At 42.6% G+C, this 118,483-nt stretch overlaps 2 protein-coding genes, 1 non-coding gene and 1 pseudogene across 6 annotated transcripts; 2 read left to right on the forward strand and 2 right to left on the reverse strand.

Moving 5' to 3' along the window:
* Positions 1-14,747: 14,747 nt before the first annotated feature.
* LOC123953614 lies at positions 14,748-14,896 on the reverse strand (annotated as a pseudogene).
* Positions 14,897-39,053: 24,157 nt separating this feature from the next.
* On the reverse strand, positions 39,054-92,265 carry OSTF1 (osteoclast stimulating factor 1). The gene is made up of 10 exons (XM_046022485.1): positions 92,042-92,265; positions 68,207-68,253; positions 59,774-59,824; positions 56,635-56,698; positions 54,675-54,728; positions 52,881-52,988; positions 51,947-51,996; positions 48,818-48,896; positions 46,101-46,199; positions 39,054-39,596 (listed from the first exon to the last, which is right to left on the reverse strand). The coding sequence occupies exons 1-10, from the start codon at positions 92,073-92,075 to the stop codon at positions 39,538-39,540; spliced, it is 645 nt and encodes a 214-aa protein (XP_045878441.1). The 5' UTR covers positions 92,076-92,265; the 3' UTR covers positions 39,054-39,537.
* Positions 92,266-92,453: 188 nt separating this feature from the next.
* Positions 92,454-116,820, forward strand: NMRK1 (nicotinamide riboside kinase 1). Of its 4 annotated transcripts, none has more exons than XR_006820758.1 (9): positions 92,454-92,730; positions 96,071-96,124; positions 100,925-101,015; positions 101,322-101,370; positions 107,074-107,221; positions 107,299-107,370; positions 108,210-108,316; positions 110,862-111,025; positions 115,942-116,820. XR_006820758.1 is itself a non-coding variant. In XM_046022489.1 (9 exons), exons 3-9 carry the CDS (start codon positions 96,096-96,098, stop codon positions 110,963-110,965), a joined length of 600 nt encoding a protein of 199 aa, XP_045878445.1. In that variant the 5' UTR covers positions 92,454-92,730; positions 93,113-93,299; positions 96,071-96,095; the 3' UTR covers positions 110,966-111,203. The 4 variants fall into 4 exon arrangements, 3 of the variants coding, with proteins under 3 accessions (XP_045878445.1, XP_045878442.1, XP_045878443.1); XM_046022489.1 differs by lacking the exon at positions 115,942-116,820 and adding an exon at positions 93,113-93,299 and having other exon boundaries at positions 110,862-111,203; XM_046022486.1 differs by lacking the exon at positions 115,942-116,820 and having other exon boundaries at positions 110,862-111,203.
* Positions 114,157-114,268, forward strand: LOC123953698. The gene has a single exon (XR_006820951.1). It is a non-coding gene; the product is annotated as a small nucleolar RNA SNORA12 (small nucleolar RNA).
* Positions 116,821-118,483: the final 1,663 nt, after the last annotated feature.

A 118,483-nucleotide genomic window follows, 5' to 3' on the forward strand; every position in this document is an offset into this window, starting at 1 on the left:
TCTAATAAGTGTGGCTATACAGAAAGGACATTTACCATTCTGTCAGAATATCTGAGGAAGAAGTAAGTATATGGAAAAAATCAGAGCAATTATAAATTCTGGGGAGGACAAAAATTATGAAGGAAAGAAATTGCAATTATATCACACTATATTACATTATATGATAATGCTGTGAACCATAATTCTATAATCAAAATAGTGTAAATCGTGAACACCAATTTCAGAAAAATATGTGATATTGGGAAGATGGGAACAGAAGCTTGGATGGGATTGGTGCAGATACTGGGGTTGAGGGAGTCCAAGAGAGAGAAAACTTCAACTTCTCTGGTAGAAAATCAATAAAACGTGCTTAAAACGAAAATAATGAGGAATATCATTAAAGCATGAGGATCCAACTCACGGATAATAAAGCAAATAATTTAAATTGTAACTTGCCACGGGTCATACACATAGTACTGACGGCGTGAGGCTTCCAATCCAGGTCTGTTTTACAAAATCTGTGGTTTAACTCCTCTATGTGCTGACTTTGCCTTGCTGGCAACGTCTTGCTTTAAGTCTCGGGTGTTTAAGCCCTAAATCCTACCCCACAAAAGGTGCATTTCTAACACCACAGAGTCCCACGGCACCACGTTCGAGACATTCCCCAGAACTTACTGCAGAGAAAAATGGGACCAAACCACTGGTCTCTACCGTTTGGTAACAACAAACAGCAGCAGGTCCTTTGACCTGGATCCTCTGGGAATGAACTGTAATATCCAGATCTTTCTACAATTTTAGGAAATCATTTTTCAAACAGATTGTTTTCGTTCCTGATTTCTTAGAAATAATGCAATAAGCGTTGCTAACTCCTTATTCATGGTTCCGTGCCATTGCGTTCACGGTCTCACAGAAAGACCCTTTTCCCTACCACAGCCTCCTTTGGAGAATTTTCTCAGGTAAATGGCAGGTGTCGAGTAGTTCGTCGTCGGCTGTTAATTAGCATCGGGGTTGGGGGGTGGCTTTTAAAAGTCCTGATCCCTAGGTGCCACCACATACTAATAAAAAGGCAGAAGATCCGGGTATTTTGAAAGCATCCAAGCGAGCTTGTCGTGTGGAGCCCGTGTTGAAAACAATAGCGAGGGGCACCTGGGTGGCTCAGTGGGTTGGGCCGCTGCCTTCAGCTCAGGTCATGATCTCAGGGTCCTGGGATCGAGTCCCGCATCGGGCTCTCTGCTCAGCAGGGAGCCTGCTTCCCTTCCTCTCTTTGCCTCTCTGCCTACTTGTGATCTCTCTCTCTGTCAAATAAATAAATAAAATCTTAAAAAAAAAAAAAAAAACAATAGCGATTCTCCAAGCGCTGTTCCCAGACCAGCAGCACCGCCATCCCCTGAGAACTTGTTAGAAATGCAAAATCTTGGCCCCAACTCAGACCTGCGGAATCCCAGACTCTGGGAGCCCGCGGCCGGCCAGCTGGGCTTTCACAAGCCCCTCAGGGGAGCGTGATGCACACTTGAATTCGTTTCTAGGACGGTCCTAGCAGATGACCAGAAACCAGGTAGCTTATTAAAAAAAAATTTTTAAATAAAAAATTTTTTAAAAACACCTTAATTTCTCACATTTCTGGAAGTGTGGGCAGGGCAGCACTCGCTTCGAAGGCTCCTTCTGTTCCTCGCCTCTTCCAGCTCGTGCTGCCGCGTTCCTCGCGGTTGCCCCTCTCTGGCGTCCGCCTTGTCCTCACGTCTTCCCTCCGTGTCTGCTCATGCGCGGGTTCTCGTAAGGACGTTCGGCCCTGGATATAGCGCCCCCCGCTGGAGACCCGCGCGTTATTACACCTGCAAAAACCTTTCTGCTCACGTTCACAGGGTCCGGAGACCTCTCTCGGTGGAGGCAGGGAGGGCACCATTTGACCCATTACCACACTTGAGTTTGAAACTCTGGTTGAGGACAAGAGAATGAGGAAATTCCACGTCAAAAGATGCACTTTGGGGGGCATCTGACTCTTGATTTCAGCTCGGGTCATGATCTCAGGGTGGAGATCGAGGCCTGCATGGGGCTCCGCACTGAATGTGGAAACTGCTTGTCATTCTCTTTCTCTATCCCTTTGCCCCTTCTTCTGATCGCTCTCTCTCTCTCTCTCTCAAATAAATAAGTAACAATAATTTTTAAAAAGATGCACTTTGTTCATTTTCTCCTCTTCATAGTTGTGTGTGTGTGTGTGTTAAGATTTTATTTATTTACTTGACAGGGAGAGACACAGTGAAAGAGGGAACACAAGCAGGGGGAGTGAGAGAGGGTGAAGCAGGCTTCCCGCTGAGCAAGGAGCCCAAGGTGGGTCTCAATCCCAGGACCATGAGAACATGACGTGAGTGGAAGGCAGGCACTTAGCAACTGAGCCACCCAGGTGCCCTCGTGTTCTTTTGATTATGTTTTTCTACTCCTTTTCCACTATCTAAATTTCGTCTTTCTCTCCACATTCCCTGATGGAGATCTGACTCTTCTCCTTAGAGCCTTATTCACACTAGAAACTGCAATTCTGTTAACAGAAAAGTCAGCGTAGTCCTCAAATAAATCTGCCTTTATCAAATGAAATATAAGAAGTCACATTGCACATAAAGTGTGATGAAGGCGGATTTTAGAATTAATACAACAGATAACAATTAAATGTTATATATAAATTTTTAGGAATTCTAATTTTTTAATCGTTGCAACTGGCGCCCTCTAGTGGCCAATATAGGAACTGATAGAAAAACGGAATCCTTTCTCTCACTCACTGATTATATAAAAACCTCTTGAGTTTCTAATGTGTGTCAAACACCGCAGAAGTCTAAATGAGGTACCTAGACAAGTAAATTGCATACCCTGTTCTTCAGTTCAACTTTTCTCCACATTATTTCAGAAATGCTAGGATATCGTATGATTGAAATATTTATTTCACTAGAGAGTCTATATGAACTATTTCAAGTTCATGGGGGTAATAACTATGCAGACTTTCTAGGGAAGCAAGATTTTTCTTTCTGAAAGGTTAATTACAGAAACTTCATAATGCATGAAAATGAATGAAATTTATAACTGTAACTTAAATCAGAAACCCGAGGTGTGATGTTATGAATCTTACAGGTTGATGTGGAAATTTTAACTCTTTGAAATTCCTTTACTTATAATGGAATCATTACGTATATTTTTGCCTTTGAAAACTAGAAGTTAGTTCAAGATAACTAACCAAGCATACCCTTCTTCCTCCCCAATCCCATTAAAATAATTAAAGAAATATAAATAGCCAAATTAAGCTGTATAGAGTTAACTAGTGGAAAAGGTGGCATCGCCAGACCAAAAGAGAGTTCAGTTTTGACAAAATGTACTGAGCATGTGTGTAGAGAATTCCTGTCAAGCATACAAACTTATGGTTAGTACTGGGCCTTCTGAAAGTCATATTGGTAGTTATAAAAAGAGGAGACCCTCTGGGAAAAAGAAGTTGTAGCTGGAAAGGAATGAGGGGGATTCAGAAGCAACAGGAAATTAAAGCAGGCTGTGACCTGAAGAAATAGAAGCTTCCAGAGATCTCTGGAGGTACTGGGGAGAACACTGGATTTCCAACAGCGTATGGGATGAATGTTGGAGCAAGTCTACTAGTTATTCAAGAATCAGGCAATCTCCAAAGTCTGCAGGATGTGAGGACATGCAGACCAACAACTAGTTGGGTTTCAAATAGCTAAAATTTGCAGATTATTTGGTTTTGTGTTAAATGAAGCACTATGATCTCCCTATCCCTATAAGATCACCTCCATTTACTTGAGTTTGATACACTTCATTTGACTGAGAGAAGGGCAGTGAGAGGTAGCCTGAGGGTGATAGGGACTGACTGCAGGGCGTGTTGAACTTGGGAATATTATCTCATCTGTATCACATTGGCGGGGGTGTGGGGCGGGGAATCTGGACGGTGCCTTTCACAGAATTTGCTCAGGGAACCTGCCCATGATTCATCGAATGTGTTGTTTACAAGCCTCAAGCCGAGGGAGGTTCAATCAAGGTCTAGCCAACACTCACCTGAATGATGGGAGTAGAGCATCAAGGGGAAAAGACCACTCCAGTACCCTGCATCCCAAGCCAGCTTACCTACTGGAAACAGACCCCAAACATCTACATTCCTTGTTATGGGCTGAAATGTGTCCCCCATAGTTTAACCTGTTGAAGCCCCGCCACCTCAGAATGTGATGTATTTGGAGACAGAGCCCTTCAAGAGGTGGTTAAGTCAAAATCGGGCCACTGGGATGAGCCCTCATCTAAACAGACTGGTCTCCTTATAAGAAGAGGAAATTCAGGGGCACAAAGAGATGCCCGAGATGCACACACACACAGCTTGCGAGGGTACAGCAAGAAGGCAGCTATCTACAAACCCAGGGGAAGTCAACAGCTGACACCTTGACCTTGGGCCTCCTGCCTCCAGAACTGTGAGAACCCAGTTTCTGTTGTTTAAGCTGCCAGGTCTGTGGTGCTCTATTAGGGCAGCCTTCTCAAGCTAATACATTCCTCCAGGTATAATGTCTGATTTTTAAGTTTCTGTTACCTAAGCTAGGCTTCCTCGTATCTTTTCTTCTGCTACTAAAGTCCACCCACCAAAGGTCACCAAAATACACCTGTTGCAGGGGGGAGGTTTGGTTTCTTAGCTTCCTATAGCAAGGGGAACACATGGCATGAGAATTGTGACGTATCTCAAACATTTGGGGAAGGATATTTACAGGGTTTGGGGGGACAGGGGTTTGTCATCAGGTGGTTTAAGATGGTCTGGTTTAAGGTGGTGGTTTAATGAGCAGGTCTGCACAGGGATGGGTCAGAATTCGTAGACCAGCGGTTTTTACTGCTACAAGATATGAGTCCTTATACAGTTAATATTAGATCAAGTTGATGACTTCACTTGAACACAGGGGTCTGAATGGGCCGGGGTTGAAGGGGTCTGTGCTTAAATGGTTTCTCTTGTGTGTTGTGGTTTGGTGCAGGTTGTCTCTTGCAAGTTATGGTTTCTGTTTCATTTCTCACTAGTCAGAACCTCTTTGTGTTTACCTCTGTGATCTCAGATATGATCCAGAGAAACGGATATGGGTAAGTGAGTACCTTATCAGGGAAAAGCAACTGCTTAATTTCTGGGTGATTCCAAAAGTCCTTACCTGTTTAAGAATAACCATGATCCTAATATTCAAAAGAGGCCACTTGGTGTCAGAAAAAGTAAAGTCTCCACACACTCACTTAACCCAAATTTATTTTTTTCAAGCTAACTGAGATCCAAGCAGTGAAATTACATGAACAATTTGGCTCAAACATTTAAAGTGGGTCTGTGGGGGTCAAACAGTCCTCGATTCCATTCCCATCTCCCCAGCTTGTTAGTTGTAGGATCTCAGGCAAATTATTTAACACCTCTGGGTCCATTTCATCACCAGCAAAATAGTATAACTAATAGTACTTCCCTCGAAGGGTAAATGTGAGAATAAAATAAGTTAATACATGTCGGTCTAGTTATCTGGTGCTACATTAAAAAGCAACTCAGATTTAGGGGCTTAAAAGAGCAGTTTTATTTTGTGGGTCAGGAATTTGGTCAGGGTTCATCCCTACAGGCATCAGCTGAAGTGATTACATTGAGGCGGGAAGACACACTTCCAAGATGGCTGCCAGGTGGGAACATCTCCCGGGGCTGTTGGCCAAAAGCCTTGGCTCCTCTCCAGTGAGCCTCTCCACAGGGCTACTTGGGCTCTCTGACAGTCTGGCAACTAGGTTCCAAGAGTTCATGTTCTAAGAGGCCTGAACAGAAGCTAGAAACTTTTTTTTAACGTGGTCTAAGACCCCAGATTATCACCTCTATTTCATTCTACTGGTGAAGCATGTCGCAAAAGTCAGCATAGATTTGAGGGGACAAGAATTAAACCCTCCCTACCTATCACTGAATGGAATGGTAAAGAATTTGTGGTCTTCTTGATCCTACCACACCCGAAGTGTTTTATACAGTAACCACCACATTCTGTGAGCTACTGCAACCTTTTAGAGTCGTTACTGGACACAACAGGATACAAAATAGCTTCAGGCTCCTGAAATCAGCATAGAAACACAAAATAAATATATATTTGGATTTTTTGATACAAATTTTATCATTTTTATTAACACTATATTGCTTCAGGGAATGTTTCCCCAGCCTTCTTCAATAATCATAGCCACTATAGGATTGCAGGAGGGGACGTAGGTGAGGGATGGGGTAACCAACTAGGAGATGAGCATTAAGGAGGGCACATGATGTAATGAGCACTGGGTGTTACACACAACTGATGAATTGCTAAATTCTACCCCTGAAACTAATAATACAGTATATGTTAACTAAATTGAATTTAAATTAAAAAAATTTTTAGATAATCATAGCCACTATGGATGCTAATGATAGTTTTGCAGAGATGCTGAAACATTTTTCAAATAATCGTTTGTCTCCAGATTTCTCAAGAGGCATGTTATGAACCATTCCCCCATACCAGCTATCTCTTGCAATGGCATCAGGCAGAAGACAGGAAAGGACTTTCCCAAAAGTAAGTTAAAGACTTTCCTCTCATCCCAGCCCCTACCTAGCATACTCCACTTCCATGGGATCAAGACAAAAAGTTACTGATCTAAGGGTCTGAGAGAGGAGGGATAACCTACTAAATTACTTTCCACTTTTTGAAAGGGGAGAAGAGAAGATTCAGGGTGACAATAAAAATTGTTCAGATATCTGAAGGGCTGCCCTATAAGTTAACTTAATCCCAAAGTAAAAGCAATTTTTAAAACAATTTTAAAGACTGTATTTATTTTTGACAGACAGATCACAAGTACGCAGAGCAGTAGGCAGAGGGAGAAGGGGGTGGGTGGGATGCAGGATCCCTGATGAGCAGAGAGCCCGATGTGGGGCTCAATCCCAGGACCCTGAGATCATGACCTGAGCCGAAGGCAGAGGCTTAACTCACTGAGCCACCCAGGCACCCCTAATCTGTAAAAAAAAAATTTTTTAATTTGAGTCACAGTACATGGAAGCTGTAGGGCAGTAGATCTTTATTTAATAAAGACAAACATTTTCTTTCAGTTAGAATTGTCAACCAACGGAACAAGCTTCCTCCGGGAGTAGCATCCTTCCACTCCCCGGAGGACCTGTAGCAGCTCTGGATGACTACTTGGTGGGAATGTTACAGAGAGGATTCCTGCAAACATTAGTTGTAAACAGCTTGGTCATAAGATACCAAGTGCCCTCTAACTCCGGGATTACATAAACCCTGAAAAAATTCAGTGCCTGTTTTTCTGACTTCTTTTATACTCTACAATTCCATAATCTACATGTAAGAAACATATTCGTATAAAATCTATTACCCATTCTTTCCCAGGTGGCCAACAGCTTGTCAGTTCAACAGACCCATCCAGCAGAATTTGCGAGAGAAACCCTCTTGCAATGTGTGCTGATAAGTAATTAGTGAAATGATCATCCCACAGAACCTCCATGTTTGTACCAAGGTGAAAAGTCTAAAGGTACCATACAAAGAAATGCAGACAGAGATAATTGGACACCAAAAAAATGAGACATCTATTGTTTTGGGGCCATAGGAAAGTTAATGCACAAGCTACAATATTTTAAAGCAGAAAAAAGTAAATGAGTGGTAGGAACTTTGAACTTAGTAGTATTTAGGCCATACCTCCAAAACTCTGCATTGGGTGAGGCAGGACAAGGTAAGAGCCGGTATTGGCAGGTGGATGGGAGTGCTTGGGCCATCAGGCTGGGAAAGAACTTTGGTAACTAAGGGAGAGATTGCCACAAGAAAGAAGGTCACCATCTCTACACAGATCATTCTTTCAGGAAGTGTCTTAATTTACAGGAAAAATATTTAGAATCGTAGCCACAAGGTCACCAATTACCTCTCTGTTGCCAAAACTAGTCACCACCCTCTGTCCACATTTTAGTGTAGCTTTCAGCAGGTTTTCACCCAATTAACCATTCTTCTCACTTTCTTTAAACACTTTTCTCATTTGGTTTCAATAACTCCACATTCTTCTGGTTTCCTCTACGCTCTCTCTCTACTCCTTCCAAGTTAGTTTCCTTTTCAAGGCCCCTCTCCTCGACATCACCTCTGAAGGCTGCAGGTCCCCAAGCTGCAGTAATGACAACCACTTTCTTTCCATATCATTGAATACCATCTATACAACACCTACACACTTACCACAAAACGTATGTCTTGTGACAAGAACCTCTCCTCAGAGCACCATCATATATCTATCCAATTGCCTGCTTGACATCTCTACTTGTGTACTTCATACATCTCAACTTCAACATGAGCTGAACACGGTATTTGATTCTGCCCCAAGCAACACTGCTCCTTGTGCACCCATTGCCTCACCCCCAAGTCTGTGGCCAAGTCTTCCCTCCCTTAGTAATGATGCATCACCATATAACCAGTTACTCAGTCAGACACACAAGAATTATGCTCAACTCCTACTTCTCCCTCATTCCATCATTTCTGATCTTTATCAACAAGTTCTGTTGTTGAGTCCACATGCAAAATATATCTAGAACCCATCCACGATCTACCTCTTCACTGCCAGAACCCTAAGGCAAACTACCCTGGACATTGCAATGGTCTTCCTAACCATTCTCTCCATCGCCACTTTGGTAATTCTCAGCCCACTCTCCCCACAGGATCCACCATAGCTCTTTAGGAAAATAATTTGCTTTTCGTATCTGTATTTCCATTTTTCCTTCCCCAAAGAAGAAAAAGACTTAACAGAATTTTAAGGCAATTATAATAACAGCTTGGGGTTTTATCCTTATTACTTCTAAGAGGCAATGTTTCCATTCTCACTATTCTTCTTTCCTATTGTTCTTTTTCTTTTCGTAAGTCGATGAAATGACTAAGGAATATATCCCTTATCTAGCCAGGGAGTCCACCTTTTGATACATGTGCTGGACAAACTAGCTCCGTCGTGGCCACAGTTTATGTGACTCTTCTGCTTAACATTTTTCAAGGACTTCCCTCTGCAGTGAAAAGAAAAACTCACTCTATTTTGGAGTCTTCATCAGGCCCCCCACATCTTCTCAAACTCTCCATGTAAAGGGCCAGTCTTCTTTTTCTTTTTCTTTTTTTTTTTTTTAATTTCCAATTCCTTGCTAGCGGATACTTTTATAAGATATAATAAAAATGAATGACTAGAAAAGATAAAACCAGGAAAAAAAACTATCCAAATATAAGTCCAATTTTTTTATTAGATTGAATAAATATAAAATCACTCTGTCAATTGTTTGGAAGGTTTAAGGGCTTAGTATCAGTTTCTATCTTTATCCCAACATGGACCACTTGAAGGACTGGCGCTGATCTAGGTGATGTGGCTCCTTCCTCATTCTCCCAGCCCTACTTTCTGGATCTTAAACAGAACAAGCTCTTTCCAGTTCCAAGGTATATCCCTGTTCCTAGACCTGGAAACCACCACCACCAACCACCCCCCTCTGCCTGGAGTTCCTTCTCGTCCAGTCTCATTTTAACTCCATCTTCTCAGATGACTCTTTCAATCTAAGTCATCCTATTTTTCTCTAACAGGGCACCTCAGACATTCCTGCGTCCCACCTACCACCATAATTCACACTCCTGGTTTCCTTGTTTACTCTTTGTCTCCTAAGTTGGGCCTCGGTTCAACAAAGGCAAGAACCATGCCACCTTTATTCACCACCACCATCTGGCGTAGGCCAGGTATGCCATAAATTTTTGTTGAGTGACTAAATGAATGAATAAATAAGTGAGGAGGTTTTTGTGATGGAAAACAGCCCTAATAGCCATGCTATCCATCCTTGAATATTTAGCATTTGGGCCAGGCCAACATAGTCAACATGCAACACAAAAGTATACCACTATCCTGTGGCTGTGTGCAACTATTTATTTAAATTCAAAATTCCCTGAAGGATGGGACTAAATCCAAAATGATTTAATGACAAAATTGTCTGCTATTAACTGGCCTTAATGGTGCTTCGTGCAAAAGAAAAATCACTCTGAATCTCTCTCATCCCTGTAAATAACCTCACAAATACTCTCTTACTCAGTGTAAACATGTGGAATTTATACTCCATTTAGATAATACCATCAACCCACAGGAGTCAACATTTTTTTTTAAGATTTTATTTATTTATTTGTCAGAGAGAGAGAGAGTACAAGTGTAGGCTCCCCACTGAGCAAGGAGCCCAATGTGGGACTCGATCCCAGGACGCTGGGATCATGACCTAAGCTGAAGGCAGAGGCTTCACTGACTGAACCAGCCAGCCATCCCAGTGGTCAATATTTTAAAGTTAAGATTTAAATTAGCACAACTAGAGTAAGAGGGGACACCAGCACTATATTTTTTTTTTATTCGTTCCAGCACTATATTTTTTATTGTTGTTTCATGACGGATTTGTTTTATGATGTTTATTTTGTCTGGTTTTTTTTTTTGGAGGTTGTTGTGCAATAATCTGAATATAAAAGACAAGTCAATCAAAAATGAAATGCTCTAAGCATATAGGACTTCTCAAAACCTTTGTTGAAACAAAGGCTTGACAAGCACAGGGTGCCCTAGCTAACTACTCTAAAAAAAAAAAAAAAAAAAGGAATTCAATTTCCCTATTGTTACCTTGAAGAAATTCAATTAATCATTATGCATGCAGAGAGTATTTTTTAAGATATAACAATCCACATTTGAAATATTAAATAAGAGATTAGGAGATCCTTAATTTAGAGAGGGGGTGGTTAGAGAGGAAGTGTGGAGATAAATTACAGAAGCATCAAAGCCAAAGCTCAACACTGGGTGGGAGCCAAGAATTAGATTTCAGAGTCTCCAACCAAATAACAAAGGATTTGGAGAACTAAGAGAAATTCCCTCTTCAGTACTTCCTTGAATGTCTAAATATCCTTTTCCCAGGTCAATGACTCCAGGCAGGAATGAGAAAGAGGAGAGGAGTTACTTCTAGATTCTCCCACAGAGCCTAGTCTCAGACTTCCATTACATAAGAAGTCACCAACAAAAGAAGCCCACCTCCCCAACCAAACACTACCCAACTTGTTGCTTTGCTTCAGGATGTATTGTCTGTCTTCCCTCATTTCAGATGCAAGCTCCTTTAGAATAAGAGACTTTGTGTCTCCGATTCGCACTTATAACTCAGCTAGAACATTGCTTCAAATATAAGAGGAGGTCAACAAATATTGTTGAGGGAATGAGTAGCCCACTCAATGCTTGAGTGTTCGGCAAGGGATGTATACAGCTCAGTTCGTGTGGAACATGCATTCAATCCAGTTTCATACACAACTGTACACTAACTGCTGAGAGGGAGATAACTATAAAAATTAACCACTAATCTAAGCAAAAAGGATGACAAAAGTTCCTGAGGCAAGGAGGTGGGGGTGGGGGAATTGGATGAAGTGATCAAAAGGTACACACTTCCAGTTAGAAGATACATAAGGAGCGGAAATGTAATGTACAATATGATGTCTAGAGTTAACCACTATATGGCATTATACACCACTTCTTTCTTTCTTTTTTCTTTTTTAATATCTATGTGAGATGACAGATCTTAACTAAATGGATTGTAGTAATCATTACACAATATATGTGAGTCATGTCATTATGCTGCACACTGTAAACTTACCCAGTGCTGGGTGTCAGTTATATCTCAATAAAACTGGGGCAGGGACGCCTGGGTGGCTCAGTTGGTGAAGTGCCTGCCTTGGGCTCAGGTTCTGGGATTGAGTCCGTGTTGGGCTCTCCTTCCCCTCCCCACTCGTGTTCTCTGTCATTATCTCTGTCTTTCTCTCTCAAATAAATAAATAACATCATTTTTAAAAATCAAAATCAAATCAAATCAAACAGGGCGTAAGAAGATTAACCACAGCTCCTACCCTCTAAGGAACATACAGTCCAGTCGAAGCGTGAAACCCCTGCAGTAGTGGCATCAGTAAAATAGTTGAGTTGGCAGCTCCAAGTTTTCATTTACCACAGAAATGCTGAAAAGTAAACAGAACAGAACCACCTTTGTCAGGGCTTTACCAACATAAGCTGAATCATGAAAAAAAGGCACTTCGAAATGTTAAGTCCATTTTGTGGCACTTCTACGTGCCCTTGCTTCAGCTCCTCCCTGACTCGGCAGCCATTTTGGTCCTGAGGGAGCAGCTGCCTGGGCTCCCATGCTTTTCTCTAGCTCTGGAGGGAGCAGTGCATACCTTATCTATGAATTGGGTATAGCTGTTGGAAGCAGTCTGGGGACGACCTGACGGACGGATGCCAGGCAATTGTCTGTTTTGCTTAACTCGGGAATCAAGCCAGAAGAGTGGTACGGGTTGCTCCAAAACACTGCAAACCAAACTAACAATTTTCCGACACCTGGGACAAAAGATTACACTCTAAATATACAACAGGCTGCCTAAAGCCAAAATTAGGGAAAGTTTCGGGGGGTAATTAGGACATTCAAAAGCAGACATGTACACTGGAATTTAGAAAACCACATGCATGACGAGGGCAAGACACATGCAGAGAAAAAAACCTGAGAAGACTGTAAGCCTTCACCTTGGGCTGGTCCCTAGGTTAGGAGCCAACCTGGCCAAAGTGTTGAAGGAGGGCCCCAGCACAGAGCACCTCATCTCTCTCCCTCTCCCTCTGCCTACCCCCACCCCTGCTCTCCTGTTTGCTCTCTTACTCTCAAATAAATAAATAAATAAATAAAATCTTTTAAAAAAAGAAACTAAGAAGAACATTATATATTAATAAAGGACTAATCCATTAAGAAAATATAGCAACTCTAAACATATATGCAACAGACAATAGAAACCCAAGCATGTGAAGCAAACATTTACTGAACTGGAGGGAAAAGGACAGTTGTACAATAAGAGCTGGAGACTTTAATATACTTTCAGTAATGGATAGAATGTGTGGACATAAGACCCGTAAGGAAATAGAGGAATTGAACAACTCTATAAAAATCAATTAGATCTAACTGAGATATATACAACACTCTACCCAGCAACAGTAGAATACATCTTATTCTGAAATGCACATGGAACAGTCTCCAGGATAGAGCATATGTAAAGCCACAATATGTCACAGTAGATTTTAAAAGGCAGAAGTCATACAAAGTGTCTTTTCTGATCATGATATGGTGATGAAACCACACTAACATAGAAAAACTGGAAATCTCACAAATATGTAGGACTTAAACAGCACATTCTTGGTTGTTGTTTTTTTTTTAAGATTGTATTTATTTGAGAGACAGAGTGAGCAAGAGAGTGAGCATGAATGGGGAGCGGGGAGCAGAGGGAAATGGAGAAGGAGGCTTGATTCCAGGACCCCGGAATCATGACCTGAACCTAAGGCAGATGCTTAAATGACTGGGCCACCCAGGCACCCCTAAACAGCACATTCTTTTTTTTTTTTTAAGATTTTATTTATTTGACAGAGAGAGAGATCACAAGTAGGCAGAGAGGCAGGCAGAGAGAGAAAGGGAGAAGCAGGCTTCCTGCTGAGCAGAAAGCCCGATGTGGGACTCGATCCCAGGATCCTGAGATCATGACCTGAGCCGAAGGCAGCGGCTTAACCCACTGAGCCACCCAGGTGCCCCAAAACAGCACATTCTTAAACTATCAATGGACTAAAGAAGAAACCACAAAGGAAATTATAAGAAAATGCTTATGAACAAAGGATGCACAATATACCAAAACTTATGGATGTAGTGGAGGCAAATGCTCAGAGGGAAATTTATAGTTATGACCAATTACATTAAAAAAGAAAAATTATCTCATCAATAACCCAGTCTTATGCTTTCAAGAACTAGAAACAGAAGAACATACTAAATCCAAAGCTGGCAGATGAAAGGACATAATAAAGATGTGAGTGGAGAAAAATAAAATAGAGAGCAGAAAGATAACAGAATAAACAAAACCAAAAGTCAGTTCTCTGAAATAATCAACCAAATTCACAAAATTTTAGTTAGAAAAAAGAGAAGGCAAAAATAACTAAAATTGCAATGAATGTGGGAATATTACTACTCAGAAACATTCAGAAAAACATTCAGAAAACTAGGAAGAGAAGAAAACTGCTTTAACATCATGAAAAAGATTTATGGAAAACCCAGAGCCAACATCACACTGGATGATGAAAGACTGAAAGCTTTCGTCCTAAGATAAGGAAAACAATAAAAGCATACTCACATCCATCACTGCTACTCAACATCATACTGAAAGTTCTAGAAAGAACAATTAGAAAAGAAAAAGAAATAATAGCAATCCAAATGAGAAAGTAATAAAATTCTCCCTACTCACAGACAACATGCTCCTAATTACAGAGAATTCCAATCCATAAGAAAGCCACTAAAGCGAATAAATTCAGCAAAATTGCAGGATACAGATGAACATTTAAAAAAAAAATCCATTGTGTTCCTATACATTTGCAATGAACCATCGAAAAAAGAAATTAAGCAAGCAATCGCATTTACAATAGCATCCAAAAGACTAAAATACTTAGGGGTTGAAATAAATTTAAGCAAGGAGGTGAAAGGCCTGTGCACCAAAAACTATGAAACATTGCTGAAAAAATTTAAAGACCTTAAATAAATGGGGAGATATCCCAGCTTCATGGGTAGGAAGACTTAAAATTAAGATGTCAACACTATCCAAAGCAAACTACAGATTAATGTAATTCCTACCAGAATCCCTAGGGCCTTTTTTGCAGAAGTGGAAAAGCCAATCCTTAAATTCATATGGAATTTCAAATAGCCAAAACCATCTTGAAAAAGAATGACAAGGTCAGAGACCTCACATGTCCCAACTTAAAAACTTACTACAGAGGTACAGTAATCAATTAGCAATAATCGCGCCTCAGATAAACCTCATTGGCTACGATACTGCCACTGCGCAAAGCTTGAGGTACAGTAATCAAAACAGGGTGATACTGACAAAAGGGTAGAATATAGAACAATGGAGTAACATTGAGATTCCAGAAATAATCTCAAGCATGTATGGCCAATTCATTTCTGACAAAGTGTTGAGTTCATTCGATGGAGAAAGCAGGCTCTTGAACAAATGGTGCTGGGACAACTGGTTTCCCACATGCAAAAGAACCAAGTACAACACACCATATACAAAACATTAACTTAATATGGGTCAATGATCCAAACAGAAAAGCGAAAACAATAAAATTCTTAAAAGAAAACAGGGGTAAATCTTCATGACCTTGGATTTAGTGATAAAGCTTTAGCCGTGACACAAGCAACAAAAGAATAATAGATAAATTGACTTCATCAGTAGTAGAACTTTTGCGCATCAAATGACATTATCCAGGAAGTGAAAAGACAACATATAGAATGGGAGAAAATATTTATAAATCACATATATGTAAGATTTAAATAACCAGAATATATTGCTAGAACTCAATATTAAAAAGATGAGCAATGCAATTTTTAAATGGGAAAATACGTAAAGAGACATTAAATAGACATTTAAATGGGAAAATACTTAAATAGACATTAAATAGACACTTCTACAACAAAGATACACAAATGGCCAAGAAGCACATGAAAATATGTTCAATATCCTTCATCACTAGGGAAATGCAAATTAAAACTACAATGTGGCAACACTTCAAACATACTAGGATGTCTACAAAAAATGGAAAATGAAAAGTCTTAGCAAGGATGTGGAGAAACTGAAACCCTTATAAATCTACTGATGGGAATGTGAAATGGTACAGCCACTGTGGAAAACAGTTTGGTGGTTCCTTACAAAAGAGAATTACCATATGATGTAGCAATTCTGCTCTTAGTTATAATACCCAAAAAGAATTTAAAAGAGGGACTCGGATCCATGTATGACAATGTTCATTGCAGCACTATTCACAAGAGTCAAAAGGTGGAAATAACTCAGGTGTCCATCCTGAGTTCATCAACAGATGAATGGAAAAATAAAATACGGTATGTACATCCATCTAATGGAAAATTATTCATCCATAGAATGAATGAAGTTCTTGGGGCGCCTGGGTGGCTCAGTGGGTTAAAGCCTCTGCCTTCGGCTCAGGTCGTGATCCCAGGGTCCTGGAATCGAGCCCCGCATCGGGCTGTCTGCTCAGCAGGGAGCCTGCTTCCTCCTCTCTCTCTGCCTGCTTCTCTGACTACTTGTGAGCTCTGTGACATCAAATAAATAAATAAAATCTTTTAAAAAAAATGAATGAAGTTCTTAAACATGCTACAACATGGATGGATCTTGAAAACGGTATGCTAGGAGAAAAGCCAGACATAGGATAACTATTACATGATTTCACTTATGTGAAATATTGGACGAGTCAAATTCATAGAGACAGAAAGTGGTTAGAAGTTACCAACAGTTAGAAGAAGGAAATAGGGGTTTATTGTCTCATGGTTACAGAGTTTCTGTTTGAAGTAATGAAAATGTTCTGGAAATAGAGAGTGATGATGGTTGCTCAACAGCGTAAATGTAATTAATGCCATGAAGTTGTACAAGAAAAAACAGTTAAAATAGTAAATTCCGTGTTCGTATATTTTACCACAGTAAGAAACCCACATATAAATAAATAAAAACACATGTATACCAGCAAAAGAATGTGACCAGAATATTTGCCTTTTAGTAGGGGACTGTATTTATTTAACTAACATTTCTTGGTACAGACTCTGTGCTAATAAACTGGTCAACAAACATTAAGTGGAGGTCCTTGATCTCAAGGAATTTACAACCCCCTGGAACAGGCAGACAAGCCCAATGCCCACTCTGATGAATTCAGTGATGGATGTATACGTGGAGAGCAAGACAGCACACAAAAGGAGCCCTAACCCAAACTGGAATGAGTAAAGAAAGCAGACTAAAAGGGTCGAAGTATTCTGGGCAAGAACAGCAGGTTTTGCAAAGGCAGCTGGTGAGACAGAAATGGGGCCTTAGGGAAGAACCATTAGTAGCTGAGAAAGGTAGGGGTGGAGTTGGAGATGGAGTGGTGGACACTGAGGGGTGGCAAAGGATGAAGGTAAAGAGATAAGCAAAAACCAGATTCTGCCATGCAGAGAAATCCTCATCTTATCCTATGGAGTAGCCACTGAAAGATTTTAAGCAAGGCAGTAATACAATTATGGGCAGCTCCATGAAGAATGATTTATGGGTGATAAAACTAAACAGAATTCAGGCACTCCTCTGAGCTTGAAAAAAAAATTTTCACAAGACACCGAACCTATCAAGAAGGTTCACAAATCACAAAATGTTTGCTAAATCCTCTGTTGATAAGGCTTTGGGTAAACAGGCATTCTCATGCATTGCTAATGGAGAGTGATCAAAGTGTCAGGGTCATTTGACAGTATTTATGAAAATGCATGAACAGACATGTGTAAATGGCATACATAGAATGTTTATTTACTGTCTGTAATCATAAAAGATTTGAAGTAATTTAAATATCCATCATTTACAATCTGACCAAACAGGTTCTGGTGCAGCCATACACTGAAATACTATTTGACAATAAAAAATACGTGATAAAGCTTACATGCACACACAGAAAATAATTACCAAGATAAATTTTTTAAAAGATTTTATCTATTTATTTGAGAGAGAGAGAGAGAGAGCAAGCAGAGCACAAGCAGTGGAGAGGGAGAAGCGCTGCCCAATGAGCAAAAAGAAGCCAGATGTGGGGCTCGATCCCAGGACCCTGGGGTCATGACCTGAGCCAAAGGCAGACGCTAAGCCGACTGAGTCAACCAGGCACCCTGATGATGTCTTTTTAGATACAGCACCAAAGACGTGACTTTTGAAAAATAAATACTAAACTGAACTTCATTAAAGTTTAAAACTTCTGCTCTATGAAAGACAATGTCAAGAGAATAAGACAACCACAAACTGGGAGGAAATATTTACAAAAATCATACCTAATAAATATGACCCAAGATATACAAAGAACTCCTAAAAGTCAATAAAAAACAAATAACTGGATTTTAAAATGGGCCAAAGATCATGACAGACACCTCACCAAAGAAGATCTATAGATGGCAAATAAGCATAAGAAAAGATTCTCCAGGGATGCCTGGGTGGCTCAGTGGTTTAAGCCTCTGCCTTTGCCATGATCTCAGGGTCCTGGAATTGAGCCCTGTAACAGGCTCTTTGCTCAGCGGGGAGCCTGCTTCCCCCTCTCTCTCTGCCTGTGTCTCTGCCTACCTGTGATCTCTCTCTCTCAAATAAATAAATAAAATCTTAAAAAAAAAAAAGAAAAGAAAAGAAAAGGTTCCCCACATCAGATGTCATCAGGGAAAGGAAAATTACAGCAACAAGATGTCACTACACACTTATTTGGAATGGCCAAATCCAAAACATGGACAACAAATGCAGTGGAAATACTCTGTACAATACCATAATGAGGGGCGGGGGAGAAGGGTACCTGGCACTATCCATTTGTCCAGACCCATAGAAAGTACACACCATGAGTGAACTCTACTGTGAACTATGGACTTTGGGTGATTATGATGTGTGAATGTAAGTTTATAAGCTATAATGAATGTACCCCCTGATGGGAGATGTGGATCATGAGGGAGAATGTGGGGACAGGTAATTTACAAGAAATCTCTGAACCTTCCTCTTATTTTGGTGTGACTCTAAAACTGCTCTAAAAAAAAAAAATTAAGTCTTTAAAAAAATCAAAAGTGGACTTCAGACTGAAAATTTAATAGAGCCATTGGTAATCTTTGAATTCAAGGTAAAACACTTAATGCCATTATTCCTTATTTTTAAAAAAACTTTTATTTATTTATTTGACAGAGAAAGAGAGAGATCACAACTAGGCAGAGAGGCAGGCAAAGAGAGAGGGGGAAGAAGGCACACACTGAGCAGAGAGCCCCATATGGGCCTCGATCCCAGAACCTTAGGACCATGACCTGAGCTAAAGGCAGAGGCTTAACCCACTGAGCCACCCAGGTGCCCACCATTATTACTTATTTATCAAAAAATTATATTCCTTAATTTGGAAGCGTGGATCTCTGCAACTAGGCTTTCTCCCCATACCCCCTCCCAAAGTAACTTCAGATAGAAAAAAGTTCCTAATCATGAAAATGTGGGACTAAGACCAGATGATTTATAAAATTTTCCAACTCTAGACTTTTTTCCACCTGTGATTGGGTGAATTATAAAAAGGTACATCTTCTGGGCACACACATTTCTAGATCAAGTAAAATATTATGTCCTACATCCTCTTTTATACTCCGGTTTGACCCATACTAGATAGCTGAAAATCAAATTTTAAAGATAAAGATGTTAAAGTTCAGAGAAGAGGTTTGTGTTAGGAAGCAACATGGCAGAGGAGTAGGAAATGGAAATAGCATCAGGTCCCAGGAGTTCAGCTAGGTAGTTATCAAACCATTCTGAACACCTACAAACTCAACAGGAGATCAAAGAGAAGATGTGTAGCAATTCTAGGAACAGAAAATCAACCACTTTGAGGAACGTAGGACATGCGGAGAAGTGAATCCGAAGCTATGGGAAGATGACTATGGAGGGGAGGGCCTGGCTCCTGGCAAGTGTTGGAGGAGCAAAGCATAAAATCAGAACTTTTAGAAGTCAGCTCCAGAGGCTAAGCTGGAATGGAGCCCTGGCAGGGACAGTGTGGTCTCAGGACCCACGGGGTCCACAGAAAGACTGGGCATGTCTGAGTGTGGCAGAGCTCCCAGGTATCAGAATAGGGAAACCGGCTACAGAGACGGAGCTGAAGAGTAAGGTCTCAGTTTGGGCTTACCTTAAACCATGATCCCAGGCACAGTTGGATCACTGTTCTTCGAGCAGGGACCCCACAAGTGGCAGATCCAGGGAGACCCCTTCTTTCCTCCTCCAGGAGGAGTGGCATGCAAGCGTGGGGCAGGAATCTGCAGGGTTTAGAGACTCCAAATGGGGCCGTGCACCAGAGATAGAAACACTCTGTCACAGGCCAAGTGAGCACAGAGCACAGCTGGAGACCAGGGAGACAGGAGTGACTGCTTTTCTCTGAGGGTGCACTGAGGAGGGGTCCCTGAGCTCAGCTCCTCTGGGCTGGAGATTGGGAGGCCGCCATTTTCATTCCCACCCTCCAAAGCTCTATGGAAAGTGTTCAAGGAACAAAAGCTCCTGAGAGGAAATTGAGCAGATTACTTAGCCTGGCCCCTGGCAAGAGTTGGGCAATTCTGCCTCAGGCAAAGACATTTGAGAATCACTACAACGCCCCCCCCCCCCCAGAAGATCAGCAAGAACATCCAGCAAAGACCAAGTTCACTGGATCAACGAGAACTGTGGAACTGCAGAGGAGGGGAAAGCAAAACATAGAATTCATGGCTTTTTTCCCATGATCCTTTAATCTTGCAAAGTTAAATTTTTTTATTTTATTTTTTTCTTATTCCATTTATTTAACTTTTCCTCTTTCCTCTTTTAACGTCTTTTAACTATTTTATCTTATCAATATCTTTTTTAAAGAATCTTTTTAAATTTTCATTGCTATAGTCATTTTTTTTAAGATTTTATTTATTCATTTGACAGACAGAGATCACAAGTAGACGGAGAGGCAGGCAGAAAGAGGAGGAAGCAGGCTCCCCACCGAGCAGAGAGCCCAATGCGGGGCTCGATTCCAGGACCTGGGATCATGACCTGAGCCAAAGGCAGAGGCTTTAACCCACTGAGCCACCCACATGCCCTTATAGTCATATTTTATCTCTATTTACCCATATTTATCATTGTAACCATATTTTTTGTATACATATAGGTTTTTTTTTAATTTGGGGATATAATTTCTTCTAATAGAGCAAAACATACCCTAAATCTAGCTCTACCCTGATCACATTCTCTCCTCTTTTTTTTTCTTTTTCCAACCAACTTATCAATTCCTTTTTCAGAATCTTCCTTTTTCATCTTTACAGTCATATTCTATCCCTTCATTGTGTTTACCCTTATTTTTGTATATATATAACTTTTTCTTTCTTTAAAATTTTGAGAGGTAGTTTCTTCCAAAAGACCAGAATAAACACAAAATCAAGTGGGTGGATCTGTTCTATTCCCCAGTCTAATATATATATATATATATATATATATATATATATATATACATATTTTTTCATCTCCCCCCTTTTATCTCCCCCCAGTTTCAGGTCTCTTTTGATTTGGTTACTGTATATTTTTCTGGGGTCTTTCCAACCTCTTAGTATTTTACTCTCTCTATTCATATATTCTTATCTGGATAAAATGACAAGGCAGAAAAACTCTCCACAAAAAAAAAAAAAAAAAAAAAAAAAAAAAGAACAGGAGGTAGTACCAATGGCTAGGGACCTAATCAATAACTAGAGTTCAGAATGATGATAATCAAGGTGCTAGCTGGGCTCAGAAAAGACATGGAAGATATTAGAGAATCCTCTTCTCTAAAGGGAGAAATAAAATCCCTTTCTGGAGAAATAAAAAGAACAAAAACCTAACCAAGTTGAAATCAAAAAAGCTATTAATGAGGTACAATAAAAATTGGAGGCTCTTACTCCTACGATAAATGAGGCAGAAGAGAGAATTAGTGATATATAAGACCAAATGATTAAAAATAAAGAAGTTGAGCAAAAGAGAGACAAACAACTACTGGAACATGAGGGGAGAATTTGAGAAATAAGTATGCCATAAGACAAAACAATATTAGGATAATTGGGATCCCAGAAGAAGAAGGGGGGGGGGGGGAAGAAGGTATATTGGAGCAAATTATAATAGAGAATTTCCCTAATATGACAAAGGGAAGACGCATCAAAATCGAGGAGGCACAGAGAATCCCCCCTCAAAATCAATAAAAATAGATCCACACCCCATCACCTACTAGTAAAACTTATAAGTCTTAGTGACAAAGAGAAAATCCTGAAAGCAGCTCGGGACAAAACGTCTGTAATATACAATGGAAGAATTAGTAGATTGACAGCAGAATTATCCACAGAGACCTGGCAGGCCAGAACGGTCTGGCATGATATATTCAGAGCACTAAATGAGAAAAATATGCAGCCAGGAATACTATACCCAACTAGGCTGTCATTGAAAACAGAAGGAGAGATAAAAAGCTTCCAGGACAAACAAAAACAAAGAACTTGCAAACACCAAATCAGCCCTATAGGAAATATTTAAAGGGGTCCTCTAAGCAAAGAAAGAGCCTAAAAGTAGTAGACCAGAAAGGAACAGAAACAAAATACAGTAATAGTCACCTTACAGGCAATACCATAGCACTAAATTCATATCTTTCAATAGTTACCCTGAATGTAAACAGAATGAATGCCCCATTCAAAAGACAGAGGGTTTCAGAATGGATGAAAAAACAAGACCCATCAATATGTTGTCTACAAGAAACTCATTTTAGACCCAAAGACACCTCCAGGTTTAAAGTGAGGGGGTGGAAAACCATTTACCATGCTAATGGACATCAAAAGAAAGCTGGGGTGGTAATCCTTATGGCAGATAAATTAGATTTTATGCCAAAGACTATAATAAGAGATGAGGAAGGACACTTTATCATACTTAAAGGGTCTGTCCAACAAGAAGATCTAACAATTTTAAATATCTATGCCCCTAACATGGGAACAGCCAATTATATAAACCAATTAATAACATAATCAAAGAAACACATTGATAATAATACAATAATAGTAGGGGACTTTAACCCCCCCTCACTGAAATGGGAAGATCATATAAGCAAAATATTAGCAAGGAAATAAAGGCCTTAAATGACACATTGGACCAGATGGACATCACAGACATATTCAGAACATTCCATCCCAAAGCAACAGAATACGCATTCTTCTCTAGTGTACATGGAACATTCTCCAGAACAGATCACATTCTCGGTAACAAATCAGATCCCAACAGTACCAAAATATTGGGATCATTCCCTGCATATTTTCAGACCACAATGCTCTGAAGCTAGAACTCAATCCCCAGAGGGAAGTTGGAAAGAACTCAAATACATGGAGGCTAAAGAGCATCCTACTAAAGAATGAATGGGTCAACCAGGAGATTAAAGAACAACTGAAAATTTTCATGGAAACAAATGGAAAAGAAAATGCAACTCTTCAAAACCTTTTGGGCACAGCAAAGGCAGTCCTGAGAGGAAAATATATAGCAACACAAGCTGTTCTCAAGAAATGAGAAAGGTCTCGGGGCGCTGGGTGGCTCAGTGGGTTAAAGCCTCTGCCTTCAGCTCAGGTCATGATCCCAGGGTCCTGGGATCAAGCACCACATCAGGCTCTCTGCTTGGCAGGGAGCCTGCTTCCTCCTCTCTCTCTCTCTGCCTGCTTCTCTGCCTACTTGTGATCTCTGTCTGTCAAATAAATGGATAAAAAAATGAGAAAGGTCTCAAGTACACAAAGTAACCATACACCTAAAAGAGCTGGAGAAAGAACAGCAAAGAAAGTCTAAACTCAGCAAGAGAAGAGAAATAATAAAGATCAGAGCAGAAATCAATGAAATAGAAACCTAAAGAACAGTAGAACAAATCAATGAAACTAGGAGCTGGTTCTTTGAAAGAATTAATAAGACTGATAAACCCCTGGCCAGACTTATCAAAAAAGAAAGGAGAAAGGACCCAAATTAATAAAATCATGAATAAAAGTGAAGAAGTCACAATTAACAACCAAAGAATACAAACAATTATAAGAACACATTATGAGCAACTATACACCAGCAAATTTAACAATCTGGAAGAAATGGATACATTCCTAGAGACATATAAACTAACAAAACCGAACCAGGAAGAAATAGAAAACCTGAACAGACCCATAACCAGTAAGGAAATTGAAGCAGTCATCAAAATCTCCCAACAAACAAGAGTCCAGGACCAGATGGCTTCCCAGAGGAATTCTACCAAATATTTAAAGAAGAATTAATACCTATTCTTCCGAAACTGTTAGAAAAAATAAAATTGGAAGGAAAGCTTCCAAAACAATTTAATGAAGCCAGCATTACCTTGACCCAAAGCCAGACAAAGACCCCATCAAAAAGGATAATTACAGACAAATATTCTTGATGAACACATATGCAAAAATTCTCACCAAAATACTAGCCAATAGGATCCAACAGTACATTAAAAGGATTATTCACCAAGACCAAGTGGGATTTATTCCTGGGCTGCAAGGATGGTTCAACATCTGCAAATCAATCAGTTGTGATATAATACATTAATAAAAGAAAGAACAAGAACCATATGATACTCTCAATAGATCCTGAAAAAGCATTTGGCAAAGTAGAGCATCCTTTCTTAATCAAAACTCTTTAAAGTATAGGGATACAAAGAATCTGTACTCAGAAAACTAAAAAGTACTCATGAAAGAAATTGAGGAAGACATAAAGAAATGGAAAAATGTTTCATGCTCATGGATTGGAAGAACAAATATTGTGAAAATGTCTATGCTACCTAGACCAACCTACACATTTAATGCAATCCCTATCAAAATACCATCCTTTTTTTTTTTCAAAGAAATGGAAAAAATTATCCTAAAATTTATATGGAACCAGAAAAGAGCCTGAATAGCCAGAGGAATGTTGAAAAAGAAAGCCAAGGTTGGTGGCATCACAATTCCAGACTTCAGGCTCTATTACAAAGCTGTCATCATCAAGACAGTATGATACTGGCACAAAAACAGACACACAGATCAATAGAACAGAATAGAGAGCCCAGAAATAGACCCTCAACTCTATGGTCAACTAATCTTCAACAAAGCAGGAAAGAATGTCCAATGGAAAAAAGACAGCCTCTTCAATGAATGGTGTTGGGAAGAGTGGACAGCCACATGCAGAAAAATGAAACTGGACCATTTCCTTACACCACACACAAAAATAGACTCCAAATGGATCAAAGACCTCAATGTGAGACAGGAATCCATCAAAATCCTTGAGGAGAACACAGGCAGCAACCTCTTCGACCTCAGCTGCAGCAACTTCCTCCTAGAAACATCACCAAAGGCAAGGAAAGCAAGGGCAAAAATGAACTATTGGGACTTCATCAAGACCAAAAGCTTTTTAACAGCAAAGGAAACAGTCAACAAAACCAAAAGACAACTGACAGAATGGGAGAAGATATTCACAAATGACTTACTAGATAAAGGGCAAGTATCCAAAATATATAAAGAACTTATCAAACTCAACACCCAAAGAACAAATAATACAATCAAGAAATGGGCAGAGGACATGAGCAAACATTTCTGCAAAGAAGACATCCAGATGGCCAACAGACACATGAGAAAGTGTTCCACATCACTCAGCATCAGGGAAGTACAAATCAAAACTACAATGAGATACCACCTCACACCAGTCAAAATGGCTAAAATTAACAAGTCAGGAAACAACAGATGTTAGCGAAAAGGCAGAGAAAAGGGAACCCTCCTATACTGTTGGTAGGAATGCAAGCTGGTGCAGCCACTCAGGAAAGCAACATGGAGGGTCCTCAAAACATTGAAAATAGAGCTACCCTACAACCCAGATATCTCACTACTGGGTATTTACCCTAATGATACAAAGGTAGTGATCTGAAGGGGCACATGCACTGAATGTTTATAGCAGCAATGTCTGCAATAGTCAAACTATGGAAAGAACCTCTATGGTCATCAACAGATGAATGGATAAAAGATACGAGATATATATATATCATCATATATATATATATATATAATGGAATACTAGGCAGCCATCAAAACCCCAAAATCTTGTCATTTGCAATGATGTGGATGGAACTAGAGGATATTATGCTGAGAGAAATAAGTCAATCAAAGAAAGACAATTATCATATGATCTCTCTGATATGAGGAATTTGAGAGGCAGAACGGGGGATTGTGGGGGCTAGGGGTGGAAAAAAGGAAACAAGATCTGATTGGGAGGGAGATAAACCATAAGAGACTCTTAATCTCAGGAAACAAACTGAGGGTTACTGGGGGTTGAAGGGATAGGCATAGGGTGTTAGGGCTATGGATATTGGGGAAGGTATGGGCTATATTGAGTGCTCTGAAATGTGTAAGCCTGATGATTCACAGATCTGTAGCCCTGGGGCAAGTAATACATTATATTTTAATGAAAATAATTTTTTTTTAATTAAATAAATAAAAAAATTGAAGAAAAAAATAGTTCAGAGAAGAAGGCAGGAACTTAACACTTACTGAATGAATAATATCACAAGCAGTTTCTGCATGTTATCTCTTAAATCTGCACAATCATCCCATGTGGTAATCAAAAGTACTCTCACTTTCAGAGATGAGGAAACAGATGCTCAGAGAGGCTGGGTGACCCGCCTGAAGTGATTCAGCAAGTTTGTAGCTAATCTGTGACTCAAATTTAGCTCTCCCTGAAAGTGAATGCACTCTTCCCTTTGCCATACTTCGTAAAGCATATTGTCTTCTGTTAGTAAAAGGGGAAGTCAGGATATTTTGCACTGTTTTTACTTTTTCTGAGAACATCTTCCTCTGTTTGATATTTCCAAGAATGTCGACAGTGGTAAGTTCTTAAGAAATCTATATTTAAAGTGCGTGGTATTTCTGAATCATTGGGAATGATTCTGTCAATGATACAAATTGATAGTTTGGACTTCTCGTGAGCATTTCAAAATTAATAAATTCTATATAAGTCACAAAATAAATCTTTATGCAAGTTCATGGGTTTCCTTGATTCATACTGTCAAGCATCTGTCTGGGAAGCATTGATTTCATTTCAGAATTCAAATAGTATTAATTATATGTCAGTGACACCCACAGCCAATCCTACCTTTTCCTGAAATCTGAAAGGATATGTTGATTTTAGAATGACTCATCATGTATAAACATACATCATTTGCATATATATTCTTCAAGTATATATAGAACATATAGCACACAGTAAGAAATACACATATATGTAGTCTTCCCCTTTTCCTGGCACATCATTCCTAAAATCCTTGGAATCTCCTAAGTAATACGTGCCTTTTGCGTAGTAATGCTATGACTAATGGTTGGGGGCTCCTGGAGAGCCTCAGGATGAAAGCTATTTGACAGAAGAACCAACCCTGTGGTCAGAGGGGACAGAGACCGGAGGTTGAATTAATCGCCGACGGCCAGTGATTTCATCAATCGCGCCTGTGTAATGAAGCCTCTGTAAAAACCCCAACCAAAGGGGTTTGGAGAATTTCTATACCAACCCAGAAGGTGCCAGGAGGCGAGTGCACTCAGGGCATCAAGTTCCACACGCTTACCTCATACCCTGCCCTATGCGTCCCTTCCGTCTGGCGGTCAAACTAGTAAACTTACTCCTGAGTTCTGTAAGCCATTCTCACACCTTATCAGACTTGAACAGGGGTTCATAGGCACACCTGATCTATAACCAGCCAGTGAGAAGCACAGGTGACAGCCTGGCCTTGTGACTGGCCTCTGGAGTGGGGGGTGGGGGGGGTGGAGACGACAGTCTTGAAGGACTGAGCTTTTCATCTGTGGGGTCTGGCACTAACCCCAGGTAGACTGTGTCAGAACTGAATTGAATTGAATTGAATTGAAATACAGGACACTGGGGCGCCTGGGTGGCTCAGTGGGTTAATGCCTCTGCCTTCGGCTCAGGTCATGATCCCAGGGTCCTGGAATCGAGCCCCTGCATCGGGCTCTCTGCTCTGCGGGGAGCCTGCTTCCCTTCCTCTCTCTCTGCCTGCCTCTGCCTACTTGTAATCTCTATCTGTCACATAAATAAATAAAATCTTAAAAAAAAAAAAAAGAAAGAAAGAAATACAGGACACCCAGTGGGTGTCGAGAGACTTGGAGAAGGCTTCATGTAGAAACTCCACACATCGGTGTCAGATGCGCGGACAGTAGAGAAAGAAGGGTTTTAGAGCCTCTGCTGAGGCCTATCACAAATTTTGCTTACCTATGCAGTCCATAAGACCAAGTGTTGAATCCGTACCAAACCTGTGTTCACCGGCTTATTCAAAAAGCACTCGGGAGGGGGGCTGGTACTGGGTCCGGAGGCCCGGCGTGGGGGCAGGCATGAAGGACGCTGGCAGCCAGGAGACTGGCCACTGGAAATGTTGCAGCAGCAGGGACGCGGGCTGCTGCCGAGGCACGGAGGCCCGGCGGAGCCTGCCACACTGATCGCTGGGCGACCGGGTCTTCCAGGTGATGACGGAACAGCTTTCTCGTGCTGCATTTGGCGGAGGGAGACCTCTTTGACCAGGTCTCTCTCGGCTCAGTGGGAGAGAGAGGACAGGTCCGCTCCGGTGGCTCCTACCCCCAGCGGTGCCTCCTACCCCCAGCGGTGCCTCCTACCCCCAGCGGTGCCTCCTACCCCCAGCGGTGCCTCCTACCCCCAGCGGTGCCTCCTACCCCCAGCGGTGCCTCCTACCCCCAGCGGTGCCTCCTACCCCCAGCGGTGCCTCGTGCCCGTGGGCGTCCCAGCTCGGTGCCAGCGAGGATCTGCAGTTAGAGCTCGGTGTTCTTCCGCGCCGCAGCCGGGATCCTGTGCGCCTGCGCCGTAGTCGGGTTCTGGACCCAACAAAGGCCTCTACAGTAGATGCCCAGGGAAGGAGACAAACAAACACACAAATATCTGAAAGACAAGCAGGGAAGGCAGGAAACCGTCCATGCAGAGGTGGGAGGCGCCTACACCTTTCCCGCAGCCTCACCCTGGGGGCAAAAACAGAAATAAAGGGAAATCTGATTTGCTCTCAAGTAGGAAAAACAACAACAAAAGTAATTTAATTAAACAAGGACTTACTAAACCTGTACGTAAATGTTTATCACTTTTCATAATTGCTGAAAACTGGAACCAACCCAAATGCTCAGCAAGAAAGCGTGATCCCTTCATAGACGGCAGTATTAGCAACAAACTGGGTCATCTCAAAGGCGTTATGGTGAGGGAAAGAAGTATATCCCAAAACGTTACATGCTTTATGATTCCGTTTAGAGGATGGAAAAGACAAAACTAGAGGAATGAACAGATCAGGAATTGGCAAGGGCTGGGGGTGGGGGAGCACACAGTTACTTGGGATGCCAGAACTGCTCTGTAGCCTGATCATGGTGATGGTTATGCATGTGCTAAAATTCATAGAACTTTACATATTAAAGGGAGGGTCCGTTTTATACAGAACTTTGTGGTTGTTTTTTTAACGTAACACTATGCCAGGCATTATGCTATGTGAGGCGGACCATTATCATCAAAGAGCTCCATAAAATAAGGCATGGATATAAGCACAAAGTACGGCACAAAAATATTTGCTCTATGATAACTGAAAAGTGAAAGTGGCAAAAGTTACAAGCAATGAAAGCGGAAAGAAATTTCTAGTTTAACTGAGCAGAAAATGCTTCAGGGAAGGGGGGTGTGGAGCCACTGGGGGATGGGCATTAAGGAAGGCATGTGAAGGAATGAGCACTGGGTGTTATATGCAGCTGACGAATCACTGAACTCTATCCCTGAAACTAATAATACACTATGTTAATTAATTGAATGTAAATAAAATTAAATTTAAAAAGTGCTTCAGAGCAGAGATGGCATTGGATCTGTTTCAAGAGCAGGAGGAGGCAGCTGATCATTGAGAGATATTGTCATGTCAGTCGCGTGCGGGAGGGATGGGACAGAAGCACCTGAGGACAGAAAGTGTGCCTTGTTAGAAGACAAGGCATTTGGGGAGAGCCTGAGCTGGGGTGCTGGCTGTCTAGCACAACAAGGCTTTGCAGGCAGTGGAACCCACCCCCCAGTCTGCAGGCGTGACCTAGAGACCATGTGGAAAATAAACCTGGTCCACTTCATTTTATTCCCACCATTTAAGTTTTGGGGCCTCATTTATAAATACGGGGCATATGTTCGTCTTCCTTGCTACAACTCTGGCTCTTCCTCATTTTAATTATGCTGCCTCTTATCTGCAGTATATCCTGAAATCTGTCGGAACGTCCCTGCTCAGCTTATGTTATTTTCCACTGACCTCTGCACAGATGGTGCCCCCCAAAAAGGGACACGAACTCCCAACTTGAGAATCCAGGCAGTTGTAGTGGGAATGGGAGGGAAAACACAGTTTGGAGAGACATGGTTTTGGAGTTAGCATTAATTAATAAGACTGGGTTGCAAATTGGATGGAAGGAATGAAGGAGCTGGGAAGAAAACAGATTTGGAAGCAAAGTTCTAAAGGAAATGTAAGCCTGTTGATTGCTTTATTCTTGTCCAACTGCATTTATTTATTTTTTTTAAAGACTTAACTTATTTATGTGAGAGCCAGCATAAGCAGGGAGCGGGGAGGGGCAGAGGGAGAGGGAGAGCAGGCTCCCCACTGAGCAGGGAGCCCCGATGCATTCCCAGGACCCTGGGATCATGACCTGAGCTGAAGACAGATGTTTAACCGACTGAGCCACCCAGGCGCCCCAAACAACTGTATGTAAATATTAGTTTCCTTTAATCGATATTTGTAAATTAAATTTTTCTTCCTTTAAGAAATACATGCCGGGCAATTAAATAATATTTGAGAATAGACCATTCTAACTTCAAATAAAAACTTTAAGGTATTTCAAGCATGATGTAATCCAATTTTTGAGAGATCAAATAATAGACAGTCTTTCAAATCACAAAAACTCCTTACTGGAGGACATTATGTGGCTCAGTTGGTTAAGCGACTGCCTTCAGCTCAGGTCATGATCCCGTGGTCCTGGGATCGAGTCCCACATCAGGCTCCTACTCATCGTGGAGCCTACTTCTTCCTCTCCCTCTGCCTGCTTGTGTGCACACGCTCTCTCTCTGTCAAATAAATCTTTAAAAACAAACAAACAAAAATCCCCTTACTGGCATGGAGAGGAGGAAAGAATTATCATGGATTTTACAAAATAGAGAGAAAGAAAATAAAATATGATTGAAGAATTCTTTAAAAATGAGAATCAGCTTTTCTCACACTAAAGAAATTAGGCTGAAAGAGAAATAAGAATGACATACAGAGAATAAAATTTCTTATACAGCTTGTAGTAAAAAGGAAAATTTGATAGTACTAAATGTATATTGCTATAGTTTTAGTATTAAACCACAACTGTATGCAATACAAGAGACCCACCGACTGATTTGAACACAACATACCTCTTGGTATGAATATATGTGAAGTTGTGAAGTCATTATTAACAGAGCAATAAAAAATATATGCAAACCATTAAAACAAGCAAAGCACATCAATGAAAACCGAGCCTTGTATTCCTATTCATTTGAAGTCATTACTGAGTTTACAGGGCTCTTCATTCAAAGGAAAACACAAGAGCCACAAACCTTGAGTGGAACACTGCCTACTTACCACGGTTTCATTTCTTAGGATTTGTTCGTGGGTCAAAATGATGAGGCTGCTGGACTAGTACTAAGTCAAACTGTTCGACATTCTTAGTTATTATTCTTCAATTTATTTTTAAAATTTTTTTTAAATACTTTATTTATTTACTTATTTGACAGAGAGAGATCACAAGTAGGCAGAGAGGCAGGCAGAGAGAGATGAGGAAGCAGGCTCCCCGCTGAACAGAGAGCCTGATGTGGGGTTCGATCCCAGGACCCTGGGATCATGACCTGAGCTAAAGGCAGCGGCTTTAACCCACTGAGCCACCCAGGTGCCCCTATTATTCTTAGTTTAAAGAGAAAGCACTTTTGGCATACAAATGTTAACAGGTATTTGCTAAATACCCAGCCACAGTCCTTGCTGACGGACGAGACAGAAAGCACAATGAACAGGGACAGCCTGTGACTACACATACTCCACAGAATGCAGTCATCTTATTATCGCAGTGACTCAGACACAGAAAAATTAGGACACAAGAATTTCAACTCCTTTTCATCTAGGACAGCTAATGGAGGCCAGCCACAAAACAGGGCTAATCAACTCAATCATTTCAAATTTTATTTTGGCTAGCTGTTCAATTTTTCTCCCTATTAACCTTTTAGTGGGAGATAAAAGTATAAAAAAAAATTAGTTGATGCAATCAGACCTTCCCGATTTCCCTGTGTGTGGCTAAAATGCAGTTGAGGGGGTAGGGAGCAAAAAGGAAAGATGGTGAGAGAGAGAGAGAGAGAAGAATACACAGGACCTGGAAAAAAGAAAGCATGTCTACAGTGGGAAAACAGTCTCACAAAACAACACAATCTGGAAAGAAAAGACCCATGGCAACAATCTTAAATCCTGTGATTGATTTCTCATCAATGACCATTTCGGCCATGACCTTGCTGTGTTTCCAATAGAAAGTCAACAGGGAAGAGGGCGCCTAGGAGGCTCAGTTGGTTAAGCATCTGCGGTTGGCTCAGGTCATGATCTCAGGGTCCTGGGATATAGCCCCACATCAGGCTTCGTGCTCAGCGGGGAGGCTGCTTCCCCCTCTGCCCCTCCCCAACTCGTTTTCTCTCTCTCTCTCTCAAATAAATAAAATCTTGAAAGAAAGAAAGAAAGCCAGCCACTTCTGGACCTCGGGCTCTATTTAAAAAGTAGACGGGCCAGACATTGGACTGAATAAATCACATCCAAGGACTGTTCAAGGACAAAATTTAAGAACAATTCTTATAATAGCAGTTCCAGTGTTCTTGCTGAAATTTCCTTGCGGGGAATAAATGCTCAATAGCTTGAGGTAGTAGCAGCAGGTGTAATTAATGAATTCATGTAACAGTTCAGAAGAAAGACATTGCTAACTAATAAGGAAAAATGGAGCAAGAGAGTTAGGCACCATTTCCAATTTTAAGATAAGAACAGCATCCACAAGTTTCGTGCCGTTACCTGCAAATAACGACCCAAAGGTTAAAAACATAACGAAAAGTGTCTGACTCACAGAAGGGCAAAACCCGCAGCTCTGACAAAGGCAGATGGAGAGATACAGTGAAAACCTCCCACCGTACCACATCCCACTCACAAATTCAATGGGGGCAACGTGGAGGAACCCCCAGTATTCTTCCCCACCAAGGTCTGCTATTTGAACCCTTGTTCTGAGATTAAAGGCAGGGTTCATCACACGTCCAACTGCAGACGAGGGGTATCCCGTGCTGGAAAGCTGACACAGCAACACAGTGGCTTATGCTCTAACCTGAGGTCCTAGGAAAAGGCCCCTGATCGAGCTCCTCTTAAAGATGGATGGAGCGACGACACTTTGAATTCACACAAACCAGTGTCTCCCAATCCTCATGACTGGTGCATCAAGGAGATGCATGAAGAGGCCTGGCCAGTCACCACTCCGAAATGGTGGGTAACAGCCGCAGGATGGGTTTTTCCTGAGCCATGGGATCGTGGTGGTGCAAGCCCTCTACTGAAGAGCCCTTTGGAGCTATGGGCTTCTCTGAAGCTACTTCTCGTCAGTCAGTGAGCTTCACACCAGCCTGTGTCCCAACAGGCCTCATGTCCTCATCTTAGTCTATAAGAAATATAAATCTATAAGAAAGCACATTCATGGGGCCCCACAAATTTCTCTTCTAAAATGGGAAATGAGGGGCGCCTGGGTGGCTCAGTGGGTTAAGCCGCTGCCTTCGGCTCAGGTCATGATCCCAGGGTCCTGGGATCGAGCCCCGCATCAGGCTCTCTGCTCAGCAGGGAGCCTGCTTTCCTCTCTCCCTCTCTCTGCCTACTTGTGATCTCTCTCTCTCTATCAAATAAATAAATAAAATCTTTAAAAAAAATAAAATAAAATGGGAAATGAAATGGCCAATTGAATTCTTCCTCTGTAGCCTTCTTGGTCACAGTGAGGGAGGGCCGTATGACGCTTCACTTCTCATGTCTTAATTCTTGTCAGTGTCGTTAACACCCGCAGACCCACGTCTTGAAGCTTAGACCTTGTCAGGGAAATGTATGAAGTTAGGAACCTGATCCGTTCAAAAGATGGGTTGTTTGTAGTTTGAAGACATGTAAGGACAATTTGAAATCTTCCCAATTTGAAATCATCATGTACCAAATAGCAGACCCATGGTCTTTCAAGCCCATCAAACCATTCCAGAGCAACAATGTGAAACTGAAACGGTGGCCAACATTCTCCCCACTTGACCTTGAATTATTTTAATAATAGCAAGGTCTTTTTTGAGTTATATACGTCTTCCCTGTAACTCTCAATCAGTAAATTTATTTTTCTAATTTTTATTTATTTGACAGAGAGAGGGAGAGCACAAGCCAGGGGGAGGAGCAGAGGGAGAGAGAGAAGCACCCTCCCCACGGAGCAGGGAACCCAACACAGGGCTGGATCCCAGGACCCTAGGATCATGACCTAAGCCAAAGGCAGACTCTTACCCAACTGAGCCACCCAGGTGCCCCAATAAGTAGATTTATATTGAAAAATGCTCTACCACATGTAAGCGTACCTAAAGGAGTGGAAGGAAATATCATAGTCCTCTACTAATTTTTAATGTGTTTTAGGAAATCTTACAATGATGGCCATGTTTTTGAAAAAACATCTTTGACCCACCCTTCAAACACACACATTTATTTAATGAAAACGTCCTCCTTCGGGCTTATGGGTACAGCCAACGTTTATGAGGCGATCACTCCAACAAGCACTCTCTTAAGTCATGTACATAGATCACTACATTTAATCCCCTTAACTTCAGTATCTGTAAGTAACAGATACTATTACTTACCCGTGTTACAGTTTATGAATCTGGATGTTTTAGGTAATCTGTCCAACGTCACTCAGCAACGAGCAGCAGAGCCAGACCTGAATCCAGAGTTCCTCCCCAAAGCCCATACCCTTAGCCACTTCTCGAAGCTTTAGGATTTCTTATCAGGACCATGTGTAACTCAGAGCGGGGCGCCATTTCTCCTTTGCTGTTCGCCCCCCTTCCTCCTCCCCTCTTCTCCTACCTTCCTTCCTCCTCCCTCTAAGGCTTTCAAACTCATACTTTTGGATTTCTTCAGTTTTCTTTTTCAGCCACAGCCAGGAACCTGACCTCACCCCGGCCCCCCATTGGCGACAGTGGAGTGTGGGTGGACGGCTGAGCGTGACGGGAGCCCCGCGCAGATGGCCGCTGGCAGGAGACAACAGCAGAACTCCCTGGGAAACGGGAGGGAACCAACACGTCCATGCGAGCTCCCAGACTTGGGTAAGACAATATTCCCCGACCCTTCCCAGGCACTTTTCATGATTACATGGAAATAAGTCAGGAGATCTTGGACTATCTGAGGGAAATGCTGAAGTTAGCAGTACAAACTCCGAGCAAGGTGATCGGTTGCTGGTTGAGGCTCTCCTTCTTTGGCACTTAATTATAGTTATTGCGTAGATAGGAAAATTGGGAAACTTGTTCATTAAATCGTATTTCTTCAGGGTTACTGGGAACCAAAAAGTTCTGCCAAAATTTTCCGGAACGGGGTGGGGTAGGGAGGGGAGGGAGAAATCCTTTATTTAAAAAAAGAAAGAAAAAAAAGCTCTTAGGGTTGGTTTACATAACACATTTCAGTAAATTGGCAGATATGCTGAATTTATTAGATGCTAGATCCAGGGCTCAAGTAGGAAAGGAGCTGGTTCGTTTCTGCCTGTTTTTCTGGCCGAACGTGAAAGGCATCACCTGCCGGATGCAGCGGGCTGCAGGTGTATTAGCTCAGGAGTTGACCAGACCCGCACTTCCAACTTCGCAGTGCGACCTTGAGCCAGTTACTTAACTTCTTCAAAACTCAGCTTTTCTGTAAAAAGATAGGGGCATTAATGTTTTCCGCCCGGGATTGCTGTAAAGATCAAATGACATCATGTCTACGAAACAGCCTGGCATAGGAACTGGCAGGGTAGGCATTTAATAAATGGTAGTTTTATTTAATTTTATGTCATTTGAAGGGACGGGCACATGTAAAGGCTTGTTATTAAGAAATAAGGGGAAAGCAACCATAAATTTGTGGTCTGCAATTTTTCCTTCATTTGAGAAAACTTCACTGAAGCTGTATTTTTGGTTAAAATAGGGAGAATAGACTCTTTTGCAATCCTTCTCCCCCCAAAACCTCAACTTTCAGTACAGACTTTGCAGTTCGGCTGTACAATGTATGGTTGTCTGTGCGTTACCACTACCAACCTATTTTCAACATGAAATTCAGGAGAATAAGCACAAAATCAAAGCCAACAGGGAAATGCTGATGTTAAGCGTTAGACTCCATACAGCCTATCAGAGAAGAAATTATCCTTCACAAACGTAAGAGGCACAGGGCTCACAAGAAGAAGAAATGCCAGTAAATCAGAAATTACACAACAAAGAAACCTTATGAAGGAAGCTTATATGGAAAATTTTTATTTTCCTCTACCTAAAGTTTTCTGAGATTTCATTTTCAGCATTATTGCCAATTTGGTTTTTAAGCGTTAAGAAAAAACAGGGTCACCACCACTTTGTTCAACATTTCCCTTTGGGTAACAACATGGCCACATTGTTGGAAAAAAACAAGACAATGGGGGGGAGTGAGCTCACCAGAGAAATACAGAAATTGACAAATGTAATGCCTACAGCCCAATAACAAAAAAAATTTGCCACAGACCAGTCCCAGAAAGGAAGCTAAAATGAGAAACTGATAAAAAACCGTTCTTTGCATGAGGCTATTGTGTGTAAAGCTGGTCTATCTCACGCCCCCAAGGGCTGGGAGCCATTTTCTCTCTAAAGCACACAATGGACTGGGAAGGCATTCAGGCCACAGGGACTGTCAGAAAGCTCAGATTACAGCAAAACCTCCTAAGTCATTTCCAGAACATAATCAAAGCTCTCCTCTACACAGAATTAGAGTGACACGTTCTTAGAACTGATTTTTGTTGCTGAGTTCAGCATTCGACATCTCTGAAAAAGCTCAGATTGGCAAGGCTGAATAAACAAGAAGCAAAAGTAAATTTTCCCATGAAGTTTCAACCACAGCGAAATGTGTTGTCCTTTTTTTGTTTCACCAGCAACTCATGCATATACCTAAGTCCACCTGCCACCCCCAAAAAATTCTGGTTGGCCAACTTTCTAGAATTTTCATTAAGTTCAGTAATGTTAAAAGCAATGTTAGTGAAGCCACTCACTATTCTTTTCTTCAAGACATAAATAATATACCCACATCAAGCACACAGCATTTTCATAAAAATTATCGTATTCATATAAACTGTATTATCTCTGCCCATGTGAAAAAATTAAAAAGTGTTTAGCTGGCATCTATCCTAATCACACCAGTCAAGTATGCAGGAACAAAAAGTCAGAGATTTCCAAAAGCTTTTTGTTAAGGCACAAGCCCTGCATTTTATTTTATTTTATCATTTCATTTTAAAGATTTTATTTTTAAGCAATCTTGACACCTAACATGGGGCTCAAACTTACAACCCCAAGATCAAGGGTTGAAAGAGTGCTCTTTTGCTTTTCTGTAACCGCTTGGCTCCCTCAATACAATGTTAGTTGGTAACCTCATAACAGCTGTTTCTTAGCAAGATAGGGCACTCCCTGCAAACAGCTTTCTCGTAAGATATGGCCTAATACCTGATCACGTAGGCAGGGGGCCGCATAGTCACGTTAGTCACGTAGGCAGGGGGCTGCATAGTCACGTAGATAGGATACTTTTCTGCTGAATCCTAAGGCCTAAACTCCCCTCTTTGTTTCCCTTTCCCGCCTTTCTCTTTGCGCGCGAGTCTCCCAAAGCCAATCCGTATACACCAAGTATGCCTTTTTCAAATGTTCAAATTGTCAGCCAATCAGCTCCGTCTCATCCAAAACTTGTTTGTACCTGTCTATAAAAACCCTGCACCACTCCAGCCTGGTGTGCTCAGCTAGCAGGAGCTGCTGACCACCCGCAGGCGCCCGCGCTGCAATAAAGAACCTCTTGCTGTTTGCATCCTGTGGCAGTGTTGAATTCTTGGGTAAGGGGATCCGCGGGTCTTTCAGGGTCACACTTTTCCAACTGAGCCAGCCAGGAGCCCCACACAAACCCCATTTTAAAGAATGAATCCTTAGAGGCGCCTGGGTGGCTCAATCAGTTGGGCATCCGACTCCTGATTTCAAGTCAGGTCATGGTCTCAGGGTCACGAGATCGAGCCCCATGTGGGACTCAGCGCTGAGCGTGGAGTCTGCTTGGGATTCTCTCTCTCCCTTTGCAACCCCTGCCCGCGGCTTGTGCTCTCTTCCTTTAAAAGAAAGTTTAAAAATAATGAATGAATCCTTAAAGGTTCTATGGTTCGAACAGACACAATTTCAACAAGGATTTCCTGTTTTCAAGCTTGTGCTTACGAAGGAATGCAAATCCTTAACTCAAGTTTCATAAACGTATTGATGTTGAGGATATCAATTTCAAATTTTGTGTTCTTCCTCTGCTGTCGCTACTGATACAGTTTTTTTTTTTATTAAAATTCGGTTGGGGTATTAGAAAGACCTCAAACAGGCTTCTCAGGATACCCTTCCTCAAAGCACCCACAGAGGGGAAAAAAAAAAACCAGTCACAGACAGAAAACTCTTACAGTTATTCATTTCCTGAGCTAACCCACTTCCTTCTTCAAACATTTCCTTCTCCGTACCAATGTGTTTTTTGAAATCAGCACTTAAGTCTCTTTACAAAATAGGGTTCTGGGCCAAGGGCCTAGAATCTAGGCAAATGCCAACAGTGATGACAAAATTAGAACTGGAATCTCAAATCAAGGGTCGCTTCAATATTACAGAAGGCTCCCTGCAATATTAATTGATGTTTTAGTAAAAGAATCTGAATTGTTATGAGCTAGAGGCACACTCTGGGAAAACAAATGCTATCAAAGTGAAAAGCTTACCACAAAAAAATTTCATGGCTCCTGGCTACTCCATTGCAGGAAATGATGACATCTTCCATGATAAGGAAATCAATTTTTTTAATCTTTCAGACCACAAGCAAACTGTAATGAGTTGCTGGATTTCTTCATACTACGTATAACCTTAGAGATAAAACTGGAAGTCTAATAATTACTGAAGTTATGTATTTCATTGCAAATGTATCTTCTCCATGATTATTGTCTCAACTTTAATCAGATCAGATTAAAGCAAATATGTAAAGTTGAACAGAAATGTGGCTACTTTGATTCCTTTGTCCTAATAAATATGAAATAGGACTTAAAAAATAAAATCAGCCTTTACCTAAATATAAAGAGCTTTATTTACCAGCAAATAGTGATCCACAAAAACAGACAAAAGGAATACAGTCTCTTAAATGTTTATTTTTGTCAGAATAGCTGACGATTTTCTGTTAAGTCTTTTGGTTCATTATTATAACAAGCATTTCTCCCTCGAAAAATCCATTCAAAATATTTCAATCCTTGAGGTAAAGAACTTAAAAAACAAAAATAAAACAAACAAACAAAAAACCATTCTGATTTTTTAAAGAAAAAAAATTTAATTCCTTTAAAACTTGATAAATAGAAATAATCTCTTCTTGTTCTACTCTGGTGAACAAAAATGTACTTTATACAGCCAAGTATCCAGTCACTTACTGGCAAACTGAAGGTGAAAACCTACCCATTTACACGTTCTACGCAAACGCAGTGCAATACTTCCATGTTCATATAGACTTAAAAAAAAAAAAAAAGACAAAAAACAGTTACCAACACTCTTCTGGCAAAGACAAAGGTTTTGGAATGGCAAAAGCAACAGATGTTTTAGCTCTCGAATCTCCAGAAGGGAATTAATCGGAGTCTTCATCATCAAGATATTCCTCGGCATTGCTTAATGTTCGAACAGCATCTGAACGGAATGGAGGGCAGAGCAAAAGAGAGACATTACAAATTGCTCAGATTTTGTTTTCACTTTCAAAGCTCCTGATAGCGCAACAAACTGTAATCTTTCCTCAGACACTGGGACCATACCTCCCCCAAGGATCTTTTTCAACTTTTGCTTTCTTGCCTGACTGCTGAGGATTTGCTGCCACAGAGGCTGACAATTACAGCCGTCTGCATGTTCCTTAGACATGCAAAAAAACACAAAGCATGTGATGCTAATGTACTATTAATCTATCTTGCACAAAATGCAGCCAGCCCCATGCACCATGACCAGCATGGAACACACGGGAAGCCCCTCCACTCTGACCAGTGTACTTCCAACCTCCTCTCCCAAAGACAAGTGCACAAACGTGGCTTCGGTCAGTCGACAGCCCGCGAGGCCTTACCTGAGGGCAAGGTCACTGGGTAGAAAGATAACTAATGCGGGGGAAAAAAGGAAAAGAAAGAGAATGAAAACACAGAAGCTTCAGTTTCATTTTGAAAACTATGGATAAAGTAGGCTCAGAAGCAAAAGAATGAAACAAAATAAATAAAAGTGTGAAACGGAAAGAACAGTACCCCACCATATGTTAAATCGGGCTTGGACAGGGTTCAAAAAGAAGGCATCTGATCTTTAACTGTTCACCTATTCAAGTGTCTAGTTAAATGCCTATAAGCAACAGGTTACATGAGGTATCATTTTAGGGGGAAACGGAAATGGAAGTATAAGAGCTGTTAGAGTTCAATAAATGTATGTGATCGTGGTTTCTAAACACTCAATCCCTATGCTCAGTGGAGATGTCACTGATCCCAAGTCGGCGCAGAAAATGTAAAAGATTCACCTGGAACCCAGCATAAAACAAGGATGCTATCAAAGAGAGCATCATTTTAAAAAGACTCATGATCCAACCTGAAGAGGCCTCCACTAGCCAAAGAGGGACTATCAATAGGGATACTAGGGGCGCCTGGGGGCCTCAGTCAGTTAAGGCAGAAGTCTGCCTTCAGCTCAGGTCATGATGGTGGGATCCCGGGATCGAGCCCCACGTTGGGCTCCCTGCTGAGTGGGGAGTCTGCTTCTCCCTCTCCCTCTGCAGCTCCCCCTGCTTGTGCTCACGCTCTCTCTCTCAAATAAATAAAATTTTCAAAAGTTTTTTTTTTTTAAAATAAGGATACTGGGGTCCCTGGGTGGCTCAATGGCTTAAGCCTCTGCCTTCAGCTCAGGTCGTGATCTCAGGGTCCTGGGATCGAGCCCTGCATTGGGCTCTCTGCTCAGCGGGGAGCCTGCTTCCTCCACTCCCGCCCCTGCCTGCTGCTCTGCCTACTTGTCATCTCTCTGTCAAATAAATAAATAAAATGTTTAAAAAAAAAAGGACTAAATATAATAGATTGAAACACAGCATGTATTTCGACATATACCAAGGAGAATTCACCAGTCCTCTTTGGAGAATCATAGGGAACGAGTACCTTATTTTGAAAATTCATTAACAAAGGATAAAAAATCAAGCCTTTATTCTGCTCCTATTGCACAAACTATTACCTCTGAGGGATCAAGCCAGGGATGAAGGGAATTTTTTTTTTAACAGAATGCTCCGGCTAATAACTGAGACAGGAGTGACAGAATTCAAATATCACCGTTTTGCAACTGTTCGTGAACTAGTGGATCCAGACAATGATTACCGATGAATGTTAATGTCACAGGACAAGTGACAGATATTCTGTGCCTTGGATGAAACAACAGTCTTCATGAATTACACTTCCCTCTATCCCTTAGGTACACGGATAAAATGGAAAATCTAATCAAAGCTCTAATCTAACACCAACTGACAAAAATACAGAGGAAAGAGGAACATGACAAACAGCACCATGGGGAGGCACATATGCAATGTCTAGACTGGAAAATTCAGGAAAAGCGACCCAGCTTCTTTAATAAGTAAATCACCAGGCTAGCAAGAGAGAAAGTGGAGAGGGAGAGAAAGCAATGATTTAAGAGACGCACCTACCAATCAGAGCCTGACCTTATTCAGACCCTGACTTAAACTATAAACAAATAAGTAAACACAAAAATAGGTAAATAAAGGGCACCTGGGTGGCTCAGTGGTTTAAGCCTCTGCCTTCAGCTCAGGTCATGATCTCAGGGTACTGGGATCAAGCCTCACATCAGGCTCTCTGCATGGCAGGGAGCCTGCTTCCCCTTCTCTCTCTGCCTGCCTCTCTACCTACTTGTGATCTCTCTCTCTCTCTCAAATGAATGCATAAAATCTTAAAAAAAAAATTTAAAAAACAGGTAAATAAAGCATAAAAAAATGAATGAGAAAAAAGGGCAAATTTGGGCAATGACAAGATTTATTTGATGATATGAAGGCATTATTAATTTTATGCATGCTGATAATACTACATTCTTTTCAGTCATTATCTTTATAAATTTAGAATTATTGGGAAAAGGAAGGGACAAGGGAGAGTTGGTACAAGGGAAGTTGAAATGGATTTATCTATAAGAAGGAAAGATGAAAGAACAAGTGGATATAAGCAGAACAGAGGCAAACTTCAAAGATTCCACAGCAGCTTCCAAACTCCTAGAAGTCTCCAGGTTTCGGTATTCGTGTCCATCCTCCTTATGAGGAGTTTGGAGACCTGGATAGAATATACTTTGTCCTATCCCACACATACTCATGAACTTCAGACTGGCTGTAAACTTAGGAAAAGCAGCTTTTTGAGCCACAGACAAAAAGACAATAGCCAAGCTCTTTCCTATTCTACTTTATTACTACAGTCCTATGTTTTGCCACTTGAGATATTCTTTGTCCTTCCATGGTTATTTCTGCCTTTTATTTCAACCTCGTTTCTCCTGTTAGCAAGAGAAGATGGCTCGCCATGATGCAAACGTTACTGACAGGAAATCAAGAGACAGGAATGAGCCAGGCAAATAAACTCCTCCTCCTTCCTTTCTTTCAGGGATTGCACTCAGGCATAGTTTCTCTGGAAACTTCTCACACGGCCAAGTGCTGAGGAGCTGTATCTCTTCACAGCCTGCCCATCGTGGGCTGCGGCCATGATAATAATGTATCTCCTAGTGATACATCCCCTTCTTTCCTACGTCACTTCCATTTCTCCCCAATGTCACTGACCTGGATCTGCACATTCCGAATCAAGCACCAGTACTTAAACAAACAAACAATAAATAAATAAGTGGTAGGAAGAAAGACACAGTAACCTAGATATATCTCATAGACAGAGTATTAGGTGAAAAGAGGTTAGACACAAAAAAGTACATACTGTTTGGTTCCATTTATATCAAGTTCAAGCACAGGCAAATGATAAGAGAATGGGAGAATATGGAACGGGCTTCTTGGGTATGGAAAATATGCTCTACCTTGATCTGGGTTGTGGCAAATAGGTGTGAGCACAGTTAAAACACACACACTCGTACTCACACACACACATATACATATACATCAAGATGTAAACTTGGGATTTATATTTACTTAATATAAATTATGCCCCAATTTGTAAAAACTGGAAAAAGAATTTACAGGGTGGAACCCTTAAGGTGGGGTTAAACCCTGGTCCCACACTCATATCTCAAAGTTACCCAAGGTAACTACAAAATGGGACTTGTTTTTTTCTCTATAAAAAAATCCAAGATGTGCTCTTTTTTTTTTTAAGATTTTATTTATTTATTTGATAGAGAGAGATCACAAGTAGATAGAGAGGCAGGCAGAGAGAGAGAGAGAGAGGGAAGCAGGCTCCCTGCCGAGCAGAGAGCCCAATGTGGGACTCGATCCCAGGACGCTGAGATCATGACCTGAGCCGAAGGCAGGGGCTTAACCCACTGAGCCACCCAGGCGCCCCCCAAGATGTGCTCTTAAAAGTGGGCAAAAAACATCAGGAAATACTTTTTCCAGTGCAAAATTTGTGCTGATAATTACCTATATGGCCCAATAGTCAATTCTGATTCCAACTAGGATCACAATACAAATTGAAACGTTTTACTGGATGATTATGGAATGAAGCAAGAAAAAAGAGAGGAAAAAGGTAACATGAAAAGTGAAATGTGAAAATTCACTTCTTGCCTCTGTGTGCCAGGCCCCCAGATTACGTCATTAATGAGTGCATTATCTAATCAATACAAATTGAGGAAAGTAGCCTAAAGACACTTGGCATGAACGGAGAAAAAGAGACTTTCCTCCCAGCCCCATTCTACAAAGACTGTAGAAAGGTGAGGGGGAAAAGAGCAGTTTGCCATCTGCCTCCCCCAGCTCCCAACGCCCACGTGGAGGCTTCTGGGTACAGCTCTCTGGGGTCTAATGCAAGTGTGGCATTTTCCTTATCTACCATGATAAACTTATAGTATACATGAGTCTCTGACAACCTTCAGCCCTTAAGAAGTCTTACTCCATGATCAGGACATTCTGAAGGGACCCACATAGCAACAGGAAGTCAGTGGCAGAAAAAGGAAGTTAGGCCACAGTCCGACTTCCAGAACCAACCAAGGCAGCAGGAAGGTGGAGACAGGCTCCAAGTAAAAGTATTTCTCCCTCATAGCTACATATATGGCTTCTCAATCAAAATATAGGATTGCTAAGGAGCACCACTCAGCTGGTAAATACTTCCTCACTCACTTAGCAGACCCTCAATCCATCTATGCATGAGTAATTACTTTAAAGAAACACTATCTCTGCCAGTGAGAATTCATGGCTTAAATAATTAAGGAACCCAAGTTTCTTAATGGTTTAATGGTTTGCACTATATCTGAAAGTTAAAGAAATAAAAATCTGGAACAAAGACCTATCTGGAGTAAAGAACAAAGGAACAGCAGATTTGAGGAGGGCTATGATGGGAATTTGGTGATGGACAGATAAGGAGGATAATTCTGGCGGCTCCCTTGGTAAGTCATGAAGAGAAAGGCTCTGTTTGCTGTTTTGATGGACTAAAGCAGGAAACCAGAGGACTGACTTTATTTTGTTGCTTCTGCTGGGCTCTGGGACAAGATAACATTGCCTCCTCTCATAAAACAAAGGGTACTTAGCTAAGGAAGAGAAAAGCTTTCCCAAAGTTCAAAAATTAATGGGAGTGTGATTCACATGATGAAACAGAAATCAGTACCTCGTTACACAAGCTAAGGACTCTGACAATGACAGGACTCTCAGCTTAAAACTGAAACAAATGCACTGAGCCTCTATACCGGAAATGCATCAGAAGCTGAGCTGGTGATTCTCCACCAGCATGGATCAGTCTCAACTTCCGACTCTAAAGCAACACTGAGAAGGGTTGAAATGGGGAGTAGCAATGTGAAATAAAGACTTGTGAAAAGTGAGTTCTCCATTATACTGGCTTCCATTCTAGAAAATGGTGGGAAAGATGCATCAATCATTGCCTTCTCCTTCAAAGTGGCATTAGAGAGCCAAACATAGGAGTAAAGGAAGGCTTGGGGGTGGAGGGGACTGAATGTGCCCTCCAACCAAATCATCTTCTACTTTTCTTTTTTCTACCTCTGGATTCCTCGTGGGCCAGGAGGCTGATGGCGGATGAAAGGGAGAGACAGGACAGGGGAATGGGAAGGAGAGTTAAAGCACATCCTCCCAGCGTTTCTTTTAGGGGTAATGGTTCGTTCAGTAGGTTATGTGCTGAGAGGTCTCTGAATAGTAATCATGAAGGATACAAATGCGTTTAACACCTTTTCTTTGACACCTTTTCAAAACCACACAAACCTTTCATTTTTTTCTTTCAAACCTACTCTCCCACACCAACAGATATTTTTATCTTTAAGGATGTATAACGAAACTTTACTTTTAAAAATGACCCAGAGTCTGTAAGTAAACACCAAATGCTTACCAAGTCTAGAATATTCTGATTATCATTTACTGATACTCTCATTTAAAACAAAAACCAAATAGAACCATGGAGCTCTTTAGTGCTTAATTGAAAAAAATATATTTAGAGATAACCACTCGTAAAAACCTTTCTGAAACGAGGATATGGAGACCAGGGCTCTCTGATAAGGGCTCTAACGGAAAGCAAGGTGATTACAACCTGATTGTAAGGAACAAAGGAAACATACCAAAAAATACTAAAGGGTCAGTATCTCTTCAACTTATTTGCATGAAGGTATTTCTTCTAAGGCGAACGTTTCAAATTAGACCCAGGAGATAAAACCTAACTTCAGAACCAAATAAAGAGTTTCCTGAGAAAAGCAGCCCAGTTCTAAGATAATAACCCTTGGTCATGATAGTGCCAGAGGAGAACAAAGAATGAAAGCTGAGGGGCGCCTGGGTGGCTCAGTGGGTTAAAGCCTCTGCCTTCGGGACTCAGGTCATGATCTCAGGGTCCTGGGATTAAGCCCCGCATCAGGCTGTCTGCTCAGCAGGGAGCCTGCTTCCCTTCCTCTCTCTCTCTCTGACTGCCTCTCTGCCTACTTGTGATCTCTGTCTGTCAAATAAATAAATAAAATCTTTAAAAAAAGAAAAAAAAAGAAAGAATGAAAGCTGAATACCTGTGCCCTGTTTCTTTTTCAGGAGAGATGCGCAGGCGGCATTCGTAGCCATGTCCAGGGCCAGCTTCTTCTCGTTGTTTCTTAAGTCTGTTCTTGCACCTTTCCCGCAACACAAGAAAAGCACATCAGGTGTTTCTGAAGAATCTATAGAGTAGCAGACAGTCTTCCTTCCACTCAAACTAATCACTTGGGGCCAAACAAACTAGAAAACCCCTCTGGTGCTAAAGTCAGCTTTTTCAGAACCGTAAAAGCCCACTTGGCATCTTTAATCAGGGGGCCTGCTGCTGTACCCCTGATAATTTGGCACCATTAAAATATACCCTTTCCTTTCAAGTGCCTAGAATACTGCATGTGAGTTTACAGCGGGGAGTGGGCCCTCCCCGAGGTGAATCCTGAGCCAGACTCCACAGCGTCTTGGCACTAGTTTTTGGAGACTCAGTGAAATACACCCGTTGCTTCTTGAGAAAATACCACGTGGCTGGTGCATGAGGGGATTAATATTTTATATCTGTAAGTGGACTCCTGTGCAAATTAGAAAAGTCACACAATAAAACCTAGAGGCAATCCATTGTTCCCACAGCCCAGCTTCTACTTGCTTTTTCCTCGTCTTCACGATGGTAAAAGTTACATCAAAATTCATGCGTACATTTTCGTTGTTAGAGATTTAAAAATATAGCAGTATGTGGAATAGAAGCAGACATCCCACTTCATCCTCCAACTCACCCATCCCTTCCCCTTCTTCTAGCTTGTCCACAGGAAACCATTCCCAGCAAGTGGGCATCAACCCTCATCTCCCTTAGGTGCAAGAATGCATTCACAGACATCTATGTATATATACACAAATTCATAGCACATGTATTGGTCTGTAAACTGATTTTTTTAACCTAATGATACAGAGTGGTATTCCTTCATACTATTCCTTATTAATACACATCCTTATAACTCAATCTATTTAAACAGTGGTAAGTATTCAATTTTGTGGACACTGCAAAATTTATTTAATCACCCCCTTTACCAAGGGGCACTTAGGCTGCTCCTTTATTACAAACAGCACTGCTGTAAACCTCCTTGAACAACATCTTTCTGAAGTCTGGTTTTCTAGAAGTGAGGCTGGAATGTAAGGATATGTACATTTTTCACTCTCCTAGCTATTGTCAGATTGCTTTCCAAGAAGACTTTACCAATCTGCACTCTGTGCCACAGTATAGGAGAGCACCATTCTCTTTGTAACCACATCCTCTTCCATAAACAAAAAAATAAATGTATGAAACTCAAAGGCACAAAACTAGTTGAGTTAAGAAAGCTTGGCCTATTTAATTACGAATATTGCAACTGTGTATAAAAATCTCCCTCATGAGCAGATTTAGATATACCCATAGCGAAGGGTCTAGAAACCTCATTTTCTTGTTGTGCTACAGGTTAAAAAAAATCCTGAGGGTTAAGAGTTCTGTGGCTAATTGTATCTTACATTAAATTACATTCTAGAACTCACGTACATGATTTCTGTCAGGACAGGAAATGTTCAGAGCCAGTATTGCAAGAGAAGAAATAACCATTTCCTGTGTCCCTCTCCACCCGTACTACCCAACAGAAATGCGACGTGAGCCATATGTCATTTCAAGTTTTCTAGTGGCCACACTTTCAAAAAAGAGGAATTCGTTTTCATAATACATTTTCTTTAACCCGGTATATCCAAAAGGTGACCGGTCTATCATAGAACCAACATAAAAATGATTTTGATGCTTTACATCTTTTTTTCACCAAGTCTTTGACATTCGATGTGCACTTTACACACGTACCACATCTCACTCAGTTCAGACCAGGCTCATTTTCCCGGCTTAGTGGCTGAGGCACAGAGGGCGCAGTTCCAGGCATAACCTTGAGGGGGCGCTATAGCAGTCCTCACGCTGATCTTTTTCACACCTGAGGTTTACGTTATCTACACACTTTAAACCAGTAACATTTTCCCTCATATATCCCACAACATTGCTCCAAGGAGCCCTAATGACAGCACATCCATAGGACACCTTGGAATTCCAGTAATTCATAGTTCAAGTAATTCATAGCCTTCTGGACCAGGGTACAGCACGGTGCGGCGGGGGGCGGGCAAGGGTGTGCCTGGCCCTCTGAAAGGGTTATAATGAATACGTGCGGGACAAGTGGATGGACGGATGGATGGTCAGCCCATAATTTCACTGTCCCCTCTGACTTGTAGAGAATAGGGAATCGAGGTATCTTCTCATTCTTCGTCCGTCTAGCACTTTCAGCTCAAAGCTGGACGTTATAGCTACAGCTTGCTTTCTTATCTATCAAGACTTTCCTGTGTGAACAGAGACCTCAGCAACTTTACCCACACAGCCTTCTGAGATAGAATCTTCTCTACACACGCATGCACACAGGCACGCACACATGCACACCTTTCTTCTAAGGCCCTTTAATCCTGCAGAAATATATAATAAACAAGTCCTAAAAGTAATATATGTAACCTTAAAGTTTACCAGACTTTCAATTTAAAACTAAAAACTTCACACAAATCACCTCAATGCTGTAATTTCATCTTATTGTAACAACCCTGTGATACAGACAGAGTGAAAGTTAAAATCCCAGTTTCAAAACACAGAACCTATTATTCTTCCTACTATCTCAAATAATATAATTGAATGTAGCCTATTTTCCCAGGGTACACGAAGGCCAGATAAACTGGGCACACCCTTTACCTTTTTCCAGAAGCAACTGGACGATATCTGCATAACCCTTCCAGGCAGCAGCGTGCAAGGCTGTGTCTCCCAACTTGTTCTACAGTGATTTAAAGCGAGAAAGCAGCATTTTAAAAATAGAGTGTGGAGTGAAAATGTGCATGAATTCAGGTTCACTTCAAGTAAATCTACAACGAGAACAAGTCACAAAATCATATATAAAATTCCAGAGAGAGAAAGGAGAGTCACGAGACGACAAGAGTCATCTGGGGGGAGGGATGGGCCCGAGGAGCAGAAACCGACTGGGCAGAACACCAGGGGACCTGCAGGTGCCCGCAGAAGGGGACACCAGGAGGAAGCAAGTAGATCTGTCCCTGCAGAAACCCTACATGAATTAGCAACTGGAGATGCCCAGAGACGTTGGAGTGGACAAGAGGTATGGGAGTGAAAACAAGAGGACTGAGTGAAAGTGTTTATGGAAGTAATTAGATCACCCTCCTCACTCCTTGCTGTCAGGTGACCCTGTGCAGATGGCAGACTTACCCTGTCGAGAAATTAACCAGATCATTTCCAAGCCCATGAGACGTAGAGGTACAAGGTAAAGTGGCAATGAGGCCAGGAGCTAAAAGCAGTGGCTAAGCTTGAAACCGACAAGCTGAGCAGTAAGCTGCCCCAGTGTGCACGGTCTAGCATCTACCCCCAGGCAGGAGGCTGGAGGACAGTCCTCCGGTGGAGCTGAACAGCCCCACAATGCAGAGGAGGAAGGGGGTAGTCACACCAACATCTCGGTATCACCCAGCGAAACAGCCAAGATCTTACGTCACCCTACAGAGAAGCCTCGTGAGCAGGCAGAACATCTATCACACTTCAGACAGTAGGTATTTGGAAATACTAGGTACTAGCAAAGCCTCCATTATTTGAGAAAAGATCAAATCAAAATTAATGGAGCTCAGGGGGAAAAGACAAAATACAGTGAATGGCAGAAAATGTTTTAAAAAGCTCTAATTCATAGATCTGAGATATAACATGAAAGAGCATAATGGAACAAAAAAATGCTACTTTAAAATAATAATGAGAGTGAAAGAAAAAGCTTTTAGTGGACAGAATTCTAAGATGGTGCTCAAGGTCCCTGCCTCCTGGGATCCACCCCCTAAAGAATCCCTCCACCTTGAGTATGGGTGAGACTAAGGAATACAATGGGATATCACTCCCCTAATTGGGTTTCTAATCGGTTGATGTTGACTTCACCAAAAGGGATATTATACCGGATGGGTCTGGCCGAATCAGGTGAGCCCTTTCCCAAAGGGACAGCATCAGAGACACAATATCCTACTGGCCTTCAAGAAGAAAGCAAACGGCCATGTTGTGAAATGTCTGTGGAGGGCGGTGACCTCTGAAAGCTAAGGGCCAGAGCACTATGGGCGCAGGAAACTCAATCCTCCTGGCAAACCTGAGTGAGCCTGGAACAGGAGCTGAGCTCCAGAGGAGAACCCAGTCCAACTAATCCCTTGATTCTGGCCCGTGAGACCCTGTGCAGAGAACCCAGCTGCGCCACGCCCAGAATTCCAGTCTATCTACAGAAAGCATAAGGCAAATGGGTGTCGTTTTAAGCTGCAGAGTCTGTGGTATTTTGTTACACAGCAACAGAAAACTTACACAGGACAGAAAGGAATTAAAGAGGTAACCAAGATAAAACACAAAGGTAAGAAGATCTCTGAGAAAAACTAAAAGAACCGGAGCCTCAACGTTAAGAGGTCCTACCTCACTACGAACAGCATTCCAGAACCAAAGAACAAAGACAATGATCAGTAAAAACTGGAAAAGAAACACCAGACAATATTTTTCCAGACTGAGAGAGCCCACCACCATAACTGGGAAGAGACCCACTTTAAGCACATCATTGTAAAATTTCAGACCACCAATTCTGGGTGAGAGAAAAAGCAGACCACACGCAGAAGAATGGGAATCAAAATGGCATCAAACCTCTCAAAAGCAATCCTAAAAACTGAGTACCCTAGAGGCCTGCCTACAAAATTCCAAGGGAAATCATTTTCAACCTGGAATTCTCTCAGCCAAATCAATCCCTTGGACCCTTTCTTAGCAATCTGCTTGAAGATGTTCTTCAACAACAGGAGGACTGACGTAGGATGCAGACAGGTGAAGGCATGCCAGAGGAGGGAGGTGACGGAAAGGCTTCACAGGAAGACAGCAAAGGGCAGCAGAGACCAAGCTGCTCAGATCAGAGAATGAGGACGAGGACGTCCGGAGGTACCAGTACCATTCCCGGGCAGGGTGGGGCGGGGGAGGGAGAAAGCAGTTATCTTACACATTTTGGAAAAGCATGCCAAGAGAACATGAAACAGTGTGGAAGTCTCCAGTGAGATACAAAAACTAAAAACCAGCTACATAAAAGTAAGTCCGGAAACAGAAATGACACAAACAGTGAGCAATATTTAGCCATAATACTTGTAAGCATTACAAGGTTACTCTACAGAGTAACATACCAGAAACTCTAATAGGATACTTGGCAGAGGACCAGAGGAGCAAAGGTTGGGAGCTGGCAGATCAGAGTGGGGCAGGGAGAAGCTGAAGCCTTCAGACAGTACACCAGAACATTCTGAAGATATTGACTTAGGGGACAGCTCTGTAGGCATCTTCCTTAGTAACATGAAGGCAAGAGGAAAGCACTAACAGCCGGAAGGAGTGAGTGGGAAGGATGGAGTACGGTACACATTTTGGGCTTTATACAATTTGGAACTTCAGTACAATAGTAATTTTTTAACTATGTGTTTGCTGTGTTTTGATTAAAAAGTGTATGAAATAAGGCCACCTGGGTGGCTCTGTTGTTACGTGTCTGCCTTCGGTTCAGGTCATGATCCCAGGGTCCTGGGTTCGAGCCCTGCATAGGGATCCCTGCTCAGCGGGAAACCTGCTTCTCCCTCTCCCTTTCCCACTCCCCCTGCTTGTGCTCTCTCTATCAAATAAATAAATAAAAATCTTTTTAAAAAAAAAAAGTATGGAAGATATGAAATGAGAAAAGGTCAGTTCAAGGCACTAAGACAGGCCTTTGCATGCCCATAGGCCGCCCATAAGCAGCCGAGAAGAAGGTAGGTGTGTTATGACCACCGACTTCCGTGTAAATGATCTTACCTGTTGGTTCAGTTCAACGTTTGGTTGAGTAAACAGCACTTCCACTACGTCTGAAATTCAAAAGGAGAGAAATTTTTTAAGAATAAAAAGGAAAAGACCGATAAGGCTAGGCATCATAGTTTTAAAAGAGAGGATTCTTTAGAAGAATCTCCAAGAACATCTGTATAACAAAATTGTTTCAATGTATGGAAGTACAGGACTCAAGAACCTAAAAAGGAGAATTATCTAGGGAAGAGTTGTTTTCAGATAATCTGGCTTCTGCATTTTGACACGGCAACCACTGCAGAAATATACATTTGCTGTACTACTTTATATTCATTTAACTCATCTGTGTTTATTAGCTAAAATAAGATTGGCTTCCTTTTGGGAAACAGCCAGAAACTTCTCCTTTGGCTCTGCTATTTGATCTGCTGGATGCTTTGTTTCTGGTTGTTGTATGTGTTGTAAGGAGAGGTAAATGGGTGTGGGTCAGGCTGAAACAGATGTAGAAATTCCACTTGTCATATTACCGATTGTAACTGAGAAGGTTACCAACTCGATCACTGACTTAAGCAAATGCTGTCCTTCCCCTACATCTAACAGCGTGCATTCAACTTAAAACTAAATCAAGAAAGCGTATCTTGGGAGAAACTGAGCTGGAGGAGTCCCTGCTGCCCCTTTCTTCTGTAAGATCAGATCGTGGGGTTTGTTTTTACATGACTATTGTTTTCCTGTAACCTTTCCAAGCCCGGGAGAGGAAAGGAAGTTTCCAGGCTTTCAAGTGAGGGAGGTCCATGCAGTCAGCATTCTACCTACTGCTTCCCAGACTTTCCAGGAACAAGGCTTTTTGGCCGAAGTTCTAAAGGACTTGAAAAGAATCGCTTGTTTTTTCATTTCTGTAAATCCGTCTCCTCTCTGCGGTGCACGGTTTCGGTAGCGTGGACGGTGCTAGTACCTTTATGGCCCCCGTGGCAGGCCCAGTAGAGGGCCGTGCTTCCAGCCTTGTCTAAGCCATTAACGCCGACTCCGTTGTCCAAACACTCTCTCAACCAGCTCAAGTTGCCTGAAAAAATTTCACATTGATAAAACCATGAGAAAAAGGGTTTTTTTGTTTTGTTTTGTTTTGTTTTGCTTTGCTTCAAAATCATTTCATCCTCCACAAATTCCCATCTACAATGGATTCGTCAGCAAGTCTGAAATTAAGCTCCAATCCACAATGCATTCATTATGGTACATTTTCGCTTCCAGTTTATTAACGGCAAGCATTGACAGTGACTTGGGGGTGGGGTAGGGGTAGGGTCGTACGTAAGGGCTTAAACAGCACAAATTACTTGTCACTGTTCTGAGACGCCCGGAGTCAAGGTGCCGGCAGATTCAGTGTCCGGTAAGAGCCTGCTTCCTGGTTCACGGGCACTGTCTTTCTACCCCTTGGACAGAAAAGGCAGGAGAGCTCCCCCGGGGTCTCTACGGGTTTATTTAAATTCCAGTTATTTAACAAAGAGTGTAATATTCGTTTCAGGTGCTAATGATTTTTTTTTAAATGTCAGCTTAGCAGTTCTATAACGTATGCACCATTCTAAATCAATGATTTCCTTCTGTACATTCACATTTCAAAAAGATCTGGGGTACCTGGTGGCTCCGTTGGTTAAGCAACTGCCTTCGGCTCAGGTCATGATCCCAGAGTCCTGGGATCGAGTCCCACATCGGACTCCCAGCACCACAGGGAGTCTGCTTCTCCCTCTGACCTTCTCCCCTCTCATGCTCTCTCTCACTCTCTCTCTCAAGTAAATAAATAAAATCATTTTAAAAAATCAGAAAGATCTGGAATAGAATGGAAGAGAGCTCCCTGAAGACTTATTAACAACTCCCCTTGTCTATGGCAGGGTTTCTCAACAGCAGCCCTGTTGATGGCGGGGCTGCAGAATTCCTTGCTGTGAGGCTGACCCGTGCCCTGTAACAAGTTCAGCAATGTCCCCAGCATCTACTACCCAAAAGGTGCCAGGAGTCAAAATGTCTCCAGGCATTGCCGAATATCTCAGGTTTTGGAGGAGGAAACCACAGATGTATGGGACCAAGGCCCATCCCTGTTGCTCCCTCCCTCTCCAGCCTCACTCTCATCCCACACACCAGCACTACAACAACACTCTCCTAAATGCTAACGCCCACAAGAAGTCTCCACCCTCCTGCCCTCTGGTTACTCACTGTGGCCTCTATAACCTGCTTAACTTAAACATACTCAGACTGCTTTTCTTCTGACATCACCTTGTAACGATCTGTTACACACATGGCACCTTGGCCAGACTCTGAGCTTCGGGAGTCACAGGCAATGCCTTTCCACCTGCCACTGAGCACAGACTAAATAAAGGACTCAAGAGTGCTTGGTGGCTGACATTTTAAAGGTTAAAATCACAGGGGCACCCGGCCAGCTCAGTTGGTAGAGAATGTGATGCTTGATCTCAGGGTTGTGAGTTCGAGCCCGATATGGGAGTGTAGGGCTTACTTAAGGAAATAAAAAAATTAATCACATTTTCTCTCTCGAGGGTGATAGAAGGCAGAACAGAGATCACCTCTGGAGGACACGGGGGTTTAACTGGAATGGGAACATTTTAGGACGACACAAGTGTTCTGGATCTTGCTCTGGGTGTTGGCAACATGGGTGTATATACCAGTCAAAAGTCATCAGAGGATATAATTAAAATTTGTGTGTTTTGCTCTACTGTATCTCTCAATCAAAAACAATCACACCTACCTCTTTTTGCAGCTTCATGCAATGGATTGTCAATGGATTCTGCCTGCTCAGCCACTAGATTGAAAACAGAAAGAGCAAAGGCAACAGTGAGAGTGCCACCCCAATGACTCATGACTCACTAAAGCCACTTCGCAGCCCCCCCCCTCCCCGAGTGCCAGGCCTTTCACCACATGGCAGCCCTTTGGGTGCGGATTTAAAAAACAAAACAAGGGGCACCTGGGTGGCTCAGTGGGTTAAAGCCTCTGCCTTCAGCTCAGGTCATGATCCCAGGGTCCTGGGATCGAGCCCCGCATCGGGCTCTCTGCTTAGCTGGGAGCCTGCTTCCTTCTCTCTCTCTCTGCCTGCCTCTCTGCCTACTTGTAATCTCTATCTGTCCAATAAATAAATCTTTAAAAAAAATAAATAAATAAAAAAATAAAAAACAGAACAAAACAAAACAAAACAGAAAATCAAACGGATGCTTCCTGCTTTAAAAGAAGCTGAATTATTTGCAAATGAAACCAAACTGAGCAGTAACGCAACACCAAGGCAAGGAGCTGGTGTATAAACAGCGCCACACGCAGTAATGAACTGTAAGGATGAGCAAAAACAAACAGATCACAGCCTGCATACCAGCACACCCAAGTCTGTCCTAAACTGAGTCACAGAAATGCAAAGGAAACCATTCGATGTTCATTTGCACATTCAGTAAAAACACCCGACTTCGAAGACGGCAGAAAATAATTGTTTCCCTTGTGTGTGTGCACGTGGGGGGCACGCATGAGGGGGAAAGAGTTCACTTCCCGTATTTACAAAGGGTGAGCAGCATCCCTACCTGCCTCTGAGGAAGGTGTGTGTTCTCTGCTGTCCCACGATCAGGAGTGAGCACATGCAGACTGTGGTTCAAAACAGATATCAGACCCGCGCCCTCCCGCCATAAAGAGCTAAAACGGACATGCCCTTGGCTACTGGAGGTGCAAAACAACAGCGGGGAGCATTTTACATGCTCACTGTCTGTGACTCGCTGGGAATGGAGTGCAAAGGTTGGAGGAAAGAAGAAATGTTTCAAGTTTTTTTTTAACCCAGAATGGTATCACCTGTAGACCAGGGCAAGCCGGGCCCCTGCGTGGGGCCCCAGACCTCAGTTCTCACTTCCCCTCCCTTCCCCTCACCCTCTTCGCTCCCCATGGACTTTACAACAGTCTCTTCCTTGAAATTTTCTAAGTCCTGTGCCAGTGCTTGGAACCAGCCCCATTGGTCTCGAGACTCATCCCTTGCTGAAGTCAAAAGGAATCTTGGAAGTGACTGAAATCAAACCTGTCATGACACGGTGGGGAAACAGTCCCAGGGACAGTGGAGAAGGGCCTTCGCTAAAGCCCCTTGTTATTAAGAAGTGGAAGGAAAAGGATTTAAAACCCCGTTTACCCATCCCGTGCTCTTTTTACTCTACTTGGCGTTTTCTACAGAATTACTTTGTTTGCCCCTCTTCCAACGGATAGCGGCTTCAAGGCAGAGGCCGCCTCTCACTCCCCAAGCTCCTCACACTGCCTGGACACCCAACTAGTGAACGCAACTGCCTCAGTTGAATGAACAAGGCAAGGTCACTCCATCACCAGAGAAAGGGCTAGGCTAAACCATCTGAGATTTGGTTTAACAGCAAAGGAAAAGGGAAAAAAAAAGAAAAAAACAAAAAACAACATGCTAAGAGCTAGATAAAGGAAAGTCATAAGCACTTCCTTGGAAACCTGGTGTTCTACCGAGAGTGCGACAACGCATTTTCTAAAGCCAAAGAGTCAAGTTCAAGTGTCTCTAGTGCCCATTCCCCCTTTTATTAAGGAGACCTTCATGGAGTACAAAATGTCCTATCCTGGCAATGACTCCATTGATTTCTCGGCTAGGGCAGCAAGCAGAAACTTCAGGAATGCAACATTTAAAGTCCACAGAGTAGAAACAAAGTAATAACCAACCCAGTCAAGCTTACCGTAGTTGCTTGGGATGAGTCCAGTCCTGCCTTTGGACGTGCCTTTCCACCAATTGGTATCACTCTAGTGAAAGAAGAGTTAGATTAAGTGGCACCAAATTTATATTCAATCACTTTTAAAACCATCTGGCTCAGGGCGCCTGGGTGGTTCAGTCAGTTAAGCGTCAGCCTTCTGCTCCGGTCATGATCCCAGGGTCCTGGGATCGAGACCCGTATCAGGCTCCTTGTTCAGCAGGAAGCCTGCTTTTCCCTCTCCCACTCTGCATCTGTCCCCCCTCCCCATTCTCTCTCTCTAATAAATAAATAAAATCTTTAAAACAAACAAAAACCAAACCAAAAAAAAACCCATCTGGCTCATGGTCTGCCCTGCCCTACAGAATGTCCATCGGCCCCAGTCACATCAAGTTTCCTCACCCCCTAGTTACGGATGCCCATTCCCACTCTCATTAAAGTACAAATGTACCCCCATAGGCCTGCAACACACACAATACACTTCATCACAGACCCTCAACAACCACACACATCAGAGATCATGGGAAAGGGAAGAAAACAATGACAACTAAACTATCCATAGAATTTTTTTGTCCAGAGTCTAATTTCTCATAGCTGGAAGATTTTTTTTTTTTTTCTAAACATCTCTTTATTTTAGTTTCATTTGGAGGGAAACTTCATTTTAGAAAAATTCAGACCTATAAAAGGCAGGAAGAACAGGGTAACGGACCTACATAAACTCAGCTTCCACCTGCATAAATTATTCACTCATGGGCCAACTGTTTCCTATATGGAGCCCAAAACCTCCCTCCCCTTCGGATTATTTTGAAATAAACAGCAGACATTGTATTAGCTCACCTGTACGTATTTCAGTACGTATTTCTGAAAGATGAGGATTTTTTTCCAAAGACGTAAAACCATTACCATCGCTTAAAATTTATTTCAATAATTCCTTAATATCATCAAATATCTAGATCAATATTCAACTTTTCCAGTTGTCCCACAATTTAGAACCCAAGTAAGGGTCATACACCATGATGGACTGATTTGCCTCTTTGATCTCTTTTAGTATATAGTTTTCTTCCATTTTTTTTTTCATTCCTTCGTTATACACTTGTTGAAGGAACAAGTTTATTTGGTTCACTGAGTTTCAAACGCTCTGGATTTTGCCTGTTTCCTCTCTGTGTTACCAAAAATGTGTTCCCTTGTTCCCCCTATTGCCTATAAATCGGTTGTTAGTTCTAGAGGCTTAATGAGATTCAGATTCAGTTTTCTGGGCAAGACTATTTTACAGGTAGTATCGATTTCTTCCATCAGGAGAAACATAATGTCTTGTGGTCTCTTTTTGTAAGGTTAGTTAGCCACTGAAGAGCACCAGCTGGGTCCATAATTTCCTGGGAGCTGCAAAATGGTAACATTCTATCACTCCTTCCTCCCTTAAACAATGACAGTATCTCTTTAAAGAACAATTTTGCCTCATCAAGTCTCAGGTTACCCAGAGACGAAGTTCATAGAAAAAAGGCAGAATCAATGCTCATGATTTTCCCTAACTGAACGGAATAAAACATTGGTTCCCTAGCATCTGCTCAGGGTGAAAAAGGATGCTTGAGTTTTTCGAAGTATCATTGACAGCTCATGGATTTAGACACCGTAAATGTGCTTCAATTCTAGGGGACTGCTGTCCTATTTAACGGCTCGAATTGTCCTATCTTTGACTAGTGGCAGCCTCTTCGACTTCATTCCTGTCTTTCTACTGTGACCCTTGTTTTGGAGTCTTTCCTACTTTCTTTTTTTAATTTAATTGAATTTTATATTTTTAAGATTTTATTTGACCAGAGAGAGAGCACGCACGTACACAAGTAGGCAGAGCAGCAGGCAGAAAGAGGGAGAAGAATCCCACCCAGCAGGGAGCCCAATGTGGGGCTCGATCCCAGGACCCGGGATCATGACCCGAGCCGAAGGCAGTCACTTAACCGACTGAGCCACACAGGCGCCCCAGCTTCCCTGCATTCTAGTAACAGTGTTTTCAGATTATCTTGTACCTCTGCTGCCCCCAACCTGGTCACAGGTATTTCTCAACAGAGCCTTGTTCCTTCAAATGCAAAATAACATAGTATTATTAGGCTGGTCATTTTTTTTCTAGGCCTTTACAAAGGACAGAGCAGGACCTATTTTTATTTTATTGCAGATGAAGTACAACGTACTTGCCATACAGATGCAGAGCTACGGGGTTTTCATTTAACCTCCTTGATCTTACTTCTGTGTAACTTTTCCTGCCGGCTGAAAATCCCCGTGTCAGTATTACTGACCTAATGACTCATCTGCTCTCAACCACAATACAATGCAGCAATCTCAGCACAGAAACGCCAATGCTTCTGCTACAGGACCATGACTGAAACCAGGGGATAGTGATTCTTCCTGCCAGTCCGTTTTGTCCTTCATGTTCATTCTACTGGATGTTCCCTCGAACTGCTGGGTTTTAAGGTCACTTGGAACAGTTCCTTTCTGTGTGGTTATGCCAATTCCCCAGGGTATAATTAACTTCATTTGATTCATTCTGCTTTTAAATTTCAAGGACTGCTTTTTTACCATTTCATTTCATAACTATGCAAAAGTTTATGACTCCAAAATCAGATCTCCAAAATAAGGTGTGATTTTTTTTTAAAGCCTATATTCCATGTTTCCTCTACCCTATTTGCCTTCCCTCACATAGAAGAAACTTTTTTTTTTAATTTACTCGATGATTCCTCTTTTGACCTTTTGTTTTAAACTGAAGAAAACAGTTATACATATCACCTCTCTTAGGTAAATAAGGCACACTGTTCACATTTTTTTTTTTTACCTTGAGTTTTTTCACTTAAATTACCCCATAATAGCATTTGGAGATATTGCTCATTCTTTTTTATAAATGCATAAAACTCTGTTTGTGGATATACCAAAACTTATTCAACTATATTCCCATAGGTAGACATAAGGGCTACCTCTAATTTTATGCTATTATTACAAATTGTGCTAAAACGAACAAACCCGGGCATACGTATTTCTACACAAATAAACATTTAAATACTGTACAATAGTACAGCTACACAATATAGTCTTATGTATCTTTAGTTCACATGTAGTATTACAAAATATTAGCTGGGCTTACCATGTCAGTAATGTAGATAATATCACCTTCCTCAAAGTACAATTCATCTGGCTGAAAGAAAAAAAATATACACAGTTTGACTTCATGTGATTTTTCATGAATTAGAATATAATGACTATGCTAATAATTACATGAATTTCAAATACTAAAGTGCCTTACAGACAATGTGGTTTTTAGGTACTTAAATCTGCACACAGACCACTTAACGAAACATTACTGACCAACTAACATATGTATAGAAGGCTGAATTTTTCCTGTGATGAACTTCAAAGAATTGCATACATGACATATAAGATTTCCCCCTACGCACACATCTTATATTCTTTCACAATGAAAGCAAGGCATCTTCTATCAAAATAAAATATTAATAAAGCTTTTCTCATAAAAAGTCTAAAAGGGGATACACATTTGTTCGTAAAAGGATAAATGTCTAGAATTTAAAACCAGGCAAAATAGCCAGGAGCTTGGCTATTGTCTAAGGGATTAGGTTCAATCCTTAAATACAATTTCATTTTTTAAAAAAGATTTTATTTATTTATTTGACAGACAGAGATCACAAGTAGGCAGAGAGGTGGGGTTGGCAGGGGGGTGGGGAGGGGGAAGCAGGCTCCCCGCTGAGCAGAGAGCCCAATATGGGGCTTGATCCCCGGACCCTGGGATCATGACCTGAGCTGAAGGCAAAGGCTTTAACCCACTGAGCCACCCAGGCGCCCCTTAAATACACTTTCAGATCAACATCTGCTACCTGCTTATTTTGAGAAAACAACTATCCTATCTTTTCATGCTCAGAGAGAATGAACGTTTCCTATATAAGAATAGTTAATATGTAATTCAGCCATTAATAAGGCTAAAGAGTGGGGAAAACAGGAAGCAGTGACTTGGTCGGTCCAGACCATAAGCAGCTCTCAGGGCTCAGCTGACCACACAGACGACACGAACTCCAGCTTGTCCTGCAAATGCTCTGAATACAGCCATGTGCTTTAATAAGCATCTTTTTTCTATCACGACATTAACGCTTACCAGCACAACTCTCTAAGTATATAGCACCTTGCCTATTAGGATCAAGTTTCAGATACTGGGAAATATTCACGTTGTCATGTTGAATGAAGAATGTGGAGCACAGAATTTGATGTAGGATAAGATCACAATTACGTATGAAATACAAAATATGTAGAAAAATTTTTCCAAATTTTCATCATGAGCATGTGTTACTTTCATAATTTGGGTTGGAAAAATATGTTTTAAACAGGCTCTGATAGTTCTGATTATAGTTACTGTTCCATACAAATAAAACTCAAACAAATAATTTCATCGACTGATTTTTCCATTTGTTTATCTCCTCTCTGTCAGAGACCATGGTGGCAAATATGACTCTGAGCTACTAATTTATTTAGTTTCTAGGTGATCTGTATTATTATAACTATCTCCTCCTGAATATAAATGAAGACTATATCAGCTACACCATGCTCAAACCAACCACACACATAATTAATTAATGCTAATTAATGATACTAAAAAATTGTTGAGTTCCTTTATTTTTTTAAAGATTTTATTTATTTATTTGAGAGAGAGAGAAAATGAGTAGTGAGAGGAACAGAGACAGAAGGAGAAGCAGACTCCCGGCTGAGTAGGGAGCCTGATGTGCGACTTGATCCCATGACCCTGAGACCATGACCTGGGCATAAGGCAGATGCTTAATCCACTGAACCACTCAGGCGCCCTGCCTAGTTCCTCTAAAAGGTACCTCCTGAAGTATTTGTGGCATTTACCGAATCTAGACTTAACACACAGCACAAGCTATGCAAAATTAATTGAGCCTACGTAGACTCAATGACATATATTTTTAAGATTATTAGAAACAGGCATTTAGGGCAAAAAAAGTAAAGCCCTCTAATCCTTTTCTATCATGTTCTGATGATCTATGATCAACAGACTACCAATGTTAGATAGATATAGAAAGTGACTAGGGAAACGAACTACTTTTTTTTTAATATTTCCCTTTTGCAAACTGGATCACTCCCAGTGAGGCTGTAAAGGGTTCACACTGCCCACCCAGCACCCCAGCTGGACCCAGTGGCCATCCCTGTAATAGGAGGGTCCACCTTCACTGGCAATTTCAACACCCTTTGACTGTGTCTCCTTGAGATGACAATACGGCTTAGGAGGAGAGAATGAGTAGAATGTAAAGAAGTAAGGAAAACAGAAAACATGTGCAAGCTTGGCGTTTTTCTGGAGGGACTCTGAGTTTCCCAGAGTTTTGAAAGACTGCAACGTCTTGAAGAGATTGTTCTGGTCTTGGAGTCATCCAAAGCACATGTTACCCTGTCCCTCTCCGAGACCTAACCTTGCCACCTATGTCTAGCAAGAGGCTTTCACGGAAGTTAAAGATCTACTTTATGGTGTTGGTCTCCTTTTAAAATCACAAGTCAAGTTTGCCTAAATTTCAACACGTAGTAAGTTCATTCACCCCTGAACCAAAAAGGTGTGTTTTGAAAAGGAACCGAACAAATGGGTTCAAAAAAGCACACACAAACAAAAATCCCTGATGAGTCCTTCTCATTAAAACAAAACAAAAAAACAACAACAACCAAAAAAAAAAACCCCAAAAAACCCAGAGCAATGGACCGTAAGTGCTTAATGGGTATAGGGTTTTCTTCCTGGAGGATGAAAATGCTTTGGAACTGGATAGGGGTGGGGGTTGTACAACACCGTAAATTTACTAAATGACACTGAACTGTTCCCTTCAAAACGGTGAATTTTATGTTATGTGAATTTTTACCTCAATTTTTCAAATGACAATAAAAAATAAAATAAATTTAGAGGCAATAAAAAACCCAGAACAGTTACAATTTTTATGGTCTTTTAAGTAATTCTCGTCCTTTGCGGTTTGGTAAAACGCATCATTTGGAAAATGTCACTCGGCACCGTCATTTCGATACTTCTCAGTGCTGCTTTGGTTTTTAAAATAATGGCTGTTGTTCAAACACTGGTGCCTGCCACAAGCCACCTATTAGGTGAGACTTTTTTTTTCAGCTGAGGGGAGGACAACGGCCGTCGATTTCAGTCAGGGGAGGAAAAGGTCTCACTATTTTTCAACCCTAAGAAAGGAGAGTGGACAGTTTATTTTCTTTTTAATCAATAGCTCCCAGACAGAGAGTGCTACTGCCCATAAAATAGCTTCTTCCAAAGGAACCAGGGGCAGTTTTTCCTAACCTAGCCACCGAATTCTTCACACTGTTACTAGCTGTATAGACAATAAGGTCATTATCATGATTTTAGAACTTAAATAGATTTTACCTACAAATTCACTCTTTCCATTAAGAAACCGCTTGTAGGGCGCTTAATGTAAATGATTTGATGAGGGTCTACTTTTAAATTCCTGGCATTATATTCACGGAGCAGAAATGGGAAAACAGTGACACAATCAAGCAAGCACTTTATTTCAAGATTGTTCGTTGGTTTTCAACCACATTCCTCTTTTCCCCTCTCCTTGAAGAACCACAAGGTATCAGGACAAGCAAATTGTTGGCCACTGGAATGTTAGAGCGATGAGTACAAACTTGGTAATATACATTCTCATTCCTGTTTCATATATTCTTGGTAACATGTAATTCCCAAGGCATTGATTCGGTTGATTTATGAAAAAATATATTTTATGAAAAATTTTAGAGACTGTAACATCCTTATGAAACTTTTCAGATGTGTCAACCTGGAACCTCAAGAACTGATAAAAATATTTTTACAAATCCAATTTTCTGTGGATGTTTTTATTTACCACTTTATAGGACTACAAAGTGCCAGGCACTAGCCTAGACATGTACAAATATGAACACATTTAATCCTCACCAGCAACCCCATGAGGTGGGTGTTACTCTTAGCATCACCCTGTAGTTGAGAAGCTTGTCCAAGGCCATAGAGCAGGTATATGGTAGACACCAGACGTGAACCATGACAGTTAGAGTCTGGAATCTTCACCAGCACCTATACCTTCTCTCCTACGGAAGGGTCGTGTAGAGCCATTACTGGTCATCACGGTATCAAGACAGGGTTAAAAGGTGGCGGCCGTGGAAAGCATCTGTGGTTTGCCGCTACTCCCATCCCTGCGTGATGCAGTACAACAGAACCAATAGCAACCCCTTACACTTGCAAATCATGCTTAACCTCATTTAATCCTCGTGGCAACCCATTAATTAGGGCAGGGCTGGAACATGGCTATCATCCCCATTTCATAACCAGGCTCAGAGGGGTGTTGAAGAACTTGCCACAAATCACACAGTGAGTGAGTGGCAGGGCTGGGCTCCTGCTTCAGCTTTTGAAGTCCCATTCTAGGGTTCCTGCCTCTCCGCAGAGTGTGATAAACCTAGTGAAGCCCAGAAAACGTGACAACAGAGCGGGGTCCTGCTGCTTTCCCTTTAGAACTCAATACACCACAACACACAGAAAATGCTGCTCCCTCTCTCCCAGTGCATCTTGACACTGGTCTATCCAGTCCAGCCAGATCTCTGTATGAGACTTTATTGGACTGGGGGTTGAGCAAGAATTAAGAACCAAACATCTATGGGTGGCGCCAGGACTCCCTTGTCTTCAAGCAAGACTGAACAGAAATTGGTTGGCAGGAAGAACCAGAAGTGACAAACTGCCCAGTGTTTTTGCTGTCCCGTGGATTGCCGAGACTGAAGCAGGCATTGCCAGCCCTATCCCCTGAGGAGAGAAGAGCAGCTAAAAGCTGGACCCAGGCCTTCCTGGGGTGACGCACTTGTCAGCAAGTGTCCCACAGAAGCCAGCTCAGCTCTTGCATCTTGCCTGGTCCCAGTGACTTTGAGGAGGCCAGGTCTGCATCCATCCCGCTAGGGGTGGCTACTGGGGGAGATGGGAGGAGAGACAAACTGGGCTTCCCACATCATCCAACAGAACTCCTTACTCAGAAAAACAATGTAAAACTAAACTAGCACTGGGATGACATTCAAAACACTGGGTAACTGGTCTAGCATAGGCACTTAAGCGGCAAGGGAGGCCGGGAGCTAGAGTCTACTTGCCCAGCCAGCCGCCTCCCCTTTGAGGGGAGGTGGGAAAGGGCAGTCTATGGGGCCAGGCGTGGGATAGTCATTACTGAGCACACAGTACATCCTGGATGGATTAGCAGCCTGCACCACAGCTGAGGATCCCTGGGACCAGGGATATTAAAAAAAAACAAAACACTTCAAATATGGACTCTTCAAAAACCCTAGTGAATTAAATACCTTTTTCCTTCTGCACATTCAATAATAACAAAGATACTTTTTTAAAGATTTTATTTATTTATTTATTTGAGAGACAGAAACAGAGAATGCGAGCAAGAGCAGGAGGGAAGGGCAGAGGGAGAGAGAGAAAAGCAGACTCCCCCACTGTGCAGGGAGCCAGTCGTGGGGCTCAATCCCAAGACCCTGGGATCATGACCTGAGCTGAAGGCAGATGCTTAACCGACTGAGCCACCCAGGTAGCCCAATAACGAAGATTAAAAAAAAAAAAAAAAAAAAAAGTAGAGAATTCCATCCTGCGGCAGAACTGGGGGTGAATTAAAATAAGCAATATGTCAACCCATCAAAACTATTAGCTAAATGTCTATAAAGACAGCAACCACTACCCCTCTTAACAATAATAGCAGCCTCACACATTAATCTCACCTACTTTGCATTAAAACCCCATGAGATTATTATTATTCTCATTTGACAGAGGAGCACACCAAGGTGCAGAGGTTAGGGAATTCCCAAATTTCCCAGGTCACACAGATGCTAAAGAGGCAGAGTGAGTCCTAAAACCTACGGCCAGCTCTGAACAGCCCTGTGTTCTGCCCCTGACCCAGACACGTGTTATGGCGAGCTGGACAGAAATGCCAAGTGTAAAAGGCAACCCACTCTTGGCTGGGTTACTCAGAGAGTCTTTATGGAAAAGGAAGTATGTTATTAGAGCTTAGAGGGGGCAATACTATGAGTCTAGAAAGGGTTCAGAGATGGGTTCTGCTGTGCATCAAATCCAGACTGGCATGGTCTAAAGGGAAAGGAGCAGAGGACTGCGGGGCTGGAAACAGGCTGGAGTCTAGGGGACTCTAGCCCAAGTCAAATAAAGAGGTGAAGCAGATTAGTGGGAGCAAAGCCACATTTTAGGAAAATCAATCAGGAAGAAGAATGCAGATGGAATGGAGAAGCTGGAGTCCTTGGGCCAGAAGCAAGAAAAAGCACAAGAGAACCAAAGGAGGAAGAGGGCAGCGAGAAAGGACAAAGGTGATGACCAACAAGATATTGGGGGGAGAGTCAGGACTCATGTCTGGTCTCAAACTGAGCACATGCAGGTCCCTTCCTAGAGTGAGGGAGGCTTTAGAGAATGATCTAGTATTTATTCACTGACCAGCCCAGGGGGGCAGCTGATACGCACGCCCCAGCCCCCATTTCCACCAGCCTCAGGGGGCTTGCAACCTAGGAAACCATCGATCAGGACAACCAGAAGAATGAAACGACAGCCTTCCTGTGAGCAAGGGACAAAGACAAAGAGAACAACTTCTGGGGCTCATATTTCCTTACCGTTTTGTGCCCCACGCCCTACCCAATTCATAGGGTGAAGTCCTAACCCTTAGTACCTCAGGATGTTGAGAGTATTTGGAGACAGACTCTTTAAAGAGGTGATTAAGTTAATATTAGGTCATTCAAGTGAACCCTAACCCATATAGGACTGGTGCCCTTTTAAGAAGAGCAGACTGGGAAACTGACAAGCACAGAGGGAAAACGACCCACCTAGGGACACCAGGAGAACACAATCATCTATAAGCCAGAGAGAGGCTCTGGAAGAAACCAACCCTTTCCACACCTCCATGTGACTCTTTGCTTCCAAACCTCTAAGAAAAATTTCTGTCGGTTAAGCTACAGAGTCTGCAGGACTTTGCTCTGTAGCCATAGCAAGCTGCGGCCCATTCATTACCGCCTCCTCCGACACAGGCCAGATGCCACTGGAACATCCTGGTAAGAAGAATGAAAACCTGAGATCTACCTCTACCCACCCCACCCCTTTCTTGGTCCAGGAACACTTTGTTTATTAAGTCTTGGAAGGATTCATCGGAGCACGAGCACATCCCGTATTAGTGTACTCCCTGCTTCAAATATTGAACTCGTTCCCCACTCACAGCCAAATTCTGCAGCATGGCTGATGAGGACACAGATGGCCACAGAGATCTGGAATTTGAGGGCCGGCTGCCTCCTGATGGCAGTGAGCCAATGCTTAGCACAGTCTGGTTCTGCGTTACCTTCTGAGATGCTCGGCTTTGGGGAAGTCAGGGTCCAGGGCAAACCCAAAGCCAGCGGAAAGCTAGCTGCCCCCAGCACGAAGGCTCCCATCTGTAGTGAGTAGGACGGGGAAGTAGAGAGGGCAGGTTTCCTTGCTCAGTCTCTCTCCTCTGCCTCGTAACTATCTGGACATTCTGCTCCCCCTCTCACTCTGCTGGATAGTTTCCCACACCTCAGGAGAGTGGCTCTTCTAAAACTTGTCTGATCAACCCTGGACTTAAAACCGTCCATCCTCCCCGACAAAGCCCCTAAGTGATCTGCCCTCCCTCTCCTCCCAGGCTCTCTGAACCCATCTCCTACCTCCCTCTCCTTTATGCGCAACTTTCTAAGTTGCTGTCCTCCCTGTTGTTTCTAGAACCCACCAAAGATGCCCCTTGCTGTTCCCATGGCTCTCTCACTTCCCTCAGTCTCCACGTGAACATCAACTTTATAGAAAGCTCATCCCCAAACACCCTGCTGAAAAGAACTCTTTTCTCCATGAACCTTTTGGCCCTATGCCCTCTTGTATTTTTCTTCATCGCACTGATCAGGCCCTGACAGCCATGTTCATTTGTCTGCTTACTGTCTGTCTCCCCCACTGGGAGGGGAGCTCCATGGGGCCACCCTTTCTGTTGACATGGCACTGTCCCCAAGGCCCGAGCCAGGGTCTGGCACATAGTAAGTGCTCACTAAACCAAGGATGGATGGGTGGATGGATGGATGAACACCAGAAAGAGCAAATACAGGAAAAATTGTTCTAGATAGTTGGTTAAAGGTGCCATTATGAGGTGGGCTGAGGTAGAGGGTCAATAGGAAGAAGAGGAAGGTCAGTGTTGAAATTCCCGGGAAGGAAGACTTTACGTGTGGGTCACTTGGTGATTTTTAAAGTGAGTGACGTCACCCTAGGGGAAAAGGCAAAATAGGATGGACTACATGACCTCAAGGTGGGGAACACTTTCAGGTCAACCCAAGGGACTTAGCTCTCACACCTCTGGACCACACGGGAAGTGACTGACCATCCATTCCTGTGAATCATTTACGGCTATCAGAGAAAAGACAGGCCATTTACGCCAGAAGAAGTATCTAAGGAAATCACCTTAAGTTTTTATGCCAATTTTGAGGTTAAAAATTGAATACTTACAGTTCTGGGTTCAAACGTATAAAGAGCTCTGAACACTTTAACTTGCCCTAAAAGAGAGGGAATAAACAATACATGATCAATTCTTTCATTTTAAGTTTACTCTAAATAATATTATCCATTATAGTCTTCAGAATTCCCTAATTAAAAGCCCATGTGAGAAATTTATTTTGGAATTAAATGCTTTTTTCTGCATAGAGGATATTTTGTAAATATGTATTAAAGGGAGGCATGAATAACACACATCTCTGGGGATGAATTTGTTTCCCCTTCTCAAACAGGAGCTACAAAATTATTTGGATTTCGTTTCTGTCCTATACAGAGCCCTTCCAACCCTAAGATCTAAGTTTAAAAATCGAAAGGTAAATGTTTAACATAAAGAGGTATTTAATGTGACAGTCAAAAGCGGTTTAATATCCTCAAACCGATAATTTAGAATTTTATATTTTTCAAAAGAAAATACCATGGATTTTGGTACATTTTGAAAATACCTGGATTTGGTACATTTTGGTATACATTTTGACTTATACTGGTATCTGTTGGAGAAATATGTGATTCCATTAAGTCCCGAAACAGAGTGCAGTAACTCAGCAAAGAGGTGGTCGTGAAAGCTGTCCTCCACTCTCGCAAACAAGCTCTCTCGTTATATGCCCCTTTCTTGCATTTCCATTACACCTTGCATTAGAATAAATGTTCTGCTGGCCTGTCTCATTTGAGAGCGGGAACCCTGACCTGTTCAATTTCCTGGCATCCACTAGCATACAGTAAGAACTTCATAAATGCTTAGTAAATGAATATGTAAGTAAAAGAACAAATTCAAATTGTAGGAAAATGCCTACATATAGGAAAAAAATAAAAAGAGGGGGCACCTGCGGGACTCAGTCCTTAAGTGTCTGCCTTCAGCTCAGGTCATGATCCCAATGTTCTGGGATCGAGCCCCACATCGGGCTCCCTGCTCAGTGGGAAGCCTGCCACTCCCCCTGCTCGTGTTCCCTCTCTCGCTGTCTCTCTCTCTGCCAAATAAATAAATAAATAAAATCTTTAGAACAACATAAAAGGATACGTATGTAACTATTGGGAGCGAACACTCAAAACCTTTCGCTGGTAGAAAGTTAAGCATTATGAGGACAGGTATTTATGTTTTGTGAGTGAGATATCCACATACGAAGCACGGCGCCTGGCACGAAGGAGGCACTCAGGAATCACTTGTTGAATGGATGAATAAAGGAATGGAAACATATACTTGGGAAAAAAAAAATCTGAAAATCAGCAAATTAGAACAGCACTGTCCAATGTAACTTGACCCAACGCTGGGGAAGTTCTTCCTCGGTGCTAGCCACGAACAGCTACCCAGCACTTGAAATGTGGCAAGCCTGACTGCGAACTGATTTTTAAACAATATTTGACTTTAATTAAGTTAAATTGCCACACGGGGCTGGTGGCTACATATGGAACCAAGTATGTTTAGAATACCAGAAAACGGGAAATGACCATAAAGTCCACTGAGCGGGATTATGCAAATCAACTCTGACTCATCCTAAGAATCCTGCAGACAGATCCGCAGACCCTGAGGTAGAGAAGACCCTGCAAGGTATTCAGTGAAAAAAAAAAAAGCAGCTTACAGAACAGTATGCCAAGGACCATTCCATTCCTGTTGACCATATACACGCACACATACCCCTCGAAGAACAGCACCGACTATGGGGAACCTTCTACTTTACAAATACTGTTGATATTCATTACGTTCAGCACGATATTACTTTTACAATCAATAAAAACAGATACTTTCATGGCAGGCGGTGGGGTTTGGGGGATGTGGGGTTGGCAATCATTTCTTCCTCCTAAATGCCTAAATGCCCTATACAGTCAATCCCCTGCTCAGACCCCTTGTGACTTACTCAGCGTGTTTGCAAACAAACGTGATTTTTGCGATCTGAGTTCAGTGCCACTCCTTCCCTGCTCTTCTAGGAGGAAGGTTAATTGGCAGAAGCAAATGTGAAACCTCTTTTCTGGAGTATGTTTTTTACACACACCACAGCCCTGAGAATGGAAACACCAAAAGGAAGGAAGAGCTGCCAGGAGAGATAGCTGCTGACCTGACTGTCTCTCCGAGAGGGGAGATTTGTTATCTGGATTACTTCAAACTTTCCAAAGAGAAGTTACACGAGGAAGCAGATCCTGGTGACCAAAATCAAGAATGACAGAACTTTCTTGTTGCTTTGAGGGAATGGCAGCAATGAGATGGGCTATGTATGGCTAACTGTGAAAACCAGATCCAATAGGAACTTCACGAACTTAGATAAAATTCGATACAATTTAAAGAACATGAAAAAACATACTTGGGTTGCCTGGGTGGCTCAGTCTGTTAATGTCTGCCTTCAGCTCAGGTCATGATCCCAGGGTCCCAGGATTGAGCCCCAGCATTGGGCTCCTTGCTCAGTGGGGGAGTCTGCTTCTGTCCCTCCCCCTGCTCCTTTTCTCTCTCTCTCTCTCTCTCCCTCTCTCAAATAAATAAATAATCCTTTAAAATAAATAAATATTTGGGAATGTGTCTAAGCCACTGATTTTTGTAACTGTATCTTTTGTTGACTGTCCAACTTAAAATGTTCACAGCTAAAAGGAAGTGGGAGATTTACATTTTGACTTATACTACACATTGAACATCAGGCCACTCTTTTAGGCCATTACGCAAGGGAACATTCTCTGTGTGAAGCTGTAGAAAACACTCTCACCTGCACTATCCTATTTATTGACTAATGTTGGAACATTAGCCTCGTGAGAATCCCTTTTAATCCTTCTATTATAAAAGTTCTGGGCCTTAATTTATTCAATTCTCAACCCTGACTCAAACAGAAATGAAAGAACGCCAAAGAAACAGCCAGAGGATAGGAAAGAACTGCATACAGATGAAAAACAGATGACTTTCATGATTACAGTCTACCAGCCCTGGATGGTCTCTCAAGAGAGTAATGATCAATAGAAGATAAGTCACTGAGCATTTTTACATCATATTTAATTTAACTGTTCTGTGGGGGCAGGGGTTCACACGGAGCAGCGAAGGGAAGGAATCAGGGTACTCTGGGTTTCTATCATAATGTCCTGGCAGACATCTAAAAAAGTATTCGTAAACATCATGAATCATCAAGAGCAGGCACTGACTGACTGCAAATATATGTAAAGAAGGCAGATCCAGAAATGTAAAATCACGATGTTCTTGGGTGGGCGGGGAGGCTCAGTCAGATGCCTTCTCCGGGCACCCTCCACCTTGACCATTTTCTCATGGAAGCCTGGAGACGTGACAAGGAGAAGGTGGAACTGAGACGACTGTACGCATTACCTGACATCACCCTGAAATTTATCCTGAATGGAGACCAGGAAGAGACCCAGTCTTTTGTCCGATGTTTTCAGGGAATCTTGAGTGAATGGTATTCGGGGCTTCAGGAGGGCTGCTCCTGACGTCAGCAAGATAAACAGATTCCCATTCTCCTGCCGCAGCAGCTGGGCCTGCTGGCTTTTCCCTTTGTAGGCTCCTCACCTAGTCGACCACACCCTTCCCTTTTCTCTGCAACCCCACCCTGGCCCTGCAGAGCTGGGCTGAGAGCTCGAGTCCGCAGCCAAACACCGGAAGGCTGACCCCAGCGACAGTAAAGGAATCCTAGTCCACAGCAGGCGAGGCAGAGAGCAGGAAGGGGCTCTGGGACAGGGCCCTGTGCTGGCAAAGGGTACGAGAATCTTCCGTGTCTGGTCTGCCAACAGATATGTACACATACGGTTCCTGCGGCCCTGGTACTGCACTTGGAAGGACCTGGGATATAAAAACTCAAATATACGGTTTCCAGTCGAGTGTATCCTCTGTTGGTGCTGGAGTAGAGAAGCCTGCAAAGTGAGCCACGATGACAGCATTGACAAAGGACCGCTTAGTATAATGAGTGGACATACCATCAACATCAAAAGGAATAACCATTTGAAATACCCAAACTTAGTTATCTGCAACAGATCGACCATTTCGTTTACACTCTGCTTAAAGACATTCGAAGGCCCAAGACATTTTAGAAGGATTTCATTTAAAATGGCCATGACAGGGGGTGCCTGGGTGGCTCAGTCGGTTAAGAGTCTGCCTTTGGCTCAGGTCATGACCTCAGGGTCCTGGGATGGAGTCCTGCATGGGGCTCCCTGCTCAGCGGGGAGTCTGCTTCTCTCTCTACCTCTGCCCCCCCACTCATGCTCACTCACTCTTTTGCTCCCTCTCTCAAGTAAATAATCTTTAAAAAAACTAAAAATTAAATAAAAGATAAAATGACCACAACAACCACCACTACATACCCACTATGACAGTTAAAATGAAAAATACTGGCAACGCTAAGGATTCAGAAGGACACAGAACAACTAGAATTCTCAGACATACTGTCTGAGTGGGTGTCTCAACTGGTACGACCACTGGAGAAAATTCTTTGGCAGTGACATTCATTCATTTATTTGGAAGTCCTCACATGCCTTTGACATCTTAAATTACATTTCTGGGAAAGGAACTTAACGAGGAAACTCTCGTCTCATCCTTTGTGGCTAAAATGCTACATACAAAAATGACCCTTCCAGGACGGTGTCACCACCCCCAGAGGACAGGGAGTCTCAACGTTTTTTTAACTGCACATCAAGAAACTGATTTAGTGGCTTTCAAAAATATTAAATAGAACAGAAATGACCATGGTACAGTGCACATGACAGAAATAATTATGTCCCACGAAAGACATTCTTTCGTGGGGGACTGGACAGATGGATGGAGAGATTCATGTTTACTCTAGCAATTTTACCAAATACACCTTGTGGCATACTGCCAAATGGCCAAAATATGAAAATCACTATTTGCCAAAGCCAGAGACTGCTTTACAGAAGGGGCTGCTGAGAAACAAGAGGAATTCTGAAATGTTATTGAAAAAATTCATTACAATTACAATTTTATCATTAAAAATTCTGGCAGACCCATTTTAAACATTTGACATACAAGGGCAGGAACCGTAATTCCTCAGCAGGAGCAACTGCGGCCTGATAAGACTTCTGCAAAACTGAGTAAGTGTTTTAAAAATCAGGTCTGTGTAAAGGCAAGATCTTCGGGTGCCAGCCCCACTGTTGCCTGTGAGGTTCTGCCAGAGAGTTGGCAAGCCTGCCTTCCTGCCTGACAGAAACAGAGTGAGGTCAAGACGTCCCTCCTCTTCACCTTCTGGGCCTGAAGACTTGCTTAATGCTGATGGGGCAATTCCACTGAACCCTATCCCACAAAGGAGACAACGGTTTCCCCCAAATTATTAGCAACTGTCCTCTCATAAGGCTAATTCTCAGTCTACACCTGTACTTTTTTAATATTTATATCATCATTTCCAGACACATAGAATTCAGTGCCTCACCACTGTCAATGTTTCCAATATTTACTCTCCAATAAAAATTAGACATTGATACTCTCAGTTGACTGAATTTCCATACACAGACCATAAAAGAGGATGGCGCCACAGTTACATGGAGAGTATCTACCTGTTTTTCAAAGCAAATATTATGGTAACAAATCCAAATGGTATGCCCTATTTGCCTTACTTACATGGTTAGACAGGAGAGTTACTTGTGCAATCTACAATCCTTGTTCAAGTTCAAGTCTAGGTGTACCAGAACCAACCCTGAAGTGAGGCATTCCACCATTTGACCAGTTAGCCGAAGCTGACTAGCAGATTTATGAAGAAATTTGAGGCTAAAGTGAAGTTCATGGTCGTGTGTGTGTGTGTACTTTTGTATGTATCAGACCATTAAATAAAATATATACCATCCTGAAGAGCAAAGTCAAAAAAAAAAAAGTCTGAAAATGATCCCTCTACACTATCTGATCAAATAAAAAAGGGATTTATACAGGACTCTAAAGAGTGAGTGATATTCCCTCTACTTTACGGGTTTCAAGATCCATCCAGCATATAAAAACTACTATTCTCCCATCTGCTCCAGAGTGTTTGAAGCAATATAGGAGTTTTTGAAAAGAAAGGAGAAGAAGGGATGCCTGGGTGGCTCAGTGGGTTAAAGCCTCTGCTTTTGGCTCAGATCATGATCCCAGGGTCCTGGAATCGAGCCCCGCATGGAGCCCCACATCGGGCTCTCTGCTCAGCAGGGAGCCTGCTTCCTCCTCTCTCTCTCTCTGCCTGCCTCTCTGCCTACTTGTGATCTCTGTCAAATAAATAAATAAAATCTTTAAAAAAAAAAAAGAAAGAAAGAAAGGAGAGGAAGATAATTATTTGAACAAGGGAACATCTTGGAAAAATAAGAATTTACCACATACACAGAGTTCTCGTATTTGTCGAAGAGAAAGGACTATCGCTTCTTGATTTATACCCCATGGGTATGAGAACCCCGTCGCCCCCTTCGAATATTCTCAGGGCAAACAAAAATATTGCTATTTCTACTAGACATATTTAAATGATTCTATTAAACATGCATGATGAAACAGGATGTTTTCTGCTCAAAAACAAAACAGAATGTGATAACATCCAAGAGTCAAGGCCATCATTTCAACTGCGCGGTAATAGGAAACAGCTGTGCTCTGTTGGGCCAATACGGGCTCCCCTGGGCTTTGTGGATTCCAACACCCATAAAGGAGGTGGTTAACTCACAACAGGCTTCTGGGTGAACATCTCTATTCCTGTCATTCCACAAAAGCACACTGCTCTTGAAGATAAAACCCAGAGGCTATCAGCCTTGCAGAGACAACCATCTTGTGAGCACAGCAATGCCTTAGAGTTTCCAATGCAAAGGGTAAGTCTCTTCCCTCATACTTCTGTTCTTGGAGTAATAAAATCAAATCCAAGAATCCCATTTGCATATATACCTTAAAGGATATAACTAATAAAAAAGAATATGAACATAATATTTCCATCCCTCTTTACACCAATTCCACCTCTTCCCTGCTGCCTCCCCTCATCCAAGCCCCCTCCAAAACACACACACACACACACAAAAAAAAAAAAAAAAAAAAAAAAAAAACTGAAGAATTTGAAACGTGTCTTGATTTCAGCTGCAGGAATGGCACGCTCGTTAAAAACAGTAGCCAGTGTGTTTTCTGACAAGAGGGTTCTGTTTATTAACACTGTGCCTTTCTTATTCATTTTTTCCTTTGCTTATACTTTTTCAGTGCCTTTCAGCAAACGTGGTGACTTTTATGTCCTCAGGAGCCATGACTGCTGGTTATTTTTATTTCTTCTCGTGGTCTAATATAAAAGTCCCAAAGAGCAAAATTTCAAATGACGCGCTCATTGTCAACTATGTACGTCTTGACTGGCTAAACATTAGAGAGGGAGCAGTGGCCTGTAAATCCCTTTTACTCCCAGACAAACTGCTTCCAAAGTCACTCTGAGGAGACCCACGGGAAAGAATGTTAGAAAAATCTTTATTTCAGTCCTTGGAATTTAACTAAAAAAGGCAACACTGGTCACACCGCTTTCTTGCAAAAGGCAAGATGAACCCGAGGGCAGAAACACGACAGCCAACAATTGGTTACTCTGTGACCCAGGAACTAAGACGGTTTTGCATTTTTTAATGGTTGGGGGCAAGTGGGAGGGTCAAAGAATATTACTATTTCAAGACACATGAAAATTATCTGAAATGTAAATTGCAGTGTCCGTAAATAAAGTTTTATTGGAAAAACAGAGCCCGTATTTGCACACCATCTATGGCTGCTTTCGCTCTGCGATGGCAGAATTGAATTGTTGTCAACAGAAACCATCTGTGATCCACAAAGCCTAGAATATTTCCCAATTGGACCTTTATCGAAGAAAGTCTGCATCCCCCTCTCCTCTGGTCCCTTTTCCTGTTGGTAACAAGTCAGACCATAGGAGCATCACAGCATGAAGGGCCCAAATCGGTCTCTCACAGACCATAAGCAGTGTGGTTCTCAGCCCCATCCTATGTGAAATGACTGGTCATCTATACACCTAAGGTTGAAACAGAAGATCCTCTGACACTAAAATCTTTCATCCAAAATGGTATTACCCATCTAAACTCATATTTATGGGACACCTACCATGTGCCAGGCACCATACAAAGTGCTGACTTGCTGCAACTCACTTGATCCTCAAAGTAATCCTGGGCCAAAAATACTTTATGTATTTAGCCCATTTTACAGATGAGAAAACTGAGATTAGAGAAGTAAAGTAGCTACTCCAGGTCTACATAGCTAAAAAGGGGGGCAGAGATGGGTTTAAACCCAGGCCGTCTGACTCAGAGCTCATGCTCTGAACTCTGGATGTGGCCAGAGATCTGAGCTTTTGATGCCCACACGCTGGGATTCAGGGAGACAAACCAATGTACATAAAGCACTGAGTGCTGTTCCTGAGGCACTTTCTGTGCCCGCAAGTGTTAGCTATTATGAACTGCTACAAATCTTTAGCTAATCTTGGGGGGCTATTCCTTGCGTCTTTATCCCCACTATCAAGGCAGCCATTTACCCAAATCCCAGTCCTCTAGATCCGAGAATTTAACATTTACAACACCCCAGCCAAGAAATCTTCATGCTTTTGTTAAGCCAACAAAGCACGATATGTAATATTATACCTCTTATGGACAATTCAAGGATTCGATGTGAGTTTAAAATTGTCATTTTTGAACCCTAAAGCTACTATCTTTAATCTGCTCAAGCCACCATAACAAAATGCCACAGACTGGGTAGTCTGAACATTAATTTCTCACCATTCTGGAGGCTGAGAAGTCCAACATCAAGATATTACCCAATTTGGTTTCTGGTGAGAACCCTCTTTCTGGTGAGAACCCTCTTCCTGGCTGCTTGCCGACCATGTGCTCACATGGCCCTTCCTGTGTGCAAGGACACACAGAGAGAGTCTCTCTTATAAAACGACTAACCCCACCACATGGACCCCCACCTTCATGGCCTCCTCTAAACCTAATGCTTCCTCGAGGCCCGTCTCCAGATACCATCACACTGGGGGTTAGGGCTTCAACACAGGAACTTTGGGGGCACATAAACATTCAGCCCACATTCAGCACCTATGAATACAGAATTACAGAAAAAACAGAACATGTAAAGGTGAACACATGTTGGAATAGAGGTCCAACAACAGTAACTTAAAAAGGTTTATTGTGACCTTGAAAAATCAGCTTTTCGTGGGGGGGCTCTTGAGAACTTGCTTTAGATTCTTTCTCGCCTTCTGCCCCTCCCCCACCCCCAGAGCCCGCACACACAGCCCCCTTCTCTCTCAAATTAAAAAAAAAAAAAAAAAAAAAAAAAAAATCAGCTTTCTGAGGATGTGATTATGCTTTAGTGTTACATAAAAAAGGCTGATAGTAATATGATATTTATGATCACCTGTGCAAAACAAAGATATGCATGGAATAAACAGTTGAAGAAAATATAAAAATGCTAACAATTACTTTGGGTGATACTACTATAAGCCACGTTTATTTTCTTAATTTTCTCAGTTGTCCATAAAGAATAAGAAGTCCATATATTATCAGGAAATTATGTTTTCTTTAATGCCCTACTGAAACGTAACTTACATGTTATTTGTACTCAATCAACAGGTTCTTTTTTTTTTTTTTTTTTGTATTTTAAAGGTATTATTTATTTGAGAGAGCATGTGTGTATGGGAAGGGGAGGCAAGGGAGGGAACCTCAAACAGATTCCATGCTGAATACCGGGCCGGATGCAGGGCTTGATCTCATGACCCTGAGATCATGACCTGAGCCAAAACCAAGAGTCAGAGGCTTACCCGACTGAGCCACCCAGGCACCCTAGCAGAGTATTTTTTTTTATTATGAGCCCTCTTTGTCTCCTTGATCTCACCACACACACACACACACACACACACAATCGCTGGGGAGACTAGCAACCACAATGCCAACTGTGCTCAGAGGGGTGCGAATTCAAGTGGAGGGAAGCGTATGTCATGCCGACCGTGAGGCGACTCATAGGTCAGTGCAGGCTGTACCAGAGACGGCATCCACTTTGTTTTTGGCAGGATAAGAGGAGTTGCCAATGAAAGAGGGGCAGGGCAGACCCAGAATACAGACACAGAACGCTGGAGACCAGGACGAGCGGTGGAGGAAACACGTGCCTGAGGCCGGGCGGGAGACACGCTGACTAGGGACCTGAGCACAGATAGGGCATGGCTTTCTCAGACATTTCTGAGACCCACATTAAGAAATATATTGTACATCAGGGCTTAGGAAACACACACACAATGAAAAACTGTTTCACAAAAAATACTTACCCCTACTTTGAATGATCCCCTCTGAAATTTTCTATTCTTGCTCTATTCTCTTTCCTTCTTTTTTTATTGAGATGCTAGTCACAACAGGGGTGCCTGGGTGGTTCGGTCGATTAAGTATGTGACTCTTGGATTTGGCTCAGGTCTAGGTCATGATCTCAGGGTTGTGAGAGTGAGTCCCTTCGAAGAACTCTGTGTTCTGCTGAGAGTCTGCTTTTGAGTCTCTCCTCCTCTGTCCCTATCCCCTGTGCTCATTTGTGTGCTCTCTCTCTCTCCCCAAAATAAATAAATCCTTAAAAAAAAAAAAGATGCTAGTCGTGACAAACTATAGAGACTTCATGATCTACCACTGGGTCACCACTCACAGTCTGAAAAAAACAGCAGGCCAGAGCATTTAACTTATGTGTATAACCACTCTCCAGAGACCAAATGGGAATTTATTCAGATTTAGGTATCTGGTACTCATGGCAATAATGAAACACTCTCTGAATACAAAATACTAAAAATGGCCTTGGAAATTATTTTTAATTCAAGAGAATTTTTTTAATTTGAGCAAATAATAAATGGACAAGCTTAAACTTCAGACTTCATGAACGCCCAATTCACTGGAAAATTACAGTTGTATTTAGGAAATAAAAAGCTGCTTAAAAAAAAAATGGCCTTGGTCTTCGCCCTCTAATAAAGACTCATGCCAGGAAGACAACAGGATGATAAAAATGTCTCCTTTATTTAAAACAGAATCCTTTTAAACCCTGATACAGGGATAAAGATATACACTGTATCTAAGAACAAAAAAAGAGAAACTCTCTAGAGACATAGACCCAAGCTTAAACAAGGTGCTTACTTGAAGTTTACCTGATAGATACACAGGGGCCAGAGCTGTAGCTGAGGGCATTTTTCTATTTCTACTCAATACAAAGGCTCTCGTATACTAATACAAACTCTGGATGAATGAGAAATATTATCAAACACAGCAGGAAAAACTAAGTAGAGAGCAATGAATAAGCAATAACCTTGAAACTGAGTTCCTCTCATTCAGCAAACGAAAGGATTCAAATTTTCTGCAGCACATACAAGAAACTCTGCCAAAACCCATGTCCCGGGCGCCTGGGTGGCTCAGTTGGTTAAGCAACTGCCTTCAGTTCAGGTCATGATCCTGGAATCCCAGGATCGAGTCCCGCATCCGGAGCGGGGAGTCTGCTTCTCCCTCTGACCCTTCCCCATCTCGTGCTCTCTCATTCTCTCTCTCAAATAAATATATAAAATCTTAAAAAAAAAAAAAAAATCCCAAATTACAACAGAACCCAAACTAGGGAGTGGGTCCAGAGAGGACAACGATAGGAAACCAACAAGAGGTCTACCATAGTTACTTCTTCATCAGCTACTTACTAAGACAACAGCCTTTAAATTGGAAACTATTTCCCTAATTTCAGCCTCTCTCAAGACACACAAGGGTGCCCCTTCACAAGGTTCACTAAGTGTTCCTGAGGGCCGCATTCGGATTGACTGTGAAAGTGCTGAGCCTCACTTGGTGGCCCTGGACACACGGGCCAGGACACGCTGGTGGAAGCTCCGCCCACCGGCATCCCAGGGCCACATGCACATGGCACCTTGCTGAAGGTGTAGCCCAGGCAGGGGGATGAACCCGGTGACTGACCCATTCTTCCTCCCAACTTGCCTGGGTCCCCAAAGTCCAGACTGTTTATGGGAGGGAGGGGCTAGACAGAAGTCTGGAGATCTGGGAAGACCCAAAGAGTCCAAGTAACTCCAGAAAAGGCCAGGGGAGAATGTTAAACCCAAAGAAATGCTCAGGTGTTTTCCCAAACCAGAATTAGACCTGGGGAGGAGGAAGAAGGATGTGAGAGAATGAACTTGGATTTCCCCTGAAGGGCGGCAAGGCAGGACAAATGAAAAACTGTGGCTTTCTGGGGTTGTAATTAAAACGGGGTAATTACAGGACCATTCTTGTGAAAATCTCCCTAACCTCTGGGCAGGAGCCGGGATGGCAATCCCCAGGGTCATACACTCACATTCAACAACTAACCTCAGCAGCTCTAAGACCACAGCACCTTCCACACCCATTCCTGGGGCTGCAACGAGCTCCCGGAATTTGTGTGTGTTGTTAACTCTTTTTCATTAACGATCATTTATCAGTCTCTGAACCGTGGGGTCATTGGTGGGGGGAAGGCAGGGGACTGAGACACTGGAATTTTCCCTAAAATGTCTAGGAATACCTCAGCCCCCTCCCAAACCCTTGAGCCTGAAGAAACATTTGCTGTTTACAATGTGGAGGGGATGACAGTGAAAATCACTTCTGTCCCCGGGGAGAGAAGAGGAAAACTCAATGTTCTCCAGGACAGTAGTTTCCCACCAATATGCAGTGGCTGTGTAAACTGCAGGCTTTCCTAATAATTACTAGGAATTTGCTCTCCCTCAGTTCCCACTGTCCAGCTGCAGAAGTAAGGGTCTTTGCTCATCATCTGTTCTAACAAATCGCAACTCTTTGCCTACGGTCTTAAGACATTTGGCAGAAAATGAACACTTGGTTTTTAATTATGAACAGAATTTTTTGAGTTCTAACATTATAGCAATAACATTTATTCCCATCAACACAATGCTACATTCTTAAATTTGTCACTATAACCCTATGTGTATATAAATGTTGTTTTCTTTCAAAAAAAAAAAAAAAAAAAGAGAGGCACCTGGGTGGCACAGTTGGTCAAGCATCCAAATCTTGGTTGCAGCTCTGGGTTGTGAGATCAAACCCCACTTGGGGCTCCACAATGAGCACAGAGACTGCCTGGGATTGTCTCTCCCTCTCCCTCTGTCCCTCCCACTCATGCACAGAAACTCGTCCTCAATCTCTCTCTCTCAATTTTTTTTTTTTAAAGGCTTCTGGTTTCTGTGTGAGCCCTAAAAACTTACAAAGCGATGGGTGGGCTAAGAGAGAAGCTCTGAAACCTTCCTGAGACTTTCTACCAAGCAAGCTCTGAACTTGAATCCATGGCTTAAAACGGTCACCTCCAAAATGGACAGGAAAAAGATGGGAGAACAGTATTTTGCAGATTTAATTTCAAAAAACTAGCAGAATATATATATTCTTAGAGCTCAAATCTACAAGCTTGATGTTACTGAGTTATAGTTAACTTTACATGTTTTCCAAACATTAAAAGTCCTCAACATCCCATTAGCCATTCATGAATTATATACATACACAGGCACACACACACACACACACACACACACACACATATTTTTTTGCAATTGTCCCAACTAGAATCTCATGGGACACATTTCTGCAAGGCCACCCAAGGTAACCTTCCTCCAGGCAACTGAGAAAAAAAGCAGAACAGACAAAACAAACTCCTCTGTCCTTCGTAGCTAGAGTCTAAGTGAAGTCAGAGCAGGCGGGGCACTGGGTGGCTCCCTCAGATAACCATCTGACTCCTGATTTTGGCTCAGGTCACGTCGTAGGGGTCACGATCCTGGGGTTGGGAGACGGGAGTCCTACAACGGGCTCAGTATTCAGTGCAGAGTCTACTTGAGATTCTCTTCCTCTGCCTGTGCCCCTCCCCCTGCTCATGCTCTCACTCTCCTTCCCTCTCTCAAATAAATAAAATTAAAAAACAAAACAAAACAGTAGACACAGACCCATACTAGTCTTTCGGTCACAGTACATCAGAAAGGCACAGATGTGATGGCCAAAGGTCCATGTGACAGGGAGCAGTATCCAAGAAGGGAAAAAGCAGCCAATGACCAAGACTCAGGAGAGACTAAGGAGTAGATTTCCCAGTGCTGCTAAACACAAAGAGTGCTAGGCCAGATGTCAAGACACAGGGGAGACCTGGTACCAAGCAAAAATCAGAAAATGGGCAGGAGCCCACTGTGGAGAACAGAGCTCCTACCAAGCCAGGGTCAAGTGCTGGGCACCCTTCAGAGCCTCAGTACTTAGGTACAGAACTGGTCCTCGAGAGTAGGAAGGCATTGGGCAAGGACAAGAGGCAGCCCTGCGGAGGGGACAGGCTCCCTGAAAGAGGAAGTAGACGGTCACCCTAAGCAGTGACTCCCATTTCTCAGAGGCCCAAGTCCCAGAGGGCAGCTGCTTGGGTGACTCTAATGAAGAACCTAAGTGCGGAGGAATCCCTAACATCATCATCATCATCGTTATTATCATTATTATTATTCCCTATTATTATTATTCCCTAACAGAAAAATGAGGTTGAGAACACTGTCGAGCTGACGCACCATTCAGAGATGAACTCTGGAGGGACAGGTTTCTGTTGCAATGCTCCACAGCCAGCTTCCTTACCTAAAAAAAAAAAAAACCCACCAAGAATACTTTCTGTTCCCTGGGTTACTATCGACAAACCTGCATTGACTCATCAAAACAAGAGGCCCAAATGCAGCCCTAGAATCCTGTAAACCTGCGTAAGCAACATTTTAGAGAACGTCTTCAGATTCTGGTGTTTTCAAGCAAGAAAATCTAAGACTCTCTGGAACCTTCCAAATCTGGAGTCTGAGATACCTGCCAACTGGGGCAAAAGGCAAGAGTGACTTCGCTCAGCCTGGCTGCCCCTAGCAGGCTCAGAGACCTAGGACTTGGAGGCGGGTCCCCGAACGTAATGGATTGGGTCAAGAGGTTTCTAGAAGACAGAGCCACCCCAGAATACTCTCCAGGAGGAAGTCATTTCTTCGTCTCATGCGAGTGAGTTGATTTAAGTCTCTCCGCCTTGATGAGGGATTCCCTTAATAGAATCTACAAGTTTCCCAGAATCAAGCAAAACCCCTGGAGTGCAGGGATGCCAGAAAGACTTCAAGGCTGCCTCCAGACCCTTGTTAAGGGGCCAGAGACAGACCCTCCAGCAGGAGAGTAAACCAGCTGGTCTCTAAGACCTTTCTTAATTTAAATTCAGATCACCTCAGGCTCCCTGGAAATCAGGAGCAAGAGACTAGGAAAGGACTCCTGTTCAGGGCATTCTTTAGTCCCAAGAATATTAAATCAGAGTAGTTTATCGAATTCTAAGGGATGCTAATGAGTTTTAAATTCCCACGCTAATCAAAATGCAAATACAAAACTCTCCCCTCAACTCAGACCCCAAGAATAAGTTGAGGAATTTGCCTTGTGACAGCACCCAAACATAAAGTGGGAAACAACAAGCAAGAATCCATTAGGAGGAAGTGGCCACATCAGTCCCACCAGTGACTGAAGTGACTTTGAGCTGTGACTCTAACACATGGCTTCCCCCTAAACACCACAGCTATTGTTGACGTCCTGACAAACGGATATGCAGATGTGAACACAGAGGACCCAAGGGCCGGCACTCCAAGTCTCGCTTTCTGCGTGGGAAGTATGGTTTTCCACAAACTGTTAGCACAAGGCAAATGGCTTTTCCCTTTAATTCAGAACAAATTTCTCCAGGTCACAGCTTCCACGTGTGTCCACCCTGTCTCCCTGGTTTTTCTGAGAGAAGACTAGCCCTATGCAGTCAAGCAAACGAAGAGAAGGGACATCGAGTGATATCATTTTGCCCCAAGTGATCTCATTTTGCCTGAGTTCAATGATGGTCTCCCCTCTTCTGCCTACCAAACTCCGACACAGCATTCCAGATTCTGCTTAAATTTCCCCTCTTAGATGACACCCTCCCAGTTTCCTCAAACTCTCTGCCTTGGACTGCCCAGCCTCTCGACTGCCATCTCCTAGCCCATGGATCATGAAGTTTCTGTTTAAGGCATGCTCACACGTTTTTGGTAGGAAGGTCTAGTGGTAAAACTTCTTTGGAGAGCATTTTGGAAAAGTCTATGAAAATGACATTGCGGGGCGCCTGGTGGCTCAGTGGGTTAAAGCCTCTGCCTTCGGCTCAGGTCATGATCTCAGGGTCCTGGGATCGAGCCCCGCATAGGGCTTCCTACTCACTCAGCCAGGAGCCTGCTTCCCCCTCTCTCTCTGCCTGCCTCTCTGGCTACTTGTGATCCCTGTCTGTCAAATACATAAATAAAATCTTAAAAAAAAAAAAAAAAAAAAGAAGGAAGAAAGGAAGGAAGGAAGGAAGAAAGAAAGAAAGAAGAAAGAAAGAAAACGACATTGCCCATACACTCTGGTACAACAATCCACTGCCAGGACCGTCCCTCAGGGATTTACTCCTACCCTAGTAAGGAACAAGGCTGTTGTAACTAACTAAACAGGCAAACAATCTAGATGTACATCAATGGATATCCGATTAAACAGACACAATGCACTGTCAAGCCTTGTTCAAAAGCACCTGGGGAGGGGCACCTGGATGGCTCAGTGGGTTAAACCTCTGCCTTCGGCTCAGGTCTTGATCTCAGGGTCCAGGGATCGAGCTCCACATTGGGCTCTCTGCTCAGTGGGGAGCCTGCTTCCTCCTCTCTCTCTCTCTCTGCCTGCCTCTCCAACTACTTGGGGTCTCTGTCTGTCAAATAAATAAATAATATCTTAAAAAAAAAAAAAAAGCATATGGGGAGCTCTCTCTGTGCTGTTATCTGCAATGTTGTCCCCAAACTCCTTTAATATACTTGAGTATCTCTTCTTCAGAGGGAGGGGGATTTTTTTTTGAAGTTGCTGGTTTTTTTTTTTTTTTAAGACTTTATTTTTGCCAGGGAGAGAGAGAGCATAAGCAGGCAGAGGGGAGGAGGGAGAAGCAAACTCCCGCTGAGCTGGGAGCCTGACAATGGGCTCGATCCCAGGACCCTGGGATCATGACCTGAGCCAAAGGCTGATTTTTACCCAACTAAGGCACCCCCGTGCCCAGCTTTTTTGAAGTATTGACAAATTGATAGAAAATCTTTTTTTTTAAAGATTTTATTTACTTATTTGTCAGAGAGAGCAAGTGCACACAAGCACACAAGCAAGGGGAGCACCAGAGGGAGAGGGAGAAACAGGCTCTCCGCTGAGCAGGGAGTCTGCTATGGAGCTCCATCCCAAACCTGAGCCAAAGGCAGACGCTTAACCAACTGAGCCACCCAGGCAATCCAAAGTGATAAGAAAATCTTGATGTGACAGCTCACATCAGCCCACTGAAAGTTGTTTCTGCATCCCTCTCCTGCTCTCCCTCTGCCTCTCTCTTTCTCTCTGTCTCTTTCTCTCATGTATTTTGTCTTCCCCTGAACATTAAGCAACTGAGTACTACTTTGGCAATGGTTTTCACTGGACATGAGGTATGAAGTAAAGGGGACCAGAATATGCCACCCATCAGTATGCCACTTGGTGTAAGAATTATTTTGACCCAAACTGACCTCTATGAGAATAAACAGACACATAAGAACTCTCTGCCTTCCCATTTGCCTAAAAGCAGGGCATAAATTCCCCTTGTAAAGGAGTTCTGCTCCATACAAGAGAACAACTCTTACTATCAGATGGAGATGACATCTAAATGTGTCAGTATAAAGAAACCTTACTAAAATAACCCTTAGCTTCCACTAGTTTCCCCATATATCTACCTTCCCACAATTTACAGCCTCTAGAAAACAAAACCCCTCTTTCCTTGCGTCACTTCTCCACAATGTATCACCCTTTGTTAAAATGGCCCATAAGCTTCCAAATCTACCCCTTCTTTGGATTTTCACCTCTTTTCTGCACAGCCCCTGTGCAGGTAAACCTGAAAACATCGATTAAACTTGTATGCCTCTTCTTCCTGTTAATCTGATTTTGTGTCAGCTTAATTTGCAGGATCCAGAAACAGAACATAAGAGGGTAGAGAGGAAAGGTTTTTTTTCCCTCCCTTACACAAGTGTGTCAGAAAAGCTCATGGCACTAGTCACACTGGAATCGAGATGTACGAACATTGAAACTTAAGAGGGAGGGGAACCCACTATTTCCAGAACTAGTGCTGATGGATACTGCCTGCAGCCTTTGCTGCTTTATAGTGAAGCTTTAAGAGGTACCCAACCATGGCCTACCCCACCTTCTTCCAGACAAAGACTTTGTTATGTATCAAGACTTTGTATTTATTTGCCATGAACAAAAAAGTTTAGTTGCTGCAAAGTTACAAGAAAACAAAAGGTTATTCTACTCTCAAAAAGTGTCTAGGGGCGCCTGGGTGGCTCAGTGGGTTAGAGCCTCTGCCTTCGGCTCAGGTCATGATCTCAGGGTCCTGCAATCGAGACCCCGCATCGGGCTCTCTGCTCGGCGGAGAGCCTGCTTCCCTTCCTCTCTCTCTCTGCCTGCCTCTCTGCCTACTTGTGATCTCTGTCAAATAAATAAATAAAATCTTTGAAAAAAAAAAAAAGTGTCTGATAGCCTAATACAGATGCACTGAAAGAGGGGAGTTAAACAACAAAATTGCAAATAATACAATCACATATGTTAATGAAGGTGACTGCCCAACGAAAGCTGGTCCAATCTAATGGAGTCTTCATAGATTTCTCTGCCCAAAAAGCACAGCTTCCACTTAAAGCTTGTGTTCCATTCCCAGGTCAAACCAACCACTTCCTAGCTCTGAGACCTTAAGTGGTTTACTTAACCTCACTAAGTCCTACTTCACCCATAAAAATGGGGATATTAGGACCCACCTCATAGGGAAGTTAGAATAATTAAATGAGATGGAGCATATCAAGCACTTTGCACAGTACCAGACACTCAGGGCCAAATAAATGCTAAGTATTACTATTACAATCATCACCATCGTTCTGGAATTTCCAAAATGCTTCCTGAACTTTGATGCCACCAGGCATCAGTGGAACATGAAGTTTAAGAAGGACACTTCCTATATGTATATTTCCAGCCAATCCCACACTCTCGCCTTTGACTAATTCATTTGTTCAGAGGGGGAAAAAATACACAAAAGTTCAGATCATTTTAGAGGAAGCCTTTTTGTCCTCTCGAAAATGTTATATAAGCAGCATATAGGTGACATCTTTGAAGTTTATGATGTTTTTACTGTAAATACAAAAGAACCCCAAATACTGACATTTGCTTCTTCAAAGTCCCATGAATTTATTTTCCTAAGACACATAAAATATTTATGCTGCTTTACTTCCACCAAAATCAATAAGTCATTTGAAAGAACTGGTCAAGGTCAGACCTCTGGCTTCCAACTACAGTGGAGGGTTATCAAACCGGCTTGGAACAAAATGATTCTAGTCCAAATCTCACTCAATATCCTTTGGCCATTTTTATAGGATACAGTCTCAGAATAAAGTCTCTTTTAAAAAGAAGTTTTGGGGGTGCCTGGGTGGCTCAGTGGGTTAAGCCTCTGCCTTTGGCTCAGGTCATGATCTCAGTGTCCTGGGATCGAGCCCCATATCGGGCTCCCTGCTCAGCAGGGAGTCTGCTTCTCCCTCTGCTTTTGACCCTCCCCCTGCTTGTGCTCTCTTACATGCTCTCTCTCAAATAAATAAATAAAATTTTTAAAAAAAGTTTTTGTGAGAACACAAGGTGCCGTCTACACTCTGCCATGCCCTGCGGGTTCACCCTAATTGAACTGCAAGGCTTGGGAGGGTGGCCGACAAGAACCAAAGTGCTTGATGTATAAACCTGAGAGGCCACATTGGTCCTGAAGAAGGAGGAGGGTCCCATGAAGAATGAGCTGAAGACTATGAAACATGACACTTTTTAACAGGCTGAGCACCTTGGTGGCACATCTAACAATGGGAGGGGAGAGTTTCAATGACAGATCTTGAGTGGCCAAAAGTGACCCTACAGAAAGACCTCAGTAGGAAGGGCGCCTGGGTGGCTCAGTGGGTTAAGCGTCTGCCTTCCGCTTGGGTCATGGTCCCAGGGTCTTGGGATGGAGCCCCGCATCGGGTTCCCTGCTCGATGGGGTAGTTACTTCTCCCTCTTCCCCGCTCAGGCTCTCTCACTCTCTCGCTCTCTTGCACTCTCTTTCTCTCTCTCTCTCAAATAAATGAATAAAAATCTTAAAAAAAAAAAAAAAGACATCAGTAGGCAAGGAAAGGTCTGAAACATGACAACTGATTTTTCAAGCAGAGCTTCGGCAACAGTATACCCACTATAGGAAACAAGACAATTAAGAGTAAGACACTTGAAAATTGAAACTGAGACTCCATTCGGAAAATAACTGTCTGTATTTTCTTTTTTTAATGAAATGGATTTGATGAAGAAAAATAACACCTGAGAGAAAGCAGTGATTATCACTAGATAGGTAGGGATAATATTTATATTTTCATACATTTTTCTATATGTATTTTCTAAATTTCCCATAAAAAATATATTACAAGGTTTGAAGAAAAGAAGAAGAAAAAAATATTACTTTTATTTTTAATGACGAGATTTTTTCCTAACAAAACGGGTAAAAGATCAGCCATCCAATTACGGATAGGGGTCAACTTAAGTTATTATCTATAGATACCTAAGTCTCCCCCATCAGACTCAATATTTTCACAGATGAGACCTTATTTTATTGTTCCCAGGAACCCCAATGTCTAGCACAGGGCCCAAAACATTAGCTGCATATACCAAGAAATGTTTAGCAAATGAATTTTCAATGTGGCTACAAACCCAAAATCTGGTATAACCTTAGGAAGGTGCAAAAGAAAACAGTCTCTTTACGGGATATATGCCAATCATCCCAATATATACACTACTCTTCATCATAGTTTAACATCCCTTGTTACTCAAATCTTCCATTAAGTCTTTTGTCCTCCCTCCCCCAGCTCCCCTCCCTTCAGCACCGCCTATGGAATTGAACCATGTTGTTTTGCTGGGGGTCTTGGCCTACAGGAAGCTAGAGGCACCACCACCAGGATGTCCCCCTTGTGTTTCTTACAGAGATGTGCGGTCCGCTCCAACACTTTGAGAGGCCCCAGGGGAAGTTTTTTGGATCTCAGTACCATCAACATATCTCTTCTCTGAGAAAGTAACACATTTTATTGTTACAAAGAGTAGGAATCTTATAATTGATTTTTTTACCTTTATGCAGGAAACCAAGAGCCAAATCTATAGCCACTCTTCAGAAACCTTGGTGGACCTTAGGACACACATGTCTGTAAGTTAACCTTTCCTCTGCTTCCCTCTTATTCTTCCCTCTATATGGCCCTTTCTTTCTTTTTTTCTTTCCCTCTTTCTTAACTCTCATCTGTGATGAGGCTCAGTATAAACAAACCAGGAAATCAAAAATTTAATACAACCCTCAACTCCCAATTCCAAGCAGCTTCAGACACTTTCCACCCATGCATCTTGCCTGCAGGATAAGAAAGTAAAGCTCACTCTCCTCATGGCTACCAACCCTTTCTGTTCATCTGTGACCACAAGATCTGACTGAGGATGAGAGGCATTTTCCTTTCCACTTCCACTCACTAGTTCTAAACTACACAAGACCTCACGCAGGAATGGTGATATAAGGCAGAAGAGCATTATGACTAGGAAGGCAGATTTTTTCTTTTTTTTTTTTTAAGATTTTATTTATTTATTTGACAGAGAGTGAGAGAGAGAGAACACAAGCGTGGGGAGTGGGAGAGGGAGAAGCAGGCTTCTGGCAGAGCGGGGTGCCTGTGTGGGGCTAGATCTTAGGACGCTGGGATCATCACCTAAACCAAAGGCAGATGCTTATCAACTGAGCCACCCTGGAGCTCCAGGAATGCAGATTCTTAAATCAGACTCCTTGAGTGCTTGCTAATCCTGCCTGCTCCTCCCCACTGGGCTGCTGACTCTGAGCAAGTGACTTAACCTTCTTGTGCCTTGCCTTAATTTCCCAATCTGTACAATGGAAACAATAATGGTCCTGACCTCACAGAGCTGTGGTGAGGAGCAAATGAGTTAATATATGTAAAGTGATTACATCAGTGCTGGACACACAGTAAATGTGTGGACCAGTATTATAATATGACAGTTTTGTTTCCAATTAAGCCAGGCCACCCAATGTTTCGAGTCGGACTGAAAGTAATATTTCTCATTGTAAATGCATAAACTAACAAACTGATTTCTATGGTGACCTTGAGTTTGGGTCTCATTTATATATCAGTGTGGGGTCAAAGCCATCTCTAAAACAGGAAACATTTTCAACCCTTTGCTTTCTGATTTGCTGAAGAGAAGAGGAAAGCAGCGGTTCCGACCGCGAAAATGGTTTCCTGGGTGTGTATCCCTAACTGGTAACAGTAAGATCCTCGACCAAACCAGTATATGCACGAGTCATGGACACGCTCACACACCACAGTCAGTGCCCCTCCAGCCGCAGCACTCACATCACTTAAAGTCTGGAGATGAAAAACCTCTTGAACAGCTAACTTCTCGGGACATTCTTTAAAATAAAGTACTTTGTTTAGCCAGCAAAGAACAACTCTGCTTTGTTGGGTGCCTGAAGTCCTGATTTACATCCAAATTGAGAAAGCTGCCACCTCCTACACGTGCACTTAAAATGCAAACCCCTCATCAGATTCCACTTATAAAAAAGCACAGAGCCCAATACTAGCCACACCCCATCTCTGCTCACCGCAAAGCCAAAGTCCCGGCAACTTCCTTCACACCCAGCCCAACAAAAAAATTTCAGTCCCCAGTGAATGACTGTCGAGTATAGGAGTATGTACCTAATTTTCATATAAAATGACTTGAAACCGCCACTGTGTGATGATGAAGAAAGAAAACTAGAAAATCATGAAAGCTCTAGTGCCTGCAACCAAGGTTACTTCGAAGTTTGAGGTAAGTGGATACATTTCAGCTCGTGCTATACTTAAATTAGGGGAGATTCTAAGGAAACGTCCCAAAGGGCATCAAAGCCATTTATTTATCTTCCACGTCCTACGTTTCCCCTAATCACTCACCAAATGAATGCACGAGTTTGTTACAGTATTGAATTGAAATACGTCACTCTCTTTTACATTCCCGAGTCTCCCTATCACAGAAAACATGCTAAGAATAGAATAAAAAATGCACAGACTATCGGCCACGACCAGCGCTTGGAGAGAACTGGTCACCTCGCCCTCTCCAGTTTCGCAGGGCAAACTCACTGGGGGAAGCCGAGGCAAAGGACTTGGACTGCACGATACAGGGACACTCCCGAAGAGCAACAGCCGAGATTACTCTGCCGCAGCCTACATTTTTCTCGCCGAGAGAGCTTGCGCACAGTTTTCCAAATGCTTTTCCCAAGATCCCGAGGGCAATTTCATACGCGGCTCCTCTCAAAAGTCCCAAAGGAGACTAGCTCCCTCACCCCACCCTGCAAACAGCGCACTTCCCGTTCGCTCTGGCCGGTCAAGAACTCTAAATTGACACTGCACACACACGGAAAAAAAAAAAAAAAGAGGAAGTGGCCAAAAGACCATTTCAAAGCATATATATAATTTCCCCCCCTAAGGGAATCAATATCCCCGTCTTCCAGTCAAACTTCAATGGGACGTAACCATCCCACCCACTAGAAAGTTGCAGCGAATGACAATATTACAATAGCGAGGGCGACTCCCCTTTAACCATAAAAAAAAAAAAAAATCCTCGAAATCCTCTTGCTATCCAAAACGATCCCTCCCTGCAGCGAACGCAACAAAGCGACCCATCCTGGCGGGTCGGTTCCCGAGAGCGAAGCTGCAGGCCGGGTATGTGCGCGGTCTGCCCTGCCAAGTGGCAGAGGAAGCGCAGGGCACCGCGGCGGCCAGGGGACACGGCGAGCGCCTCCCTTACCTGGTTTGACCGGTTTGGGTGGCGGCTTCGACATCGCGCTTCCTGGAGCGGCTGAGCCTCAAGACCAAGCACGAAAAGCCGGCCGAACGCCCCGCCAGCCGGCACTCCAGGGGCCCCAAAGTTTCTTTTTGTCGGGTTCGCAGCGGAGCGCCTTCAAGGATCTGCGCCCACCCTTGGCCGTCGGACGAGCGGACGCAGGCAGAGCCGCTCTGCGCGATGCCCCGCCCCGCCGTGCCGCCGCCCGAGCCTCCCGAGCGCGCGCCCCCGCGACGAGGAAGTGGCCGCCGTCTCGCCGAGCGCTAATTGGCTCTCGCGCTGGCAGCTTCGGCGAGGCGGGAGCGCGGGCGGCGAGCACGGCAGCGCGCGCAGCGGCGATGGCGCGGGCGGAACCAGCCGGAGCCGAGAGAGGGCGCAGCAAGCTCACGCCGGGGCAGGCCCGGCCGCGCGCGCCCCCGACGAGAAAGGGCCGGACCCTGCGGGGGCGCGCCCGTGGGGCCTCTGTCGCGGGAGTCCGGCCCCACCTCGCCCGCCCCGCCCCGGGCGCTGGAACCCCCACCGCGTCAGGCCCGGGTAGCACCGATCCCTAGGTTGGCGTCTTCTACCGCGGCCGCTTCTGACCCGGTAGGGGCGCAGATTGGGGGGCTGTGGAGCTCTAGGCTAGCGAGCTTCGGGGGTCGAACTGGCGCCCGGTGAGTACCTGCGCGACCCGGCCAGGCGGCGCCGCCTCTCCGAGGCCTGGAGGCTCTCCCGACGTGCGGCTGCGCTGGAGCCTGAGCCGGGTTGCGTCTTGCAAGCCTTGGGGGGACTCTTACCACTCTTAGCGGGCTCACGGATGACCTGGCAAGGAGTGTGTGTGCTTTTAACGCCCCGTACCGATCCTGAAATGGGAGGCTACCTCCAAGAGAACGGTGCGGGTTGTGGAGTGAAGTCGCCAGGGTTCGGGGTCAGGTCTTGATTCCTACGGGATGAGGCAGGCTTTTATTCCACCTGTATGAGGGTGCACCGAGTACGACCCGCCTGCCGCCTGTTAACCGAAAGGCCTGCCAACTGAGGATGGCTTTTCCATTTCAGATGGTAAAGAAGCTATCAGAAGAGCCATCAGAGCTATCAAAAGATTTTTGTGGCACGTGAGAGTGATAAGATTTGAATTTCGGTGTCCATAAAGTTTTGCGAGAGCACGGCCACGCTTATTTGCTTATGGCCGCTTTCCTCTTCCCAACACGCTGCCCTCGAAGCCTAAAACGTTGACTCAGACGAGGTACGCGGACCCCAGACCCAGCAGATTGGTCCTCCAAGGCGAGGCGAGGGCCGGAGCGAACCAGAAACGCAGCGCGCCTTCAGCGAGATAGCACGGTGTTCCGGACTCATTGCATGTCTGAGGGAAGAAAAATGGAAAAACTTGGCGTGAGAGTCTACCTAAAATGAAGCTTGCAAGTTTTTGTTAAGGGTCAGTGAGAGATAAAAGTGATTCCGCGGGGAAGAGGCATGGGTTGAGGGATTCAGAAATTCTAACCGTGGGAGATTTCTGTTTACCAAAAGGGAGCAAAGTTGAAACAATAGTAGGAAAAGACTTGCCTGGTGGGTGGAAGAAGATAATCAAAATACCTGCTGAATAAGGCAAGTGAGTGAGAAGTCCTGAAACACTTCACTGGTTTAAAAATACCAGACTGCTCTGTGGAGTCAGGTACAAGCACAACAATTCGTTAGCATGTTGTCATTCCATTTGTGTTAGAGGGCTGCTGGCTTCCTTATGATCTGCTGACTTACGCACGTACCACCCCTGACGGTTTTGAAGTCCCAAACGTACCTTGTTTATTAGAGGAATCCGCATAATAAGCGCATACTAGTAATGAAACAAAGGACTTGACAGCCTCTCTTACTTAGGGTTAAAAAAAGAAATTAAAATACTCGTTTTGGGGTTTGTCCCTGTCGATCACTTGTTCTCCCGCCTCTATGCAAATAACTTGCTGTGGAGGAAAACTTGGCACTTACCGGGAGGATAAGGTACATAAACATCCCACGGGATTGGGGGGGAGTCTATATTCCAAGTAATCAGATGCCCCAGGTTGATGAGACTGCAAAGTTCAGATGGTTGTCTGTGGAGACGCCCAGTGATTGAGTGTAGTTGATGAGGCTTGTCTTTGCCTCATGGAGTCTTTGGAATCTGACAGCTCCTGGTTGTAAGTTTTTAAGTAAGTGTGATTTTAAAGTAGTCCCTAAGAGGGCAACAAGGGGTGTCATAGCACCAAATAGTACGGAGGTAGACGATTCCAGTCCCGAATTTGGAGTTCGCCTGGTGCTGCCCTGTGCATTCGGCAAGGTTTTTGAAATGAATGACTTGGGATTGCTAGGCCTGCCCTCACCCCAGCCCCTGCCCTGCTTTGGCTTCTCCCAGTTCCCCACCCCTTCCCCCACAATCGTCATCCCTTTAGGGCTAATAGACTGTGCCCAGTGTTTACCCAAACCCTGTCTTGGGTAATAGCTCTGTTAGCTAACTAATATAGGACCGAGGGTTCCTGTTTCGGTTAAAAACTTGCCTTTGATGGTAGGAATTCCCTCCTGAACCCAAACAATTTTATAAGTGGGTTCTTGACTCTCCTTCAGTCTTCATTTCGGAATTGCTAGCTTCCACCCAAATAACCTCCCTCAAGAATCTTTCCAGTGCCATAGCCACACTCGTTATTTGCATGCTATGTAACTGACTCGGTATCCTCTCATGTGTGCACAGATGTGGCACGAAGCAGGGGGACCCTTAGTCCTTGCCTTTCAGTGTGCTCAACCATTAATAATACATCAATAAAAATGGGATCCATTATACATGAGAGCCTCACAATTACGCCAGCCCATGTGCAGCATCCTTTCTTTGCTCTTGGCAATAAAGTGCTTTTTAACAGTCTGGAAAGAAGAAAGAAATGAACTAGCTAGAACACAGGTCAGGGGTAGAAACTGGGAGGGCCGCTGGGGGTCTCCAGCCCAGGAGCCACTCCCCCCGGAGACCCAGCTTAGGTCCCTGATCACCCAACTGGAGCAGTCTGGAATAAAGAGCAGCCTTAGGTCAGGCAACCCTCAGGAACCTCTGATCAGAGGTTCCCACAAGCTGAGCCCCCCCTTTTCACAGAAAGAGGTGAAAATGGGTCATTAGAATATCCATAGGACTGCTTGACTGGACCTCAGGGGGCCCTGTGTGAAACTGCCCTTAACCTCCCACCTCCCCAGATCCAGGGGTCAACAAACAATGGCCTGTGCCTAAAATCTGGCCCTCAGCCTGAACATTTGCAGTCACTTGTCTGATTTCAGAACACTAACTCTGAAATCCAGTAAGAGAAATACTATCCCAATAAGAAAGGAATTCCATTCTTCTCATAAGTAGTTGTCTATTGCAACAACCACCAACAAAATTGTACTCAATGGTTACGTTTTCGTCAAAAACATTGTGGAAATTTGTTTTCGCTCTTGTTACATAAGTACCTCCGTAGTAACTTTCAGTTTGCCTCTCGGCCCACAAAACCTCAAATATTTTACTACCTGGCCCTTTTTGGAAAGAGTTTGCCTGCACTGGCCCTGGACTTAGGTTTCCGAATGAGGAAATAGCACCCTTAAAGGGAATGAACTTCCTTTTAGCTCCGGCCAGCAGTGATGTTTTCCCCATTTCAGAAGGGGAGAGAGGCAAGCTCTGGGGGGTTCCCTGGCATTGGAGAAATAAATGGGTCGTCCCCAGGTGATTGAATCTTGAAACTCTTGAGTTTCAGAGTTCTGAGACACTATGGTGTGGCCTACTGAACGCATCCTGCTGTTGGATTTAGCCATGGACCTAGCGGGGAGAGTGTCTAGCAGAGGGAAGCTGGTACTTTGAAAAGCTCTTCTACAGATTGTGGCTAATCCAGGAACAGGGGTTCCCCAGAGATCATGGTTATCTCTCCCCCTCAGCTGGCTCTCCTAGTGTAGGACTCTTTCTTTCTTTCTTTCTTTCTTTGACATCTCACGGATAAGCATTTGATTTGTTTTCTTTTGTTTTGTCTTTAATTTTAGGAAGACGTGATTTTCTAAGCTAATTATGAAAACGTTTGTCATTGGAATCAGTGGGTGAGTAATTATGCTACAAACAGCTGGTGGAGATACTGCGGATGTCCAAAGGGTGTTGTGGGGGATGGAGGGTCAGGATTCCTGAGTCCTCAGGAAGAGAGCAGGCCACTGGATATCAAACAGGGGGCCACTGGCTACTGAAATGACAACAGGAGATGAGAGAGTCTCCCCTAAACAGAGACACAGGGCCATCAGTAAGCAAAATCTGCCTGCCTTACCATTTCTTCTCCGGAGTTAACACCAGGCACGTTTTATCCTTATTATCCTTATGTCCTGATTGCCCTGGCATAATTATTAGTTGTGTGCCCCTCTCCCTCTCAAAAGTATCCTAAATTACAGGGTCACCCTCCCTGTGGTACCAGAGGTATGCATGCAAATAGGACACCAACAACAGCTCCAAAGGACATTGTTTGTTTGGCTGCATTTTTGTGTACATCTTTCTTCTGAGTACCTTCATACTAGGTGTGGTCCAATGAATGAAATACTTGAGACTGTTAAAATTAAACGTTTGTGATTTGGGGGCGATCACTGTATTGTTGTATTATGTTACTATAGCAAGTAATCAGAGGTAAAAGGAAATCAAACCAGTGTCAGAACTCTGCCTCGTTTCCTCCCATCTAATGAGAACCAGAGTTCTCTGTTTTTCTCTGCCTTGCTTTTCTTGGACAGGCTTTCCCTTCTGCGCTCATTGCCACATTATAAACCAAGCCCTCGTTCCCTAATTCCAGCCTCCCCCTCTTATCCTTTCCTAGGTACCTCTCGACCAGTTGAATCTTCTTGCAGAAATGTTTAAGTATTCTCTCACCTAGTGAACAATATACAGTGGGTACCAGTTATCTAGAACAAAATCTGAATATCCGGGTATGTGAAGACCATCCATACATAGTAAAAGAAATGTATTAGCTTCGGTGGCATGGAGGCTGTAGGGGAGGTTTGATCCAGGAGCTTAGTGGTATCACCAAAGACTCCATGACTTTTCATCCCTTCTTTGTGTCTTCCTCCATTCGGATTCATCCTAGAGTTGGCTGCACTTTTGGGGCACAAGGGGTTAGCAAAGGTTCTGGGCCCTGCTCTGGAGCCCAAACCAGACCTCAGAAACCGGGGTGGAATCTGGGGAGGAAGCCACTAGGTCAACTCCAGCATCCAAACCAACTTTCATTCTGCATGTGTAGGAGGAACATTCCCTTCTGTATGTTCCAGGTGTAGAAACCTGCCTCGTCTTCCTTGACCCATGCATTAGGTGCTAACCACACTTCCCTAAGAAAGCCTCCCCTTCACTGTCTGTTCCTCAGCGAGGGCCAGGATTTCCTTTTAGGGCTTCACAGAAGCACCTACCACACTCAGCCGCAGCGACCTCTGCTCCTGCCATTATTCCTTCGTCCAGACTCGGTGGAGTCCAGACTCCTTGTGTACTTGCCACTTGCTACGCCGTGAAGGGGTCATTCAGTTAAGACATCAGGGAACCGCGGGGATTCCAAAGGATTCCAAGATCATTCAAGATCCTCCCGAAAATGGAATGCATGTGTGAAGATGTTCATTTTTCTGGGGAAGGGGCATATAATCTTCATCAGAGGCTCACAGAATTCTGTGATGTTAGAATATATGTTTCATGGGCTTTGGGGAAAAAAAGATCATGGGCTTTGGAGTTAGACTTTCTAATCCCATCCTCATTCCTTGCTAGTTGCTACCTTGGGCAAGTTTTATGAGTATATAGTCTTTCAGTCCTTAGTTTCCTCAACTGTAAAATGGTAATATTAATACCTACCTGCTACAGAATGGATTTGCGTCTTAAGCACCTGCAGACAGCCTTTTTAACTTCCCTGTCATGTTCCGAAAACACTCGCCCTTTCTGTCTCTTGGCACACAAAAAAACAAATGGACAGGACTTGTGCATTTATGCTGTAAGGGAAAAGTTAATTTTAAGGTGTCACCTGACCAGAATTCCAAGTATAGATCATAGGCTTGAACTTGCGCCATTCTGACTTGTTACATTCTCATGAAACCCCCCTCCTCTCCCTGACCTGTACTACCTCTGTCTGGTCCGTCTCCTCCAAGTCTTTGCCACTGGAGTGCTTGCTTCTCATTGTCTCCAGCTAATTCAGTGAGGAGGGATCTAAGTACGGTTGGTTTGACTATATCATCTGAAAGAGATAAGTCTAGAAGATGACACATTTTCTGGCCAGATTGTTCAAAAAAGTTAGCCCTGTTTACTCTCTCTTTTTTTTTTTTTTAAGATTTTTTTTATTATTTATTTATTTGACAGACAGAGATCACAAGTAGGCACAGAGACAGGCAGAAGGAGAGGGGAAAGCAGGCTCCCTGCTGAACAGAGAGCCCGATGTGGGGCTCGAACCCAGGAGCCCGAGATCATGACCCGAGCCGAAGGCAGAGGCTTAACCCACTAAGCCACCCAGGCGCCCCATACTCTCCCTTTTAAACCAACGTTCAATATCTGAACTATGGAGACGTAGTATGAATTACAGACATTTTTGTTAAAAGGGAGAAATTTTGTACCAGTATTTTCTCAAGGCAAAGGGTAATAGCCACCACTTCCCTGTCTTTTCTTTAAAAAAAAATTCATTTATTTGTTTGAGGGGGCAGGGGAAGAGAGAGAGAGCTTGAGCAGGGGGGTGGGGGCAAAAGGAGAGGGAGAAGGAGGAAGCAGACTCCCGGCTGAGCTGACAAGCCTGCAGGATCCCACGACCCTGAGATCAGGACTTGAGCCAAAATCAAGAGTCAGACGCTAAACTGACTGAGTCACCCAGGCACTTCTGTTTTTTCAAGGAGATGGCCCATATCCTATCCAATTGTGTATTCTTAGTTTAAGTGAAAAAACTTTACGAGGCGCCTGGGTGGCTCAGTCGGTTAAGTGGCTACCTTCAGCTCAGGTCATGATCTCAGGGTCCTGGGATTGAAGGCTCCGCCCTCTCCCTCTGCCCTTCTGCCCCTCCCCCTTTCCCCCCAGTTTGGGCTCACTCTCTCTCAAATAAATAAAATCTTTTTTAAAAATTAATGAAAAAAAATCTTTGAATCAAGTTCCTTGTACTTTTGTAAGTATGAGGTATTTAGGTAATAATTGAATTACAGCCAGTAAACAGTTTTGATGAATGAATATTTGTTTCTTTTCTAGATTATGAATACGTTGCAGTCTGTCATCTGGGATTAAGCACAGGTTCCTGCAAATAAATGTGCAGTTAAGAGGGGTTTTTTTTGTGCCACCAACATTCGGTGGCATGATGAAGTCTTGATTTAGAGTGATGGTTTTAAATGCACAAAATAAAATACAGGAATACAAAAGAAACCAGTTGTGTTGAAATACAGTTATAAAAATATTTTTAAAAAACAAATTGTTGCTTTGTGATATGTACATGGTTAGCTTATTAAATAACAGTGTCCAGGGGTGGGTCTAAAAACTGCCATCAATTTGAAATAATAGTGAATATCAATCATGCTTCAAGATCTCTGCACCCCCTGCACCAGGATATGAAAATCATAGATATAGAAATCATAGATATGAAAATGTGATTTCTAGTGGTGATAGAGCCACAGGTACTATTACTACTACTCATGTTTGTTACTTAAAGAGAAAGCTAAAATTCTGTTAGAATTTAATAACCATAAAGATGTAATTTCTTACCCATTCAAGTTCACAAAGTCCACAAATAGGTCCACAGACCCTTTGAGGCAGCATCCCCGGGTTAAAAAAACCTCTGACTGAGCGACTGACTGCAGAACCGCTCTGAGGTGCCATGTGTGGTTCTAGAAAACTAGATACACAGGAGCGTTAGCCAAGATCCCCGTTCTCCCCACTGTCACAGTCCAGCCAGGAGAAACAAGTAACTGACTCCATAAGGAGGAAGGGAGCCCCACAGCGGAGATGGGAATACGTGCTGTTTGGCTTGTCATAAGCCCATCCTCCCTTTTCCTCCATGGTGCACTGAAACAAAATCACAGTGACCACGAGCAGGTGGACAGACTTGCACTAAAACATGCTACTCGTATTCTCAGTGTTGCTCCTGAGCCCTGGGAATGGTTCAGTATAGACGGAACATTCTTTTGCTTCCCACCCGGTAGCTGTAATTTTAAGTCTTAGTATCACCCAGTCTACTTGTACTTAGTGACCTTTCTCCTCCATCCTTTCCAGTTTATTTGTCCTCATTTACCACCGTAGATCTACTCAGGCTTATGCTATTACCAACATATCTATGAAAGAAATAATTTCTTCTTAGGTGTTACATATTGTTTTAAATACCCTTTTTGGGGGCGCCTGGGGGGCTCAGTGGGTTAAAGCCTCTGCCTTCGGCCCGGGTCATGATCCCAGGGTCCTGGGATCAAGCCCCACATTGGGCTCTCTGCTCAGCAGGGAGCCTGCTTCCTCCTCTCTCTCTCTCTGCCTGTCTCTCTGCCTACTTGTAATCTCTATCTATCAAATAAATAAATAAAATCTTTTAAAAAAATTAAATAAATATGCTTTTTGTAAGATCACTTTAAAATATTTTAGGGACGCCTGGGTGGATCAGTCGGTTAAGGGTCTCCCTTCAGCTCTGGTCATGATCCCTAGGTCTTGGGATCGAGCCCCACATTAGGCTCCTTGCTCCTTGGGGAGCCTGCTTCTCCCTCTGGCCTAGGGCTCCCCCTGCTTGTGCGAGCATGTGCATGTATGTGTCTGTGTGCTCTCTCGCTCGCTCTCTCTGACAAATAAAAATCTTTAAAAAAAAAATAAAATAAACGTTTTATATTAAATGCATCTTCCTTCTTGGTATGTTCAATTTTTTTTTTTCTTTTCCTTTTTCTGTTCAGGGTGACCAATGGCGGGAAGACAACACTGGCTAAGAATTTGCAGAAACACCTCCCAAACTGCAGTGTCATATCTCAGGATGATTTCTTTAAGGTATCTATAAAACTTCTTTGATAATTCACTTAATACAACAAAGTTCTAGTAGCAAAGTTAATGAAATTACATTTAAAAAAAAAAAAAGAAATTACATCCAAAAAGTCTTTGCTGAGTAAGTTTTTGTAGTGAAGATAGGTTCCATGCAGTAATGTCCCTTATCCACTAGATGGCATTACTTATTGGTGCAGCTCTGATTTTGTCTCCTCCTCCTCCAGAGCATTTAGTAAAAGTTTCTTGCCCTCTTCATTCTGTAATTGTGTTATTTCTGCACAGTTTTGATGGGTGCTTTGTTCTTTTCTCCAGCCACAGTCAGAGATAGAGATAGATACAAACGGATTTCTGCAGTATGACGGTAAGTAGATGAGTTTGTGACCCATTCGCCAATGTTCATTTTCTTTTCCAAACCTGAATACCTTTTCTGTCTATGAAGACAGTCTCAAAAATGTGCTTAAATATATTGCTGTACTTTACGCATACCTTTGTAAAGATTTCTGATTTATATCCAGCTATTTAAATAGATGAAACTTTTTCCCCGGTTTTATGTGTAAGACTGAAAACATTGAAACAATAGATTTTTCTTCTAAAGCTAGAGCAAGGTAAGTTTGCTGGTACTCCACTCATCCCTGCCTGGGGCACACATAACTAAGGATACTTCCCTCACCCTGTCCCTGTAATCTCCCCTGAAGCAAACTCTAAGCTCCTCCTCTGGGCTTCCCTTCCCAGTGACCCAGGGGCGCTGGACAGCTGGTTTCTTCTTTCTTCTGCTCATAAAGGTTAGTAAATGTTTTTGAGATGGATTCACCTCTCCCCTTACCCAATCTAACACTGAAGCCAGAAAATTATAAGGTCCTTGAGAAGACACTTATTTTGCTACAGAGACTATCATGCTAATAAACTATATTTAATGGTCTTATCAACTTTTATGACGAACAAGATGATCGCTGAGTGCCTATGCAAACTGGCAACAGAAACATCTCTCTTAAAAAGCCATAAACTACGTTATTTTTAACTTTGACGACCTTTAAGGAAAAATGTTGTGTAATCAGTTCTTACAGACACTTGATAGTTTTAAGAGAAGCAAAATCCTTGACTCACTGCCTGTTCTTGTGTCTTGAGCTCCAGCCAGAATATATTTTTCTTTTTGTCCCCATGTCTAATGGCTAGTGAGGAGGATTCTTTAAAAGTAAGCGTTAAACAAGGAAAAACTGTTTTCAACAGTTGGCAAAGAATTATTCGTAGTTCAAATGAGTTCTTAACAAGCTGATAAGAAAAGCACTAATATTCCAGTTGAAAAATGTCCAAGGATATAAACAAACTATTCATAAAAGCAAAAGTTTATTTGATTAATAAATATTACAATAAAAAGTCAACCTCAGAAGTAGTTAAAGAGTTGTAAATTACTTTTTTTCCCACTTATCTAATAAACAGATTTTTAAAACAATGATTATCTAATGATGGCACAGCTGTCTAATTATCTAATGATGGTTCAGTAAAACAAAAACTCTCTTAGATGGAAATATTAATTGACATAACCCTTCTGGAAGGGAGATTGAGCATAGATCCCAAAGACCTTAAAATACTCGTGCCATGTGTCAAGTGTCCCACTTACAGGAATCTATCCTGGGAAAAAATCTGAAATTTTTAGGTAAGTGTACAAATTTAAAGTAAATCAAGGTAATGCTGAAACCTTATGATAACCACCATAAGAATAGTTTAAAGATGTATACTATCAAGTTTAAAAATAGATGGAATCATTAAACTGTAGTTGATAAAGACAAAGCCAGAAATAAAAAATAGAGAACTTAAAGAAGTCAAAAGATGATAGAAAAGTAGAAAATGAGAGTGAAATGATAAATTTAAGCTAAATATATCAGTAGCTGTATTAAGTTAAATGAACTAACATACTCCAAAGATTGTCAAGTTTATTAAAAAAAAGAAGGAAAGAAAGAAAAGCCCAAGTATATCAAGTATAAGCACCTTACAAGAGATATATTTAAATATTAGGACAAAGAAAAGTAGGCAAGGCTAGAAAAAGATCTGCCATATGAACACCTGCTGAAAGAATCTGGTGTAACTACTAATGTGAGACAAAGTAAATACAAGGAGTATCACTAGAGATACTGTTATTAGAGATAAATAGAGATAAATGGGTTAATTCAACAAGAAGATAAACGATCTAAAATTCGTGTGCACCTAATAACAACCTTACAATACATTAAGCAAAAACTGACTAAATGGGGAAATACACAAATCTATAATTATTGTGGGAGATTTTTAGTACAAGTTCTTCAATAACTAATGGAAAAAGCAGACAAAAGTTGTAAATTTGAACAACACAATTAACAAAGTTAACCGAATTTATGTACATAGAACATGTGGCCAGTTACAGCAGAATACACATTTTTGTTTTCTTGAAACAGGAGCATTAACTAAAATGGCAGCCATACGCAAGGGCATGGAGCAAGTCCTAGTACATTTCAGTAGATTGAAGTAAAATAGAGATATCCTCTAACTACAGAGAACTGAATTAGAAATCAATAACAAAAGAGTAAGTAGAAAATTCCTAAGTGTTTGGAAATTAATCAGTACCCTTTTTTATCTGGAAAAATTTAAACATACACAAAAGTAGGCAGAAAAATGTAATGAGCTCTCATGAATTTCTCATCCAGCTTTTAAAATGATGCACTCTAGACCAATTTATATTTCATCTATGTCCTTACCACTCTCTCCTAGTATATTTTTTGAAGTAAATTCCCGATGTCATCATGTTTCTTCTGAAGCAAAGCATTTCTGTATATCCTGTGGGTTAGAGAATGAATCATGGTGAAAATTAGAAGATACTTTTAAGTAGACAATAATGAAAATATATTAAAACTAATGATATTTCTGGTTCCAACTAAGATGGATTGGCCCATTTCCTTACTCTCGCTCCCTCTTATAATTGAAAACCTTGGATGGAGCACAGCAAACAAAGGGAGACACAAAGATGAAAAGAAAATAGACTGGCTAGGCCTTTGGGACTTGAGGAATGATGTGGCTGTGATTCTCTAGGTTTTCTTCTCACCTGTCATATATCCAGGAAGGGGGTGCTGAGGGGTGTGGAACATGATGTCATCAATAGGTACAGACAAAAAATCCCCAAGAAGAAGCCTGTTCCCTGTAGTCAAAGGACCGGGAAGAGAGTGGCACACCAACTAGAACATCATTTTGATAATATCCAACGTACTGTAGCCAAAGACAAAAAGGAAAACCATCCTCCTTTCATGGCGTCAGCAGGGCCAGGTGGGGGGCAAGACTTCTGGACCCATGTGGCACCAACCAGCCAGGGAACCCCACAGTGATACTATCAGTAGAGCCAGACGGCGAACTGAATTTCCACACCCGTCAAGAAGCAGCGACAGAGGGGCACTTGGGTGGCTCAGTGGGTTAAGCCGCTGCCTTCGGCTCAGGTCATGATCTCGGGGTCCTGGGATCGAGCCCCGCATCGGGCTCTCTGCTCGGCAGGAAGCCTGCTTCCTCCTCTCTCTCTGCCTGCCTCTCTGCCTACTTGTGATCTCTCTCTGTGTGTCAAGTGAATAAATAAAATATTTAAAAAAAAAAAAGAAGCAGCGACAGAATGAGGCAGTGTGAGATGGTGCTAGTTGACTCTCCACTCTCCTCATCCAGAGAGCATCAGCCGCTGTCAGTCCCCACCAAGTGAAGCCACAGCAGCATTCCACATGTCTCTTCCTCCTCCCGTGACAACCTCCCCCTCCATGTTGGTGGGGCTCAGCAGGCGGGTGACCATCCATGCCCTCTCGGACCTGCGTACTACAGCTAAGCAGGGTAACTATCTATAAAAAAGAAGATTAAATGAGATCCAGAGCCTCACAACATGATACCTAAACTATCTAGGACGAGACTGAAAGTCACTTGTCATACCAAGAACCAGGCAACTCTCAACTTGAGTGAAAAAAGACAATCAACAGACACCAACTCCGTGACAGAGATGTTGGAATTATCTGACAAGGATTATAAAAGCAGCATTCATAAAAAGGCTTCCGTGAGTGATGGTGAACATTGTTGAATCTAGTAAAAAGTTAGAAAACCTCAGTAAAGAAATAGAAGATGTAAAAAGAACCAAATAGAAATTTTTTAATTGACAACATCGTTACTGAAATTTAAAAACTCAACCAGAGGGACTCAACAGCAGGATAAAAATGATAGAGGAAAGAATCTGTGAAATTTGAGGACAGAACAATAGAAATTACTCTATCTGAACAACAGAGAGAAAGTAGACTGAGAAAAAGTTAAGAGAAATATGGGACAATAACAAAAGCTCTGACATTTATATCATTGGACCCTCAGAAAGGAGAAAAGTAAATGGGGACACCTGGGTGGCTCAGTCCATTAAGCATCTGCCTTCAGCTCGGGTCACGATCCCAGGGCTCAGGGATGGAGTCCTGCATCAGGCTCCTTGCTCAGTTGGGAGCCTGCTTCTCCCTCTGCCTGCTGCTCCCCCTGCTTGTGCTCTCTCTATCTCTCTGTCTCTCTGACAAATACAATCTTTAAAAATAAAAATAAAAAAGAAGTAAATGTGTGTAAAACATTGCAAACTTGGCATAAGACATAAACTTACAAATTCAAGAATCTGACTGATCCCCAAACAGATTAAACAAGACTGACCTAGAAAAAAAGAGAAGGCACCAGTTACAGATACCAAGAACAAAAAAGGTAATACCACTACAGATCCAACAGACATTGAAAAGTAAGAGCATATTATAAACAATCAGTGCAACTAAATTAGAAAACTTTAATAAAATTGACAGTTTCCTAGAAGAATGCAACTTACCAAAACTAACACCAGAACAAAGAGAAAATCCTAGTAGTCCTATGTCTACTAAGTAAGTTAATCCATAATTTATAAACTTTCCACTAAAAAGACTCTAAGTCCAGGTGGCTCAATACAGTAGTTCTGGAGTAAGGCTCAGAAATTACAATTCTTTTTTTTTTTTTAAGATTCTGTTTATTTGTTTGACAGAGACAGAGCAAGAGTGGGAACACAAATGGGGAGTGGGAGAGAGGGAAGCAGGCTTCCCGCTGAGCAAGGAGCCCAATGTGGGGCTTGATCGCAGGACCCTGGGATCAGGTCCTGAGCCGAAGGGCAAATACTTAACAACTAAGCCACCCAGGCACCCAGGAACTGTAATTCTGGTAAATTCTCACGTGATAGTAACGCTGCTGGTCTAGATCCTACACTTTGAGAATCGGTATTTTGCAATAATTATCTAGAACTATAATTGTAAGCTCAAAAAGTACGTACATTTTAGAGTTTAAAAAGGACGTATTTGTGTCCTTTATAAAATTTTAATGATTTTTCTCTTATTTACTTGTAAGAGCCATATATATATATATATATATATATATATAAAAGATAATAGCTCTTCGGGTGCCTGAGTGGCTCAGTTGGTTAAGCGCCTGACTCTTGGTTTTGGCTCAGGTCATGATCTCGCGGTCTTGGGATGGAGCCCCACGTTGGGCTCCATGCTCAGTACTGAGTCGGCTTCAGATTCTTTCTCCCATCCCCTCTGTCCCTCTTGCTTGTGCTCTCTCGTTCTCTCTCTCAAATAAATCTTTTTTTTTTTTTTAAAGAGAAGTTTTTTTAACTCTTTGTGAAATACATTGTGGATATTTTCCCCAGTGTGTCATTTATCTTTCAGACTAATTTATAGATACTTTGTCATCCAAAAATATTAAACTTTTGTATAGTCAAGAGGGAATAGACATCATAAGTAAAGCAATACTGGCCATGAGTTTATGATTGTCAAAGCTGGGAATGCGGTAATGGGAATTCATTGTACCCTACTCTCTACTTTTATATAGAGATTTCAAATGTTCCATATTAGAAATGTTTCAAACATACCAATTTGTCTAAAATATTTATTCCATATTTTGAAGGGTAAATAAAATAGCGTTATTCTATATATTTATAGAGCCCTGGATATACTCATCATAGAAAGCCACATCATAAACCTTTTGTTATATTGACTTCATATTCTTGTATGTTTGTTTGAAGTGCTTGAAGCGCTTAACATGGAAAAAATGATGTCTACCATTTCCCGCTGGATGGAAAGCCCAGGACACTCGCCGGTATCAACAGACTCCGGAAGCACCGAGGAAATTCCCATATTAATCATTGAAGGCTTCCTTCTCTTTAATTATAAGTAAGCGTCCTCAACCTAATACTGACTCAGAGTGAATGGAGGGGAAACCTTGTGAACTAAAGATGCTGTGATTTTAGGCCCCTTGATGCTCTGTGGAACAGAAGCTACTTTCTGACAGTTCCTTATGAAGAATGTAAGAGGAGGAGGAGGTGAGTGTTGAAATCAGCTTTGTGGATCCTAATTCAAAAGACAGTTTACACAGGGGTGCAAATTACAGCATAGGGTGTAGGGTCAGTAGTATTTGTAACACAGTGTGGTGACAGAGGGTAGTGGCTCCACTCACAGTGAGCATAGCCTAACGTACAGAGAAGTTGAATCTCTATGCTGTACGATCAAAACTAAAGTGACGGTGCGTGTCAACCATACTTCAATTACAAATGAAAAATTTTTAGGTAAAAAAAATAGGTTGATTATGATTTTCCATTCATGAGCCATAACTCTGCTGCAGACACAAAGAACACCAGTTAATGGAAAGCTTAACCCAACATAGCAAGTTCTCTGTCATTATTTACACTGACATTTGTCTCTTCATTCTCTACTGAAGGCAGGGGAGATAATTATGAGTTATAGTGAATTACAAAAGTAATTCGTTTGGGGGGCACCTGGGTGGCTCAGTGGGTTAAAGCCTCTGCCTTTAGCTCAGGTCGTGATCCCAGGGTCCTGGGGTCCAGCCCCGCATCGGGCTCTCTGCTCAGCAGGGAGCCTGCTTCCCCTTCTCTCTCTGCCTGCCTCTCTGCCTACTTGTGGTCTCTGTCTGTCAAATAAATAAATAAAATCTTAAAAAAAAAAAAGTTTTAAAAGTAATTCGTTTGGGTCAGAAAACTAAATCCATTTTGTTGTCTTTGTAACTAGTGTTGAATCTAAAATGTATACTCTTAATTCTGTTTAGAGTAAGTCTCAGTGATTTTTCCCATTATCCTGGCCATTATTATTTTACTTTTATCAATGCTGCGTTTCTGTCCACATAAAGTTTCCTGTTTTTTGATAGTACAAGGGTCTACGAGCCCCCAGACGTCCCAGGGTACTTCGATGGCCACGTGTGGCCCATGTATCTGAAGCACAGACAAGAAATAGAGAACATCACGTGGGAGATCAGTAAGTACCTTTTCTTCCTCCGCAGAAGGCCTTCACTTGTCATTGCTCAAAGGCCACAGGAGAAAGGATTTTAGGAGGCATTTTTCTCATGCATTATATTATAAAGGAACGCTTTAAACCAGAATACTCTGGGCCCTTCCAATGGACTGTCCTGGTTTCTGTTTCTCTCTCTAAGGCTCTTGTCAAAGCCCGTCACCTTCTAGATGATCCTTTGTGAAACAGATATTAACCGAATGCCTTCTGTGTACAAGGCACTGCCCTGGTGATATTGAGGAAAATAAGACAAACCCAGCCACTACTCTTGTGAGCCAACATTCTCTCAGGGAAACAGGCATTAGGGACACTAGCTGCATGAGCATGTCCTTTCTAGCTATGCTAAGTGCTGTGACACCAAGTTCCGGGGGGACTAGGCAAGGCCCAGCAATCAGGGAAGGCTTCCTTGAGGAAGTCACTTAAACCACACTCTGAGGGGTTTAACTGGACGAAGGGAGGTAGGTTGGGTGGACAGCAAATCACCCCACACAGTGCACAAAAAGGCCAGGCGTAGGTAAGGAATGAATAGCATCTGAAAGAATGTTGGTGTATTTTTGGTAGAGAACCAAGAGGGAGAAGTAATGCTGGGGAGATAAGGAAGATCTCAACTCTACAAGGCCATAAGCCAGTTAAGGACTTCGGTCATTATAGTAGGAGAAGTGGGAAGCCCTCCACAGAGAGGTTTTAAACAAGGACATAGTAAATAACAAATTAATTGTGTTAGTGAGATTCCCCTAGCTATGTGAGCATGAATGCATGTGTTTAATAGAACAGAATGAGAGAAGAGATTTGGAGGGTGCCCCTCTCTCCCTCTCCGTCTAAGTTACCAATCTGGGGGTGCCAGGCTGGCTCAGTCAGTGGAGCATGCAAGTCTTGATCTCAGGGTTCTGAGTCCAAGACCCATGTTTGTTGGAGAGATTGCTTAAAATGAAACCTTAAAAAAAAAAATGCTGGGTGCCTGGGTGGCTCAGTGGGTTAAAGCCTCTGCCTTCGGCTCAGGTCATAGTCTCAGGGTCCTGGGATCGAGCCCTGCATCAGGCTCTACTCAGCAGGGAGCCTGTTTCCCCCTCTCTCTATTTGTGATCTCTCTCTCTTCAAGTAAATAAATAAAATCTTTAAAAAAAAATGCAGATCTAACCACACCCCCACTTTGCTTAAATACCTACAAAGAGTCTTCAACTTTTTGGGATAAAATCCAAACAGTCAGACTTCAAGACCCCTAAAGACTAAGGCCTAGACAGCCTTGCTCTAAAATCTCATCTCTCTAGTGTCCCTGGCTCCCACATTCTAGCCCCTCCAAACTGTGCATCCCTTGCTGAACAAGCAAACTGATCTCTTACCACCAGTTTTCTTTTTTCTTTTTTTTAAAGATTTTATTTATTTATTTGACAGACAGAGATCACAAGTAGGCAGAGAGGCAGGCAGAGAGAGTGAGAGGGAAGCAGGCTCCCTGCCGAGCAGAGAGCCCGATGCGGGACTCGATCCCAGGACCCCGAGATCATGACCTGATCCGAAGGCAGCGGCTTAAACCACTGAGCCACCCAGGCGCCCCTTACCACCAGTTTTCTGATTAAAGTGTTCTTTTCGGGGCACCTGGGTGGCTCAGTGGGTTAAAGCCTCTGCCTTCAGCTCAGGTCATGATCCCAGGGTTCTGGGATCGAGCCCTGCATCGGGCTCTCTGCTCAGCAGGGAGCCTGCTTCCTCCTCTCTCTCTGCCTGCCTCTCTGCCTTCTTGTGATCTCTGTCTGTCAAATATATAAAATTTTTTTTTAAAAAAAATGTTCTTTTCTTCCTTTAACCTATATAACTTCCACTTTTTCTCCAAAATTACCTGTGCCAGTTTGGGTAAAAATGCATATCTCCCGGGCCTGGAGAACATGGCAGAGCCCAGACCCCTGCATGGTTCTTTCTGCCCACAGGTCCTATCCCCGTGCTTTAATAAAATCACCTTTTGCACCCCCCCCCCCCAAAAAAGCTCCACAAGGATCCTAATGCATAAGGCAGTTGGAGAACCAGCCCCTGGAATGATTCCTCAGGGCTGCTAAAGGACCACATACCCAGTGCCATTTAACTCTTTCTTTTTCAAAAAATAATTTCCGCACCTGTTAATATGCATTTCCCCCTATTAAACCAATTTTTCTTTACGTATTATTCCTGACTCTAATCTATTTCTGTCTTTAGTGGCTATTAATTTCGTTTTAAGTGTCTAAGGCCCTGTGCTCTTTATTTAAACCTGTGAATATTCTCCCTTTTTGAGGGAGTAGTGGCAGAGCAAGAGGGAGAGAGAATCTGAAGCAGGCTCCGTGCCCAGCACAGAACCCGATGAGCGGCTCAGTCTCAGTACCCTGCAGTCATGACCTGAGCTGCAGTCTCGAGTCAGACAGTTAACTGACTGAACCACCCCGGTGCCCTGGAACCTGGTAGCGTTCTTAAGGGATGGCAGATGGCAGAGTAAGAATCCACGGCTCAGAGGCCCCCTGGCATTTGAACCGCTCTCCTTTCTCCTTCTCAGTTTACCTGGATGGAACCAAGTCGGAAGAGGACCTCTTTTCACAAGTGTATGAAGAGCTAAAACAAGAACTAGCAAAGCAAAAGTCTAAGTGTTGTGGACGGTAGAAGAACGGCCAGGAAGAAGCGCTCATGGCACACCCAAGAATGGCTGCCCAGAATGCTCCTGTAGGAGTGGTTGTGTCCTTTCCCTCGTTGCTTTGAAGACAGTTTCGAATCAGAGACTCCGAATGGGTTTGGGGCCTTGATTATTTTGTTTATGAGGTTTTTTGGGGTTTTTTTAAAGATTTTATTTATTTATTTGACAGACAGAGATCACAACTAGGCGGAGAGGCAGGCAGAGAGAGAAGGAGAAGCAGGCTCCCTGCTGAGCAGAGAGCCCGATGTGGGACTTGATCCTTGGACCCTGGGATCATGACCTGAGCCGAAGGCAGAGGCTTTAACCCACTGAGCCACCCAGGTGCCCCAGAGGTTTTGTGTTTTTGTTTTTTGTTTGTTTGTTTGTTTTTAAGGGGAAAATGCCCACCCAATGTTACAGCCCTTAATGATGTTTATGTTACATAGTTTAAATTTTCTAGTAGATGGCTGTCATTTCAGTGGGACTGACATTATCCTTTGGGCAGAGTGAAGTTAAAAAGGCTAATGATCCCCTTTTAATATGTCCCCTTCTGCTTTAGTCCTCTTGAAGATTTCCCATGAACTTATTTTTCCCAGATACCTCAAAAATAAACACAGGATGTTATAAAATATATTTATGGAGCGTTTCTTTAAGGTTTTCATCTTAGATGACCCATTTTTCAAGTACTGGAACCCCTCCTCCATCTGGCTTGAGTGGGAAGAGAGTACAGGGTATCTGCGGCTTCAGGCTCAGCCGCACTGAGCAGCTCAGTGTAGCCTTCAAGGCTCTGCCACAATTCCACGTTGCTCTTTGGGTTTCTTCTGGAGGCAGACTCTCTCCCCCGACAGATACGATGGCTGTTGGCAGCAGCAGCCTCCCAGATGCAGCATCCCCAGGAGAGAAAGACAGTTCATCCTTTCTCTAGCTTTCCCAGGAGTTGATAGATGTCAGGGCTGAATGTTGGGTTCCAAGGAGCTTGTATATAATTTTCACTACTTTAGCATATGTTTAAGATTCTTTATTTTAAACACTTTTGTAAAAAGCCGTTTTGCATGTTAACCCAACGGGGAGATTTTGATTGGTCCTGCTTGGGTCACAGGGCTTGTGCTAACCTAATCACTTTGGCCAGGGAGATGGGATACTCTGATTGGCTAGGACTGGATCGCGGATTCATCTTGTCCTTGAACACCTCTCCTAAGGCCTCCTGTTTAGCAGGAGAAATTCCCCAGAAGGAAACCAGCAAGAGGTAGAAACCAGAAGGAGGTTGGAAAAGCATGCTGGGAGAGCAAAACTATAGACCTAGCTGCTGTCTTGTTGTTTTTTTTGTTTGTTTTTTAAGAGTTTATTTATTTATTTGACAGTGAGAGAGGGAATACAAGCAGGGAGAGTGGGGGGGGGGGGGAAGCAGGCTTACTACCAAGCAGGGAGCCCAAGACGAGGCTCCATCCCACGCTCCTGGGATCATGACCTGAGCCAAAGGCAGACAGACACTTTCAGGACTGAACTACCCAAATGCCCACCCCACCACCAGCGGCTGTTGTATTCGAACTATTGCAACTAAAAGGGTTTTCACAGTTGACATGTACAAAATGTAGTCATTCGCTCATTGAAGAGGAGACAGTGTGAGTCCTGTGAAGCAACTCCTCTAGGCCAGATGTAATCATTTCTTAATAAGAATTAGATTTCCTGGGGCACCTGGGTGCCTCATTGGGTTAAGCCTCTGCCTTTGGCTCACGTCGTGATCTTGGAGTACTGGTATCGAGCCCCACATTGGGCTCTCCGCTCAGCAGGGAGCCTGCTTTCCTTCCTCTCTCTCTGCCTGCCTCTCTGCCTACTTGTGATCTCTCTCTGTGTCAAATAAATAAATAAAATCTTAAAAAAGAAAAAAAGAATTAGATTTCCCTTGTTCTCAGTAAATTCCTATGTTACAAGGGGACTGAGCCCCGCCCATGCACTGACCCTACACACTCCTGATTCCAGCATCAGCCCTCCATGTAGCCATTCCCGTTTGGAGAAATTTCAGGACCATTTTAAAGTCTCTTGTAAGTGGAGCTTAGAGTCCTTGGCTGATATGCCTGCCCCCACCCCCACCCCTGTCGTCTGTGTCTTTGGTGAAGACCGGGGAAGCTCAGGGCGCCGACGTGAAGGGCTATAGAGTGTAGAGTGAAGAGAGGAGTCCAGCCTCTGAGCCAGAGCCACTTTGCTGAGAGTGGCTGGCTCCCTTTCTGACCCTAATGAGATACTTCAGGGTGTTTCAGCTGCTGGACACCCATGCCTTTCCATCCCTTGATAATGACCAGCGCTGAAGTCCATTGTTAAGTAGCTAAGTCATACTCTGGAGTTGGGCCTTGTGGCCCATCTACTGATAAAGATTAAAGGAGCCTTCACCAAATAGCTCAGACCGCAGCTTGTTCCAGATCAAATGCCGGTCTTTCCCATCTGTTCCAAGACCCAAGAACAGCAGGTCTGTTTTGACAGACATGGAAACCCCACGAGGGAGTACATGTCCGTGTGTGGGCGGCAGCCCTCTCTCCTTGCTCACGTCCTAGAGGCTGCTGAGAAGTGTTCACCTGGGCCTTTTGAGGCTCTCTTGCTTGGGTTCTCGATATCAGATGAAGTTAAGTTGGAAAAAAAATCATAACAAATACTAGAAGAGACATAAAATCCAAAGCAGATCTGCCTTTCTTACCTCTTAAGATCTATATCAGCTTTTTTTTTTCCAGTTGCGTAAATAAGTTATGATGTTATTTATAGTAACCCACCACCTTTCCCAGTTCTCACAACCACGGTGCCTTGGCAGAGCTGCCTGGAGGGCTCCTCAGCATGGCCTGGTTTAACCCACACTCGGGAGCTGAGCGAGCAGGGAGGCCTTTCCTAGGTTTCCACGGACCACTCTGCAGGCTCTTCAGAACCTCTCCTAAACCTGCTGCACCAACTTCCCATTCTAAGCACATAAAATCGTAATTGTGATCAAGTCACAATAATGGGAGGGAAACAGAGATTGAATTTAATGATTAATGAAACAAATGACGCAAGAGAGTAAGAACGTAAAGTTATATGTTTAATTTAATCCTTACTTAAATTCAGTGTTTGGGGCAAGATTTAATCATTGCCTCCCCTCACAAAGACAAGTCCGTCTAGCTACCAGAACTTTCAGACCCCTTTGGAGAATGTTTATTTTCATGGTGATGGCTTGCTTTCTGGCATGCTGGTTACGTTTTCAAGGGAGCCGGACTGCCACATATGCCAGATAGAAGCTGGCAAGGCTTGATGGGAGATTGGCTCCCACATGTAGAGAGGAAAAGGGGAAAAAAATGTCTATTACCATCTCATTATAAAAGCATATTCATCATAAAAACCTTTTAATATTAAAAAGAAAATAACCATGTGAATTCCCCCCCCCAATCAGCGATGTTAACATCTCAGTGAGTACACATCACTGAGTTCACATCAGTCTCTTATGTGATTACATGGTTAATCACCATACGCATTTCTTTTTTGCAATGTTTTTACACTAGTTTTTAATACTTAAAGGAGCATTATAGAGCTTATTATATAATGAAACTGAGTAAAACTAAACAGCTCTTCCAATTAAAGGAGTCAAGGCCAAGTTCTGTTTTGCTCATTAAGAGTGAGTTATAAGACTTGGCATTGACATCTCAGTGCAGAAGAAAGAGGTCACATGTCTCGTTTCAAATCAAAGGAATAAGAAATCGCAAAATAAAATTTAATAAAAGGTGTGTATTTTTCTTTCAGCCTTTTTCTACCTTGTATTTAAAATATAATGTCCAATTAAAAATAGTAATATAATTATCTGATATAATAGCCAGAATTACCATAGGATTAATGACCCATTTCACAGCTGCTGAGTGGTTAGTACCTTTACAAGTTTTTCACATTGGCAAGTAACACGCTATAAAAATATTTACACATATCACTTGTTTTCTTCTCCTGGAATTATATTAAAAATTTTCAGAAGTGGGACGCCTGGGTGGCTCAGTGGGCTAAAGCCTCTGCCTTCAGCTCAGGTCATGATCCCAGGAACCTGGGATCGAGCCCCACATCAGGCTCTCTGCTCAGCAGGGAGCCTGCTTCCCTCTCTCTCTCTGCCTGTCTCTCTGCCTACTTGTGATCTCTCTCTCTCTCTGTGTCAAATAAATAAATAATAAAATCTTTTAAAAAAATTTTTTTTTCAGAAATAACACTTGCTTGATCAAAGAGTATAATCATATCTATATGTATATACTTCAGAAATTAAATACTACACTAAAAAAACTTTGTTTCTCCAACACTAACTCTATGACACAAATACAATAGGTTTATTGTTGAGTTTCAAACCAAAGTCACCAAATGTTCAACTAGGCTTCCTTGGTTTAAGGAAAAAAGAGTGAAGGTACCCATGCTCTTTCCCCAGATCAAGGAAAATTCTCCAAAACAATAATTTTACTACAACCAGCCACCCTTTGTGATATTCTTCTAATTTTCAAACTATTTCATTCCTTAAAGCCAGAAATTATTACACCAATTGCAAACGATGTTAGATATCTGATACCTTAAGATAGGCTTAAATTTATTTTTTTAAAGATTTTATTTATTTATTTGACAGACAGAGATCACAAGTAGCCAGAGTGGCAGGCAGAGTGGGAAAGGGGAAAGCAGGCTCCCTGCTGAGCCGAGATCCCCGTGTGCGGGGCTCCATCCCAGGACCCTGGGGTCATGACCTGAGCTGAAGGCAGAGGCTTAACCCACTGAGCCACCCAGGCGCCCCGATAGGCTTAACTTTAGTCTAAGGATTCAAAGAATGAGTTCTTTTAGCCTTTATTTGGTTCTTTATGCAGCATTTCTGGCTCCAGAATCCCTGTCATCTTAATAGTAGATTAAGATTCACTGTTGATAATGTGAAGATTTAATACAATGAGAATTGGAATTCTCTATTAATTTCTTTCTACTTGTATTTGTTTCCAAGGCTTGCAAGTAACAACATAAAGATGGAGTGCGCGGAATCCTTCCTGGGATGAATTAGGAAACTCAAAGGAGTGTATCTGAGAACCTTAACCAAGATTCAATAAGTGCTTTGGTATGATAACAGCTGCTGGTTCGTTTGTTTGTGTTATCACACGTGGTTTCTCCGACATGTGGAACAGTAAATGGTTATCCACACACCACCAGACAGGACTTTACCTTCATGAGTTGTTCTTACTCCAAGAAATACGGAGAGAGAGCATAGCTCACAATGAGTCAGTTCGTCCGGACCAGTGATTATCAAACTTTTCTGAATGGGACCCAGAGTATAAAATAAGATTCATCACAACCCAGTATTTATGTAATCTCTTGTGCTTGAATGTGGCTGTGTGAGTGTGTGTGTGTGTGTGTACACACCTATCAAGTATCACAAAGCATTTACCTTAGATTCAATGCACACTGATACTTTTCTACTTTTAAAGTAATTTTAAATATTCTTTACCATCTAATATCAATGCCTATTTCCTACAAATAAAGGCTTTAGTGGGAGTAGCAGTCACATTGAACAGATCAACAATTTACCTGGAATGTCTTTCTTGTGTGTGTTTTGTTACTGTTTCTTGCATGAGTGTAAAACCACTGGATCATTGTGTCACTTGTTTTGATACTTTGTTATAATAGGGAGAATTTTCTTTTGTTTTGTTTTGTTTCTGTCAAACCAGTGGTCTAAAGTCACAGAAACCAGTTATGGTTACTTAAATATGTAGTACCTTTCACTGAAAGGAACAGACAGAAGATCTGAATTGTATAATTTTGGGGGGCCTCTTTCAATGCTGGAATTTAAATATCTGCTGTGCTGATCAACCTCTTATTTTTTAAGAGATTGCTCCCAATCCTCTCAATCTTTACAAATAGAAATATATTATTACATTAACATTAATTGATCTTTACAGACTCACTTGGTCAGCTCTCGTTATTTCTGTATTTCTAAGTAGCTTGTACTCAGTGGTAATTAAGGAGGGTGTTTTGATCATACACACTAAACAACAAGCAAACAACAACAACAACAAAAAACAAACAAACCCTGAACCCAAGTGGCACTTCTTTCCCCTAACAGCTGTATGATTCTGATCAAATTATGGAAAGTCTTTATTGCAAACTATGGAAAGTCTCTATTTCCTCTTGGTAAGATGGGGATATCAACAGTACTTAGTATGGGTGTAGTGTTGAGTAAGGATCAAGTTCAAAATCCTTAATATGGCCTCCAAGTCACTGCCTGAACTAGCTTCTCTGTACGTCTCTATTTTCGCTGCCCATTACTCAACCCATTGCTGTTCAGTATCGTAACATCTGCTCCTCAAACTTTCCAGAACCCTTCCTGCCTCGTGGTGGGCATACATGCATGCTGTTCCTGGGGCTCAGAGCAAACTTCTGCAACCCTCCCCTCCAGTCAGCCTGCCCCCCCCCCACCCCTCCTTCAGAGTGCCCTGACGTCCTGCTTCAAGGAGAACTTCCCTCTGTAGATGCTGGCAAAGGCCCCCTCCTTGTCCTTCAAAGCACTCATCACAACTGGAATTACACTACCACTTCCAGAATCGCTCATTTAGCAACGGTCTTTCCAGCTACAGAGAAGCTCCATAAAGGCAGGTCTTGCCTCTGTGACTGAGTCACACACACATCCCTGCGAGTCAGCACAGTGTCTAGCACGTGAGAAGCACCCAAAGAAGTATTGGGTGCAAAAGTAAATTCCTATTATACCAAGAATGAATTCACAGGCAGCCAATATGTTATTTGAGTAGTAGTAGCTTAAACTCATTGGGATTTATTTTTTTTTACATTAGAAAAAGTTCAAGGCAGGCAGTCCAGAGTTTGCACATAGAGTTGTCAGGGGGGAACCCCCAAAAACACAAGTAGAGGACACACAGTTAAATTTGAATTTCAGATAAACTATAGTTATTTATAAATAACTGCAGTATAAGTAAGTCCCAAATACTACATATGTAAGACTGTTGTTTCTCTGAAACTCAAATTTAATTGAGTGTCCTTTATTTTATCCGGCACCTCTGCTTTTGCAGCAGCTCAAAAATTCTGAAAAAAGGCAAGGTTTTCCGTTCTTGGCTTGCAGCCCTATCTCTGGGAGGTTCACAGGAAGGCACTGAAAGTTGCCAACATATTGTCAGCTATCAAAGCAGAAAGATGGGGGGGATGGGGGTACAGATAGCCCCATGTCTTCCAACATCCCCCAACAGTGTCCCCGGCAGACTCCTTCAGATGTCTCTGGAGCCAGGATTGGCTCACATGGCCACTTTTCACTGCAAGGGAGGCGAGACAGAGGCTGTCATGACAGATTTGAACTGATTATGATTCATTGTCTGGGGATGTTGCCACGGGAACAAAATCAAGCCTCTTTTAGCAAGGAAGGAGGAGGGAACAGATGAGCATCCCAAAGTTCCTGCCACAACCTTTTCTCTGCCTACCCTCTCTGGCCATGATTTCATCAAGATTGGATTTCTCTAATTCCAAATTCCAAATTACTGTTCTCAAAA

This window comes from Meles meles, chromosome 11 (genome assembly GCF_922984935.1).
Source record: "Meles meles chromosome 11, mMelMel3.1 paternal haplotype, whole genome shotgun sequence".
Classification (NCBI taxonomy): Eukaryota; Metazoa; Chordata; class Mammalia; order Carnivora; family Mustelidae; genus Meles; species Meles meles.

What these genes read in the sequence shown, in the direction of transcription:
- OSTF1 (XM_046022485.1), bottom strand. Translation starts at nt 92,075, where the DNA reads ATGTCGAAGCCGCCACCCAAACCGGTCAAACCAG. An exon ending in GCATGAAGCTGCAAAAAGAG is followed by an intron (nt 52,989 to 54,674) that starts GTAGGTGTGATT and finishes AAATTTTTTCAG; the next exon opens with GCAACTTGAGCTGGTTGAGA. An exon ending in CCAGTTGCTTCTGGAAAAAG is followed by an intron (nt 46,200 to 48,817) that starts GTAAAGGGTGTG and finishes GTTGCGGGAAAG; the next exon opens with GTGCAAGAACAGACTTAAGA.
- NMRK1 (XM_046022489.1), top strand. Translation starts at nt 96,096, where the DNA reads ATGAAAACGTTTGTCATTGGAATCAGTGG. An exon ending in CTCAGGATGATTTCTTTAAG is followed by an intron (nt 101,016 to 101,321) that starts GTATCTATAAAA and finishes TCTTTTCTCCAG; the next exon opens with CCACAGTCAGAGATAGAGAT. An exon ending in TTCCTTCTCTTTAATTATAA is followed by an intron (nt 107,222 to 107,298) that starts GTAAGCGTCCTC and finishes CTGTGATTTTAG; the next exon opens with GCCCCTTGATGCTCTGTGGA.